Raw genomic sequence first — 101,917 nt, 5'->3', positions numbered from 1 at the left:
GGGGAGGGGATAAACGGGAGACCAAGTCTCGCAATTTAACATTCAGGAACCTCAGTAGAGGGTGAGACTCCTGGGCTTTCATTCCTGCTGTCATGAATATTTCAAGGTTTATATAATGATTCTCAAACGTTAAATGCAAAACAGTCCTTAGAGTAAGGGCATGGTGTCCTGGACTTCTCCCTCCTAGATGAGTCCCAAACCATTTGGTTATGACATAAAGGTGACCAACACCCACAGCAAAATGCAAGCAGAATTGCTGCTATCTTCCAGTATCAGCTGCTGCCTTGTTGTCAGGCCAATATTGAGAGAGGTATGAATTGGCTTCAGTCACAGAAATGAAGGTGTGGACTCTGAAACCTAATGATAACATATTTCTTCCAGAGTAACAATGGAAGTGCTTATCATAGCTAACTGGATGAAAGAAATGTTTTAAGATAAATGACAGCAGCTGAAAGACTGCTTTTTTTTTTTCCCCTTCTTTTTTTTTCTTTTTTTTTTTCTTTTTTTTTTTTTTTGGTACAGTTGCCCAGGACTGTTTAGAAAGAATTCAGACACACCCAAAGAGTCTCACGTTGTTAGATTGGGCCAAGAAATAGATTTTTCTTTCCTCAAAATGATTCCGTGGAAAAATGAGAAGTGCAACCAGGAGCTGAAACTCTTGTGGGATGAGAGGCTGAGTGTGTATTTGGCAAGGGTGATTTTTTTGCTCTTTTTACTGCTGAAACACCAATTTTTTGCTGTTTACCATTGAAAAAATTGATTATGGAAATGTCCATTTCCCCCTTTTTCTATGTCACTTTTCTTCCCAGGGTGGAAAGACAACAAAGATAAACCTCTGCTCCATCAGTAATTGTGAGGCTTGGAGTCAACATTTTACTCACATGCCTTATTCTGGCACACACTGTAAAGCATGGAGAGGCCTGAATTAACCAGCAAAACATCACAAAACTGAGACTGGAGCTTGATTTTGGTAGGTAGGATTAGGAAGCAGAAAAACAGTGTGTTCATTCCTGCAGAGCCCACAGAAGCTTGGAAGGTCCCAGCAGCAGCTGCAGGTCTGGCTGCCCACTGAGCAGAGCCTCCAGCAGCTTGCCAAGGAGTACCTGGGACCTCGCCTCTGTCATCTGTGCTTAATGAGCCCAGCCTTCTTGGCACCAAGGGGCTCTCTGCCCCTGTAATTTGTGCGTGCCTGTGTTGGGACCAAGACATTTTACCACTGCAGTACAGAAGAATATTCTCCTGGACTGCTTTCTGCCTGTCCTTGGAGATGAACGATGCAATAGCTGAACGCCGCAAAACACAGCGTTTGAGAATTAAATCAGGAGCAAAGGAAGCTTTTTGCCTTGTTGTAGCTCTTTGCTCTCTCAGACCCTGAAGTGGGCACCAAGCTGCCCTGCTGCTAGGGCTGTGTCTGGAGGGGGCACGCAGGAGAAGTTCTGCAGCTCTCTAGTCCTGCAGCTCTGACCATCAGCCCAGCTGGGCAGCACCAGCTCTCTCCCCTACACTGGCTTTGCTCCGCCAGGGAGAGAGCCAGCAGCCAGCCAGGGTGTTGAGAAGGTGGGAGCACTCCGGGTATCTAGTCAGGCAGCCACCTTGCCTCTCGCCTTCTTCACCATCAGGAAACACCCTTCACTTGGCACATATTCCAAAACCCAAAGCTGCTGTGTGTTTCTCACTGAGATGTTTCCCCAGTGTCATTTCCCAAGCTGGTAGCGTAATGTTTTTCCTGACAGATAGATCTTAACCTCAGGCAGAGTGCAACTTCAGATATGGGTACATTTATGAAAAAATTGGCATACTCTTCTGTCAAGCAACAGTTAAAAGAAAATCTGCAAAGGGATTAGCTGCCATACACTCTGGGGCTTGCTGACAGATGTCCTGAAAATCTGGAAATGTGTCGATCTATCTTTACACGGGGTTGTTTTCTTTTTTTTTTTTTTTTTATGTTCTCTCTCTCTCTACTTCTCCCTCTCCTCATCTGTCTTTCCAGGGCACACTAATGGGAATACCTTCAAATCCACAGGGCTGCCTGGGAAGTGCCTTGGTGCAATCCATGGATTGGCATACTGGTCCTGGGGTGCAATCTAGGCTGAGCTAGACCCAAAACCTCAGTCTAGTTAGATGCCAGCTTCCCTGCAATGGCAGCAGTGCTGCTTTGTGCCAGGGCAGTAGGGGTTTTCTTTCTGTTCCAACTGCAACCTCTCAGCTCGTTTTAAAGGAGCTTAAATGTTGGCCATTAAATATAAATATCTTCTTTTTCCTCTGGGTGAAACTGATGTTCAAAACTTCACAGTGTAAATAAGGTCTGGAGAAAATGTTTTAGGCAACGATTCTGTCAAAATAAATGGCTCTGGCCATTCCTCCCCACTTGAGACCAGAGCTTTAGGTATGTTTCCTCTCAGAGGAGCTTTGACCTGATTGTGACGTTCTCCCAAGCACATCTTCAGGCTTAAGACCCTGAGTTCTGTGGATTGTGTTGCGTGATCTTGGGCAAATCACATAGGACGATTTTTTTTTAAGTGCTTTCTGTTTCTAAATGGTTTGATTCTGATTGCTCAATCCCCAAAATGCTGAGGTGGCCTCTGAGAGGAGGGGGATGTGGATACACCTCCTGCTGTGCAAACCATACAGACTTTTCTGTTCTCCAGCTCAGGCCGGAGACATTGCCCTCAGGGAGGCAGTCACTCCTGCAGCTGTGGTTAAATCTCCCCCTCCTCCCCTCCACCATCTCTTTCCCTCCCCTACAGGAAGGAAATCATTCCCTCTGACTTGCCAAGGAGTCAGGAGTTGCCTGCCTTGCTCAGTTCAGCCCAGTCCTCTTTTTGATTTAGTTTGTTACCATTAGTCACCAGGTTACTGCCTGCTCCAAAATCTAAAGGATGCAAATCTGTCTTGTGATTGTTGCCTCCCCTGCCTGCTAATCAGAGGAGTGGGGCTAATACCCACTGGGCCCAGAAGTTGAGGGAGTGCAGTCTTTTGTCCAGAAGAAGGACCAGCATTCTTATTTAATAACGTACATACGTTGCACTTCTGCCAAACCTCTTTTCTCTGAGGGCCAGACAACAGTTTTACTTCACTCATCATCTGTGGGTCACGGGAAGCCTGTGCACATTGGGCAAGCAGCATATTCAGAGTCTGGATGTTGATGTCACTTTGCTTCCCTCGGGCAAAGGACGCAGCTCTCAGTCACAGCTGCTGTACTACAGCAGCCTCTGGCAGCCCAGAGGTTTGGGATGTATCAGCCCTGATGGCCCTCAGCCACACAGCAGCCGCCCAGCCTGGCCTCTCACCTGGGCTGTGGGCACCCTTTGGCTGTGCTTCTCCTGCAGAAGAGAAGGGGAAGCAGCTATGACTTGGTATGAGCACGGAACAGCTCGGCAGCACGTGGGATCATTTCCCCTTCTCCCTAAGAGCGAGCTCCCGCTGTCCAGTCTCAACCCCTGCCTGTCAAGGGGAAGCAAACTGCTGGCAGTGACTGAGCAGCAAGAAGGACAGCAGTGTGGGTTGCGACCTAGTGAGTGTATCACCAGCATCACTTGAGTCACACCCGTCTGCCTGCAGCTATTACAGCCACCCCGCTGCCAAAGAGCAACCGCGTGGCCCGACCAAAATGATCCGGCTGCTGCTGAGCACGGCGCTCCTGAATGAGTCAGTTGTGCTGGGAGTACAAGGCAGCCCAGATCTGTCTTCCTGGAAAGCTACTTCACAGTAACCTTGTGCTTGAAACGGTTTTGTCTTTGAGGTGACTGTGGCGTTCGTTTCCATTCAGCCGCGTGAATAAACCACGGGGACAGACAGACATACAGAAGGAGTCAGAGTCCCACTGCGGGAGCTTGAAACACCAGAGCCGAGCCTGAGGGAGGGCTGGCTGCCTCCCTAGGCTTGGGAGAGCTGTCCTGCCTGAGCCTCAGTTTCTCCACTGATGCAGAAGTGAGGCCAGTGTTTTCCCCAGAAGACGAGAAGGTGTTTGTGGAGTCCTCTGAGGAAAGGTGCTCTCGTGAACACCAAGCTATTTTTATTATTGGGGTCAGGGAGGAGAACACGCACAAAGGTGATGGCGCTTTTGAAACACAGGTTCCCATTAATAGTCTTTAGCACACACAGTTCTTATTATAATCTAATTTGACTGGAATTGGATTAATCTTATAATGCTATAATGTCATTTCCATGGTCTTTTTATATTTTTATTGTTACTATGCATTAATGCAATACTCTGCAAAAGCTCTGAGAAGAGGATGTGAGTTTAGTGAATCTCTGATAACATTTTTGCAGGGCATTTTTATGCTCCTCTTAGGCTCGTACGCTGTAAAGTCACGCAGTGCCTGGAAATAGCAAGAATTTACACAAAAATTCATCTTGAATTATCTTCCAGGAGGCTCCACTGGCAAAGGCAATGTATTCAGAGCCAAGAAACCAGGCTTGTCCCTGACCTGTCCCGGGAGCTCACCTGAATCATGCATTTTTTTCATCTCTGTCTCTTCATCTGAAGGCGGAAATAATATAGGAACGTTGTGAGTCTGTGGTCTATATCCCTTGCCATCTAGAAAACCTATCTTGTATCACCAAGCTTTAATGATTCCTTTTTATTGAGTTTATCCTGTATTTCTTAATTTGCCTTTTTTCCCTTTTGCTATTATTTATTTCTCTAGTTATAAATCTTTTGAAGCATTAGACTAAATTATCTTTATCCTGCATCCATTTAAAAGATGTTGGACGTTTACTTCAAAGTAGCCCCACAGTGCTTGCTCTGAATACTCATAGGCTTGTCTGTGAGGACTTAAAATAGGAGGCTGCATGCGAAAAATATTGGCCAAGCTGAGCAATATTACACTGGATGACATTTCAACCCTCAAATCACCTAAGAGAAAAGCCAAATAGACTGGTATTTTCTATCAACTCTTATCATTACCCCTGTTCCTTTTCCAAGCCTCACTTGAAGGCAGTCTTGATGCAATTAAAGCTTAAGGGCCAAAGCGTGAGTTTCATTTTCAGTGCAAATACAGCACTAACCCTTTCTGTCCCACATCTCTGCTTACTCTGTTCTTTGGTTCCTCTGTTCAGAGAGCACGGCAAAGCTGCAAATTAAACCTCCCACTCTGAAAACGGCACGCTTAACATTATTAGCCTGCAGAAACAGAATTTGCTGGGTCAGTAGGAGCTGGCTATCAACGCATCTGCCACGACAGCCACGTTGGGAAGCAAGACCATATGGTAATACAGACAGCTTCTGACTTCTGCTGGGTACAGCTTCTAAGGACTTGGCATGTTTTATTAGACAGTTTGTGATTGTGCTGGTTCCTGCCCGTCTGTGGCACAGAAGGGCTGGGTTCCTGCATTTGCATCACCAACACTTCACTGGGGTCTCTGTGTAGGCAGAAGGGTCTCCTGCAAAGGGTCTTTGCAGAACGGGAGGACTAGGAAGATACCTCATTCTGCTATTGTTGTTGCTCCTGGCCTCTTTTCTTATTTTTGTAAGCAAACAAGCTACTCGGGGTGGGGGGGCTGTTTGCAAAGACATTTGAACATCTGCACCCTTGGGAAGCGCTATCTCATTTGTCCTTTATTTATAAACAACCTAAACCCCAGTCCCTAGTGTTGCCATATTTATGCATATTTCAGTGTTACCTGGATGTACTTCTAACGCATTTCTGCCATTGACACATTGCAGTGTTGATTGCCTCGGCAGCATCCCAAGTGCAGCAGTGCCTGCACACTGCTGGGGGGGGGGGGGGGGGGGAGGCTCACATCCGGCAACCTGGCATTAATACCGGGATTCGGGTCTCCACAACAAACGCATCGCAGCGGGACACCCACGAGTTGGTCGAAACTTAGCAAGCCCCGCTGTTATTTTTGGTTCGCACGGGGACAAAAGGGCTCGTTTACGCCGCGTCCCAAAAGAAGCCGGGTTTCCGAAGCGCGCCACCGAGGACTCTCTCTCTCTCTTTTTTTTTTCCCCTTTTAAACAAAAGACAACGTTTTACCCCTGCAAGCTCTTTCCCCGACCCCGACCCGCGCTCCAAAGCCGCGCTCGGCGGCCCCGTCCCGGCCCCGCGGGGGCGCGGCGGGCGCTGCCCGCCCCGCTCGGGGGGTTGCGGGCGGTGCGGGGCGGTGCGGGGCGGGCCGGGGGAGGGGTTTGGCGGCGGGAGGCAGTGCCGGGCACCCCGCGGCGGCGGCGGCGCTGAGCGGGCGGCCGGGGCGGGCGGGCAGGTGAGGGCGGCGGGCCGGGGCGAGCCGAAGTGGGGGGGCGCGGCGCCCCGCTTTATTTTTGCGTAACTTTGCGGGGTGGGGTCTTTTTGTTGTTGCTTCGTGAGCTCTCCCCCACCCCGCTCCCCCTTTTTTTTTCCGCGCCTTGCAGGAGACGTTGTTTTTTTTTTCCCTTCTCCGTTTTCCTCCTGCCTCTCCCGCGGGAGCCGTCGGCGCGGGGCGGGGGGGGGAGGCGCGGCGGCCGCCCCGGTGCGGGGGCGATGCCCCCGCCCGCCTTGGCGCCTCCCCGTGCCGGCCCCGCCGCCTTCCCTTTGTGCCGCCGGGCCCGGCGCGTCGCCTGCCCCGGGAGCCCCGCGGAGCCCCGCGGCGGGAGGTAAGGGCGGGCGGCCGCCGCCCCGCGCCCCGGCAGCCATGCGGACCCTGCGGCCGCAGCTCGCCTCCCTGCTCCTCCTCGGTAAGTGCCGCCGGGGAAAGGGTGGGACGGGACGGGATGGGATGGGATGGGACAGGGGTCGGCCGGGAAGGGTGGGACGAGACGGGACCCCCGCGCCTCCCGGTGGGTGCTGTCGCTGGCGGGTCGTGCGGGAGGGTCACCCCTTGCGAACGCCGAGCGCGTGTCCCCAGGAGTTGTCACTGCCCGCGCTGCTCCAGCGGTTGGAGGGAGGAATGGGGTGGGGAAAAAAATTAAACATATATATAAAAATATGTGTGTATATATATATATATGTATATAACAAATCGGTCATGGTTTCATGTCCACCTGCAGTACCCCGGTGACCATCCTCGCCAGGGCGCGGCGCGGGGTCCAGCCAGGGCGTGGGAGCGGAGGGGACGGGCACCTCCTCCGCGCCTGGGCTCCGGCATCAACTTGGGGAAGGGGAGCGACCGGCCGCGGTCTGCTCCTGCTGGGGTCAGGGGGCGTCTCGGAGGGGAGCCGTCAGGGTAGGGAGTTTATACGGGTCTGTGCTGAGCTTGCACAATGAAGGCAGAGAAAACGCCTGGGGTAAGGTAGGCTGTAGAAACAAAGTGCTCTGCTTGGCTGTCGGAAGAGCGCGTTGAAATGTGGAGGGAAGGCAGTCGCTGCTGCCGTGAAATGCAGTTTGATTGCTTTGTGCTGTCTCTCAGACTCCTCCCGTAGTCCCTTCGCTCTGCCTGCGTTTCGTACCCTGCGAACCGTTAAACGCGTGGTTTTGTCCCATCGCACAAGTGCCCGGGGGTGACTCTCTGCAGTTCTGTAAAGTCCTCTGGGACCCCACTGCTGGGTGAGAGAGGCTGTAGCAATGCAAGATCCCTTCCTACAAATTTGGGAAAAGCAGAATACAAGACAATTAAAATGCCTCTTACGTTTTTAGTGGCAGACCATGTGCCAGGCTTAAGTACTGATGAGTTGATAAGAACATTTGTGGGAAATACTGTACGGCAACCTCATGCTGCTTTCTGCCTGTTTATGTACAGAGCAAACGGGGAGCTGTTTTGATTTGCCTTTTCATTGGTATGATTTTCTGCTGGCGTTAATGCCATGGAAGGAGGAAGCAGCAAGGCTGGCAATTTCACTGTCTTGAGAATTGTCACATACTTACCTGCTCTGCCAATTTGGGGAACAAGATCTTTGCTTGAATTGCAGTCGTGCTTCTATGTCTGTAATTTGTGTGTGTGTGTGTTTGCATGCACTCTGTCTGTCTTTAGCAAAGAAAAAGAGAGAGAACTCTTTGAGATGGTTTTGGAGGAGGTTCAAACTTCCCCTAACCGCTAGCTTTCCCCCTTGGGTTCCCTAAATTAAAAAAACCTGTCTTCAAGCTAAGTTTACCCGTGGGTGGCTTTGCTCCGCGAGTCTGTCGCAGCCCGCAAGATGGGTGGAGGCGGAGGGCACTCGCTCGCTGCCTTGTCTTCGCACGCTCAATCCCTCCCGTTGAAGAACAATAACACCGTTCTGGATTAGGGATTCCTAATATGGAGCGGTCGGTCGGTCGGTCTGTTGCCTGCGCTCCGAGGCACTCCCAGCCGCTGCGGCGGCGGAGCAGCAGAGGGCATCCATCGTCTTGCCGAAGGCTCCCCGCGGCGGTACAGAAGTGGGAACCCACCAGCCCGTGTTGATGCTCACACGGCGCCGGGCCCGCTGCCAAGGCTGCCCCGACCCCCCCTCACCCCTCCCTGCTTGCAGGAACAGGCTTTCTGGGTTTGACCTGAAACTGGCTCTAACCTGCCTTTGCCCTCCCCCCGGGGGGGATGAGCTGCTGAGGTGTCATCTGTTGCTGGGGAGGATCGGCTGCTTTCCACTGGTCCCAAATCCCAGGGATGTAGCTAGTTCGTAAAAACACTCTGCTGGCCTCCCTGTGCTAAGCGTGAGGCTGTTTTTAGCGGTAGGAAGCGTGCCACGTGTGCGCTTGGAGTTAGTTTTCTTTTGGTGTTTTTCACCTGGACTTCTTTTAGCCGGCTGATCCACGTTTGCCCAGCTGCTGATTTTGATAAAACTGGGGATGTGCGGCCGTGCCTCAAAGCCTCGAGTCCCACAGAAGTGCTTTAGGTTGCTCTTTGTAAAACTAAGACATCATTTGGCTTCGGGGAGAAGTGGCTGGAGTAAAAAATCCCTGTTTGGTAACAAAAATATGTGACTGGCTAGAAAAGGACTGTTGCTTTCCAAACAAGTAACGTTAATGCTAGAATATAGGGATAACATACTGTGGGTTGAATATGCAGAAAAAGAAATGCAACTCATTTTTTTTCTTTCTCCTTTTGCAAACTCATTAAAATCACTGAAGGAGGAATTGTGGTTATGGAAAGAGGTGGTGGATGGTTTAAAATAATATTTCAAGCATTAACTACCTACCAGAATCCAAGTAACTGTGAAGCCAGGGTTTGAAAACCCACATCTGGCATGTGGGTGTAACATTTGTAGATCTCTGCTGGTTTTTTTCCCCTTCTTGCTGCAGTGTTTGTTACAGGGTTCTTTAAACAAGTGGCACTTCATCACAGCAAGTACAAAATGGGAAAATAGAGCAAGTGCTGTAAATAATCCTCATGCAGCGATGAGGCCATTAATACTTGTGCCAGCCAGTGCTAATCCTGTGTGTAGTTGCAAGATTTACCTCCTTTTTTTACAGGAATGCAAAGTCTGATACTCCTCATATTTATAGTGTAATATATAGGAAACACAATAGGCTTCTGGGGAATGCTGAATTCATTCATGTCGGTGACTGGTTTATGAATAGTTCTGCTTTTGAGTCTCTTGCAGTCTCCAGAATACCACCTGTGAATGCAATTTACGGCTCTTTGTGTTCAAACACTGCATATGTATATATGTACATAGACTCATTACCCTCTTCCTCTCTCTATTCATGCATAGTAATTGGTGATTTATTTGCGATTCCTAGAGGGGAGCAGAGCATGCCTAAGGTCTTGAAGCTGCAGCTCACTTGTAAATGGCACGTTGGAGTGAAATAACGATGCAGAGGTGACTCTTGGAGAGAGAAGGGATGGTCTTAGAGGTCTGACTCCTGGGGGGGGGATGAGGTTCTGGCTGGGGAGCAGCAGTGAGCAGTTGGCTGCTGCTCAAGTGTTCCGCTCCCGCGCCCTCCTGCTCCTCTGCTGCCTGCCCATGCATGGGGGCCGAGGGGGCCGTGGCTGACACACAGGTCTCGATGCAATAGAGCTGGAGGGTGCTTGGCTGGAGGGGAACAGGCGGAGAAAACAGCATCGTGGGTGTTTGCACACACGGGGTTTGGGGTTGTTTTTGTTTACACAGCTAGCGGGCCCAGGAATGTTGCTGGCGCCTCATCTGCTCCTCGATGCATTGTTAGCAACAGTGGCCAAGATCGTGCTTTCTCCATCTGCGTCTGCCCAAAGTCCTCCGCCGCAAGCTTCGTTTTGCAAGCCAGCTCTGCTGCCCTCATGCCCGTGTTTGCTGCCTCTAGATCGCTGTGGTGTGCGGTGCCGAACCCAGACCGATCCCGAGCGTGCTGCCTGTGTGGCTCTGCTTCTTTTGGGGAATGAGGGCTCTGCGAGTGGCCCTGGCTGTTGCCTCATTTCTGCATGTGATTCATCTGGCTCTCTGGGTTTCCCAAGTGTGGTGGGAGGCTGCTGTGGCCATCGGTGCTGGGCTGGCAGGCTCTGCTCCTGCGCATCCCCAAATGTAATTCTTCACAGGGAGACTCCCTCCCTGCAGTCTTTGGCCAGACTGTCTGACATCCGGAGGCTCCTGCAAATCCTGTTTATTTACACAGGAGGTTTTGGTTTATGCGAATTGTTGTCTTTTAGTTGACCTTCCGTCAAGTTAGATGTCTTTATTAAAGCAGTTTTTATTGTAAATCGAATGTGTACTTAGAACACTTTTACCAGACCCATTATATAAAGTGAAAGGCAGAATGAACAGCCCTGCAGACCACAGGAAAGAGGGTGGGAGAGAGAGGGTCACAGGGAGAACATCTCTTCGGTGTTGGAAGGCCTGTGGAGTTTTTCTGACCAGCAAATTGCCTTTTTTGGAAAAAAAAATTCTTTTGAAGCTTTTCTTTTAGTCTCTCTTGTCTTCTTTCTTACCCCTACAAAATCAGTGATGGGTTCAACCATTGGCTTAAAGGTTATACAGTCTAGTATGAAGTCAGAAGTTTTTTCATTGGTTTATCTTAGATGAATCAGAGTGCTATGATTTGAAAAAGTGCTTCTTGCTGTCTGATAGTTAGCAATCTGCAGACCCTGCCCAGAAACTTTAAGCACCAGGAAAATTGCCTGAAAGGAGGGGAAAGATTTTCAAGCACAATAGGGTTTTCTTCTTGTTGCTAGTGTTCCTAAACTCGTGATTTGACTTGTCTACTGGTATCAAGGACGTTTAGGCCCTCCAGCCGGTGTCTGAAAAACTGCAGTGTTGTGATTTGCCTCTGGCTTTGAAGTTCCTAAATACTCTTTAATGATAACCTGCTAGATGGGTTTTGACTCCATTTTTATGTTGGCATCTCTTTCCCAGTCATACAAAATCTTCTTAAAGAATAGTCCTCTGTGTTAGAATGTTAGGAGACGTTTAGCATCTGTTCTTTATCGGCTGTGGAAGAGCTAAAATGGAGTCTATCCTCACAAAGTGGGGTTTGACACATTGCAAGGCAAAGAAATTGGGTCTGCAGCTGGCTTTGGTGGGTCTAGGATGTTTGTGTGCATATGTGTTATTTCCAGCTCTAACCTGTTGCTCACCCTGTCTCCATCAGTGTACTAAGAACATTTCAAATGATACAAGTTAATGAGCTTTTTCTTGTTAGGTTTAATTAGGAAATGACAATGAGACGAGAGGAAATCTTGTCTTTCTAGCTGCTTCTACAGTCACATTTCAGTAAGTAATTGAACACTAGCACAAAGCCAGACCATCTCAGCTAAGTAATGGGAAGCTTTTCTTGAAAAGGGGAAGTGCTTGGACACTCAGGACTCGAATCACTGCTGCACAGTACTTGCACAAATGCCAAAAAGCAGGGCTGCTCCTGAAAGGAGGTGTGCCAGCCTGGTTCCTGCCCAGCGTGGCAGGGAGGGGAGGGTACAGGCCAGGTTCTCACATGAGGACCAGTTGGAGGAATTTGCTTGATCTCAAAGCTAACTTGAGTTAATGCATAAATGCATAAAGGGACTGGAGGGGTGTGCCTGCTATGAAAGTAGGTCCATTTTTCGTGTGGTCTTGCAGATGGCTGTGGGGGCCTAAGGGTGCTAGGGAGGCAGGTGGCTGGAGGACATGGTGAATTCCTCTAGCTGGGTTACCCCAGTTTGCTGGGGTGTGTGTGCTCCATGCCCCAGGGCCTCAGTACTGAGTCCAGGATGTGCCACCAGTTGCTCAGCCCTGCTGAAGGGGTGAGGTGAGTCCAATGTTTGACCCCAGCCACTTTCTTAACTATTACCAATTCCTGACAGAGGCTGCTGCTGTGTCCTGCTTAGTGTTTAATCTGTAGTTTCAGGCTGAAGCCACTGCTTGTACCCTCCTATGGCAGCTTCTTTCTGATTTTACTCCACTGTTGGTGGTTCCCTGGTGTTTCCAGGTCCGTTTCCAGCTCTTTTTGGGTGATGGTCCACAGGGAAGGAAGGAAGAGCTGGTGCACTGGTAAGTGGAGGAGTGGAGAAAAGATTACGGACACATAGAATGGTTTGGGTTGGAAGGGACCTTAAAGATCATCTAGTTCCAACACCCCCCGCCGTGGGCTGGGATGCCACCCACTAGACGAGGTTGCTCAGACCCCTATCCAACCTGACCTTGAGCACTTCCAAGGACAAGACATCCATAACTTCTCTGGGCAACCTGTTCCAGTGCCTCACCACCCTGTGAGTAGAGAATTTCCTCCTAACATCTAGTCTAAAACTCCCCTTTTTTGGTTTAAAACTGTTCCCTCTTGTCCTATCACTTGTCTGGCTGTGTATAAAGTTGTTTTCCATTTTTTTTTCATAAGCCCCCTTGGAGTACTGAAAGGCTGCAGTGAGGTCTCCGTGGAGCCTTCTCTGCTCCAAAAGATGAGCCAAGGGAAAGCAGTGGGAGAAGGAGGAAGGTGGGGGAAACCAAATGACTGGAAAGCGGAGAACAGGCTTTAGAGGATGAGTCTTGCTGAATGCTGGGCCTTGCACCATGTCCATAGCTTTTACAGCATCAAAGACTCCCAAGTACGATGGAAAGAGATAGTGGGGATCTGTCCCTGTTTGTTGTCTTGTTCCTGAGCAGTGTACTTACTGCTCCTCTCGGCTGATTTCTTTCTTACCAAGATACTGATTCCATCTGGGACTTGCAAAATCAGCTAGTGCTTCTCCTGTCTCTTCTGATCTTGGCAGACTTAAGACTTTGCCAGTCAGGAAGGGATGAGGCTCCTGCTGAAGTGCAGGGATAAGGAGATTCCTGTGCAGTTCCCAGTGACAATGTTGATTGACTCCATTGGGATCCAGAGCATATTCTGCAGGCCAGCACATGGGGCAGCTGCACAGCCATTAGCACCAGCAACATGACACTCGTGCCATTTGTCTGGTTTGGTGTTCTGGATATTGTTTCTCTGTCCCTTGCAAAACAGCTCATCAGGGTCTGACACGATTGGAGGTAATTTTTGATAGATGTGGCACTGCTAAGTTTTGGGGTTATTTTAACTAGTGGTGTGAGTTTGGAATTGGTGTAATTTGCCTAGTGTTCCCTACTCTGCTCACAAAAGCTGGTAGTTTTGTTTCCAGGCAAATATCTTCCCCTCTGGAGTCATTGCAATTACAGGGGGAATAGCAGAGAATGGTGATGCATCTGAGGTTTTGGATTTTTTTTTTCTTTTTATTTGCTTCCTTGGTGATTGTTCCCCACCCCCATTGCATCCCCCTCAGTCTGGCTGAGGCCCACTGTCACCTTTAATGGCTTTTGGGCTTTGTATGGAAGTTGATAAGCTTGTCAAAGGGAGATGGGAGCATGGGGTTGAGGTAGATAAGTTTTTTGACAGACTCTGTAGAGCTGAATATCTCTTCTGTGTTTGAGAGGAGCTCAGCACTGACCCAGGCTGCTGTGTGAAATGGATGGTTTCTGAAGCCTTTAGAGAAACAGGGGGTTGAAGATGAGATATGAAACCCCAAAATAGCAAAAAAGTTTTCGTTTGCTTCTTTGGGAAGAAAGGGCTCTGATCTCTCATGACAGCAAGGTTATCGAGATTCGACTGCTTAGATAAACTGAGATTTTGTCTCCTTGCATTAGTCTTTCTGTCTTCATTCAGCATCATCGTCATCAACACAGGAGTCTGCCCAGGTTCCTCCAAATCTCTCTGAAAGGGAAGCTGGATCTTAAGTATAAGGCAAGAGGGGAAGGCAGTTGTTTGTTGCCAGAAGTCATCCAGAAGCTCGATACTCTGCAAAATCATACTGCTGGAATCTGGCACTTATTAACTCAAGTTACCCAGTACCTAGGATCTAGCCAAAGGGCTCTGGCTGGCTGCCAAGCTGAAATTACCAACCTGGGTGTCAGGCCTTGTTGGTTCCTTTTTGATAGCTTGAAATAGGAGCTTCCCAAGAAGTGTGTGCGCCAGCCTTTCTTAAAGATGTGTTTCTTCTTACAGCTTTGTGAAGCTTTCGAGGTAATTATAGTACTTACTAATATTTATTCCCTTCTAAGCAGTTATCTGAATGCGTTTATCTCTTTTGAGGTACTCTGCCCCCTCTCACTGAGTTGTTTCATCCCATCTCCCTGACTCAGGGCTTTCTGCTCCCTCCCCTCTCATACAGTCCTTGGTCCTCAGCTTCCTCCACCTCCTGAACATGCTGTTGAGCACTGCTTTCCTCTCCTGGAGGTTCCCATACCCCTCTGTCTAATCCCATTACAGAGGAGGGATGTTTGCTCTGTCTTGCAGGGCGTGACTGTTTAACTGCCCTGCCAGGTGCTAAGGCGCTTTTGCCATGAAGGACATGGATACCAAGAGGAACTGGGCTGGCATTGTGCCATCCCTCGGCTTTCTGCTGACTGCTTGTGGCCTGCAGACAATATCTTAAGAGCTCCTGCTGAAGGGTTTGACCTTTGTGCCTGCAGTGTTATCCGGCGCCTACAGCAGGAGTCACAGCATGCAAATTCCAGTGCTTTCTTCTGGCTTGTGATATAATTGTGGGCAAGTCACTCCGGCTCTGTTCTCAGCTTCTTGAAGTAGAGAGAGTGGCTTAAAAGGTGTCATGGGATTTTCTTGTGAGGAAATATGCAGTGCTAGGGCTGAGGTCTTGCTTGCTGTTTTAAGCAAACAGGCTGCTTTTTTCTTACACGTGGAAGAAAATGTAGGATGGAAGAGATTGTTGTGCCTTGATTGATTTCACTCCTGGTGTTAGGAAAAGAAGGAAAATTGATTTATTTTTTTTTTTACTTCGAGCTCTACCATGTTACTTACCCGCACAAGCTCTCTCGCTTATCCTGTGTGAATGGGACCAGGCTCTCCTTGCCACCTCGTGGGGCACGGCCCACGTGAGTGTAATTTGGAGCTGCTGTGATTCATTCCAGCCCTCAGTGTTACAGCAGCACAGTTAATCTATGGGTCACTGGCATGTAAGGAGCTGTTATGTCTAATCAGTCCCATGCCATGAGCTAGTTGGCAGTTAAATCTAATCTAGAGTGTGTAGCTGCCAAATGCTTGGAGTCACCAAGCACTTACTCCTTTCTGCTGTAAATAAGGCTGACTTGAACAGGATCAGCTTCAGGTGCTTGTGAGTAGGGATCAGAGTTCGGCCTCAGATACCTGTACTGCACAGGGGCAGAGGTTGTCTGGAGTCTGAAGGGCTACAGAAAAGGTGTAAATCTACCTCCTCATCTTCATAAGTAGATACCAAAACACCTTCTTCTCATTTCACATCGCTTTTACTCCCACCTCCTTCCCCTTGCCTAGATGTGAGGAGAGGTGTGTTTGGAGGTGATCTCTCAGGTACTGCTGTCGTCATTAGAGCGTAGAGGGACCCTGTCTTGATTCTTGCATGTGTTTAAGTCCTGCCTGAGATGCCTGGTTTTTATTTTTCCTTTCCTAGTTTCTGCTGCCTTTATGCCTCATCCACTCCTCTTGAATTTTCCAGTTGTGCCTGCAGGATCCCATTTACCTTTTAAATGGAATAATTTTTCAAAATTAAAGGGTGAATGCTTCCAGTTGCTATGCACATGGGGGTGCCCTAGGTTTGCTTTAGCTTGGGTGCTCTCAGGGAGCTTGGCAGGGGACCTTCACTGCCCGGTGACCACCAAATGAAGGAAGGACAGCACTTCCTGCAGTGGTTATTTGGATTTGTTCCTGGCCCTGGTGCTTGGGCTGATTTGATTTTTTTTTCTTTTTTTTTATTTGATTTTTTTTAGCCTTTGCAGGGCAGCAAATATGTGATGGGAAGGAGATTTGTTTCCTTCTGGCACAGTGGGAAGAGCTGTCTGAGGCTGCCCTGAGCTGTGTGTTGGTGTAGGGCAGGCAAGAGGCTGAGCTCGGAGAGGTTTGTTACCTCTTCTTGGAAGCATGCCCATGTTAAGCTTGTACCACCCTTCTTCTGGCTCTCCATTGGATCACAAAGCTCTGTCTGTCCCCCTGGGGTTTTTTTGGCTGGCTTGTTTTGAGGGAGGATGTAGGAATGGGAGGGGAGAGCGTGAGGAAAGATTTGCTGTGTGTCAGATGCCTAATAGCTGCTCCAGCAGATCCAGTGGGATACGTTACTAAAAGCATCCTGATGATCTCAGTGTAATGGGCTTGAGCCTTGGAAGCCCACTTGCTGGGAAGGGGAGCCCAGGGCTTTGTGCTGGGCTCCTGGAGGAGGAGGACTGGGTTCCTGGCAGGGGATGGGTCAGGCAGCAGGATCTGCCTCAGATTCAGTTATGTTGGAAAAGACCTCTGAGATCATTGAGTCCAACTTTGACCGAACACCGCCTTGCCAACGAGACCGTGGCACTCAGTGCCACTTCCACTGGCACTTGAACGCCTTCAGGGGCGATAACTCCACCACCGCCCTGGGCAGCCCATTCCAATGTTTAATCACCCTGTTTAGGGTGCCAGCAGGTACCCATCCCTCTGTGAGGAGAAGCTGGAGGGCAGCCATACGTGGGGCTTTGGCATGGCAGAGGAATGACTTGGGAGGCTTGGCCAAGCACCAACTACTGCTGTTACCTCAGAGATGTAGATTACCAGCGAATGCAGTTTGTCTGCATGCCAGCTGAGATTTTTCCTGAAGAGATGTAATCTGAGGAAAGGGTAATTCTCCTTATAGAGGAACGTGGGTGTTGGTCAAAGAGGAAGCATGGAGCATGGCCAGCAGCTTGGCTCCTGGCAGCACATGTGGGAGGGAGGGGTGCTGGGGGATGTGGCTCCCACCGTGGCTGCAGGAGCAGTATCTGGCTCTGCTGCTCTCCTTCTTCTAACCACTGCAGTTCATGAGGTGCCAATATGTAGCCTCCTCTTCTGGCACAGGTGGAGGCCTAGAAAAGAGGTGGGTCATTTCTTATCTGCAAAAATGATGGAAGGGTCAGGTGAGAAGGGAGGGTTCATCAGTCCTGGAAGATACCACCGGAGCCATGAAGACCCCTGAGATAGGTGGGGGTGGTGGGAGACAGCAGGAATTCAGTTTTCTAGTGGATGGACAGATGTAAAAGAAATGCATGTACATGATCCTAAAAGTGCTGCAGTAGAGATTCTTCGTAGTTACTGGGGTGATCAGCATCGTTTTCCAAATCATCCTCCGTATGTGGATGCGAATCTTGAGTGTGGGTAGGGTGAAGTGAGGCTTCTGGGGAAGTATGCTAGCGGGAGGCCAAAAATAAATTATCAAAAGAAAGAATTGAGAAATTAACAAAGCTAAACGGATGTGTGCAGCTCTAAGAAAAGGGTGTCATATTTGAAAGCATATTTTTGAAAATCCATTTGCTTAGTCATCTTACTGATAAGTTAGCTATTTTTGCCTTCTTTGCTCTGATGACACTTTGCTGTCTATATAATGGGTTTAGCATCTGCATTCTTTTCTAGTGTACAGGGAAAATATATCTGCTAATTTTGAGTTGGCTTTGTAGAATTGCTTTACCTCTTGGCTGTGAAATAAGTAAGATACTGCTCTTAAAACTATTTTAAAGGAGAATAGCTGGAATTATTTCCCTTCTAAGCCATCTTTTTAACCCATCTCACATGTCTGCAATCAAATTTGAATAGAGAATATATTTGCCGTTTCAAGTGTAATAAGGACTGTGCCCTCAACTCCCCCAGACATAAAAGTCGTGATGTTTGGGTTCAGCACAGTAATCTACTGGGGAATGAATGCAAGATCAAGGGCATTTGCAGCTTTTTATTTCTTTGTGTTTGCAGGGACTGTGGCATTGCTAGCAGGTTGCTCACAAATGGTGTCTTAGATTACCTCTCTTGCAGGCAGCAAGATTTGCATCTTGCCATTCCTATTTGATCTGCAGTGGTGATGAGAGCTGTATACTTGAATTCAGATTTTCTGAGTAGCAGTCTGCAGTCATTAGGGCAGCACTTAGACCCCAGAGGCTTTTTCCATGTTTTCATCCTGTTGCAGTAACTGTGTCTCTTGTTATCTTGTTCCTGAATATTTTCTCTGGTAAGAGGAGACTGTTTGTTGCAGCTGTTAAACCTCAAATGTCTTGAATCTCCCTTAGGGAAGAAAGGGAAGAGTTCCTGAGGTTTCTGCGTAAGTAGACTGTGGAAACACCTACATGTCTTTCCTAAGTATACAGCCAGGAGGGATTATTGGTGCTGTCCTAGTCAGCTGATGGATTCTGGGTGGTTCAGCTTGTGATTCCTCCCTTTTGCTGGCTTGCTGTGTTGAAGGGGTTTAGTAAGGAAACTGGGTCTTTTTGTTTGGGTTTTTTTTTGGCACGCAATGGTACTGGATGGCTCTGGTTGTTTTTGTCAGAACAGCATAGCTAGGAGGTGTCAGAGGAAATTATGGATGTTTGTTCGGTTTCCTGGCTGGATATACCATGGGGGTTTTAGAGAAATGTGCATTGAATAAACATTGGGTGAATCTCTTAGGACTAGCACCGCCTGGGAGCGGGTGTTGGGAGCTGTGCTTATCTTCATGGCAGGATTTAAAAAAAAAAAAGATTGTATGAGAAGAGTTTTGTGCCCTGTGTTTGGTTCCCATCGGTTCAGTGATTTGTAATGTTCCTCCGTCTGTTCCCTTTAGAGCCAGCTGGCCAACCTTAGGAGAAGATTATCTGAGTAAAATTCTCCAAAGCTTATACTGCTGTCAGAATTCCTTCTTTCACCCTCTTCCACAGTGCCAGAGGCCAGGCTGGGCCCAGATGTGATCCATTGCCATGCTTAATGTGTTGGGGTCAACCCCTGGGCTCTCCAGAGCCCCTTGGGAGATGGGTTGTGCCCCATTCATGCCACTTCACTGGGTGGCAGTGGGTGAGAGGGCCTGGCCCTGGCAGAGCCAGCGAGGACAGAGCCTGCCAGAAAGGGAGGGAGCTCTGTCCCAGGTGGTGACAACTTGGCGCCTTACCTGGAGTGACCTGGCCTGAGATGGGAATCTGAGACTGTGTGTGCCATGGTCCCCTCACCCCCGCTGCCCCCGGGGGTCATCCTCCCTCCTCGTGGCAGACCCAAGGGATGCTGTGGTTGCAGGAGCAAGTGCCAGGTTCCCCAAGGACTGGCTGTGTGGGCACGGGGACACCTCCTCAGCCAGGGACAGACATGGCTTGGGCATGGGGGATGGCTTTTGTGTGCTGTGGAGCATTTCCCAGGAGCAGCCAAGTGCCTGTGGTGCCCATGCCTTGCCTTACAAGCTTTAATTCTGCCTCCATGTCAGGAGGTGGCATTTCACAGCTGCTGCAGGCAGGTGCTCACAGAACTGTGCTCGTGGGTGCTTAGAAACAACCAGCGTCAACCCTCACCACTTGCAGCCCACTGCAGTGAGCTGAGGAGGGGGAAAGGCCTCAGCAGCTCCTTTGGACGTGGTGTTCCAGCTTCCTGGTCCTGCATCCCTCTCCCTCCCTTCTCCCTGTCTTTGTGCTGGTCTCCTCCGGCTCTGTCAGTCCCCGACAGATCTGGAGCGTGTGTGGCATTTTGGTGTGGCTGCTGTATCTGTTAAACTTGGATCAGTCGGTCGCTGTTAAGGCTTATAATCAGTGTAAAAATCTCTGGGGTGCAGCTATTTACAGAAAAAAGAAAAAAACACACCACCCTTCCAGACTTGCATCAAACAAGAGTTTTATTCTCATTAATTGAATTCCTCTAGAGTCTGATAACTTGGGCATGTTGGAATCAGATAAATAAAACCCTCCCTCCCTGGTAGCTATGTAAGCCTTTCCTTAACTCCCTGATCAGAGGAGACTAGGCTCTGCTAAGTAAGTAGCTGAAGATGAAAACTTCTGTATACATCTGCTCATCAGGGAGTGTAGGCAGGAGGATGCTCAGTGTGGTGTATCAGCAGAGGAAGGATTTACCTCATCCCCACCTCTCCTTTTCTCAGCTGAGGAGGAAAGATTTTTTGTTTAGTGACAAATGCTGTTTAGTCACCCTCAGACACATAGTCTTGTCTACAAACTGAGGCTCTGCTTTCTTCCAGACCTTCAGATAAACTCACAGACCTACAAAGAGGCAAGTCTGGTCTTGCTGAAGTCAGGGCATATCACCTTTGGAGCATCTCTTGGGCTGTGCTGCCCCATCTCATCACATGGATGCCGAGATGTGCTGCTCTGGGAGGCAGGAGAGCGTTTGGACTTGTGCCTGAGGTGTGGTGTTGCTGAGCTGCTTCTGTAATCCTGAAAAAATCCAACTTGCAGCTTTTTCCAGACTCCATACATCAAGTGAGACTTGTAGTCGTGTCCCTTTCTCCATCACATCTCTTGTGTGTAGCTCTTGTCTCGGTGCCGAAGACTGGGGCCCCTTTTGTTCAGCAGATGCTCTGGGTTAGTCCAGGGTCATTCCTCCCTGTGCCTAGATGTCTCATACTATAACAAGGAACCTGGCTTGCCAGCCAGCCTTTTGTGTGTCTTGGTTTTCAGCCAGCACCACTCTTCCCCTTCAGGATCTTTCTGCTTTCCTCCTTCCCTGGTGCGACCTTTCTTGTGCACCCTGGACTTGGATTTCGCCCCGCCCCTCTTCTTTTGTCAGCATTTCTGCCCCATAGCTGTTCACACTGCTGACGCAGTGGCATCTGCCCCCACCCCTGGGGCACTTTTTACACCCTCTCTCCCATCTCCTGGCTCCACCATCTGCTGCTTCTGCTCCTGCTGTCCTGCAATGGCATGGGGCCAGCATGAGTCCTCTGACGATGCTGACCTCCCTGTCTCAGACAGAGCGCGGCTCCTTCCCTCTGCCTTGTCCCTCATAAACACTATAACTTCTCCTGCTTTACTGAATACTTCCCCCCAAGCCTGGGTAGCCCCTTGTCCACCTTCGAGTTTGCTCCTCAAACCATAGCAACTTTACAAAGAGAACTGGCATACAAATTAAGGGCCTGCCTTTACCAGTGTGTTTGCTCAGTCCGGCTTCTTTCTCCACGCTTTTTACAAAGGTAGAATTTCTAACCTTTTTGCTTGTCTTAAGGGTCCCAGGTCATTTTCCCTTGTCTCTGTCATTTGTTTTGCTGCTCATATCCTCTCTCCCTCAATGCAAAGCTGCTTTATCCCCTCCTCCTCAGCAGCTGCTCTGTCCTCCACAAGCCCCATGGGATTCTCTGTCTGGAGCTTTTGCCTCCCAGCTCTCTGCCAATTTAGTCTGTCTCTGTGATTTACTTTGCAAGGGTGTTCTTAATAGCCCCCACTGCTCTACATCTCAGTCGTTATCCAGCATTACCTTCCTCGACTTGGCAATTGCCCGTGTGATAACCAGTTTTGGTCTCTTCCTGGAATGATTTCCTCCAAGTCGTGTTGTCTTTGCCACCTTCTACCTCTCTGACAGAGGTTTTCATATGTTTTTCATGAGTATACCCTGCCCAGCTTCAGGGTTTGGGGTTTTTGAGGCTATAAGGGGCCTATTCTGTGATGTTCTCCACCTCTTCCTACAGTCCCTCCCTCTTGGTAATTTTATCCACTCATAAAAGTTGGACTGGCCTCTCTCTGCTGATACTACAAGGTGGTATTTCTGTTCAAATCAAAATCTTAACCTCTGTCTCTGGTGCTTACCTATATGCATGTACATGCCCCTGTGTCTTTCTGCTTAAGAAGTGTAAGCTGCAGCATTTCCTATCCATCTCTGCCTCTGAAATTCATTCAGGTTTTTTTATTGTCTGCCGGTTCCCCTGAACTCTCAAATTAGTTCCTCCTCCTCTGCTGTGCCAAATGCAATATGCTTGTCTTCCCTTTTAAAGCCCTTCTTACCCTTGTTCTACCTTGTCTTTTTTAGTGCTTCTTCCCTCTGTGTGGTTTTTGATTCCCAGCCTCTGCCTCTCCTTGTGTTTCCTCAGGCTGGGTTCTCAGAGGAAGACGACTTATCTGATGGTGCTGCCTCTGCTGTCCCTTTCTGGATAACCTGGAAGCCCTTTGGCCAATTTTAGTCAAATTTGACAGGCGTAGAGAGCTTGAAAATAAACGAGTTCCTGCAAGTCTTGTGAACAATAAGTAGCTGAGTCAGGGGGTCAGCAGGGGACTGAGGGGGACCCTTTTCTTCAAGGGCTTTAGCAGTGCCTCCAAATGACTGTGCCAGCTGTAGGAGAAGCTCCAGCTGAAGCTTGCAGTCAAATCATTAGTCTCGGAGACAGCCTCCCTCCTGAAGGCGTAGGAAGCCAGGCTTCATTAAGTCTCCTGCTCTTATGGTTGTTTGCTAAAAGTGGTGGCTTGGAGCCCTTTTATTTTTCCTCTGTGTGATTGGGAGTAACCTGCAGCACTGCTTCACCTGCTGCCTTGCCACAAGGCTTGTTAGAGACCTGCCATCAGGGTCTCCCAGCAGAGAGAGACCTTGGCACTTCCTCACAAGCTGCCTTGCTCTCATCTCTTCCCTGGCCTCTCCTGACCCATTTTTTGCCTGTCTGAAGGTGCCGTTTCATAGTACAGCTGAGCTAGTGAAATACTCCAGCTGCTGATGAAAAGGGTTGTTTACCCCCATCTCCCAAAGGAAAAAAAAAGTGTTCCTGCTGTCTTAGTGAAAACAAATAACTCTTTCCTTGGGTCATTCTTTTTTCAGCTCGTATGGGGGTCAGGCATGGGGAGGGAGGTGGGTGTGTTGCTAGCAATAAAGTGAGTGGGAAAGCAAGACAGCTTTTTTTCCCAAGGCAGCTGGTACCTAGATTAGCTTAACTGCACTGTGAAACCACATTTTTAAACGGAATCTCCTGGGACTGAGGGTGTTTTTGCCACTGTTTTCTCTGTAGGGGATCTGGCACAGCGAGGCTGCTCTGAGTAGGTGTTTTGTGGCGAGCTAAATAACTCATGGCCTATAGCAGCAGTGAATGCAGTCCTGTTGGAGTGACCTTTACAGGAGGGTTGGGATTGGGAGGGACCTCTGGAGGCCATCTGGTCCAAGTGCCCTGCTCAAGAAGGACTACCTGGAGCAGGTTGCTCAGGATCATGTACAGATGGCTTTTGAATACCTCCAGGGATGGAGATTCCACAACCTCTTTGGGGAACCCTCACAACTGTGGGTTGTTTTTTGTTTGTTTAATGTAAAAAGTGTTCTCCTGTGCTTTTCAGCTGGTCAGTTCCTCCTGGTGCATGGACTTGTTCCTCCTCAGGGAGGAGAATCACATCTGATTGTCCTTCTTATTCATTGGTAGTAGTATTGTGTTATGAATGTGCTTAGAGGGAATGATTGTACCTTTCTCCCATCCAGACTGGAAGCAACAGTAACATAAATGCCTCTGCATCCTTTTTTTTCCAAATACTAGAAAGCACCTGTCCTCCCATTTGAAATGAGAGCCTTGGTAATTTGGTGACAACTGCTGGTAGTCTCTGTAGCATGTCAAACTAATAAATTACAGTGTAAGGAGACGAGGAGTTCTAACATCTTAATTAGTAGTAAGAGGCAGCTGAAGAATCTTCCTGGATCTGTGTCTGTCTTTCAGGGGATGCTGTCTGACTGAATCACAAAGGTTTTGAGAGGCATCGTCTTACTGCTGCTTAGTGAGCAGGGAAGAAAACAGGAAAAATTTGTGGGAAGGAAATGGAAACTGTCTGCTGTTGTACGGCTGTGCTTCATATTCTCGTGATCCTTTGTGGTGGGGTGGGAAAATTATTTTGGAGAAATGAAAGCTTTTAGCCAATATGCTTGACCTTGGGGATAAGTCAATTCGCTGTTTACCTGAAAGCTCATTCTGCTGAAGGAGAAGTACAAGATGGCAGCTTTGCCTTGCAAATTGAATGTTCTCTCATGCTAATGGCCATGGCTGAGGGGCGAAAATGTTTCTTCAGCAAGCCAGAAGGAAGCGTGAGAGATTGCTCTTGGCTGCATTCGTTTCTGGATATTACACTTCATAACTTCTTGCACTGCCATTCCTACAGAACTGTGTGCTCCAAAGGAGGACAGGAGCAAGTGCAGACCCATCCCTAAAGACAGAGCTGGAGTGCTGGAGGAATGCTGTGCTTTGGGAGGCGGGGGGGGTGGGTTGGGATGTGCAGCAGGCTGTTTGTCATCAGCTCTTCCAACCTGTCAATATTTAATAGATCATTGTTAAGTTTCTCTCTGTAGAAGGCAATCGATTTGGGGTTAAGCAATTAATAAATGGCTGCCTGTGGCTGCTGATTTGGAGGTTGAAAAGGAGATGCTCTGGCCCTGCCCGGAAGAACAAGTATGCAAGTAAAGGTCTGAGAGACAATAAGGGTACTGAACTCCTAAATGTCATCCATACCAAAGTAAGGGAAAATCTTTGGAGTCACTCAGAGCAAGGGAGTGGGACAGAAGCCAAATTAAGCATCTTCTGGGAGTATGGAAAATGGGCCAAAAGACTGGAGGCAGTTTCACTTTGGAGATGAAGGAAGGCACTTGTGTATCTGCCCTTCCTCCCTCTGTTTCAAATGATGAGAGCAAGAAGCTTTGTTTTTCTTTAGGAAAAATAAATTTGAGAGAAGGAACCAGGCTCTCCATGGATCAGAAGTAGATCTCTTCATGAAAGAGAGGGAATTCCTTTAATGAGAGGCTGGGTAGTAAATGCTGTTTCCTTTTGGCAAGGATAATGTGAAGGTGAGATTTATGACTCTGCACTCTTTTCTCCTGGGAGAGTATTTTAAGCATCTGGGATGTTATGAGCTGAATTACAGCAATAATAGGGACATTCTGTTGTTTAATATTGGGAGGGATTGCAGAGCATGCAGGAAAACGAAAAAAGAAGTGACATTAAAACGTTATTGACTGTGAAACAAAATGAAGTTTCTTATTGTCCGAGAGTGAGTGATCGCACAGGGAATAATGTTTGACAGTTCTTAGAGTGACCCTGGATGTTGAACATGTAGGACTTGAAGACTAAAGAAGGATAATAAAAAGAAATACAGGGGCTGCAGGGCATAATGAACTATGTCAGAAATTTCCTGCCTAGCTTTGTTGCTTGAACAATTCCATTTCACCTCTTTCTCTTGATAGGCTGGGAACGCATACCAGCTAAAAGTTCAGCCCTCTGAAATGTGTGTTGATGCTCCATAGCTTTGGTACTAGCATGGCAATGCTGAATCTTTCAGAGATCTGGGAGCAGTGTTAGGGCCACCAAGGTAAATGGTGTGTCCTTACATGTGTTGTAAGAGCTAAAAGAACAGAAGAAAAAAAACCCGACATGTAGGAATCTTAGGAGACTTCACTTTTCGTGCAGGTCTACACTAAATCTTACAGTGAGTATTGTGGTTACAGCTTCAAAGCTCAGGCTGGGGAGGCAGTAATGAAACCATCACTGCTTTTCATTGGAAAATATAAAAGTAGGCATTGCCTTGGGCATTCCAGCAGACCGCTGTAAATGCTGCTGTGTATTGTAGCGCTTAACCAGACCTGGAACCAGCCATAGTGATATAAGTCACTGGGACATGTATTCAGTGGGCTGTAAGCAAGAATAAACTCCTGAGGATAAGACACGAGGAGCAGTGCAAGTTAAAAGTACTGCGTGGGCAATCCAACACTTCCTGCCTGCATATTCCCAATATAAGTATAATCTGCCAGGGAGCTTCTGCTTGTGTATTTTTCCCATAATGATCAGGGTAACGGTGGTATAGTATGCGAAGAACATGCTGATCTGAGTTGGAAAAGGGCTGCAAAACTTCTGTTCTGACCTTGGGGGAAGAGAAATAGTTGATTAAATAGGTTCGTGGGATGGGCTCTACTTTAAGTACAGAAAAGAGCCTGTAGTGGTGCTGGAGCTCTCTGCCCTTGTATGAGGTTGGTCAAAAACTGGTCTTGCCTTTGGTGAATACAAGAATTGCAGATTATTAGGGACTTTTTTTTTGTTTCCTCTCAGGATCTTTGCAGGAAAACAGTAAAACTAATAAACAGTGAGTGTGTTGCACAAAGATATTTGAGCCTCCAACAATCATTTCCCATTATGGATCTGAACCAGCAGGGCAGCCAGCTCAGTCTGTCCCTTTTACATCAGCATGTGTTGTTATTCACCTTCTGTGTCGCGTACACCTTGTTCCACCAGCTGCTTCAAAGTCCATGTGAAGTAAGAAGGGTGAGCACCATGAGCTCCAGAGCTTGAGGACCTGTGTGCCCAGCCATCCTCCTTCCTTTTGTTAATACAAAATTAGAGGGTATCGCTCTTTCTTCTGACCACAGGAGTGGCTGGCTGGCTTCTGGAGGCTTAGCTCTGTGACTTTTCAAAGTAAAGCTGTACTAGATTAAAGAGTAGTTTCAGACTTCAGTGCAGCAAAGTAACTTTAAATCTACTTTCTGATGGGATGATGGAGAAGGATAGAACTGTGAGAGCAGGGAGATCTCCTGTCGTGCATCCCCTGGGGCAGGTTCTGCCTTTGTTGTCCTTGAAAAAAGTAAATGTCTATCAGAGGAGGAAAGTAAATGTCTGTCAGAGGAAGCTGTAGTGAGAGAGACCTCAGTCTCACAAAGTAGTCTCTCTGGTGCCTCACTTTCCTTGCTCCTGGGAATTTGAACATGTAGCTAGCTCCCATGACCAACCTGAATCTTGTCTTCTCAGTGTCCAGCGTAGATAATGAATTATTCCTTCATCCTTTCAGCATTTTTAGAAGTTTAAAGGTTGTAGTAATACAGATGATCTGTGTGACTTAAGAATGTGCCGTTCTACGGTGGTGTTAAAACTAGCATATTTTAACATACCTAATTGTAGACACAGAGAAGGAGCAGTTAGGGGAATGTGACATCCATATAGTATGTGCTTTGCTTAAAAAAAGTGGGGGAAAAAATCACAAGGGTAGATCACATTTCACACTGTAGAATACCAGTGCCACACTGGGGAAAGTAAGGAAGTCTTCTGTCAATAAAAGGACCAGATCTGAGAAGAACCAAAGGATATAAAATGGCTCTGATCTTGGCGAAGGGGTTGGATGTCTGACTGGATGCATAATTATAGCAGAGGTACAAGACCTCTTTTACAGTCAGAACTTGGGAAGCTCGGCAGAGGCCACAACAATCTGTGGTGATTAAAAGAAATGTCACCTCTTTCACATTTATTGAAAACATTTTTCTTAAAAGGCAGTAAACATCTGCTGTGGAAGCGAGCTGCTGTGAGACAGAGCAGCGAGCAGAGGTGAGTGAAAGCGGTTGTGTTGGAAGAACAAAGAGCTTCATTGGCGGCTCCTGTCTCGTTTGCCCGTGCTTTGATATCTCCCCACTGATTGTGGTATTTCCATACCAATTATTGTATAAATTGACCCTGGCTGACCTCTCCACTTAGCCACCCTTAGTTGGCTTAGCAGTGGGAGGAATTAGAATGAGGAGTGAATTGCTTTTAGAGTTGGTTCAGGAAGGATGGTCCATGTGCTGGGAGTGGTGGGATGGTGGCAGGAGTGGAGGAGGACAGGGGATCAGGCACCCTTGGCTGCATGATTTAAACATCAAAGCAAAAGGCTGGAGGATGGGGACAGAGTTGTTCTGCAGGTGGCTCCAGCCAGGCTTTCAGTACACTGAACTCAGCTGGCATGACAAAAAAATACACCAAGCAAAATACTAGATTTTCCCAGAATGAGGCTTTACAGAAATAGGGGGAGGGCTCCTACATGTTTTCTTCTGATAGCATTGTTTTTTTCCATCTGGCAGCAGGTTGCAGTGTACAGAGATTGTCCCTGCTGTGACTCATTTATGCAAAAATTAAGCTTGAACCTAATTTTTATTTGTGCACCTTAAGAGGAGACTTCACAGAATAGCAGGTGTGTGTTGCTAGAAGATTGTCTCTGTTCTGGTGTTGCCTGTTGGGACGGAGTCTGCCTCAGAGATTATATTGGTCTTCAACCCATGAAAAAAAGGTGATGGCTGCTTGGGGAAAATGTTCTCAGTGGCTGGACAATTGTGAGCTTGGAAGAGCCTTCTTGAAACGAGTTAGTGTTTTGTGGGTATCAGCCCCACTGTGAAGTCCAGAGAAAAAGCCGGGACTAAGTAATGGTATCAGGGACTAAGTATAATGGGATGGCTTTGGCAAGAGCCAGCTGCTTCCTCTGTGGGTGACAGAAAGGAGAGAAGAAGGGCGGTCCCCTGGGAGGCCTCGTGTGTGAGGGAGACTGAAAAATTAATCTGAATTAAGATGGAATATGAGCTTGGAGCGCGTTAATTATCCCCGAGCGATTCACTGGAAGTGAAGGCCTGCGCAGGGCTGGATGCTCCTGTTTTGGGGTGGGGGAGTGGAAGCACTGAGGAGGAGCGAGTCGAGGGGAGACCTGCGTGGTGGGCTGGGGGTAACCGAGTGTGCCCCGTCCCTTTGTGAGGGCAGCCAGCACAGGGGCTACCGCAGCTCGGAGGCAGGAGGGCAGCAGTTGCCGCAGCCCGTGGTGCACTTGGCCGTGGCACCTGCTCTGGGGCTCTGCGTGCCCAGAGCATCTCTCAAGCTCAAGGAGATAAGACTGCTCTTTAGCACTTGAGTCTGAATTGTCTTCATTACTGGGGGACTTTCTGCCAGGTCCTGTGGTCTGCTGCAGATGCTGATTTGTCGTAGCCAAATAGGATTTATGCACGCTCCCCTTCCCTTCCCTGCGTAGGGGCACAAGCTCCCGCGTCAGGGCTCAGAGTGTGTGGAGGGAGCCACTTCAGTTGGCCGTGCTCAGAGCAGAGATAGCCACGCTTCTAGAGGAAAAGCTGGAATGGTGCCATTTTTTAGCTTCTGTTGTAGTACAGCCAGTGCACAGTCTGCAGACCAGATGTGACCCATGTGGTTGAAGAGCATAGCCTGCGATGGCATGGGTTGTGAAGGGGCATGAGGACAGCTGTGCCAGTTCAGACTAAGTCCTCCACCTAGCTCAGTATCACACCTCAAAAAGCTGTAGGCAGGCAGCTGTGCAACGCTGGCTTGTTTTGGAAGCCTCGCAAACCCAGTGTGACTTGACTATTTAGTAGCCCTCTTTAAAGTATTTTTCTCACCCGTATTTCAACCTGTGTCAGCTTTCCACATCCACGGCATCCTTTGGCAAGGACGTCCACAGATATGCTATGTGCAGCTGCAAGAGCTGCCACATTTGTTATAAAGCTGGATCTGACCGGTTTCGATTGACGCCCTCGATTTTTAAACTAGAAGAGATGGTAAATGGTTGATTTTTTGACCGTCCTTTCCATGGAATACATATTTGTGTAAACCTTTACCAGATCCCCTTCAAGTCATCTTGTTTTCCAGGCTCCATTATTTCTGACATAGAAGCCATTCCCTGGTGTTTGTCAGCATTGTTGCTCTTCTCTTGACACATTCTCGAGAGCACCTGTGAATGGAACAAACAATATTGACAACAAAACCCAGATGTGTGCTGTGCATTTGTGCGGGGGAAAGGGATCTCTTTGGAAGTATCTTCTGTCTAATAACTGTGTTCAAAGGCACAAATTAATTTTTAAAGGAAATTTAGGATTAGTATTGTCAGTTGTTGACAAATACTGCTTTAGAGCTTCTAAGTGAAGGAAAACTGCTGTAGAACTGCAGCTACATAATCCATTTGTTGTTCAGCACTGTCAGCCCTACACTTATGGAAGATATGGAAAAATATAAAGATTTTTTTAGTTGCTCCTAGTGATTAGACCCAGGATAATACTCCTAAGAGCTCAAGTTTTTCCTTTAGATTAAATGACTAGTGGCAATAATTATTGATATGTAAGATACTTTGATGCAACTGCTGTAGTGCCTTTGGATGTGGTGAAGACATAACCTACACTGTTCTGAGATGGGGAAACTGTTTGCATAAGAGGTTCCTCATAATCCTGTCATGAGTTTTTATTTATTCTTTTGATGTGTTGATGCTGTTGCAGAGTTTCTGTGTGCTCAGCCATCCTTTCTTTCATTACACTTATCTTGCAATAAGCCTTGAATCAATGTTCTCAGGTACAGTTTCACATGCTTCTCCTTCTGAAAGGGACCTGAAAGTCCACCTCCTTCCCAAAGGGTAAATGTTTGGCACTTTCTGAAATGCGGCTTCTTCAAACTGCTTCAGATCAGGCACCTGAAATGACCAATTGCATGTGGAAAACCTGAGCTCTGCATATGGAAAGGTCAGATCTCGCCATAGTTATCTGAGGTTGCTGTGAGGGTACAGATTTTGCAGAGACACTGTGTGCTCAGAAGCTGAGCTGCAGCACTCCTGGGTGAGATGCCTGGCTGTCAGGGATGCCTGATGCTTCTTTCTTGCCCAGAGGTTGAATGGAGAGGCATTTGAGTCCTGGCTGTGATATGACAAGGGAGACTCGAATGACTGTGTGACTCTGACTTGCCTTTCCCCTGCTTTTCAGAGCTGCTTCCCGTGACATTTGCTGTGGCCCTGGAGCCTGCTGGGCGGGTTGGCACAGGGGAGGTGCAGGGACCAGGCATCTGCAGCTTCCTGGGTCCTGCACTGTCCCTTGTTTCCTGACCTTGAGTCTAATCACCCACATCTTGCCACTGCTGTCTCCTCTTATCCCCCATGCACCTCCTGACTCCAGACGGGGCTTGGGAGATGGGTAAGCCAGCGGAAGTGTTAAGAGCTGCCTGACTGTTGTTTGGCTTACTCTTAGCTCAAAAGGCTGGCAACAATAGCCCTCATCTGTAGGGGATAAGGATCAGGGAACACTTCCTCCTTATCTCATGAGATTTGCTGTCTTTTGGAAAAAAACAGGCGCACAAATCTATAATTTCTTATTAATTTTAAAGTAGTGCTTGGCTCGCTACCTCCTCCATATCAGCCCTTGCGTTGTCAGTAAATCATGTTGGATTTGCAATTAAAAGCCAGCTGTGCCAGCATGGTACCAGCCAAATGCCACCATAACTGCCTCCTGGGCGTCCTACGGAAAGTGTGGAGTGCACAGCTCCTCCTCCAGTGAGCTCTTCTCTCACTTCAAGAGGGAAAGATAAGAGTTTAAAGTGGGATCTCAGGCACGTTATTTTTTGTTAACCAGAATGCTTGCTTGCTAAGAAATGCAGTTCTTCTCTGGATTACAGTGTGTTCGTGGATATAGCAATTCCCAGGGCTTGAAAAATGCCAAACATCATACAAAAGGCAACTGTTTGAGGAGAAAACTTGTAGTGCTGGATGTCTGCCTCAGGCTGATTGTTTTTGTCTTTCCCTTTCTTGATTAAAATAGTTTGTTGGAGAAGTATCTTTGCCTCTGCGCTGTGGAGTTCTTTTAAGTGCTGAAAAGCATTTGTGCCCAGCTGTGTTGGAGCAGGAGTTTGCAGCCAGGCACAGGGAGCAGAACTGTGGATGTGCTGCTCCTTGCCCCTCTGGAGATCCAGCCTGTTCCTCCAACTGCTCAGCCTTTGCATCTGTCTCACTTCTGGGACAGCAACTTGCTGCAAGTTGTGACAAAACTCTGGCTGTTTTGTCTTCTATCAGCACTGGAGCTAGGCAGGAGTTTTTCCTGCGCTGTCTTCTTCTGTCCCCTCAGCTGCCTGGGTTCCTGGAGCCAGAATGGGAATAAAGGAACTCTTTGGCTCTTAACTTTCTCACTTTTGGTTGGATTAGGAAGGTGCAGCAAGAGGGAATAGGAGAGGAGGAATGTCTCTTCTAAACCTGGAGGAGGACTCCAGGTTTTAGGGTTAACAGTCAAGGTCCCAGAAACAACTGGCAAGGGAAGAAAGGAAGCGCATGTTAGTGCTGGCCATGGGAGTGGTGGGATTTGACATCTACCAACAGGTTGCCTCCATTAGGGCACAGAGATCTGTGCTGTGGGTCTCTGAGGTTGTGATATTGCCAATGAGCTCTGGAAGTGCCAGTCTGATAAAATGATGTTTTTCAACTGGATAGCTGGAAAGCTCCTCAAAGAATTCCCATTGAAAAAATCCAGCGCTGTGTTAAAAGATTGCACAACAAGGTCATGCACTTAGCTGGCAAATACCTGGATGAGTGTCGTGTGTGCAACTTTTAATTCCTACCGCTGCATGTTAGATTTGTGGTGCAATTTTTATTGTGTCGTTGCATGTGGGGTTATCTGCATGCTGTAGCAAGGCTACATGTGAATACAAAAATTGGATTATGAGCTGTCTTTAAGTGTGTAATAAAGATCTTACCCTTCCTGCTGCTTTAAAAACAGTTTACTTCAAAGGCTGCAGTATTTGCTTTGTCCTTTGGCCTTTATGGAGTGAGAGAAGAGGCTGTCTGCACTTAGATGTGTTAGTTGTCTCTGGTGGTATCTTTCCTCAGGATGAAGGCATTGGTACAGCAAACAGTGGGGGAGTGTTTGCCTCTGTTGTTCCTCTCCCTGTTTGTTTCAAACGTGCTAGCTTTCCCTGGTCCTCCCTTTAAATCATATTATTTCATAAAGAGTAAAAAGAAACATAATTTGGAGCAGCAGCAAGCTGAGCCCAAGTTAATAGTTTGAATTGCACTCCATCTGTTCAGCTGCATGCCCTGATGGATGTGCTGAACCCATTTTTCACAATTTGTTTTAAGCTGCTAAGAACCATCTCTCCTGGCTCCAGTCCAGGCTGGCTGTGGAGGAAAACTTCATATCTGGACATCCCTGTCCAGAGGGTGGGATTCAATCAATAATCCCCAGATGCAAGGCTGCCTCTTCACCTGCAAGATGCCAGTTTTTGAAAGGTTAAATTCTTCTCTGTGCTTGAACATTGTTGTTGAAAATTGGACGGGGGGGGGGGGGGGGGGGGCGGGGAACCCCCAACATACACACAGAGAGGATGAAATTTGCAAACGTGATTATGCAGGACCTGCTTTAAATCGGCTTATTGCTGTTTTATGATGGCAAGCAAGCAGTCACAGAAGCCAGGATGATTGGCCTTGCCATGTGTGCATGCTGCTGGTAACTCAATAACCGATGAACACCCACCGTGGTCTCCAGACCTCGAGCCTTTGATGTAGCAACAAACAAGATAGATTGCTGTAATTTATCCGGCCCCTGGAGGGCTGTGCTGGTAATGTGCCATGAGCCCAGGGGCCAGCCATCCATAATCTGTGTAAAAATACAGTGGATGGCAGTCACCGTGCCGCGGGGTTGTCTTTGTTTGGTGCTGCACACGTCGGGGTGTGTACAACGCACTGCGCCGGGTCTCGGCTTCAGCAGCCAGGGGCGGTAAAGCCTGAGTGTAACAGTGCCCACTCCCTCCATCTACTTTAATTGGTTTTGTTGTGTACTAAATACGCACCTTTCAAATGGACTCGGAAAGGCAGTGCTGGAGACCTGGTATTTCTCTGTGTGCCTTTACAAGCGTAGCAGAGACTGGAGGAGGTGTGCTGGGTCTGCGGGAAAAAGAATGGGATTTTGTACCAGCTGAAGCCTCTGGCAGGTTTGCTGATGGAGGGAGGGCAGGTGCTTGGGGCATTGCAGTTGGGTGGCCCAGGCGCCGAAGGAGAGGGAGTGTGGCCTCCTGGCTTGCAGGTGGGCCTCTCTGCTGGTAGAAGGTAATCCTGGTTGGGCTGTGCCAGGAGATGAGGGAGTCACTGCTGAACAGAGTAGCCTCAAGCAGCAGCTCCGTGGCTGCCCTTAACACCTCTTCATGCCCTCTGGCAGCAACCTGTGCCTGGAATCACAGCGTGCTTGAGTTAAAAAGTAAAAGCAGTCCTGAAAACAAAGACCTGTCGCCTGGAGCTTCTGGTTTGTTGCTGCACAGTGCAGTGCACTTTCATGCGTGGATTCTTAACGCTACCCAACAAGGGGTTTATGTTACCTCAACACTGCTGCTTTCATGGGGCGTTTTAAAAAACATTTCCGTTGGGTCAGCAGGAAAGCTGGGGGTGCTGTGCCTGAGCCTGACGTGCCAGCTGTAAATGGGGTGTGAGGGCTTGCCGTGGAAGGGGTAGGACGGGTATATCCGGGTGAGGTGCAGGGATTGCTTGTCGGGAAGTAACGCTGGGCTCCTCTCCTCCCACAGGCATGGCACTGGCCCAGCGGCAAGTGACCGTGCAGCAGGGACCCCTGTACCGCACGGAGGGGTCCCACGTCACGCTGTGGTGCAAGGTGAGCGGCTACCAGGGCCCGGCGGAGCAGAACTTCCAGTGGTCCATCTACCTGCCCTCGGCCCCCGAGCGGGAGGTGCAGATCGTCAGCACCGTCGACCCCTCGTTCCCCTACGCCATCTACACCCAGCGCGTGCGCGGCCGCGGGATCTACGTGGAGCGGGTGCAGGGGGACGCCGTCCTGCTGCACATCACGGAGCTGCAGGACCGCGACGCCGGGGAGTACGAGTGCCACACGCCCAACACCGACGAGAGGTACTTCGGGAGCTACAGCGCCAAGATGAACCTCGTGGGTAAGCTGTCTGGGGCAACGGGGTGTCTCCCAGCTGGAGCGCGGCACAAACCATTGGACCCCCCATGTGCAGTGGGAGTCTGCATGGCTGTCGGGGGAAAAAAAAAACTGTGGAGGAGAATAGGAGCAGAGAGCAGGTGGCACAGTGGTATGAATTGCAGGGAATCATGGTATAGAGATCCAGGACGTACCGAGCTTTCTCTGGTAGTAAGGCCCTTACAAAAACGAGACACCCGGCAGCATAGCCAGGCAGAGGGACGTTTGAAGCCATGGCTGAAAGAAAGGCAGATGTGAAACTGGTTTACGCAGAGGAAGAGGAGTAGGGAGTCTGCATCAAATGGCACAAGCCACAGAGGAGAGAGCTCTGTGTGCTAAAGGTGGTGAAATAGTGGAGCGGGGAAGAGAGGAGCGATAAGGAGTGGCGCGTAAAGGGAACAGGAGAGATGGTCGTCTTCAGGTTCTTAACAGAGGGCAATGCTGAATGCAGCCTGAAACCAGCACACTGATCAGATTGAGCTATTCGTAGATGACTGTGGGGAAGTTGTTTTGGTGGTTGGGTTGGTTTTTTTTTTTGGTCTGTGTTAGAAAAATCAGAAAGAGGTTCTTTAAAATCTGGAGTAATTCCACAGCACCTCTGACTAGCTGATTTGACCTTTCCAAGCTTCAGCTTTGCTTTTCATACCTCACAACAGGGTTGTATTTGTATTTGAAGCGTCTAACTCGGCTAACAGCAGTCAAATAGCTTCCATCAAACTCTTTGGCTGAAGGACCCCTAAAAGAGCTCCTTTGCAGCAGAGACACCCCTCTAGCAAATTTAAGCCCACAGACAGCAAGCAGGCTTGCTTTTCTTGGAGGGGAGATGTCTGTGAGCCTGCAGCTTGGAAACCACTTGGAAGTTACCCAGCCGTGCAAGCCGGTGAGGGCGTTGCCGGTTCAGGTGTTGTTGACACAGGGAACCCAGTGTGAAAGGAGCCAAGGTGTGATTTAAATCACAGTAGCTCCCTTCTGGGTTGTGCTTTCTGCTTCCAGCTTGTGTGGCCTTGGCTTCTGCTCTTCAAAAGAGCAGCCACTCTCCCGGGTGAAGTCCCACAGTATGGGTGCAGGTGCTTATTTAGCTGCCTGCTTTCCCACCTGATGTCCATGAGCAGCACGGAAGTAGATGCCTAAATACTCTTCTATTCTTTTGTAGTTCCATGATTTGCTTCAGGTGTCCGGATTTGCAGTTCCCACTTCAGTTTAAACAAGACTGAGTCAGCACTGCTGCTGTAAGGTCACCTGAGGGAGTGAAGCCCATTGAAACCAACACCCGCTGAAAAAAGCGCCTGTGGGCAGGGTGAGGTTGCAGCAGTCAGAGTTGGATTCTGGGTTGCTCTGCCAGGGAGCTGTTTTCCCTGTGGAAACCTGTGAGCTGGGTCCTTACAGGAGAGGCACTGGATCAAGTGAGAGTACCTGTGTTAGCCATGGAGTGGGGTCAAGTTCTTCAGGAGGGGGATGCAGGCAAAAGCATATCCTATGGCTGGACAGCGGGGAGCTCCTCCACTGCTCTCCCGGGGTTTGGGATGCCAGGACGCTCCTGGTTGTAACCACAGCTCAGCAGCTGCTTTGGTGACCAGCCAAGGCTGGACTGGTTCGCTTTTGCTCTGACCTGCCCTTGCCACAGGTATATGCTTGTAAAATCTGGGACTCTGTAGACACCTACTAGTAATGCTTTGAGGACATTGGCTTCGGGGCTTACATGTGTCAGAGATACTCAAGAAAATGAATCTAAAGTAACTTTTAGTGGATTAGTTAAATCACATTATGCCCCTTCATGGATGCTTGCGCTCAGGATTTTGGGCCCTAATTTGGTTCGGCTTAATTCATTTCTGAAAATTCACTTGAGAGATGACTTAGGGTCACTTGGCTTTTGAATGTGTGCATCTGTGTAAGGTGTTTTCTGTGGTTTAGACAAACTCTGACAGAAACTGAATTTTCCAGAGTGCTTCCTGTAGACAACAGGCCCTTACAAAGAGCCTTCCCTCTGGCTCCCACTCTTGTGAACCAGTGCTGACTTCAGCCCTGTTGGACCCTGAAGTCCTACCAGGGAAATGGGCTTCTCTGTGCAGGGCAGGACAGAGCACATGTCTTTTCTTTTTTCCTGCTATTTTAGCTCTCAGCTGCAGGTCCTGGATTTTCAAGTTGGCTTTGTTTCTCCAGACAATGTGTGCAAGAAAAGGTACACAAGAGCTAAATGAGAGTTATTGTTCTCATTTTCTCAGAACCAGAACCAAACTTCTTTTTTTCTTTCATTCAGTTATGAATTTTTAATTGACTCATTAGATTGAGTGGCTCCTTTTTGGCAGTGGTTTGTTAGCATCTCTGTTCTCTCCATTTATGTGTGAAATGGATGGGTTTGAAGCAGTGTTGATATTAGACTTGCTGCTCTGGCACCTTGGACCTGTTGTGTCCTGTGGTTTGAGTAGAGAGGTGAAGGAATGTTCCTCCCCTTTTCCACCTGTGTGACACAGCCCTGTGATGGGGGAGCTGGATGGGACACTGGTGCAGCAGCACGTGGGGCTGCTGTCTCTGCACTGGGACATCTCAGCTCGCAGCAGAGCAGCTGGGATGTGTCTCTGCTCCTGCCATCGTGAGCATTATTGACAGCCATGTATCCAGAGCTCTGCAGCTGCTAAAAAATAATCTTGTCAGCTTCAGCAATGTGCCAGGTGGGCTTGAAAGTACACTTCTGTCCACCTCATGGTTGGTTCTCCCTCTCTCATTTTTGGTGTTTCCACTCAAGATTCCTTTTCCTTTGTTGGGATCTTGGCCAGGATCTAATACTGCTTTGGGGACCTGATGGCCTGGAGTAAGAAGTACTCCCCAGGCACTCTGTGGGCCTCTTATCTGAATTTAGGCATGCAGCACAAGTGCTAATCTCACTGAAGCTAGGAAATGAGGCCAGTCATGTGGTTCAAGGGCCTTCTGCCATGCAAACATGTGTATCAAGGCTTAATCTTTTTCATCAGTCTCTGATTTCCTTTCCTTGCTTCAAAAACAAGCCTTTCTGTATCTTGCTGCTCCTTTTCTAATCACCACCTGAGATGTGTCATTGGGAAGATGATGTACCTGTGCTGTGAGGTGTGTTAGGAGGAAGAGTTTAGGACATGTCAGTCTGAATTTTAGGTGCTGAGGGAGCTGGCAAAAATAAAAAGGGGGGCTGCAGCTCTTCAGGATGTGGTGGAACCATGGCCTTGTGATTGATTTATGAGAAAGGATTAGCCCATGTGCAAGGTCTGCAACTTTGTTTGCCCTCAGAGTTCAGTTCCTTGAGGCTGATGCAAAATTGTTGAGGCTAGTTCATGCTCTTTTACTCAGGGTGGGGGGAAAAGATTTTGGAAGATCTCACAAGTGGCCTCCCACTCATTTAGCACCAGACTCATTGCCTAAGATAGATGTTCAGGCAATATCTGCCATCAGAGGACAGAGAGAGACAAATCTGGAGAGCAATTCATGTTTGTTTAAATTAAGTGCATCCTTCTCCATGTTGACTAAAGGGAGAACCTAGATGTTAGACTCATGCTAGGCAGTAGTGGCTGAAGGCTTGGCTACTTTTAGAAACTTCTCCCATGAGTCTTCTGAGCAACTGATGGGAATTTTGGCTTTGTGGTTGAATTGGGAAGGCACTTGAGCATACTGAAGAGGGGAGTTACAAAACTTATATTTGATTGATTGAATAGGGGAACTGGGGACCGTACACACCTGACTGGCAATTGTACTGGGACCCTGGCCTGCTTGTTGCAGGCTGTGAGAAGTCTGTGGGCTGTTTATTCACTTTTGGAAGAAGTTAAGGACAGCAGAGGATTTGCAGGTGAAGGGAAGCAGCATCCCAGAAACACAGCGTGACCGCTGACAGGACAACAGTATTTTCCAGAAGAGGAGTTTTCTTGTGCAGTTATTTAGGTGGTGAAGCTGCAGGGATGGCTGTGCAAACTGAAATAAATGCTGGTTTGTGCTTCTCACATTGATGGGTAAACTTGTGTTTTGCTATAGGGCAGAACTGAGCACGTGGCAGTTCCTTCAGTGTGCGTGAGTCACTGCAGATTTGTACTCCGCTGTGTCTCTGCAATGAGTTGTTTGTGTGCCTGTACCCTTACTTAGATAACAGCAAAGGGGCCCAGGTCTAACCTCTTCAGAAGCTTCAGACTTTTATCTCCGTGTTTTTTCATCTGTGCTCCCAAAAACGTTGAGCTCTTTTTCAGAGTAAGTGATTTGAGGGAAGAAATCAAGCTTTGAGGTTTTTCTTAAACAGGCAGTGATGGAGCCGGGAGGAAAGGTTTCAAAGCACTTGAGGGGCTGGCAGCCCTTTTACTCTTTATTTTGGGGGAAGCAGCTGTACAGCATCAAACCCAAACAAGATAAAGCAAAAAAAATGAAAGGGGTTTGGATGGGAGGAGAGACCATGGTACCACAGACTGGGAAGAAGCCATTTCACTGCAGACTTGAAAAACAAGGAGCACTCAGACACAGCTGCCTCTGCAGTGGGCAGGAGCTGCTGTGTAGTTGGTAGTGCGTGCAGGGATGGTCACCAGCATCTCCTTCCTGCCAGGCTTAGGTGAAAAGTGAAGCAGAGAGGCTTTGTGCTAGCTGGGTGCTATTCAGGGGTTCCCTTGTCTGCCCTCTCAGCCTGGCCACACTTCTGCTCTCTGCTACTTCACTCCGGTCTCACCCTGCCTGGGTAGGCTGGTGCCTTCACCTCTGCCCTGTCACCCTGGTCCTGCATGGCTGTGATGGCTCCCAGGGGCTGGATGTGGGGGTTTTTTTGGCTGGCAGCCCCACTGTAGTGGAGTTGCAGTGTCGTGCCAGGCTTAGGAGTGGTGGTGGGCAAGGGCCTTGATGGGATGAAGAGCCAGCTGCCTCTTTGCCTGAGGTCATGCTGGCTGTGGCTCTGCTTGGTGGGGTCTCGTCTCCTGATGATGAGCTGCCTAAGTTGCTTGTAGCTCTCTGCACACCAATAATCAGTCTTCTTGAAGGGGTCGTCCTCTGTGCCCTTCAGCTGTGGCATGTAACTATGTGGCCCATGGCTGGGACAGGGAGGATGTCTGTAGGGTGTGTAGAAGAGACTTTGGTGGCACAGGAGCTGCAAGAAGGATTTGTGCTGTCCAGATGCTGAGCACTGGAAGGAAACGAACTGCGTGTCTCTCAGACAAGCACTCAAGAAAAGAAAGCAAGTCTTTCGTTGAACTCCCCACCAAAAGCCTCTGGAATCTCTCTGCTGAGAGATACAGAGCATGTAGGAGGCAAAAAAAAACCCCCAGGACTTCTGTTAGTCCATACCAGCTGCTGCTGCATGTCGCCAGCAGCTCCCCCTCTTCTTTGTCAAGTGCTGCCATACGTGATCTGTCTGTGCACAGAGCAGAGGGAGAATGTCACGGCACAGTTTTGCCAGGTTTGGGAGAGCACAGTCTGCTCCTGGGAACCTGGGGGGACTCAGGGTGAGAGCAGTCACTTCTCATCATGTGGACCTCATGGCTGCTGGTTTATTCCAGCTGTCAACTGGGCTGAAGGTGGGTTTGCTTGAGGGAGGTGTCGAAGAGAGAGATGGCAGCTTCACAGACAAGCATCTACCAGTTTTGATAGAAGTCTTTGGGGGCTCTTCTTTCTGTGCTGCGTTTTTGTTTTTCTTCCTCTTCACCTGAGAGACAGGGAAAAAAGTGTTTGTCACTGTGGTTGAGTGAGCAGCTTGTGTCCTGGGGAGACTGGGCTTTTTGCAGATGAGGAACAACAGGCAAAAATCGAAACAAGCAGTTCAGCCTGTCCTGAAAGGTTGCACAGGCTTCATCTCTGGAGGGTTTCAAGACCTGACAGGATCAAACTCTGAGCAGCCTTATAGCTGACCCTGCTTGACCCCGTAGTTGCACTACAGACCCCCAAGGTCCCTTCCACGCCAAATTGTCCCATGATCCTGTGATGAGCTGCTTGGCTGTGATGCAGTAGGAACCACTCTTAGGCAGCAGTTTGGAGGGAGGATGCTGAAGAATGGAGTTAGGAGGGTCAGTGCTAAATAACAGCATAACATTGGTGATCTCAACCTGATGAGAACAGCAAGGACCTATTGTACATCCCCAAATGCTTTTTTTCTGGCGTAGTTTCTGTATTTCATATTGTTCTTATTTCTTCAGTGGGGTTGCAGGAGTTTGTCTCTATTGCTCTGCTCTGGTGTACGAAGGTAGAACTTGGGAATCCTAAGCACAGATGTCCTAATCTCTGAGGCCATCTCAGCGGCTTGGCTACCTCTGTGAGGCTTGTGTGTGCCTTATCTGGCCAAGCCCTCTGAGTTAACCACAGCGAGCTGTAGGATTGGTGTTGTGCTTTGTGAGTTACATTCATCTTTGCCTGTTTGGGCTTTGCTTGTTGCAGTAATTAGCTCCCCAGAGGAGTAAAATGTCCTTCACTTTCAAATTACCCTTTAGCTGACATTAAAAAGAGGTTTAAAAAAAAAAAATCAAATGCCTTCTTATAGGTGGTCCTTTGCAACTAGACATAGGGTATTTTATTCTTACTGTCCCCCTTTATATGCCCAAATCTCTGTAATAACCTTCAAAGTAAAATTTGACCTTTGCTTCTCTGCTTTTTCTTTCTGTTCCTGCTATGAATGGGAAGGAGGAGTTTGTCTGTTAATGGGGGAGGAATGAGGAGGGGTAAACATATCTACCTCTGGCAGTTCCTATGGATGCGCCGTGGGGAATTGCACCAGCAAACCAGAGCACCTGGTTTGTGATGCTGGAGACATCAGGCCCTAACATGCTTCCAACTTGCTGCATGTCCCTGGATATGGCACTCTCCATCTACCCCACCATTTTCCAGCTGGTAAAATTAGGGATAATAGCATACAAGCCTTTCACAAAGTCTAAGCCAAATAATTGTGATGTGCTTTGAGCTCCTCAGATAGCGGGAGATAGAAACAAAGGCTTATATTCCAGCTTTGCCTGGTAATGATGCTGAATAGGATTCATCTCCAGTCCTGCTTAGTCATTTCTGATATCCTGAAAGTATAGCTGCCTAAGCTTACCCAATTTTCCCCTTGCAGAAGCTGTGAGGCTGATGGGCGCTGCCCGACTGGGGGGTTGGTGGTCAGCAGTGCCGTGGGCAGGAATGTGGGAGCCTGGCACAGGCAACCCTGCAGCTGGTGACTCCGGAACTGGCAGGAGGGGCTGCTTCCTTACAGCCTGCTGTGGCATGGACATGCAGGAAGCCAGTCCAGAGGCTCCATGCCCCTTCCAGATTTGAAACTCCCACTGGAAAAAGGAACGCACCGAGACCTGTTTAAATTTCCTAGGGGTTTTGTTTGGTTGGAGATTTTTTTTTTTTGTGGTGTTTTTTGTTTTTTGTTGTTTTTTTTTTTAGTCTTGACTTTAGTCATGTACAGTCTGGCAATGAATTGCAATGGCTGGTTATTCCTTGTGCTTTCTAAAACACTTTTTTGTAGATACAATTCAGGTTATAACTGAGAGCTTATAACAGAAATCTCTATACGTGTCCCTGCATAGTGAGACATGGTTCACTCATTTTGTGTGTCTTTATCTCATCCCCTGTTACTGTATTTTCCTGCTAAACCTTTCCAATTGCTCCTGTTTTGTTGCAAGTATGCCATCTCCTATTGTTTCCTGTTGGAATTGCTTGCCTGATTTTGACTTTCGTATTGTTGTATTACATTATGTCACTTCTGTACCTCTGTGCAGGAGAAATGGAAAAAATCGTGGGCAAACTATGCCTAAAAAATGGATAATCCATTGTATCCACTCTCTTGTTTCTCTGTTGTGTGGTTTGGTTTTTTCCTCCCTCGCCTTTCTGCCCCATCCCTCAAAACCATGGGCAACTTGGTGGCTTGACATGCTTTGTGGGGAGGGCTCTCAGCTGGGGAATGGATTCTTTCTTTTTTTTATGCCGTCCACCTACCCATTTCTCAAAAGCCTGGCATTAGACACAATTGGGGCACATCACTGTATTCCATATGTTTTTCCTGTATTGTCCCTTTTGAGGTAGAGGTACTTTTTTAAATTTAGCTAGCGTGTGGAGAAGAATTACAATAAGAATACGTGTCCTTTTTCGTACATGTCTGTGCGCTTGTACCAGTGCATTGTAAGAAAAAATGTATTCTAAAGTGCATTTCTAAAAATGTAAATTAACATAGCCTCAGGCAATTGCACAGCCCTCTGCTCACAGATCTAGTCTGGTCTTTAAAACGAGCCCTCTCGCTTCCAGGCTTGCTGTGTCCCTTACTTTTCAGGAAGGGAGGCATGGAATATGGAACGCTGATTTGCCTTCAGACTGTAAAGAGCTGCCGTGTTTTGCTTGGGTAGGTTTCCATGCAGTAGCATCAGACCAGTCAGTTAAAATGATCTTTGGAAACTAAAGCAGTCTTTCCTGAAAAAGCCTCTTTTCTGAAGGCTCCAAGTCGTGCCCTCTAGTCTGCTCTGGCCGTGCTTGGCTCCACTTGGACGTCTCAGATTGATGGGACTGTGGCACTTACCCTTTGCTGAGCCTGTTGTCTGCTCGGTGTCAGTGAGGCTGGAGGCTGCAAGGCTTGGGGTCCTCTGCTGCCCTGAAAGGATTGGCTGAAAACAGCACTCTGCTCAGCCCACATGCCCTTTTCTCTTCTTCTGCTGGCTCTTCCCACGTGCTTTGCCAGTCCCTGGTAAAATGAGGTATCAGTAATCCTAATTGTCATACTGCTTTATAGGATACCTCTCAGTCTGTCCCTCTGAGAAGAGGGGTTGGCTTTTTCTGTATATTGCCATAATGTCTGGGTGCTTTGCTGATAGGAGTTAGAGTGCAAATGTTTTTAACTAGGATAGAAAAATCTTTAGTCAGAGACCCTGGTGCATTTGAAGGCCAACTCTACCACAGATGAGTTACTCAGCACCCTAGGTTCAAGTCATGGACAAAACATTGTCTGGTGTTGAAAACAGTTTAATGCTACCTTCCATCCTGAATTTAACATTTCCTCCTAATGTTCTCTGGGCAGCTCCCAACTTGTCTTTCTCCCCCCACCCCAAATGGTGACTTTTTCGCTAGAAGCACAACTGAGAGAAGCTCTGGAAGACGAAAAAAAATACAGAGAGCCAGAAGGAGCTGGGCTGGGTCAGGCGAGCAGGTGGTGGAGGCAGCAGGCTGTAATGTGGGATGGGCAGAGCCTGGTACCTTGCCTCCTACCTCCTGCGCACTCGGCAGCTTTCCAGGGGCTGCCTCCACCTCGTTGGAGGGGGGCTGAGGGGCATCCATCCCCTTCCACCTGCACCTCCCTGCTTTTGGATGGGTTCTGAGCAGCCAGCACAAGCCTGGTGGCTCCCTGGCATGGGGACCTGCTCTAAGTGTCATTGGCAGGAGCCTGTTGGCATTTCTGGCAGCCTCTCCAGCACGCCGGGTGGCGGGGGAGCGGCACAAAGTGTGCAGGTTTTCCCTGCCCGCGCCTCCAAACAGTCTCTCGGCGTTAAATGGGGAAAGCGGTGGCTGCGAGCGCAGCTGGTAACATATGGCACCCGTCCCCTGCCTTAGCAATTGCTCAGTGAACTCTGAAAGTGGAATACGGTCCCCGTGGCTCCAGCCAGCTGCAGCACTGAGAAACCCTGCAATGGTTATTCGATTACTGCTGAAAACTTCACGTTCTAAGTTGCCTGCTTCTCTTGCTGCCTCCCTGGGGAGGTTTTTTACCGTGCTTACTCTTCCTCCCGCTCCTCTTTCTCTTTTTTTTTTTTAAATTTGTTTTCCCTGGAGCATTGCTTTATTTGTTCTTTAGTTTCAGCCCCTTAGACTGGGTTGCTCTGCATTTCTGTCAGTCTCCTGCCCTAAGAGGCAAGGGCATCTGTTTCTGCTGTTGATGCCGAGGCTTTTCTTGCGTTGTCTTGGAGAACAAGTAGGTCTGGTGGTGAACAATCAAGTCCCCATGTAGCGGAGGGGAAGTGCAGTGCCCATTGCTGAGCCAGGCTGCTTCTGTGCCACAAAGCTGCATGTTCACTGTGGTGCGGGTGCACATCATTTTGTTGAAAAACTACAAAACAAACTGGTGGACAATGCTCAGGCAAACTGCAGGGCAGCACGGGCCCAAAATATCCTAGCAGCACTACCAATCTACATCAGATCCTTTTTGTCCTCTCAGATAAGATAACAGTAAACTTGAAAGCCTACTGCTTCTGTCCCCCCCCCAGCTCCGATGATTTGGAATCCTTATCAGCTAATTTAGAGATGTTGCTATTGAGCATCCTGGGGCCAGGGGGAGACTTCTTTAGGTTTAAAGCTCCAGAGGGTCTCTGCCCTGCTTCTGCTTTCTCCTGGAGAGGCAGGAAAGGGAAAGCAACTCTGTGGTGCTTCAGAGGTAGGCTTGGAGTTCCACAGCAACCTATTCCTCCTCCTCCAGCCCAAAGCCCTGGCAGGACTGGCCTTTTCCCTCTTCTCCCTTCAGCTCCTGCTATCGTGCAGAATTTTGCTTCATGTGCTGACCTGCACTGGGGCAGAGCTGCCCCTTGGTAGGGAGAAGCTGGGGAGAGAAACCATCTTGATTCTGTGGATGCCCTGTCAGTTTAGCCCTCTAACAGTTTTACAATCTTTATCTGATATAGGTTTAAGAGGATTTCCCTGGGTGCAGTGGGATTATTATAAGTCAGAGAGCAGTCTCCAGCTGATACTCCTTCAGCAAGTATTTATTTTAAGTGGGTTTAACAGTATTTAATTTTTTAAAAAAACTCCTCTTTTTTTTTTTTTTTGGTGCATGAGTTGTAAGTAAATTGTTTACATTATCAGAGAAGTAGAGCCCGAATAAAATGAAGAAATGTATTATTTCTTTCCAGGTTGGGGGTGGTGGAAGGAAAGCAGCAGCTGGAGGTGGGGAGGAAAGAAGATAAAATAGTAATGTGGTGGGAAACGTAACATTATTCCATGCAGCACTGATTAGTAATACTGCCAAACAGCTGTTTATAAATGGAAAATGTAATGGGAAGGAGGGCTGCAAGAAATGTGAGAGTGCTGCAGGCAGTGCTGGGTCATCATTTGAGGAGGGAATGGCTTCTGTAGATCTGCCCCCTGGGGTACCAGGGGCTGTGCTGCTGTAGCCCCAAGGAGCATGGGGGGCTGGGGGTGTCCCACCCACCCTCCCTGGCCCCTGTGGGATAGCACACTCAGTTGTTTTTACACTAACACATTCCCCCCAGTTTAAGGTTTTCCTGCCACCTTGGGAAAAGAGGAGCAGTGGCGACCTTTGGCATTGGGAAAGCCGTGCCTGTAGGAGAAAAGTCTGCTTTGGAGCCACGTGTGGGCTGTTTCTTTATCCTCTCCCTCCCTCCAGCAGGCTTTATTGACAGCAGACGGCTCCAGGGCTGAATGTGTGTGCACACAACCAGAAGTCGTGCTGGCTTAGCGAGAGCCGCCTTCTGGCCACCTGCACCCGGGCAGCATCCGTAGTCCTTGGAGTATTTCAGAGGATGCTAATGGAATGGGATTAGCCGCCCCACTTGCCCTTGTCATCAACAAGGGATGTTTCTGGAGAGCCTACAAAGAGCAAAGGCAGAGCTAACAGGGCGAACCCCGAACAAAGGCGCTTTAGAATGCAGAGAGAAGCGTGATTTAGCCCTGCGGAGGCAAGAGGTGGGGCTGCTCTGCTCCCCATTTGAAATCTGAATGAGCCTCTGTCTTAAGGGATCATCACTGACTGAGTTGGGACTAATGGGCTGGATGCCCTTCGGTGTCCTGCTCTGGTTCCTTGACACTGTCTTTCAACGTACTACACCCTTCGGGGCTTTATTCCTTACTGTGCACAAGTTAAAATGATAGCTTAGGGCTCTACAAAGAAATGTAGAGCTAGGGATGCCTGTCTTGGGGAAGTGTGTCATGGCAGGCAGGGTTTTCTGGACAGGAATGCCCCTCTCCTAGGCACGATGTGCTCTGAGCATTTAACAATCTCAGACCCTGTCACTCTTCATTTTTAGCTGCCTATTCGAGAGACCAAGATTTTAATAAAGTAAGAAATGCTTTCTTACCAAAAGCATTTCCTGGCTGTAACTTGTAATGCCAAACATACTGAGGATGAGAAGGTTTAAAGAGGTCAGTTTTCTTTATGGCATTGTGCTACTGTTTGGAAATGAAGAGATCCCAAAGCGGCGGGTTACTTATCGGAGGGTTAATATTGGGCTCTCTTGTCTGCTGAAGAATTTCATCAGCGTGCCACTGATGACCACAGGCACTCTAGCAGTCTGTTGTCACCTTTTGAGCTCTCTCAGGTGTACTGATGCCACCTGTTCACAGACAGGACATCCTTGCAAAACTGCAGGTGGTGGCTGTGTGGCCCACCTGGCACTGGCGGCTGGAAGGTGGGAGCACTGGCACAGTAATGTTTGCATCCCAGGAAGGGAAAGCAGGGGGAGAGGTGGGGGTGCCAGAGGAATTAGCTGAGCATTTGGAGAGGCTCTGTGCTTTGAGGGAGCTCCTTTGTTGTGGGGGCTGGCCAGAAGGACCACCCTGAGAGGGGCAGCTGCTCTGGGACACTGCAGAAGACTTGCTGTGGCCACAGGGATCCTTCCAGTCTCTTCCCATCTGCCGTCACATCCTGTGCCAAAGTGTCACTAATCCAGGGTTGCTACTCAGGCCTCACCTGTGTGGTGGCTCTGCAGAGTTTATCTAATGAGTAGCTGGGAGCAATGCTGGTCATCCAGAAAGCCCCACTGAAGCTGTGACACAGCTGAAGCCAGCTGAATATAAGGGCATGTCTGGAGGACATGGTGACTGCTGCAGGGTGGCCCTGGGGAAAAGCACCCCTTAGCATGAGGGGCTCCTGCCTCCAGGAAGAGTCCTGGGTGCAGGGTAAGCTAGGCCAAAGATGGAACCCCTTGGCTGCTGTGGGTTAGGGGGGAATTTCTGGGAAAGGGAAGGTTGTGGTCATCCCAGTGCTGGGCAACGTGAAGGGGAGCAAGTGGAGGCATGCAAGGCACAGGGTGAGTGGGCTGAGGGAGATGGAGTTGGGGGAGTTAAAAACAAGCAAGAGGTGAGAGGAGGGAAAAAGAGCTGAAAAGGGAGCAGGAGTGAAAGCAGGAACAGCAGCACTGGGAAAGCAGGAGAAGGAGGTAGTGTGGAAGTGGCAGGTGGAGGACCTTGGAGAGGAGATTTTGTGCTGTGAAGAGCATCACAGGGTGTGTAGGAGGGTAGCTGGAGGTATTGGAGCAGGGAGAGCTGCATGTGGGGATGACTGATGAGGGACTGTGGCTGGGCTGGAAAGAGTGTCCCTGCTCCCTCCTGCAATGGGAGGAGGGCCCAAAGCTACCAGAGACATGGGTCTCCCTCTCCATCTAGCCTCCTTCTGCAGGGCTTTGTGGGGGCTCTTCCCCTACCCTTTCCATGTGTCCTTCGAGTGCCCTAGATGCTGTTTCAGGCTTTTGACTCCAGAGCAGACAATGGGGGTTTCAGTGTTGTCTTCCATCAGGGCTGTCAGGATGCAGTAATTACCTTTGCACTGCCGCCTCCTACCCTTTATTCCTCTCCCTTTGTGGCTGGGATGTCAGAGGCAGTGATGGTGCTTTGAGGAGCTCCTTTTGAAGTGACTTTGTGAGTCACAGGGACTGGTAAGCAGTGGGGAGCGAGATGCTGGTGCCCAGCACTCTCAGATCATTTCAACTCCCTTGTGTCTGTGGCCAGAGCAGCATGTGCTGTGTGCCCATCCTTGGAGACACCGGGCTCCTCAGATCTCCTCTGCTTAGAGAGGCTCATGGTGAGGGTCTGATGTGGGTGGAGGGAAAGGAAGAGGAGGAAGTGGGACACCAGAGGTATGCTGGGCTGGGCAGCAGTGCAGTGGCTTTTGATCACACTCACCCAGTCAGGCTTAGCCAGAGCCTGTTGCTGAAGATAAGCACTGCACGGGCTCGAGGTGCTGCAGGGGTGCTGAGATGAGTTTCTGGAGGAAGCCCTGTCGCAGACCATCAGTACAGGAAGATGGACTTGTCTCCTGTGGTATGTTCAAGGCCACAGGATGCGCTGGCAGGGCTAAGTCAAGCTGGATAACTGTGGACAGTTTGCACTAATAAGATGTTTTAGATGACATGTGTGCCCCCAGGAGTCACCACAGAGCCCTCTGCTCCTTGGATCTCTCCCTGAAAGGCTAGAAGGTGCTTTCCATCACTGCTGAAGTGTCATGGGTTTGAGCCAGCCACCACGGTCCCAGTCCTATTACTGGTCCACCAAGCTGATGCCCAGGGGCCACCCATCCTGTCACTTATTATCTGCTGGTTGAAGTTGTCAGGACCGAAATGCGGATCCTCCTGCTGACTGCCAGGACACAGCACTGCTGTTGAGTGTTCAGGGACGCTTTCTGGAGCAGTAGGACAGCCAGCCTGCCCGTGAAACCCCTGTACGCCAGCCAGAGCAGAGCCTGATTAAGCTTATGAAACCTGACAAGATCACAGCCCAAGGTGGTATTGCTGGAGGCTGCTCGGCTCTGAACCATGTTCCTGCTGCAGCAGCACGAGCATTAGGGATATATCTGTTGAAGCCTGTCATGACACACAGCTAGCCATTGAGTAAGGAGCCCAGGAATGTCTCTCACAGTTGTTAGACTGATAGCAGAGTGCAGGAGGAGCCTCTTCCCTAAAGAACCCCTGGCTGTGTCTGCCTGCAGATGGGGGTCATTTCTGTGCTGGATGATGCCCCATCTCAGCTGTGAGCAGGTGGTCCCCTGAACAGGCAAATGCTGACCAGGGCACAGCTTCTCCAGCTCTGCAAGTACAGCGACCCCTCCTGCTTGGCTGGTGTGTCCCCAAAATAATCTGCCCCTGTGACCTGTGAAGGACATCCCTACAGCCCCACTGCTCTGTCAGTAGCCTGTGTCACTTCGACCCCAGACGAGGAGCTGTTGCCCATCTGTCAGGGCACGGCAGTGGGTGCCCAAGGGGACTGTGCACTGCCTGCTGTCTGTCTGGAAGTCAGCAGGGTAGGGACTGCTGCAAGGGGCCCTGTGGCCTGCTCACCATCAGCTAAAATAAGCTCCAAAGCAATTCATCCCGTGGTACAACCTGGGTAGGAGAACACCTGACTCTCCGCCTCTGCCATAGCAGCTATTGCGGGGATCTTCGTGCCGCTGGTTGTGGATCTGCATGAAATCAGAGGCTTATATTTCCTAGCAATCAGTATTTCTCACGCAGGCACTGCCCTCGGATTCCTCCTGGTCGGATTTGTGTTCGTCTGGGAGAAGCAGCAGCTTCTTAAACAGACCAGCTCTTACGCCTTTGTTTCCTTCAGCCCCACAGGGTTAATCTCCTTCTTGGCACCTGATTATTTGCCGCTGCGGGGTTTGCCGGATGTGCGTTTGAAATTCTCATTTTGCTGGCTTTAATCCCCATCTGGGAGCTGTGTCCAGGTCCCAGGGGCTGGGGGCGGGTTAATACCTGAGCCCCCACAGGAGAAGCTCCTGAGAAGCTCTGTCTCCTCTGCCTCTTCCCGCAGCCGGTGGCTCTCATGTATCCATGAAGGAGGTACTGAGGTGAATGGACCATTTACCAAATGGTTATTAGGCATTTTGTGTTCCCTGTGAGGCTGGTGAGCATTGGTATTGCTGGCTTAGCAGCAGAGAGTCAAGGATGGGGGCTCACAGGGCTGTGTGGTCCAGCAAGAGGTGCAGCTTCCTTTCTCCTGCTTCTGCCAGGAGCTCCTCTCCTTCACCTCTGAAACATACCTGGCATGGACACAGCTTGCACAAACATCACTATACCCCACAAGCTGCCAGCTTCTCTCACCCTCCTGCAGCTGCAGCTTTTTGCCTGACACTTCTGCGGGTAGTGATCCCCAAAACTTTTCAGGCCACTGCTCCATGTTGCTGCCATCTCCTTCTGCCAGGACCCCTAGAGATAGCTGCAACTGCCTTTTCAGCATTCCTCTGCAACCCCGTTGCATTGCTGCCTGGTCAGGGCTCTCATGTTGTTCCCTTCCCTCTTCCTGTGGGGCAAGACCATTCCCAGTGGAGTTCTGTCCCCTCCTGTGCACTACCCTTTCTCTCCAAGCCCCACGGGAAGCAGGTCTGGTCTCCTTGGCTCCTGCCCCCTGACGTGTTACCCATTGGCTTTTTTTTTTAGAGTGCTCGGTTTCCTCCTCCCTATCGTTTTCCCCCCCTCCAGGTGCTTTTGTCGGTGTGTAATTAGCTGGCACGGCACCGAGGAGTGGCTCCCCGGGGTGCTCTCTCACTGACATGAGCAGCAGACGGTGACTGGAACAGAGACAACTCCGCGAGCGCCGCGCTCACTTTGTGCGTCTCGTGCCCCTCGCTGCTGTTGGGAGCTCAGAAGGGATCGCAGATGTGGAATAAACGGGAGTGCTTTGAACAAGTGGCACTGTAATCCCTCCCTGCCCCCCGCCCCTCTTACCCCCCTTTTTGCAGACATTAGTTTGATTAAAATTGCATGAGCCCACACATGGGTGTATTTTATTTTATTTATTTATCTCCTCCCAGCAAAGAGGCTGGTTTGAGGTCTGCCGTGTGGGAAAGCAGACGGAGGGATGCTGGGGAATTCAGGGTGTTTTTAAAAGCTTTCCCTCTGTGGAGCTCACAGCCGGCTGGTTGTACTGGCAGGACCTGCTTTTCCTGTGGGATGTACCTTCTTCCCAGCAGAGCCTGAGGTCCTTGCTGGTGGTGCAGGGGTGTGTGCTGGGCAGGCAAGAGCCCCCTCCGGCGCTGCTGTGGGGCAGCAGCATCTGGAAGGGTGAGGTAGGCTTGCTCTAGCAAATCTTCACCCAAGGCTTTCCACGTTACTGAGCGTATCTCCATGGCTGAGGGCATGGGTGTAAACAGCCAGTGTCAAACCTAGTGACCGTATGGGAATTAATTCACAATCTTGGTAAAACAAAAATAGATGTATTCTGTTTTCTTTTTCAGCTGGGTTTGTCCACCCAGATTGGACACAAGTGAAATCTTCACTACAGTTTGCAACAGCCTTCTGTCTCCTCTAGAAACGGGGAGAAGGCGTTGAGAGTTAGGAGATTACTTTGTTCTGTTCTGCTCTGCAAATGCAGTATTTTTGCCTGTGCTGTGGCAGTGCTATGTCAAAACTCCTTGGTGGGCATTTATAGAATAGGCTCTGTCTTACTGCCTCACCCACGGGCATGTACGATTCAGCTTTTGCATGTTTTCCCTGTTTTGGAACAGAAAGATGCTATTTCCTTCCCTTCGGGAGGGTTTACTTTTAATGAAATGTTTGCAAAGTGCAGCATGACTCTCCAGCAAGGGCTCCGTTACACATCAAATGTGGTTTCCTTGTCTGTGTCTTTGACATGCCCTCCTTGTGCCCTCTGTGTTTTTCCCCAGGCAGAGCAGTGGGTGAAAGGGGCTGGAGGCTCCTGAATGTGATTATCCCAGGGCATTGCGAGCTGCCTGTGGGCTTAATCTTTCTTCTCAGATGTCACTGTGCGGCACAGGGCTCTGGGGAGATGGGCTGGGGTGGCTGGCATCCCGGGCACCAGCTGGCTGCCCAGCCCTGAACTCCTCCTGCTCTGCCAAGTGCACGAGCCCTTGCACTTCTCAGGAGGTGGAAACGTGATGGGAGCTGTACCTTACCAGCAGGAGACAGCTTCCTCTCCTCCTCCTTGTCCTCAGGGATGAAGGGTTGTTCCTGCTGTTTGGGGGGATAGCAAGGCTTTGTGCAGTAGAAGTGCAAGACCCGGATGGGTGCTCTGTGCGAGGGGTTGGGAACACCCCTGGATCCCCTGCTCAGGCAGTAGGAGCTCCCCGTGCCCTTCTCGTCGGGTGGTATAAGATGTGGCCGTCGTCTGGTGTCTCCTGGCACCGAGTGCCTTTAGTGACACCCCCATGTCTGCCTCCCTTTAGGAGGAGAGGGTCTGGTGATGGGACAGAGATGTGCCCTGCAAGAGGCAGTGTCACCCACGGGTCTTGCTGCAGGGTGCAGTTCCGCAGGTGTGGTGGGAGTGTGACCTGCAGGACACAATTCCCTGGGTTTGACGGGAGTGCTGCTGCTGCTTGCCTTTCACCAGGGACTGGAAATCTTCGGCTGGCTGGAAGGGGTTAGCATAACAAAGCGGCAGGTGAGAGGGAAGCATGGAATTTCAATAAACCAGCAACTGGGGAATGAAATCTCCTTGCTTCTAATTCGAGCCCAGGCGTCCTGTCTCTCGCTTACCTTGGAGCAAATCTGCTGTAATGCATAGGAAACAGCTCAGCAACTGCAGCCCTGGCTGTCATCGAGGTGGAGGCTGAGGCTTATTAAAGACCTGCAGAGCTCTGTAAAAAAAAAATTTATGATCTTCTTGGACTTAGTCATTGCAACTTAAATATTTGAATAGGTAGGGGCAAGCGTTTTGCTGAAATTGGATGATCCCTTTCATATTTATGTTTGGTTACGCTTGCTCCGCGAGTATTTGGATGCTTGGCCGGGGGGCGAGAGGGAGGTGAGGGATGAAAGGGGCTTAGTACAGAGAGGGGAAAACAGGAGCAGGGAGAGATTAGAATGCAGAAGAAAGCACAGGAAACTACTGAAGGTTAAAAATAATAACAACAATTAAGCTGGGGGGAACCAAGAAGAGGCAGAAAAATAAATCAGGGCCTTTGAAGAAGAAAGGGGATAGACAGTGAAGCCTTTTATTAAAAGTTAAATGGCTGACTCTGAAGATAAATGAGGCTGCAAAGAAACAATGAAAATAATAAGAATTGGAAGACAGGAAGGAGGGAAATATTTTAAAGGAAAATGAGAGGTTTTCACAGATGTGTACGATTGAGCATGTCAGCAGAGATGCTCTGTAATGTGCTCTAATAATGTGACAGGTACTGGGGGCTTTGTGAAAACAAACATAGCCCAAACCTTGCAATTATTTTTTCAATGAGGTGAAGTTTCCTCAGCACGTAAAGCTGACATTGTCCTCCTTTTGCGTGTCTCTGGGGCTGCAGGTTACAATCCAGCCTGGGGGACTATATGTCAGGAGCTGCTGCTGCCAACAGTAAGCAGAGCCTCTCCCAGGGCACTGCTGGCTTTTGTTCCAGGGGCAGGGAGGCTGGAGAGACAGCAGTCCAGTGCTTGCCTGGGACTGCACAGCCAGCCAGGTGCTCCCCCCCAGACAGCAAAGGAAAGGGACTTGGATCATACCTTGGTGAAATCCTGCCATTCTCCACCCAAAAGTATTGGGCTGCGGGGGGCTGTCTGTCCTGTTTTGGTCTGTTTTGATGTGTTTCAGTGGAGGTAGTTGGTGGTTTTGGGAGGGAGGGATCACAGCACCCTGCTTGCTAAGGAGTGAACGAGGCATGTTTTTTGGGGATGTAGCTGCTTCTTACCTACTCTCAGCCTGTGTTTCCGGGGTGTAAGCACCTTGTGGGCCATAGGAAAGAGCTCCCGAGTCAGACAGAAGCGAAGCCCGTGGGAGGCTGTGTTCCCAATGTTCTCATTGTGGTGGTGTGCACCTCACCAGCTCGGTGCATAAAGGAGGAGCATTTGTCAGACTCCTAGGAATTTAATCTTCACATTTTTCTCATATTGTTCTTGGGCACTCTTGGGGGTCGAATTTGCATTGGTGGCATGAAAGGAATTGGCTTTTCACTTGCAACTTGTGAGGTAGTGAATTTTTGCATTTGGCCTGTGTGTCTCTTCCACAATCCTATTACCCCAACATACCCTTAAAGTCCTTAAATTAACAAGGTGAACTGTGTGGATTAAAGTCTGCTGCAAAACTGTTTTAACAGGCAAGTATAAGAGGCTGCATTAGTTTAACTGAAATCACTTTGTGTGGATTTTCCTGACATAAACCAGACCTTAATAGATCCAGAATGTCGGAGGATGATCGAGTACTCAAATAAACTTGCAATGAATTTTAAGGGGAAATAGCTTTCTGTCTCTTTTATGTTGTGTTGTTTTTTTTTCTTTTCAGTGATGGCTAGAAGAATGGACATTTTTCTTAAGCAAGGCTGTTTGATTTTTCTCTTTTTTTAGATCATTCCCCTGCTTATTTATTTTGGGGGAGTACCGTACAGTGTTGCTGTATAATCTGTTCTGCTATAAAATGGTGGCATTTCAAAGAACCAGCCTCAAAGAGGTGTTTGGAGCCTCAGGTGTGGCCATCTCTGCTAACAGGCCACAGGTAGTGAGTCTTTCCCAAGGAATTTCTTTCCCAAGTGTACCTATTAATAGGAGCAAGCCAGGACTTGGGAGCTGTAATAGTCTGACTGAAGGTCCCTTCCCTTATTGATTTTTCCCACTCTCCCATCTGTGCTGTCATGATTCCACTACTTCTTCAGTGTCCCTTGAGTCTGCCAGGGCACAAGAGACCTGAATACCTAATGTGCTCAAGCAAGGGTTTTAGAAAACAACAAAAAAAAAAGGCAGAATAATTAACAGGGGGAAAAAATCCTTCATGCCATTTTAATGTAACAGAAAAAAAAGAAACAGTCTAAAGCTCTTTTCTTCTTCCTTTTTGAAGGTTGTGTTTATAGGAATTTAGCTGTGATCTGAAATACATTAGCCTTTAAAACTGTCCTGCTTTGTTACAGGGAACAAAACACTGATAAGCAAGGAGGGAGGACATGTCCTAGCTATGCTACAAAGCAAGGCTTCTGAATCTGCCTTCAGTGATTTTTTGTTTGACTGGATGAGTGGGTCCCCTGTTTTAAGACAGGATAGAATGCTCATACCAGTGCTAACCTTGATGAAGATTATTTTTATAAAAGAAAGGAGAGTAAATGTGAGCTGAGAACTGGTGAAGCTTGGGTTCTCGTGGGTTTTGCTTCATGGTCAAATTGTTAAGTGTCTAATCAAGTGCAGTCACTGCTTTTCCTTGATTGTGGTACCCCCCATGGTTGTCTTCCACGTGACTTCTTTGGTGTCTGAGCGTTGACCAAACATTGCATTGTTCCCCACAGTTAAATATTACTGGGGTGGGTATCTCCTCTACTTCTCTAGCTATTTAATGAAACCTGTGAAACTTACTCTTAAACTCCTGTCCATCTCTCACTTTGAGAGCTTTAGCCACTCTCAAAGCAGTAGCCACTTGCTGCAGTTCGGTGGGATACAAGTGAACACATTGTCAGGTGGTGTTGTCTCCTCTGGAAGCCCAAATATCCATAGGAGCAGGTCAGCCTGGGAACTCTTACCAGCCAGAGGCTGGTACAAAAGGCAGATCTGCAAGAAGATACTGTCCAGGAATCCTGAGGTGCTGAGAAGCCTCCTGAAGACTCCTGTCTTTCAGCAGTCTTAAAAGCATTATCTTCTGTCTTCTTCCCTCATTTTTCTTTCAGAGGAGTCTGGGACATTTAGAGATCCCTCTTCTCATAACTGCAGAGAAGAAGTTCCCTCTCCCTCCTCCTGCTTTGGGAGTCTTTTCGGGCCGATGTGAGCTGGTGATGTTTCTACTGTGTTGTGCTTCGCTCAGCGTGCTGAGCAGACACCAGCCAGCAGACTATGTGCTGCTGTTCCTGGGCATTCTTTCCTGGATGTCTCAGCCAGTCACAGCTCCAGAGCCTACCTCTGCCGAGGGCATTCCCGAGAAGCAGCTGCGTAAGCGAAATGCTTCGTGCTGCTCATTTTGCCACTGACCTACAGGACAGGGAGCAGCAGCTGGGAAGTTGACAGCTTGCAGAGCCTTTTGCACTCGGGTGCAGTGGTGAAACAAGCTTGGACTGGGCAGACAGGAGCTGTCTGTAGACCTGGGGACAGCAGCGTGTCAACTGCGCTTGGCTCTCACTCAGAGGCTGCACCAGTAGAAGGCTGGAAGCTCTAAAAATAAAGTCCTGGGTTCTGCAGGAGTCACTGCTATTGATCCTGCACTGGAGACACCATGGAAACTTCCTATTTACTAGTTTATTTTGTGACTTTACTGTTTTGAGCGGGTTTCTTAATGCACTGCTTTGATCCAGTGTGTGTGCCTTGGAGCTGCACCAAAGTTGCACCAAAAGCACCTTCTCCTTATTTTAATGTGAGATTTATTTCCTGAATGCTTATTTTTAAACGCCTGCAGGCTCCTGCAAAGGATTTGGGGTATCTTGGAAAACTTGGAGCACTGTGCCCTAGGAGACCTACCTGGGGGAACAAGAGTCTTTCTTCTCAATACCTTACCAAGGCAGTGCAGAATGTCATGACAGAAAGCTGTCATTATTTCCATCAGCTGGTCCTGTTCACAGCTCTTCTCAGTGACTTCACACACATTGTCTTCTTCCTCATCTCCTTCAAACAGAGCACAGTTTGTAGGGAAAAGTGGTGTCCCCTTCTAAAGCTGTGTGTGGGAATGCTGTTTGAGCCTTGCAGACAGTGACAGTGCCTTTTTGCAGGGAGAGCAACTTGGTGTTGGCCAACTGTCATTGGGGCGATAACGAGAGAGGTTCACAGAAATCTGAGAGGAAATGGAATGGGAGAATGGGGAGAAAGGAAGGGTATAGTGTGCTTTGAAATGCTCGGATCAATGCATATAAAAATAAATACATTTATTAAAAGATTTCAGTAAGAGGTGATGCCAGGCATTCTTATGTCAAAAGTCAGCTATTTGTGAGTGCCAGACTGGCTTTTCCAGACTTAGCTGATTGCTACATGGGAGTAAGAGAACACCTTTTTGCACAGTCTCAAAAGCCCTTTAAATCACAACACTTCACCTCCCTTCTACTTATCCTTTCTCCCCCAAATTACCAGCACCTGAACCAGAAGAAGCAGGGAGCTTGGATAGGAGAGATGACCATAGCCATGTGTGTGAGAGGCAAAATTGCAGAAGTACAGTAGAAGAACTCTCATCGGGAAAACAGATTTGCAGAAGTGGATGTTACCTGGTTTTATCTATATTACCTTGACCAGATGGAAGAAGTCTGCCAACTGTTTGACTGAATTTGCTTTACTCATCTTAATTCTGCTTCCCTCAGTCTCTAGTGCAGGAGGAGAGCAGGTGGTCCTCGTGGCTGGGGAACTTGGACTCCATCCTACAAGAGCCAGACTGTGCCTTTCATTCATCGTGAGAGTGCCAGCTTCAGAATAATTGTTCTGAGCTGCCAAAACCTTGTTGGAGGAAGGTAGCTTGGAAATGTGCAAAAGAGCCACCACCCTTCATTCCGGCTTCCAGAAAGCCCTCCAGCTCATGCTGACTTTGTGGCTCACTAGATGGTTATTGTCTGGTGAGGATGTATAATGTGTTATGAGGAGTTTCCATACTTTAAACAGGACTGATAGACAAAGAAAAGATTTTCACTGTCTTAGTTTGCTTGGGGGATTCTTTCGTTCTTAGGTTTCAAAACTTTTTCTCATCTACTCGTTAACTACCCTGTGTGTCTTGGTAATCTGCACGTGAAGGATGCGATTCTCTCCTTCCTTGTCTGTGCATCAGGATTGCCAGTGTTTTCACTCTGTCTTTCCATGGAAACTTAAGACCCATGGAAACTTAAACTCTGGGCTGAACAGAAAGTTGGGCTGTAATAGAGAATGAAGCCTAGTTCTGTGCTTCCTTTGGTACTTTCCTTGTGAGGATTGAAGCGCTCTGTTCTTGCACATTCAGCAGGAAACTGGGTTTTGGAGGGGATGGACTGAGGATTGGTTTGGGAGCCTTTAGAGTCATTAGTTTAAGAACTGCTGCTAGCAAAAATCATCTCCCAAGTGTGTCTTGGTCTGTTTTGTCTTGCCCCAGAGGCAAAAATAAATCATTGCTGCTGAGCCTAAGGAGCCGTTGGGACATTTTGAGTGAGTGAGAATGGGACATTGGAAGTTCTGGTCCTGGGCTTTGCAGCTCTAAGAACAGCTTAGACCCTCAAAAGCAGATGGGAGACAGTCACTCGAGGGTCTCAAAACCTTCATTATTGCATAAATGAAGGAAAAACAGCTCTCACGTGCACACTTTGACCTCCTGTGTGATCTCCGCTGAGCTGTTGAAGTGGGGGCACTAATCTCTGAAAGCAGCTCTTGCACTCTTATCTCCTGGTGTTACTTGTATAGCTGAAGTAAAGGAGAATGAATCCTCCTTGAAGATTGATTTTTGAGAAGGGCGACTTACCTGACTATGGAGCACCACAAATGTTATTATAGTCGAGGAGGAATGTGGCCTGAGATGCATTTTGAAATAACACTACACGACTCTCCCTGTGCTGCTGTTAGTATTGCCTGCCTGAGTGCACTGGGTGGAATGAAATCAGGCCTTCAAAAAAAATTGGAGAAAAGAGGATTTTCTAAGCCTCCGACTTTCTGTCATTTCTTAACTTTGGCTTCAGAGGTGTAAAACTTTAAGACAGTGGTGCATGCACAGCTTCAGAGGAGCCTGGGCTGTGTCAGCTCCTCAGCTCCATGTTTCCTGGTTTTGGTTTTTTTTTACTTTCCCTGGCTGTCCTGTGGGCTCCAGGAGGCTGTGGCTTAGCAGGTTGCCCTGTGCCGGGTTTAAGCCGCAGCAGATTCCCACATCCCTGCTCTCAGCTCACTAGTGCTGTTAAGGAAAACACATCAGCTTAACCCTTGGTGGAAGAGGTGCGTGCTGATGCGCTCTGCCTCCGTGTTTGCAGCGGCTTAGGCTTGCCTTAAGCTGTGGTAGCTCACTGCTGGTGCTCAGGATCAGTGGGAGAGCTAAACCCTCACAGAGGTGAGACTGTAGGAGAGGGAGGGAGGCAGAGGAGGGATTTATGAGCTGACTCACCTTGGCTTGCTGCTGGAGGTTGTTGCCTCCACAGGTGAGTGGTCGGTGTGGTGCACGGTGGTCTGCACCCCGCTGCTGCCCTGCCTGGGTGTCTCCCCTGGGCTCTGTTTCAGAGGGGCCTGTGAGGTGCCTGGCAGTGCTGGGCTGGGCTGGCAGCCTGGCCAGGTGACACTGAGCAATGCAGCCGGGGCAGAGGGGGATCCCAGGGCCAGGGTCACACGAGGCAGAGGCCAGTGTAGGAACGTCACCTTCAGCAGAGCTCTGGGAGTGAGGCAGTGCCTGGATCTTGTCCAGGTCTGCCTGGAGTGCCAGCCTGCTGAATGGCTGTGCTGTGACCACAGAGCCCATCCAGGAACCATGTCCTCTCAGGTGGCAAAGTAGGGACATCCAGCCTGTCACCAAGAACAAGTTTCCTTGTTGCAGAGAAGGAAAAACGCCTGTCCTTTTGGACGTCATCTCTGCCACCACCTTGAGCCTATTTTTTGCTTGCAGGCTGGTTTGCACTGTTCCTACAGGGAATATCTGCCTTGCCAAGCAGGATTGCAAAAAAAAAAAAAAAAAAAGGTGTGCATGTGCAAGGAAGGAAAGGTTTTCCTCTCTGCCATGGCTGGGAGATGGAGGCAGATGTGAAGCCTGTGTTCTCTGCCTCTGCCACACACCTGGCTCACTGTGCTGTTTGGCCACCTCTCCTTCTCTAGTGTCTCTGCCCCTTGGGCTGCCTGTTGTCAGGGTTTGCTCCACCGATGCTCTGGATAATTTTTGCTTAATGAACAAATGATGACTCTCACTTGCTGGGTGCCACCTTGTCCTCTTACCACCCCTTTCTGGTTTCTCCTCTTTTTTTTTTTTTTCCAGTTTTAATGAGGCCACTTGAACTTCTCCACCTAAATTAGCTGTCCTAATAACCAGATGCTCCTTGGGATGCTTTGGGACATGGGTGGATAGAGGGAGGAGCTTGTTAGCAGGAGCCTGCCTTCTGCTGTTCCCCAGAGTGGTTTTAGTTGAGGGCAGGGGCAGCGGCTGTGAGTGTGCTCCCAGCATCTGCCACTCTGCACCCAAAGCAGTCAAGGGAAGGGGACCAGCTTTTTGGGAGGAGCACCCACCGCTCGCTAGGCAGGAGAAAGCTCAGGGAAATCATCTAAACCGTGCTGTGCTGGCAGGGCTGGAGCACCAGAGTAAAGCCCAGGGGAAAAGCGTGGGGGCAGGTGTCCTTTCTCCTGGAGCTGAAGCACTCACAGGCAGTTGGGAAATCCTCAACTCCCCGGGGTCCATCAAGGAGAAGGAGGAGCTGGGGCTGAGCCTGGGCACACAGGGAGGGGGTTGCTGCTGGGGTCATGGGGCACCTGCTGCCAGCCCCTGTGGGTTCATGGTGCGGGGGCACAGGAAGCTGCAGGAGAGCATCGCTGTCCCACGTGCCCTGGGTGGGCGCACTGGCTTCCAACTGCAACATCCGACTGGGGGGGTCTGAGACACCTCGTGTGTGCAGCTTTGGCTAGGAAGCTCCTGTTGCAAGGCACATGGTGGAGACAGAGCAGATTGAGCAGTGGGATCCTCTGCCCCTGCCTGGGAGGGAGCGTAGCCACATCCTCCAGTGGGTAGGCTGGGTGCGTGACTAACGGAGCCGGCAGCAAGCGCGGGAACTTCAGGCCCTGAGTCGGAAAGCTGACCTAATTTCCAGTTCTTGCATCTTCTGTCTGATTCTCATTTCCCCTTTCTCCTACATTAGTTACTTCTGGGGTTTTTTTCCTGTGCCCTTTCTCACTGGCTGCTTGAACTCGCCCGGTTGCGTTGGGAGATGCATTTCTATTGGCATAATCATTCCAGCCGGTCGTTAGTGTACCAACAAGGATACTATTGTAATTGGAGGATTTATTACTACTGCTGTGAAACAACTGCCATGCTGTCTCACTTAACTCTTCAGCTCCCCTCTTGTCCTCTGCCAGTAGCTGAATCAGTAGCAAATTGCCCTTAATTTAGAAAGCTGCACGCAAACTGGGAATGTGTTATTTTATTTTATTCTGTTTTTTTCTTGCTCTTGCCACAGAATGCTGCAGTGATACAAATGCAAGCAAGTTCAGTGCTTCACTGTGCATTTCCTGAGTGTGCAGCAACTGACAGGGACTTCATAGTTAAATTTCTCATTTAAAATAAGGCTTAAGTATTTCTGTGAAGATCAAAAGTATATTTTGATTGCTTTTCTTTAGACCACAGCAGAAGTTCTGCTCACCCCTTCAGGAACTTGAAGGAAATTCACTATTTCAGAAAAGCATGTTCCTTCTTTTTTAGTTTTCTTAACTAATTAGTAGTCTTTTATGTGCCTTTCATTTAAACCTGCCTTTAACCATCCTTACTTTTCGGCGCAGATGGGGCTTTACTGAGGGAAAGTAATCCCCAGACAACCAGACTATTAACACTTGCTTTTCCCCGTGGTACCAGGAGCCTGTGGCTGTATATTGGTGGGCAAAGAAGAGAAGAGGTAAAGTTTTGCATAGAGACCCCACACCCTCAGTCACAGTGAAAGCACCTTTTGGGGTGGTAGGTTTGCCTCCTCAAATTCTGGTCTCCGGTAGGACCATGGGCAGTGGGGGAAATTTAAAAGTAAAAAAGCTTTGCTGTGCCTGCACAGCCACCTGTGAATCTCTACATGATACTTAAAAAATTAGACAAGCTAAAGATGGCACGATCAGCTCAGATTTTTTCCTCTTACAAAGGTGACATTGAGGGCGTTCATCAGTTTTGCAGCGTAACACAGTTTGTGTTTTCCCCTGTGCTGAAGGCACTTGACTGATGAGGGAGAGCAGTGCCTGATGTGCTGCAGCAGGTATGGATCAGCATGTACAGCTAATTGTCAGGCACGAGAGCTCCAGAGGATTACACTGCTAATCTACATACTGTTCCCACCCCCTTCCTGCTGCCACCCGTGTGCACTCACGTCTGGATCCCATGAGGAATGGCAATCAGGAGCGGTGTGGGGAGGGGTGTGAGGAGCGTGGCTCACTGAGAGCTTGCAGTGACTGGGAGACAGCAGATCCCTTCCAGCTGTTCCCGTGGCAGACCCTGCCTCCTTCTCTGGCATGGGTGGCCACAGAAGGGTTAGCAGATTGCAGAGGCTGATGGCATAAGGCTGTGTCCCTGTGCCTCGCACTCCCACCCGTGTTACCCATCAGGTGCATGCCAGTGCTCACCTCTGGGTTCGCCAGGGTGGCTCTGGCGTTGCTGTTCCTCTTGAGCAGCTTGTTTCTGTCTTGCACATACAACCAGAGGGGCTGGGAAGGAGGTTGGTGGTGGTGCTGGGCTGTGATCCCTGCTGGACAACAACACATTGTGGGGCAGATGGAAACATAACTCTAGCACTAATTCCCTGCAAAATCCAGAGAGGTATTTTTTAGCCAGAAGCAGCTGCTTAGGAGTGGAGAAAACATGTATTTGTTCTTCCTAAATAATTCATGCTTGATTTTGGTAAGCTTAGCTCTGTCCAGGCAGTATGAAGTTTGCAGCTGAGGACACAGGGTAGCACCATAGACTGTCTCAAAAGTGTATCAGTGAGTAAAAGCTATAACAAAATCCAAGGGAAGAAGAGATTGGTGGGTTTTGGATGTCCTGCAGTGGCCCTGAGGTGGTCCAGCTGTATTGGATAGCCTGTCTAAGTTGTTTTACTCCTGAGGAGCCTGCAGTGTAAACCTACCATGGTGCTAAGTGATTTTTCACAGCACTGTTTTACCAGCTTGAGCAGGAGAGCCTCTGGCTCCCAGCCTGATGCTCCCCCTGCATCACTTAGCAAGGAAACGGCACCTCAGGCAGGTTTGCTGCCTTGCCTGGGACTACATGAGATGCTGATAGTGCTCTTGTTTGTGTCTAGCTCATAGAAGCTTTGATAGCCTACCCCTCGGAGCTGGTTGTGATTCTGGATACCCAAGTCTGAGCCAGAGCCAGCCCAGGGAAAAAGGAGATGCCTGGATCATCTTTGTCTGCGTGGGCAGAGTTCAGCATGGCACCGGGAGCTGCTGGAAATGGAACTGGTCCTGGGGCTCGGAGGAAAGGTCTGCACCTGGGAACTCCAGTCTGTTCCCTGCCTGTGTTTTGGGAGACTGTAAGCCAGCTCCTTGTCCTAAAGTTAATAGCCATAATTAGCTCACCAAGTGCTCTTTGACTGTGAAGTGTGTGCATTTGAGCTGGGTTTGGCTGGAGCTGGGTGTGCAGCCTTCCTGAGGAGGGATGCCTTGGCGAGAGAGGAGCATCTCCAGGCTCCCCACTCCTTGTCCTGGCAGCTGGGCCCTGGGACTCTCCCTGGCTGGGTCCCTGACACCCTCTAGTGGAAATATTTATATTTAATATTTCAGGAGCTTTCAAAACTTGGCGGTGGTTTGTGAGCACCCTGTGCTTAGCAGCCCACTCAGCACCGAGTGTCTATCCCAGTGCCCTCTGCAGTGACCTGTGGCTTGGGGACTAATAGGACATGCTGTATTTCTTGTTCTTCAGTGTTGTAAGTACAAACTCAAACCTGTCAGCTGTGACTGGATCTGGGATGGCGGTAGTGCAGTAGGTTTGCTCCCAGAGATTACTTTTCAGTCACTCATGTCCTTGTCCAGCCACTTGCTGCCAAATCTAACACTGATGCTGGAGAGAACAGAGTTCTTCTGACTCCTCTGAAGGGTCCTGACAGCTACAGGGATGGACTTGTGTTGGAGGACAAGGAGGAAGCAAGACTGGATGCAGGGGAAGTGCAGAGCAGTCTGCCTGAGTGGCACCTTGACAAGAGGGGAGAGAAACAGGTAGGAGCTGGATGAAAAAGAGTGAGCAAGAGGATATGTCCTGCAGCTATGACTCAGATGTGGCTCTGCTCCCCTTCACACAGTGAAGTGACTCTCATCTAAGCTTACCAGCTTGCTTTCAAATGAAGCTCAGCTTGCAGAATGTCCCCAGAAAACCTGGTTCTTCTGTGGCAGGTGGCTGCAGGATAAATGTGTGGGCAGCTCAGCAGCGTGATGGCTGGCAGCAGAGCCAGGGCTCCCAGGTGAGCACCATGCAAAGTTACTTGTGTCCTGATATGCAAACTGGTGTCTCTGAAGCCTAAACAGGGCGACTGGCTTGGAAGGAACTCTCATAATGCTGTGTCCCACCCTAGTGAGCACCTTTGCAGTGTTCCCTGCTTGCTTCCCTCTCTGTGACTTCCAGCTGTGGTCTGTTCCAGCCTGATGGGCTATGCCGTGCCTGTGGCCCTGTTGTTGGTGCAGGCCAGCAGGGTCTGTGCTGTGGGGTGGTGTGTGGGTCTCAGCAGACCTGTGTCCCTGCTGTGGGAGTCCCAAGTGCTCTGCAGCACTCGGAATGAAATGCTCATTTGGCTTCTGAAATGGGCTGTGACCTGCTTGGAAAACAGCATTTTCCCCTTTCTCCTGCCAACTTCCCCTCTCCCCAAACCTGCTACCCGAGCCGCATCTTGCAGTGTAAATAAAACAGTCGTTAGTGCATCACTGGCCAAGAGTGAGGGTGGTGGTGTGAAGCATAGAGCCTTCCCTCCAGCCCGGCCACCTCAGGACTCTGGCTTGTCCCTCCCTGATCATCTGATCCTTTGGAAAATGGGCTTTCATTTAGCCAGCAGGTCTCTAGTCCTCCTGGTTAAGAAGGTGACACTGCCTGAACGTGTGTTCTTGCCAGGCTGATTTAAGACCACGGCCTCCAGGCTGCGTGCAACCCAAGAGCTCCTACAGACTCCTCTAACTGGGAGGATCTTGATTGACTCTTTTGACCAAAAGAGCAGGAAGAATGCAGCACAGTGTGTCAGGCATTCCCACAGTTAAATTACACCTTTAACTCATGCTGACACCTCCTGATTCTTCTCCATGAGTGCAATTTGCAATAACTTGCCCGTGTTGTACAAAAGGTGCTAACCCTCCAGCCAGGTTATGACCTGGAAATACAAAGTCATGGTTCCAGCTGGCAAAATGACACCCATGCCAACCTCCAACCTGCTCAGGGAACGGCCCAGCCTTCAGACAGGCTTCCCAGCATTACTCCCAGGGATGGGCAGCTCCATGTCTGGCAGGCCAAGTGCCTGGCCCCTACTCGAGCATGACCTGGCTTGTCCCACATAGCCAGGCAGGCTCCCGGGATCCTCTTGCTTTCTGCCTTGTGCTTCCCCAGAGAGCAGCTCTGCTGCTGAGCAAGGCTGGGGGGCATGTGGGGAACTGGTGGGGTGCACAGGGCTCTCAGACTGGGGGAAGGAGAGCAGGCACACTTTCTTCACAGATACCCGCTTTCACCTCACAAGCTGTTGCGCGGAGGCTGCTGTAGCGGGGAGCTCTGCCTTCAAAAGCACCTCAGCGGGAAAGTCACTTCAGCAAGATGATGATCAGGTTTAATTTATTTAAATAACATAAGGAAAGTTGTAGGAGCTCGTGGCTGGAGGGCAAAGAGAAAGGAGCTGTGCATCTCTGGAAATTATTCAGTGAGGTTTGAAATGAGAAGTTTAAAGCTTATTGTGCAGGCAGTGTGAACTGGCAAGGTTAGTTGCTGCTGTCACCACTGGCTTGGGAGTCAGGGGAAGGGGGAAAGGTGAAGCAAGCAGGATCCTGGCCATGGTCTGCCAGAAGCTGTTGCCAGGGAGCAGGGGATAGGAGCTCCAGCAGGAAAGATGAGAGGAAGGGAGGGAGTAGGGGATGTGGCCAGCGGGACAGAGGCAATAGCCTGTGATGTGAACAGCCTTACAAAGGTACTTTCCCCGACAGGAGCAGTAACCTGGGTAGTCAGTATGTGGTAAAAACAAATCCTCCCATCCAGGCTGGGTATGAGAAGATTTCCCTCTCGTTTACTCCCAACTCATGCCTTTTTTCTTTCCTCTCTTCCATTTTTGACTTTTCTGCCATAAATAATCCCAGTGGTTGTCTTCACTACAGCTCATTGCTTTCTGTAGCAGTGCCTGAATGAAACAGATGCAGCTTCTGGCAGCTCAGCTAATTTTGTCAAACCACCCAGTGCTGTCAATGAAACTGAACTGAGATATGTTAATTATATTCCACTGGTACGTGGCAAAACCGTGGGCATTAACAGGCTTGCTAACACTGCCTCGTCTGCAGAGCTGGGGAGAAGGTTTACATTCTTCTTTCTTTCCACATGATGTTTCTTGAGACAGCAAAGTCTAGAAAGGCTTCTTTATAAAAATTAAGTCTTATCATCTGGTGGCAGAAGAGCCTCTTGCTAAAATCAAGCAAGGTTGAGGGGCTGCGATTTTTTTTTTGTCATCCTGATTTTAGCAGCTGGACTTCCTTTCCTCTGGTTAATCAACTGGAAAAGTAGCCAGCAGTTTTATTACCAAGTGCTTTGACATAGCTGTGTCCTGGGAGCAGGCGTTGGTCAGGATGCAATTGCATTGCTGCCCTCAGAGGAGCCAGTTCCCTCTGAATGCAGAAACCCCTTCGTTTGGCCTGAGGGGGTCATTAAAAGATGAAATGATATAAACAAAGGAGAGGGGAGTTGGATCTCCTGACTTTTTTATGAGGGAAGATTAAAGGAACTGAGTATGTTCAGCTTGGCCCCACCAGTGATGAGGGGCAAAGACCATTCCAGGGCTAAGGAGAGGCTGAAGGATGTGGGCAAGAGGAGAGGTCACAGAGCATGCTGGGGGGACACATGATGAAGGGGAGGCTGCTCGTGACAAAATGCCTCAATGGGAAGTGGATATATTAAGCTGTGCTGCTCTGTAGTGTGATGGAAAACTCTGTTCCATTGCTGGGGCCCACTGAGCAGGAATTTGAGCACTGGAGTATGTGCAGCAGGACGTGGCCTTTCCCAGCTAACGGCTTTTGGGGTGATTCCCCTCTTTTTAGGGGCTAGATGTGAGTTAACAGGGCCTTGCTAATACATAATGATTAATTGCCACTGTAAAAAGAAACCCCAGCTCTCTTTTAGTGTGTCTGGGCTTTAGACTCAGCATTTTGGCATTGCTGACTCCGGGGCTGTGTTTCCCTGTCCTCCTTGGCTGCAGTGATCCCCGACTCGCTGCGAGTGACGGCGGTCCCGCAGACACTGAACAAAGTGGAGCACGACTCCCTGGAGCTGAAGTGCGAGGTGTCCAAGAGCACAGCCCAGCACAGCCACATCTCCATCGCCTGGTACCGGCAGCGGGGCAGCGAGGCGCCCGTGGAGGTCATCTCCCTCAGCCGCGACTTCGTCCTGCGGGCCGGCAGTGCCTACGCCCAGCGACAGGCCACGGGGGACGTTCGCCTGGACAAAGTTGGGGAGACCACCTCAAAGCTCACCATCTACAACCTCCACCCGTCAGATCAGGGAGAGTTTTACTGCGAGGCGGCGGAGTGGATCCAGGACCCGGACGATTCTTGGTACGCCATGACCCGCAAGCGCTCCCAGGGCGCCATCGTCAACGTGCAAGCCACTGGTCAGTGTCTCCTCGGCCTCTTCTCACTGGGCTGGGTGGTGGGAGGAGGTGGAAAAAGGGGCTGTGCCTTGTTAGGTGGCTGGGGTTTGGCTTCTTGCTTTGCCACGTGCCCCACTTGCGAGGCTGCTGGCTGGGTGTAGCAGGGCAAAGGAGGGCCCGAGCACTGCCTGTGGGCACGGCAAATGTTGGCAAAGAGCAACTTAAATTTGGGGGCTTGGGTGGCCTGGGTGTCTCCTGGTGTGGTCAGCCACCTGGGGCTGACACAGAAGCTAAAACATTTGCCTTAAGCACTTGGTGCTAGCACAGACAGTGAGAATTTTCGTAAGTGAAGAGGTAAGAGTGACACAGCAGAAAATAAAACTAAAACTTTTCAGCAGGCACTTCTGTATTGCGCAAGGTCCGTTTGCAAGTTAAAATCCTTGTAGCCCACAGCACAGTTCCTGCTAAGGATCTGAAGATCCAGCTGAGCTCTTTCTTCCTCTGTGATATCCCCAAAGGCTCTGCCTCTTGACTCCAGCTGAGCAGGGTGTGATTTAGGACTAGGCTCCAGGTCATATTCCACAGTGCTGCTGAATGCTGCTGTCACATCAGAGCTGCTCCCAGGAGGAGAGGCTGGAGGGAAGGGTTGTGACTGAGGAAGCCTCGCAGCTCTTTGCTTGCTGGGCAGGAAGCTGTCTCTCTGACAGCAATGGCCCATCTGGCCTCTCACAGCAAAAGCAAGTCCCTAAACCCTTTCACCTATGGATATGCACATCCAATGGATGTTGGCCATGGAGGGAGTAGCAAGTTGTAAACACGTCACGTGAGGAGTGCTGGCTCTCCTCATGGGCTTTGCTGTGCTGATGCATGAGAGATGTCTCTCCCCAGATAAGGAGTTCAGCGTCCGTCTGGAGACGGAGAAGCGGATGTACATCGTGGGGGAGCCGGTGGAATTCCGCTGCATCCTGGAGGCTCAGAACGTCCCCGACCGCTACTTCTCCATCTCCTGGGCCTTTAACAGCTCCCTCATCGCCAGCCTGGGGCCCAACGCCGTGCCGGTGCTCAACAACGAGTTTGCCCAGCGCGAGGCCCTGGGGCAGCTCAAGGTGGCCAAGGAGAGCGACAACGTTTTTGTGCTGAAGATCTACCGCCTCCGCCTCGAGGACAGCGGCAAGTACAACTGCCGGGTGACCGAGCGGGAGAAGACCGTGACGGGGGACTTCATCGACAAGGAGAGCAAGCGGCCAAAGAACATCCCCATCACTGTCATGCCGCTCAGTAAGTAGAGACGTGCCCATCCCCTCCTGGGGACTGTGCTGTCCTGGGCAGCCAGCTGGGGAAGCTGTGTTGTGCCCAGACAGTGGGGGAGAGGGAGGATCGGAGTTTGCGTGCTGTGGAGGCTTGGAATCCCAACTGGCAAGATTTATTTTTGTTGTTGAGGAGGGTATGGAAAGGAGGGATTGTGTGTCAGCTTCATAGGTGGGGAATCACGCCCCCACCAAGCTGGCAGTTTTGTCCTTGAGCTGAAGGTACGTGTGACAGCCTCTGACTTGCTCCTCACACCTCTCTCCTCGCCTTACTCAACTGGGAGTAAGGGTGCTCTAAAGTATTCAGCAGGCCTAGTGGGGAGACTGGCTTGGCCTTGGTTTATCCTAATAATCCTAATCCTAATCCTGGGTTCCTGCAGGCTGTTCAGTGGCGGCTGTTCAGCTGTCTGGCAACCCTGGGAGAAACCAGGGTTTGTGTGCTCCTTGAGCCCCAATACTCTTTGCATGAAGCTCTGTGCTGGTCACCGTGTGTCATCCAGCTCTGATGAAAACAAGCTGCTGGAGTCTTGCCTGAATGCTTTTTGTGTTTGTCAGACAAAGGTGATAAACACAGAAATAACAGGATCAAGAGGAGAGGGTCCACTGACTCATTCCTTGTTTTGCTCTCTGAAATTCAGGTAGCCATGGCATGATGAACCATGCATGTGTTGCCCAGGCTACCCTGACAGGGGGCTTTGGCCAAACAGAGGGTAGCTGAAAGAGGATTTTGTGCCATGTTTGTCTCCTATCTCTTAGGTTTGTAAGGAAATGCAGCCCTTTCCTCTAGCTTTTTTTTCCCCCTTCCTCATTTCTCCAAGAGAAATTCTGTTTCTTTCCTCTCCTACTGATATTTGGTCTCATTTGTTTGGCTTTGAAAATTACTCTAGCTAGAAATCTTGCACTTGACAAGTGTCTAAAATGTAGTGCTTCTATGCACAGCCATCTTTCAGACAGGCTTCATTCTTGCCATTTGATAAATCACCAGCTCTAGGAAAAAAATGTGATGATTTTTCAAGGGTGCTAAGTGTCCAAAATTCCAATGGAAGACAGCAGGAGTAACCAGCACTCACTATCGCTCAAAAACAGCCATAAAGCCTCTACATCTCTGGGAAGCTCAGAATACCAGATTTTTTTTTTTTAATGTTACCAAACAGTGATAGCTACCAGCAGTGTCACTAGCTGTGGGATTTTGGGAGACCTTCTCCCAGAAGGTGTTACAGGAACGGATGTAGCAAGATGGTGACCAGGGTGACATGAATTGAAAACCCCAGAGAGCTGAAAGCTTTTTTTTGGGAGGAGCCAGTTGCATGCAGTGCATATTGTAGCAACAGAAATTCCCTCAAGTTTTGCTGAGATCCCATCCTGGACCTGTGACCAGAAGACACGGCAATGTCTCGTGAGCCGCAGGCTCCCAGCTTTGGCCTACGTCTGCTTTGAGTGTGCAAGTCACCAGGAGCAGCTCGCTGCCCACAGGCTGGTTTTGGATGTGGTTAAAACGTGGCATGAGGTTAAAACGTGCCTGGACCCAAACGTGTGGGCAGTCTCCTGCACCTGGTGGAAAGCGTCTCTGGCCAGCAGCGTCCTTCTTGCAGCCCGAGAAGTGGCGAGTGTGTGTCATCTCCCCTGTGTGTGTATGCGTTTCTCTCCTTAGAGACCAGCATCTCCTTGGAGATTATCAACAACGCCAGCAATGTCTTGGAAGGAGAGAGCCTGCGCTTTGGCTGCAACGTGCGCTCGGGCTTCGGGCCCCAGAGCCGCCTCTCCGTCACCTGGCAGCTGGTGGACAAGCTGAACCGGCGCAGCGAAATCGTGCGTCTGGATCGGGAGGGCACCCTGCACCCCGGCCCCTCGTACGCTGAGCGCAGCAGCTACGGGGGCATCCAGGTGGAGCAGGTCCGGCCCGGCTCCTTCACCCTGGAGATCTTCAACAGCGTCAAGGCGGACGAGGGCCACTATGAGTGCCGGGTGGCCGAGTGGACGCGGACGCTGGATGGGGAGTGGCAGATGGTTGGGGAGCGGCACGCGGGCACCCCGGTGTCCATCACTGCTCTGGGTGAGTACTCGAGGCACGGGGGGCCGCGGGGCTGTGCTCCCCCCTGTGCCTGGCTGTCCCACAGAAGGTCACCTGCAAATAACTGGGGCTGCTCTCGGCACGCTTGCCCTTGCTTGGCAGCAGAATGGAGGCGCCCAGCTCCTGGTAGGTTGGTGCAGAACGTCTGCGTGCACCATTGCGTGTGGGGGCAGAGTCTGAGGGGTGGCTATGGCTGGCAGGAGCAAAGCAGAGGGTGGCTAAGGAGAGGGACAGTGCTTCCAGGGTCCTTCGGAGGGGAGAGGCTTCCAGTCCCATGTCATGTCCCCCCAGCATTGGAGCCGGGCTATGGTCAGTGCAGTGGTGGTGCTCCACTGGCAGTCTGTGGGCATTGAAGCCTCCTTGCCTGCCATGGGTAGACCTTACCTCTGCTCACCAGACCAGGAGAGGAAAATGCTGGGTGTCTGTTGGCCCAGCCACCAGAAATGGTGAGCATCTGTGACAGCACCAGAAGCCTTCAGAAAGCCTGATTCAGGAATGGTCCTCACTGCCTCTGCAAGGAAGCACTGAGCTGCTGGTCCAGAACTGCAACGTTGTCCGTGACCAAGGTGAACTAGTGCCTGGAATCATTGCAGCTGGGGCTCTGCTCTGCCAAGGGGCTCCTCCATTTCAAATGCAGTGAAACCACATCAGTTTAGGAGAGGGCAGGTAGGGCAGTAGGGATTTTGAGTGGATGGTGAATTACTTTGGTCCTGCTCTGGCCTTGGTGTATTAAGTCCTGGACTAGTTCCCAAAGTGATTTTCAGGAGGCTGAAGAAGGGATGACTGCTTCTATGAGGCCACTGATTTGCAGAATGCTGGGAGCTCTATTAAAAGGTCAAGATAGGATTTTTGGGGATTTTGTGTAGTTTTTTGGTGCTCTGCAGTATTAATCTTAAGCTTTGACAAGATGTATGAGACCAGACTTTAAAGTTGTATTGTATTCTGATTAAAATCTTGCTTTTTTCCTCCTTTCCTCCCTTTCACTTTTGACCTTCTTTCAGAGGCTGTTTTGTCTGGAGCTAGAAATCTTTTCTGTATAGATTCCAAAAGCAAGTAGGGATGTTCGTTTGTAAAGAACAACAGGCAAATTCTTATCTGGTTTCAATAGTATCTTCCTCATGAGGTCAGCAGCATTTGGCCCTCTACAAGTCCCAAGTATCAGCCCTTCTCTTTACTCTGCCACCTGCAGCAGTGTTGAGATTAAGTACTGAGATTTTAAAATGTGACGTTTTTACTCTTATTAAAATTTAAGATGTTCAGAATTGCACAGCAGTTCCAGAAGATGTGATGGAAAGGTCCCTCATCCTCCACTCCTCATCCCGAAGAAATCACCGGCTGTTGAGCATGTTCTGTCAAGTCCTAAGAAGTTCCTAGGTCCCTTTCTATAACTAGGAAAGCTAAAGTAGCTCCTAAAATATAATAGAGAAACTACCAAGTATTGTTTCATTGTTACTGAATCCGATATTTTTTGTTAAGCATACTGTTTTTGAGAGAGCATAATGTCCTGAGATACTCAAATGGAAGGTACTAAGAAAGAGCAGGAGAGGTTTATGGCTTCAGAAATTGCTAGTTGAAAAAAAATGCAGTAAATTCAGTGACACTCGCATTTCAAGTTAAGGTCTAATCGTTTGCCAGTCTGCCAGGGTAGGAAACTCTTTAGCTGAACCAGCACAGATGCTGTTCAGACCCATAAATCTGTCTACAGGGTGGCTCAGAAGCAATAGCCAGAAGAGAGATGTGCTGTCGGATGAGAGTAGATGTCCCTGAACTTTTGAGGATCTGGAGTGCATGGCAGGGCCTTCAGTCCCTGGCTAGCCACAGAAGGAGGGGACAGGAGACTGCTGTATTCTAGTAGTAGGGAGGTTTTACAGAAAATCTCCCCACTTTTATGCGTGGCTTCTCTCTCTCCTTTTGTACCAGCTCCCAAAAGAAGAAGGGCGTTTGCCTGTTAACCTAAGAGCCGTGATGGTGTTGGTGGAATTGAGGTCCTGAGAAACACACTTGGCTTTCACACAGCAGTTGTGTGAAAGTCTCTCCATGAAGCTTCCTCGCCCAGGCCAGCTGGTGGCTACACTTGTCGAAGTCAGCTGGTCTTGGTGAAATTAGGTGTGTTTTCTGGGGCCATCGATGGCTCAGTGGTGCTCTGAGCTGGGCCTGGTAACACGCGTGCTGGGGCAGGAGGGTCTGAAAGTAAGGGCTTACATGGGCATGACGCAGAGCAGTCCTGCAGGGGAGACAGCCTGGGTCTCACTCTCCTCTCCTGGGGGATCACTGAACATGTTGCAAGAGGTTTTAATCCCGAAGATTGACCTGTTTTCTCAGTAATAACACGTCCTGGAGCTCTGACACAGTGACGCCGTGGGGTTGCAGAGGCACTTGCTGAAAGTGTGCAGATACTGCACGTGCTGATCAGAAAATGTTTCTGTTCCTACTGGGCACTGTCTGGGGTCTCCCCAAGCAGCAGAGGCTGTGCTGGGGGCTGGCATGGTCAGCACTGCAGGGAGAGGGAGGAGAACTGTCAGCTGTGTGGGACACCTCACAGACCTTCCCAGGAAGGGAGCACTTCTTGGGGATGTTCGCAGAAGAAAACAAGGTTGCTACTAAGTCTGCTGGCTACACTGAAGTGATTGGAAGAGAAGAAAATATTTCTCTCTGCAGCTTGGCACAAATGAGCAATGGAAATATTCTGACCCAAAATGTAAGCCTGACTGGCTTGCAGTTGACTAACTGGGAAGATGTTATCTTCAAATTACTAAAGGACTGCTGATTTAAACTCCCCAAAACAAACAAAGTGCTGGGGGTAGACAAGTCAAAGTGTATTGACTGGCCTGCAGAGTGGCAGGCATGTGAGGATAACTGCATAAAGCCGTCCTGGAGCCATGATCTGGAAGAGAACAAAAGCCATGCTGTGGGAAGAACAGGAGCAACCAGCTTCTCTTTGTTTTCCCTCCATCCTGGGGTTTTGTAACCACTGCCACCTCTACCATGCATGAGTGAAGGCTGCTGCTTCTTGCTTTCCTCATTTTTCATTCATCTGCAGCAACCAGCTGCCTGCCTGGGGTGGGGGACGGGGTGGGACCCCCTGCCCAAGAGGTGGATGTGAATCATGGGATCTGAGAGCAGCCAGGCTGGTGCTGGGTAATTCCTCTGCCAGGTGCTGCTCCCTCGCCTCCGTGCTGCTGCGTTTCCGTACGGAGCTTCGGCAGCCTGCATAGGCTGGCTGGCTGCCCTTGGGTCTCGGGGGATCCCACTGCTCTGGGCAGAAATTAACCACAGTCCTCCTAACTCTGCAGTCAGTGCTCAGGCACGCAGTCACTGCTGGGCAGGCAGTCACTGCTGGGCAGGCAGTCACCACTGTGCAGGCACTTAAGTTTGTTTTCACCGCCGCTTTTCATGCCACTTTGCACTTGCACATGAGAAGCCAACACAGCACAAGCACGGGCAGCTGATTATTCCAGGCCTTCAGCTGGGTGGCCATGCTCTAGCTTTTGCATGCTAACAGCAGGGCCACACCAGGCAGGCGTCTCTCAAAGCCCCTTTCTCTCTCCCCGCAGAGGCCGGCTTTGCCGTCACAGCCATCTCCCGCACCCCCGGCGTCACCTACAACGAGTCCTTCGACCTCCAGTGCATCATCAAGCCCCACTACCCGTCCTGGGTGCCGGTGTCGGTGACGTGGCGTTTCCAGCCGGCGGGCAGCACCGAGTTCCACGACCTGGTGACCTTCACGCGCGACGGCGGGGTGCAGTGGGGCGACAGGTACGTGGGTTTCCGGACCCGCACCGCCATCGAGAAGGCCGAGTCCTCCAACAACGTGCGCCTGAGCATCAGCCGGGCCAGCGACACGGAGGCTGGCAAGTACCAGTGCGTGGCTGAGCTCTGGAGGAAGAACTACAACAGCAGCTGGACGAGGCTGGCGGACAGGACCTCCAATCTGCTGGAAATCAGGGTCCTGCGGCCAGGTGAGTGCCAGGAGTGCATGAGAAGGGCTGGGGAGGCTGTTGTGGGGATGGGGCACATGCCAGGGCTTGGTCTCTCCTGAGTTAGGACTGCTGTTGTGGCTGTGACTGACGTCTCGCACTTGTGGTTGGCTCAAGTGGAACTGCCCAGCTCTTCAGGCACAGATATGTTGGAGTTCCTTTATCCATCTCTGGATGGGGAACTGGGTCCTCTCCTTGCCTCTTGTATGCTCTTTATAGGGTTTTCTTCTGGGAATAGAGGTGGCTGAAGCTCAGTCCAGTCTCTGGACTGTTCTTGTGAGACAGAGGTGGTTTTCAGGTTGCCACCTCCATTGATCAGGGCAGACCAACCTGTGAAAGAGAGGAGAGGAACAGGACAAGGAGGATCAAAGAAGACATACGTTGTCACCAAAGCCTGCCCGTGCACATGCACCATAGGTAAGGTGCTGCAGCTTTCAGTCTGCTGGGGGCACCTTCAAAAGCAGATGGTGATCAAAGAGCCTGACTTTCGTCCCCACCAGAAATTGAGCCCTTTTGGCTATAAAGTCACCAGGGCCATGGGTACCCACACAGAGTGTGCAAGAACTAGGCAGCAAACACCTGGTGTGGCAGGGAGAGTCAGAAAACCTACAAGGTGCTTATGCTCCCTGTACAGCCAGTGGAGAGAGTGAGGTGCCTTGTGTAGGCCTCGTCACTGGTATTTTGGTGGTGCCTGTATTGTGCATGAAGAGTGCAAAGATATGTGGTCACAAGGTAGCTCTGGGCCGTCACTGAGCTGAACAGTTTATTTGCCTTATTGCTGGAGTTGATGTTTGGAGTGAGGCTTTTAACACCTTCAAGACTATTGGCTCAGGTCCTTGCTTGTCCATGTTAGTCCTCCTTTTGTGTTCCTATGCAGAAGGACTCCTTGGTAGGGTCTGTCTTCTAGCTTGAGCTTTGTGTTTTTCCCATCAGGATCCCTTTCCACACTCTCCTCCACCTTCCCCAACCCTTAGCATGTCTTTAGAAAAGTCAGGGATTGCTGTGAGCTCCAGGCACCTCATGAGCTCACCATCATCCTTCTTCCCTCTCTCTTCCTCGCCCTCATCTCCAGGTTAATCTTCTCCATTTATCTTGATTATCCTGCCTTGTAATATATGTTTTACTGCTTGCAAGGTCAAGTTGGTGATGTTCATCATTTTAGCTTATTTCCCTAGGAAACAGTGTTGAATGGATATGATCCCTGGAGTAATATGCTTCTTCAGAGCCCCTGTGTAAGACAGAAAGAGAAATCTTTGCTAACAGCTTCCAGAAGAGAGCCTGTGTGTCACAGCTCAGGGTGGCAAGCAGGACATTTAAACTGTGCTCTGGCAGCCAGTTTTTCTTTACTGGAGCAGTAACCATCAAGTGATACCTTAACAGAACAAGTCATCTAGGTCTCCATGGTTTTTACTTTCCCTGTCTCCCAGCTGCTCAACAAACTACTGCGACACAAATCTCAGCTGTCAGTTCAATGAGCCTTGCATAATGTTTGAGGCTTTATGGCTCACAAGTGGGGATGGAAGAGAAGAGGGACTCCTCAGAGCATTCCCAGCACTGTGGTTGCACTCTCTGTGTTTTGTTTCCGTGTCCCAGGCAGTCTCTGAGAGCGGATGGTTGATGTTCCACGTGAATGCAGTGTTGGCAGTCCTACCAGTGACTACTATGGTTCTCTCTGGTTTTGCAGGCTGCAGAAGGTTGTGTTGTGTCATTGCCAGGTGTTTGCCTGGGTAATCTCCAGTGAGGATCCAGGATGATGTGGGAGATGCCTTCCTCAGACACTTATGAATGAATGTCCTAGAGCCCCCACAGTCAAACCTGTGCTGATGAAGGGGATACTGGTTTTCAGATTGGTATCCAGGGCTTCTTCAGAAGGGGTCATTCAGGACACCTGAACGACTGAGCACCTGAGAGCACTGTCTGTGGCTGTACATCCACCTTAATCTGAGATAACCCCAGGCTGCTATTTGATGTCTTGGTCCTAGCTTTCTCCTTTCCCTTGCCGTTACCCCTGGGTTTCTGCCTTGACCTATATGCCAGTAAGCTTGGGGTGAGCTATCTCCACTACTGATCCACTGAGGGACACTGTAAAGAAGCCTTGTCTGGGGGTCTTTTGGCAGATGAAGCCAGAGTGTGTTTCCGGATTGTTGGGATTCTAGTTTCCTCTTGAACCCCTGCTCCCTATTTGTCAGAGTGACCTTTCTATTTGACGGGTTCCAGGTGCAGACATGGCAATCAATATATGCCAGCCTTTAAAGTGTGTTCAGGTGAGAAAGGTAAAATAGTGGCTGCCTGATTGCTTCATTAATCTCCTTGCTCTATGAAATCCCACATTCTTAAGGAATAGGTTGCTGGAGCTTCTCCTGGAACGTCGGTTTGCCATTTCAGTGCCCAGGCTGTCTCTCCCTGGCCCTCTTGCAGTGGGTAGTGTTTCTAGATGTCATCCGTGCTGAGAGGTAACTGCAGAGTTGGCAGTGCTGGTTTAAAATTGCATGTATTAATGTGGGTGCAGAGTAATTTCACCAGTGGGCCCACAGGTAATGCTGAGGGAATGTCAGCAGCTTGAAACAATACAGTCCTTTCCTGGTCCCAGGAAGAAATCAGCAGTGTGTGAGAAACGAAACACGTAGATCTTGAAGGAGGGAAGGAATAAGGGAGGTAATGGCAGCACTAACACAGCTCTGAATACAAGGTCTGTAGGCAGGATGGCACAAGTGTCTTGCATGACATCTGGCCACATTTAGCCTTTGAGTGTGACATTCCTGACCCTTTGGGCATGAAGCTGTTCTAAGGACTGGCATTGTGAGGAAATGCCCTATAAAGAGTGCTGGCTGTACGTGTGAGAGCTTATAGAGAATTTAGGTATCGTGAAAACTCACCAGCAGCAGCAATGGCATCTGAAACTCCCTTTCATGGCCTGCTCCTCAGTGTCACACAAGCCTGCATGCCTTGGTCTGCAAAGTAGAGGGAGGGTTGTGCACAGGTAGGGGCACAGGCCCAGGTAACTTGTGTGTGCTTTTCAGGGACAGACACCTGCACTGCTTTAGGGCGAGTGCTGGGTTTTAACTTCTGTGGGCTGGGGCAGAAATCCAGTCTGGTGTGAGGGTCTGTTGGACATGATTGTGGACCTGACTGGCTAGATTGCCTGTGGCTGTTGGATGTCCTTCCAATGCTGTGCTTTCCTTTTGACTTCCATGTCTCAAGCTGCCTGTTGTTTCTTTCTTGGTGAGCTCATGTTGCAGCGGGGGGAGGAGGAACAATAAAAGCACATCTCGGTTCACACCAGCTGCTTTCCCGAAACCAAAGCTGGCAGGAGACCATGCACAGGAGCACAGGTTGAACTTGGAGTGAGCCCTAAGGGCACGGGTGGAGATTTCTCCCCTCCTGCATCCTTGTGTTTGGGGCTCCCCTTCTGCTGCAGTATCTGGCCTGCCTCTGTAAACCTGGTTCTTTCATCAGGGATAGTGGAGGCCACCGTCCCTGTCCCCTGAGGTTTCACCACCATTTTCCCTTCTAGAGACACTGCCTTGACTCTTTCCAGGTGGGGAAGAGCATCCACCGTGCAAGCTTTACCAGGCTGATCTGCAAGAGATCCGTCAGGATAGCTGTGTCCTGTCTGTGGAGAGGACAGGAGTGGTGACTCCCTGGCACTTACAGGTCTCTTGGGGTTTAGGGGAAACAGAGGTACAGGCGGTTCCTGTTGAATGCAGGTGACCCCGGAATCAGTTGGGTTCAGGCTGAGCTCTCAGTGCTCACTCTGGGATGCCAGCTCTCCTTGCTGTTCTCTGCCACCTTCCTCAAGCAGCATGGGGGGGAAACAGTACTTGGGCTCTGTCTGGATCCTGCCTGAGGGAGGAAGGTGGTAGATAGATGAATGTGGGTCTAGAGGAGACCTCAGGGCTGTCAGGCAGGCTCTGTTCCCATCTCCTCCTTGGATCTTGCTTCTCCCTGCCAGGTTTTCCGGGATGGAGTGGCTGAGACAGCAGGTGCTGTCTGGGAGCAGTGCGTGTCCCTGTGGTCTGCAGGGCTCAGACAAGGGCAGCAGACAGTCTCTGGCAGCACAGTGCACGATGGGGGCTGTGCTGCAATCTGGCCAGGCCAGGGTGTCTGGGTAGGGCTTTCTTTTGGCAAGGAGGCTTCAGCAGATTTGTGCTGGTATATTAAACTGTCACTGTCCTCGTGTGCATTACTACACTTGCCATTCCCTGCAGCACAAGTGAGGGGGGGTGACTCGGCAGAACTTTGAGAGGGGCTGGAGTCTGAGCACTGGGGAGTCTCTGTGGCAACAGCAGAATGAAAAAGCAGGGCTTTCACACAAGCGGGGGGTTGTGGCAACACCTCCACCCCCAGAGCACCTTCTCCTCCCTTTCATCCTCGGCCCCAGACCTCAGCACACCCACCTCCCCATGCATCTTCCCATCCCTCCATCCCTGCGTTGTCCCTCGTCCAGTTCCTTTGTGACTAATCCTGGGTCGGGTGCACAGGGAGAAGCTGCAGTCGCCTCTATAAATCTGTCCTCTTGCTGCTGGGTTTTTGACAGTAATGAACATGGGAGGAGGGATGGGGAGGGATGGCAGGGGATGATAACTGAGCAGACGTCAGGGGTGCTGGGCTCCTCGCTGCTTTTTTGCAAGCCTGTCTACAGCAGATTGATTGACCTGGGACCCATCAAGCAAATAAGGCAGTCATGCTCTTCATTAGAGCATTAATTAGCTTCCAGGGGCTCTCCAGGGGCCGCTTCTTAAAGTTTGGTTTATTAGGAGCTGTCAAGTTGAAAACATCATGAAGGGGGAGGGCAGAGGCTCGTCAAGCTGGCCTTGGAGAAGGTGGAGGTGGCTTCTTACCCGAACCTTGCTTTGAGGGTGGAGTGAGCCAGAGCTGTGCTTCCTCTGAAACCCTGCACTCAGGTGAGTGCAGAGTGCTCTGCCACTCTCCTGCTGTCCACAAGAAACAGCAGGGGCTGGCTGTGCTGAGCTAGCAATGGCCAGAGAAACCAAACAAGCAGAGAGTGGAGGACCCTTACCTCTTCCTTCAAGCCCATACCTGGCAGCCAGAGAGACTGTTCAGTATTGCACTCTTCCTTCTCTCTGAAGACCAAGAAGACTCTTCTTGGTCTTAGCAGCAAGCAACCAAGCAGGGGATTGTTGTGACTGTGCAGAATGGGGATGCTGGGAGGAAGAGGAGGAGACAAGGTAGAGGAGAACTGGACAAGGAGACTGCTTTATGGCACACTTAATGCTGGGAGAGGAGTCTTGATTTTCAAACGATTACCAAGACACTTGGGGAGTATTAAGGAGAGGCTTTTTCCAATGGATGAAAATCAGGTATTACCATTATTGCCTCTCTTCTGTTTCATTTCTTAGTAATATCTGTGTGTGAGGAATCCTCTGATGGATAGATGTGAAAGATGCCTTTTCTATGATGGGTGGCCAGTGGGGTACTGACCAGACTCCAGAATGGAGGCTCAAACAAGTGTTTTCAAGGGCCACAAAGTGCCTTCTTAAAAACCTGACACTTCTTGCTTCTGGCAACATCCAGCAATAAAGTTAAACAAGGAAAGTTAATGAGCTGGAAACTTCCTTACAGAAATGAAGTCTGGAAACTTAAGTTTGCTGCTTGCTTGATCCCTGAGTGGTTTTGCTCTGCAGAATAGCACTGCTTCCCTGCTTTACAGCCGCCTGCTCCATCTGGCAAAGAGTTGTGCTCCTGCTTGAGTGATGAAGGAGTTTGAGAAGTGCTCAGGAGAGATGAGGCTGTTCATCAGCAGCTGGGACTGTGGTGCAGAGCAGTCTCCTCTTCCCAGTGTGCTCAGGGATTTGTTCCTTTCCCTTCATTGCCAGTGGGGTCAGACCTGCTGTTCTGCCTTTTCTGTCAGCTTCCAGCACACTGAACACATAAAATGTAGGGGTGCAGTGTTGTGTGACCCAGGGCTATCCCCTTGCATAGACCTGCATTAGTGACCCAGTTGGAGCCCATTTTCTTTTCCAGGTAGCAGAGGTGGGTTTGATTCTTCCACCTCATACCTCTGGTAGTCTCCTACTCCTGCCCATTTGCTCTGGGGAGCTCTGTCCTCACACTTGCCAGGCCCTCTGGGACAGATTTCCCACTTAGATTTGCTGTCATCTCCTTGGCACAGTTACTTATCCCAGGCCAGCACCCCGGGGTGCTGTTTCTCCACACTTGGCCATCACACCCTGCTCCAGACATCCCTGCTCCCTCACGTACCATCACTGTCACACACACCTGAGAACCTCCTCTTCTCACTGCCACTGTGGGGTTTGCCTGTGGGCAACTGATCCATGTGAGGATGGTGTCAGCACTGGTGTCAGCAGAGCTGAAGTACCCAGAGAAAATGCCATCTTGACCCCACAGAAAAGATGCCACATCAAAAGGAGTCCATCAGTGCAAGCTGTAGGGGAGGGAGCTGGTGCTGGATGTGCTGCTGCATCCCTGACCTGTACTGGGGATGGTGACACTGGCCTTGTGGGGTCAGAGCTATGACTGACCATCCTCTGCCTTTGGTTTTCCATCTGGGAGCAGTGATACGTGGCTCCTCTGCAGGTTTGCCTGTGAAATGTTTCTGTCAGAGCCAAGCTTGTTGAGCTGATTGCAGTTGGTTACATTCAGGGTTTCCCTTGGGGCTTCAGCCTGAAAAATACACCCAAAGCCGTGACCTGAGAAGTTAAACTTTTAATGTATGAAGCATCTTGGATGCATTTCACAAGAGTGTGGGAAGGCATCCTTGCACCTGGTGGGACCCTAACCCGACTCGGTGTACTCTGTGTGCCCACTGATCTTACTGCAGGTAGTCTTGCTTTTCAGCCCCCAACAAGACTGATAGGGCCAGGAGGCCTGGACCATGTTCAGAATATGCTACTCTGTTCGAATTAACTCTCTTCATGGTTACTTTTTTAGGACCAATATTTTCCCTTCCATTTCAAAGCACTCTCTGCTTCTGTCTTTGATACCTCCTGAGCGGTTTTCCTCTCCCGTTTGCAGCATGCATATACAAAACCACGGTGTCAGCCTGTTTGCAGTCTGAGCACATGCAGCTTCTTTGATGTTGTCTTGAGCAGCTTCTCTCCACACACTTTAGCCTCTCATCGATTCTCTATTTGCTTTCCTTGGACTAAAACACTCTGCAGTGAACAGTACTTAGGTGGTGTCCAGCTCTAAAGCTTTTGTACATCCCTCATGTCCTTGAAGACTTGAAAAGCAGAGTCAGCAGGGGCAGCCCTTGGGAGACAGGGAGCACTGGTGATCAGTGGGTTTCCAGCAAAGTGTTGGCCACCGTTCTCCTTCCCCAGTCCAGGCATGAAGCCTCAGCCCCTCATCTGCCCCACTGGTGTTCACAAGGTGAGTGGCCTTGGGGCCATTTCTTCCCATGGTGACTTTTACCTTGGGAGATTAATACCGATGTGTCAGCAGAATATATGAATGTATATGCTTTTTCAGAACTTTGAGTCATAAGGGGCTGATTATTTTGGTATTTCTGCTTGTTCTGGCATTGGTTGAAGACTGAATTCCTGGGTTTGCTGAACCTGAGATCTGCTTCCTTACAGCAAAATGGCAGGCCCCAAATATGCTGACCCTATGGCTCAGGGTGTTTTATTTTAACATGTGTACATAAAAGCTGTCTCTCAGGGCCATCTTACTTTCTTAAATAGGCATTTGGGATGCTGGTAAAGAAAATTCCTATAGTTGCATATAACAGAGAAACAGGGATCTGTAGCCCATCCTGCTGAAATATTTCCTTGGTTCTTAAGACATTCAAGACAATTTGTTAAGCAACAGATGGCTTGTCTCACTCGACTGTTCTTCTGCACAGCAGTCAAATTTGCCAGTTATGGAGGCAGCAGCACCATGAGCATTCAGGGTGCAGGTGGAGCTGATGCAGCCCTTGGTTGCACAGGAGGAGGTGATCCTCATCCCTGATGTGTGCTGCTGGCTGCAGGGTCCTGTCCCATTCCTTGTGCCAGCATCAGTCCCACTCTGTGCCAGCTCAGTTCAGTAAACCTGCAGAAAACTGGCCCAGTGGAAGGGAATAGTTGAAGGTGAGTGGAATGAGGTAGTGCTTGGGTGGATTCAGCTGGGTCCTTCTCAGAGGACTTTCTGTTTGCACAGAGGGCAGCGCTGACAACCCGGGGCTGGCAGGGCCGATGCGGGCAGCATCCGAAAGATCTCCCGATCCTGCCTGAGGTCCGTCTGGAGACCTTGCTCTCTGCATGGCAAGAAGGTGACATTTCACACCGCCCTCAGCAGCTCATCCCTCCCTGCCCAGCAGTCAGCTTTTCAGCAGTTGTGCAGTTGTACTCTTGGCGTGCGCCTACACAAAATTGTCGAGTGTTTTTGTGACACCCTGTTAGGAAATCCAAGCCGTTCACAGCCAGCCTCCAGAAGGCATGGGAGTTGGTGTGTGGTGCTGCTCTCTGTGTGTGTTACAACTTGCTCTTTGGGTGCATTTAATTACTTTTTTTCCCCCCTAATTGAGGGAGTGCTCCTTTGTTTGAAATCTTTCTGACAAGGAGTTGATTAAACATGTTGGTATGTTATTTTTTTCTTTCTTTATCCTCAGTGGCTGTAGCTTGGTACTGAATTTATCTTCCAGTGATCCTATCTCCATATTTTAATTTACAAGTGATCAGTGAGCCATATATTGTTTTCTGACAGCAGGCACAACTCACGCTGGGAATCTTTTATTCCTCCCTCCCCTCCTCTCTCTTTTGCAGAACTTTTATGTGCCTTTTAGGGTTTTGCAGGAGAGTTTCTGATTTTAGGTTTGTGGGGCATTTTGCTTTGGGGTATGTTTGTTTCTTGCTGTCCTTTACAGAGATGTGGTTTCAGTTTCTTGGGGAAGGTCTTGCTTTTTCCAGGCCAGTGGCACATCCCAGCTGGTGGTCTCTGGCTTATACATGGCTGGACCTGGGAGGCTGTGGGTTTCCCAGCTTTCTCCCTCTTTGCAGCTACACACACAGCCTTTTCTGTATATGCTGACAGATGTATGGCTTCTGGGCTTTAAAGAGACTTTCTGGGTCACATATGCATTCCTCCCCAAGGCCTCACTTGGTTACCTGCTAGTTTGCTGGCTGCTCCACAGGCTCAGGCATGGCATGGCTGGTAATCCCAGGCTGTTCCCTAGCTGAGCAGATGTCCTTGTCACTGCCTGCAGTCTTTGTGCCACGGCATGAGGCGTGCAGCGATGGATTTGACCCACTGCCTCTGTGTTTGGTGGGTCTGCAGGCTGACTGTGCTGATTTCGAGGAGGGGGAGGGCGTTAGGCTGCTTGTGGTGCTCACCTTCTGTGGGGCTGCAGCTGGCAGGGGTGTGGATGAGCAAGTGGGTCCCACCACAGGGTTTGAGGGGAGATGCCTGTTCTGCTTTGCCACAGCTCCCTGTGCAGTATTTTGAGTGCACCAAGCTGTGCTTCCCAAGCTGCAGTAGTGCAGTGTCCTTCAGAGCCCGTGCCTGTGCCTGGGGCTGGATGTTGGGCGGGTGATGGTCAGCATGGACATGCACAGCTGTTTGAGTACCCAGCTCATCTTGCTGCAGCAGCAGGCTGGGAGACTGGGGGATGTCTGGGCTGCCTGCTGGGCTGTGGACCTTGCAGCAGCTTCCTGAACATGTTGAAATGCAGGTCACTTGGTGATGTTCAAAGTCAAAGCCTCTTTTGTCTGCTTGCTTGGGAGGGGGCAGCAGCTGAGTCTTCCTCAGGAAAGGGTTAATGTTGTCTTTCCTTCCTGTGGAGCTGCTCTCCCAGTAATTCAATCATGTCAGCCTGTTTGCAGGCAATAATTCATTGTTATAGGAACACTACAGTAAAGTGACAAGTTAATAATGGCAGTAATAATGGCAGGCAAAGTCTAATGCTATTTCCCTTTCTCCTGCTCCTGTTGCACCAGCAGCCTCCCAGGTTGGCTAATGCAATTTGCAATCCCACTAATCCAGTTTCAGGAGGAATTGTGTTCTGTTAAAAGAGAATAGCGAGAGTCAGGAGCTGTGCTGCCATGTTCCTGGCATCTCTGGGGAGGTTGCCCTGTTGCTGGACGTCTTTGTCTTTGCTGTGATTCCTTCTGTGCTGCGGTTAAGCCTAATGAGCACAGTCCTCCGAGGAGTGCCTCATCTTCTTCCCTTTGCAAATGCCTTTCCTCTGATGCCTCTTCTCTGAAAGGGCTTGCACATCTTTCCCTTTTGAACACCGGTTTGCTTTCAAATAACCTAACAAACGTGAGTCACCCAGCTCTCACCGTGCTGAGTCAGAGGGCTGGTGTGTGCTTGCTTGACTCCCATTGCCCCAGTTCCCCACAGTCATTGATGCAGGAGCCCTTGCAGTGTCTGCAGAGGTGGAGGAGGCTCTTCAGCCGTGCTTTGTGGAAGGGAGAAGGGCTGGCAGAGGACTGAGCATTAGTACATGTCTAAGCCTGTGGCAGTGACCTGCACGCTGGTCTCTTGAATCCCAGGCAAACATCCCCCAGAGGGGAATTCTGACACCAAGTGCTTTCTGGGCCATAGTGAGGGAAACGATGAGGCACCTCTGGTTTGTGATCACAGGCTGGAGGGATGACTGAGTTTGAGCCAAAAGCCTGGCCAGCGCCCTTCAGGGTTGTACACTGAGGGTGCTGGGGAGAGATGGGTTCCTTGCAGGAGGTCACCTTGGGGCTGTGCTCCTGGAAAGGAGTCTCTCCTGATCAGCCTGCTAAACCCAGTGCATGGTGTTAAACCAGGGCTGGGTTCAGGTTGGGTTGGCCTCGTTTCTGCTCGCCCCTGCGCACACACCTCAGCACAGTGAAATCCCAGTGGAGGCTTTTAAAAGTAGGACGTTCCCCGGGAAAACTTTTTGCAACACTTCATCAGCTCTCTCCAGGCGAGAGTGTCTTCTGGAGGAGCTCTCCCCAGAGGGCAGCAGCCTCCAAAGTGGAACGCTGCCTCCCCACTGTGGTGACAGGGCTCCCTGGTGGCTCTGTGGGCTGGTGGTGGCCATCCTCCTGCCCACTCCCTCTGTGCCATGGCTGCTGGCTCATGTGGAGCTCACTCCTCCCCTGACTGCCCTTCTCCTCCTTCCCTGCAGGGCAGCATCCTGGGGGTTTGTATGGGGCTCTTTTGGAGGAACAGTATCTTCAGATGCAATTAAACGTTGCCATTCCCATGATTTGGTAATAGTGGCTCCCAGGTGGCAAGTAAACTGCTGTTTTATTTTCTTGCTGCCTACAAGGCAAGATGATGTAAGGAGTCTGAGATGGGGCATCTTTTCATCACAGCATTTTTAGGTACAGGTTGCAAACCACTTTGCTAAAGGTAAGTGTTGCAACCCCAGCTTGATGATTAGGAAACAGAGGAGAGGGAGACGAGTGGCTTCAGTATGGCGGCAAGTCAGCAGAAAAGCTGTGAATCACATCACTGTCTCTGTCCTCCTCCTCTGATGACTGCTTTTCCCTTCCCCCAAATATTTGTATAACTGTGCTTACCACATGCTCAGCTGGAGGAGAATGATTGCCTGCTTGATGGTGTGTGGAAAACCCCTACTAAGTATCAGCTTGTAGAGGACCTATCTGTGTCATAGCCTGCTGTGGTTGTAAGGTGTGACTGACCTGGCCCCCCAGCCACAGGTGCAAACTTTGAGGACCAGAAGATGCCACAGGCATCCTGAGACAAAGGGTATCTGTGAGTGAGGACATTTTTCTCAGCCTGGGAATTAGTGCAAGGGGACTGTGGTGCTGAAGGACTGTCTGTGAGGTGAAGTGTCTAAGTAAGTGTATGGGCTTGCTGTGGACACCAAACATCTTTGCCAGCCTCTCCACCCCAACAAGCGTGTAACAACCATCCCCCATGTCCTGATCAGGCTCTGGAGTCATCACCCATTGAACCTCCTGAAGCTGCTCCAGCAGTTGCTTTAGGATGCCCTCAGAGAGCTCCTGTCCTGGTGCTGCCTGCTAGGACCCTGCCTGAGCACCACTGCAGCGTTTGGCACCTACACACGTTCCTCACGCGTTTTCCGTGGCTTCACAGGGGCTGGGAAACCCTGGCTTAAAGAAACTAAGAGGGTTGTAACCATGACTTGTTGCCGGTGTAAATTGAAAGCCTTAATAGCATATGCAGGGCCAATTACAGTACATCAAGGTACGATATCCTCTTTACTGGCACTCTCCAGGGAGCCAGGAGACATTGTGGCAACAGGATTACGGTTTGCAGATGATATGCACGATAACTTCACCTAGACACACGCACCTGTTTCCCTCACTAAGCAGATGTTCGGGAGGCTGTTAAGAGAACATCAGCCTCTTGACAGCACAGCAGAAAACGCCGCGTAACCCTGCCTGTTCACACCGCTGTCCCCACCACCTCTGCTGCTTGACGGAGAGCTGGAGCAGCCCTGCCATGGGTCACCGAAACCCCAGCCCCTGGGGCAGCCTGGATCAACTCTGTATTTGAAGGCCAAGCCCTTTACTGGCTCTCTGCCCAGGCAAATCCTCAAGCCAGGAAAGGGAGTTTCCCCTGTGTCAGGTAGGTGAGGTTTAGCTGGCTCAGTGCCTGGGGTGTCAGACTTCTTGCAATCTCACTCGTTTACAATCATTTCCATGTCATGGCAGCATCTTTAAACATGACCTGGCAAGCTGCACAGGGCACAGAGAGACTGGAGTAGAGTTATCACCAGAATGGGGAGAGATGGACTCCTGGCATTGTACTGGACTGTTCTCATCACCCTGGACCACTAACTTCAGGATTATTTTTTCCCTTCTTTTAAATATTTTTTCCCAAATGCAAAATGAGCCTTTTGGATTAATTTGCATGTCTGTGAATGGTGGCTGATGGTCGTTCCTGTGGGATAGCAGAAGTGTGGGTTGCACCACAAAGCTTCCCATGTCTTAACCAGACTGCGGGCAGAGGATCTCTCCCCTGCACGAGCAAATGAACCAGCCAACAGCCCAAAGGCGAAGCTGCCCCAAGGTAAACCTGTGTGCCACAGTGCTTCCAGCATGGTAGTTTTCAGCCTGTGGTCTGTAAAAGCCGTGAATTATTCCTATAGGATCTGCAAAAGGTAATGAAGAAGAGGTGGGTGCGTGTACACTATGCAGGAGCCAGCACCTGGATCTGGAAGCATTTGGCGTTCACACGTCGGAAAAGACTGAGAATGTCCTCTCTTGTTCTGTGGGAGGGGAAACAAAACCTAAACCTGCATCTTCTGTGGTGTGCCTGAGTTAGGAAAATAAGTCATGTTTGGTGAAAAGTGCATTGGCAGGGGTGTCATTACATATCACTGATACCTCTAATCTAGAGGAGACTTTGCGCACGGTGTTGCGAACCTCTGCAAGTGTCTGCGGGCCAGCAAAGGGAAAGCCTGTCATTCCCTGCCAGGGCTGGCTGGACTGGTAGCAGCAGCAGAAGTGATCATCTCATCAGTATCTGGGGGACTCAGTGCAATTTGTGGGCAAATTCCTGACTGCGGGCTGCAGTGGCTGCCAGGGATGGCTTGGAGAGCTGAGGTGCGCACATGGAATTTAAGATCTCGTTTTTGCTGGAGTTAAGAAGATTACTTCCTCATCACTCTCACCCCCACAAAAGAAGACCTCTTCCCAAAGGTTGAATGGAAGTGGGGAGAGCTGCACAGGGGCAGTCTAAGGGTCTTTGGATGACCTGGGGGGTCGGTGCTGTTTCTGCACAGTGAGAATTGCTGTGATTATGGTCTGGGAACAAGCCCTTGCTGCTTCGGTGAAATACATCTGTCATGTGCAAGGTGCAGGTCTGTTGCCCCAAACACCAGGCTCAGAATTACTCCGTGCCCATCCTCCTTGTTCTCATCTCCTAGAGGTGCTACGATGTGAGAAGAGCACTGAGGGGTGCTGGCATCTCAGCAGTTCTGCTCTGTGCAGGCCCTGGCTTTGTCTGTGTGGGTGTGTTGATATTGAGCAACCCCATCACACACACGGCGTGTGTATATACTGCATTTTAATAGATATAGGGCTACTGACTTAACATACACAGTTGCTATAGTAACAGAGGTTTCCTTAGTAACGGTTGCAGAAAATAATCCAGTACCAATTAAAAATAAACTGTTTGGAAAGGGGGCTGGGGGAGAAAGGAAACTGCTGAGAATCACCTTCCCCCTTTATTGGTTCATCTCCCAGGGACTTGGAAAATTGATTAATGCTCAAAACAACCATTCTTAACCAATGGTGAGCCAAGAAGGTGGGATGAGTGTGGGTGTGGTGGCTAAAGCTGCCATCCTAAAGCGAAACAAAAGGGAAGAAGTGTGTCTGGGGTGTGGCAGAAATACAACAGGGTGATGCTGAATCTTTCCATTAGGTTGCAGTCCTTAGGGAGGTAAAACAAGGGACGATTTCCCTCCTTCCCTTCCTCCAGTGTCTGCATGCCATACCACAGCCATGGAGTCTTTATTAGCATACTGATTAAAGCCACGGGCAATCCAGGCTCCAGGGGAACGTCTGATGCGGTACCAGGATGCCTGTCTCAGATGCTGTGTTGGAGCAGAAAGTGTCGCTGTGGTGGGAGTTCCTCCCATTTGAAGTTGTTTGCCTGTGCCCGTTCTCTCCCTTGGCACCATCACTCATCACTTGTGCCGACAGGCATCCGAGCCCCTGGTGCCCAAGGGAAGCTGGAAGCAAAGCGTGATGGAAAGCAAGGAGCCCATGCCTCGGTAAGGGAGAGGAGACAACGTTGCTTTCTCGCAAAAGCAGGATGCGTGGGATGTGTTTCCAGGGTGTGGATGGGCACAGCTCCCCTGGCAGCCTTCCGTTGTTCGTGCCTGTGGGGCCGCACTCTTGTCGTGCCACTTGTGCCCTGTGCTCTCAGTTAGGTTTTGTTAAGAGATTTGCTGCTTGCCAGCAGAATCCCTTCGCCTGGCGGCAAGACAGCATTTCCCCTTCCACAGGGGAGCTGCCTTGTGAGGAGAGGCAAAGGAGGGGAGGACCGTGGTGGCAGAGCTGCTGGGAGGAGTGGTGTGTCTGCCTGGCTGGGTTGCCCCTCTCCCCTGTCTGTGTCCGGCAGGGCTCCAGGGCACAGCAAGCACAAGTGTCACAGGAGGGCGCTTCGTGCCCTCCTGTGCTGACGGGAGCGCCTTGGGCCAAGGCTTGGGTGACAAGCACAGCCTGAGCACACACTGCAGCGAAGGCTCTGGCTTCTGATCCTGCAGGGAGAGAGGAAGTGGAAACCCCTGTGTCTCTCTCCGTGCAGGGACAAGAGCTCATGACATTACTGTGTCATCCTCGGCGCTGTGTGACCGCTTCGCTACCTGCGTGGCAGCTGCAGTTGTGCTTGGGAAGCCAAGGGAGGTGACATACCTGTGACTTGTCCCAGGCTGTGCAGTCTGTGGTGGACCTGGAGCCAGATCTCCTGGACGTGGGAGCAGAACTTGCTCCCTGCTGATCTCTTACAGTCTGGTGTTCTTTCTTCTTTTCCAGTTGTGCCTGTGTTTGCTCCCGTAGGTATTACATGTGTGGGGGTTGTGTCTCACCGAGATGGCTGGCATGTGACAGTGGTAGAGTCTTGTTAATTCACTCGTCATGGAAATGGTTTTCTCTGGAACTGGTCTACAGTTCATTGCCCTGAGGTGCAAATGGTATGATTTCCCCATCAGAAAAACCACTGAGTTTGGGTGTAGTGTTCTTGCTATGTTTGGTGCCTGAGACCACTGTGAGTTAAGAAAGAGACTCTTTTAAAGGTCAAACTGTGAAAAAGCAGCCTCTTGCTGAGGGATACAGTGGGAGGATCCAGGAGTAGAGTAGGAGAGAGAGAGGAAAGAAGATTTGGTAGAAGAATATCTAAATAAATGCCTTTGTCTTAAAGGCAAGCGGGACCCTGGCAAGAGTAGCCATGCCTGCAGTTTTGGGGGTACCCTGGCCAGAACAGCCATGCCTGCAGTTTTGGAGGTACTCACTGGCCTATCCCAAATCAGGTGAGTTTCTTTTCTGTGTTAATGACCCATCCTCTGCCCTTTCTCCCTCACAGTGACCAAGCTGCAGGTGAGCAAGTCGAAGCGGAGCATCACCCTGGTGGAGAACCGGCCCATCCCCCTCAACTGCTCGGTGAAGTCCCAGACCAGCCCCGACTCGCACTTTGCTGTGCTGTGGTACGTCCACAAGCCCTCGGACGCCGATGGCAAGCTCATCCTGAAGACCACGCACAGCTCGGCCTTCGAGTACGGCACCTATGCGGAGGAGGAGGGGTTGCGGGGCCGGCTGCAGTTCGAGCGCTCCGCGTCCGGGGGGCTCTTCAGCCTGACGGTGCAGCGGGCGGAGGTCCGAGACAGCGGCAGCTACTACTGCCACGTGGAGGAGTGGCTGCTCAGCCCCAACCACGCCTGGTACAAGCTGGCAGAGGAGGTGTCGGGGCGGACAGAGGTCACCGTCAAGCAGCCAGGTACCACGTGCTTCTGCCAGTGGGGCCCTCTTGGCATCGACTCCCGTGCGCTTGGCAAGCTTTTCTGGGGCAACAAGGATCCTCTGCTCTTCTTTCCACTGCAGCCTTGTCACCCTCTCCTTGCATCCTCATTCCTGCACGTCCCTGCACAAAAGGAGCGTTTTCCCTCCTTTGATGTGACCCTCATTCCTTTAGGTTGGGCTGGTGTGCATTTCAGTGTCCCCACATGAAGGCTGTCCATCCCCCACAGTCTAGAGGGCCACTGTATCCAGCCAGGTTTCATTATCCTCAAGAGCATCATGTAGCAAGAGTGTCGACTAGCGACCTACTGAGAGAGAACCGGTGTGTGCCTGCCTAGGAAAGCATTTTTATGTCTTGCACACAGTTTAATTTTACTCAGTGCCTGTATCCTGGCAGGCACAGGGAGCCTTGTCTCTTTTCCCTCTGTGCTGTGCACATGAGATGGGAATGACAAGTTTAATGAGGTGGGGAGCTGGCTGCCAGGAAAGGAGAAATCTGCTCTGCTAGTGATTTCTGTGGCAGTGGACAGCACTGGTAAAGGTGGGCTGATGAAGGAGCTAAATATGGAATATGGCCCCCACAAGCTGGGACAGAGCCTTCCTTTGTGCAAAGGGAGAGGCAGGGAGGCAAGCACTGTCTCTTGAGAGCAGCTTGCGCCCAATGTGTGCTGCTGAGGCAGAGCATTGGTACTTCATGAGGAACCCTGCCTTGTCCTTGCTTGCTCCAGGTGCCTGTTTCTGGAAGCGCAGCAGGCCACAGTGTGCTGCTTGCCACCAGTCCCCACTCCTCATTTCTGTCTGCAAAGTTCCAAGACAGCTGAGAGGTGGTCAGGGAAGGGAAAGCTGTGATCTGCCCCCTCTGCATCACCCACCTCTCTCTGGGAAGTATGGTGTCTCTTGCTTGCTGAAGCAGCCGTCCCAGGGAAGTCCTGGCAGTGCCCCTGGAAAGATGTCATGAAGGAGTTAGGAGTGTACAACACGTCATTTCGCATAAATGAGCTGATTCCACTCATCCCCACTGTGTTATCAATGAAATTGTGGAGCAAAAACCAGGGACATTCCCAAGACAGCAGAACACTATGTGTCACTTTGCCCTTATGCCACTTCTCGTTTTGCAGTGGCGGTTCCCTGTAATCAGCTGTCTGTTCTCCACCTTGCTTTTTTCCTTTTTTTTCCATAACAGCAGGGCTTACTGGTTGGGGTGTGACCAGGCTACTGCCTTTCCCCAGGAGGAGAGTGAGAAAAGAATGAATTGTGATCTCCCTTCATAAGGTGTCTGTGCACGTAGGACCTCCCAGGTCCTACTGGGAGATTGCGAGTTTCCAGTTCCCCACACCGAATGGGGCATTGTTGGTGTCTAGCCTGAGATTTTCAGAAGACCCTAAAAAAACATGAGTCCTATTTTCTTTTCCTCTTTTTCTTTTTGTTCCTTTCCTTTCTCCATCAGTTTCTTCCTCTAGTTCCTCATTGCTTTCATCACACTCCAGGATTGTGGCCGTGCAGGAAAAGGCTTGTGGGGAGACAAAAGACCCTTGCAAGCCCTCGGTCACCTCTTGTTTCTAACGGCCTTTTCCACAGATAACCGCCTGCAGGTGAACCAGACCCACAAGAACATCACGGTGCTGGAGAACGACTGGGTGACCCTGGAGTGCCTGGTGAGCAACCGGACCAGCCCCTCATCCCAGCTCTCGGTGGAGTGGTACGTGTGGCGGCCGGGCCACCCGGAGAAGGAGGTGGTGGCCTGGCTGAGCCGGCAGAGCACCCTGCACTATGGGGACCTGGCTACACCAGGAGACCTGCGAGGCCGGCTGCACCTGGAGAGCCCATCCCTGGGTCTCTTCCTCCTCTCCATCCAAAACGCCACGGTGCGGGACAGCGGGGCCTACAACTGCCTCGTGGAGGAGTGGCTGCTCGACCCCAGCGACCGCTGGTACAAGCGGGCAGAGGACATCTCCGGGCTCATCACCCTCACTGTCAAGCAGCCAGGTGAGGAGGATTTCGTGCCATCGGCTTTGAGCAGCGCTGTGCCCTCTTGGAGCAAATGCACGAGGCACCATCTGTCAGCAGCAGTGGGTCTGGACTGAGGGCAGGACTGCTGCGCGACAGACCGTGCTCATCCTTTTTGACTTGTCTTCTTGGGTGCACCCTTGCTTTTCTGGGAAGGGTATAGAGCAAGTCCTGCAAACACGGCCAGATGGGCTTGGGATTTTGTCACCACTGCATCCGCAAGTTATTTTTTTTTCAACACTTTTGGTAGGTTTAATAGGATAGGCTTCTGATTTTACTCGTGTTTTGACTGAGAGTAAGACGGAAGAAGCTACCTGTGCTTCCCAGGTGTGTGCCCCAGGGGCAAAGTCCTTGCAGGAAAAGAGCAGAGGCACACTGCTGACTCATATTGAGCTCGCTGTCAACCAGCGCCCCCAGATCCCTTTTTGCAGGACCTTTCTCCAGCCACGTCTCTCCCAGTTTTATTTGTGCCTGGCATTACTCTGTCCTAGGTGCAAAATCCAGACATTTCAACTTGTTAAATTTTTCATTCCATTAATCAAAGTACAGTGCTCTAATCTATCTCGATCGCTCCATGAGGCCTCTTGTTCCTCAAGAGAGTCAACAGAACCTCCCAGTTTGGTATTGTCGGAAAGCTTGCTAATAGTGCATTCAACTCCTGCATCCAGATCTTTGATAAATACATTGAACCCTGAGGAACTCCCCTGGTGACAAGTCACCAGCCAGATGTAGCCACATTCACTACCACCTTTTGAGCCCTGCTCTTCAGCCAGTTCCTTACCCAGTGCACCATGAACCCGCTCATCCCACAGCTGGACAGGTGAAAGGATGCTGTGAGGGACAGTATGAAAAGCCTTACTAAAATGCAGAAAAACTGCATCCAGTGCCTTCCCTTCATCCACTGGGCGAGTGACCTTATCATAGAAAGATATTTAGTTAAACAGGACTTTCTCTTTGTGAACCCATGTTTCTGTGCCTGGTGATTGTGTTGCTCTTTAAATGCCTTTCAGTAATACCCAGTATAATCTTCTCCATAATTTTTCCAGAAACTGAGGTTAGACTAACAGGTCTGTAGCTTCCTGAGTCTTCCCTCATGTCCTTCTTGTAGATTGGAATAATGTTGGCCACCTTCCAGTCAGCAGGGACCTCCCCAGACTCCCAAGGCCTTTGGATTGTGTTCAAGAGGGGTCCTGCCATAACATCTGCTAGCTCTTTCAGTACTCTGAGATGAATCCCATCAGGCCCCTTGGCCTTGTGAACATTCAGATGATACAGCTGATCCCTCACAATTTCAGTGTCTGCAGATAGAAAGGTGCTGTTCCCACACTGGTGGTACTCTGACTCAGGGGGGTGGGCACCCCAAGGTCTGTCAGTATTGTTAAAGACTGAGGCAAAAAAGCATTGAATGCCTCTGCTTGTTCTTCATCCCTGTTAATCAGGTGACCATCATCAACAAGTATCAGTCCAGCATTTTCTTTAGACTATTAACATCCTTAAAAAAGCCCTTCTTGTTAGCTGACACAGCACTGGTGAGTTTCAACTCTAGATGAGCTTTGGCCTTTTGTGTCTTCTCCCCACATACATGAATCACAGCTGTGTAATCTTCTTAGGAAGCCTGACCTCCCTTCCAGAGATCATACAATTTCCTTCCCCCCTTGGGCTCCACAAGACGTTCCTGTTCAGCCAAGCTGCTCTTCTGGCCCACTTGCTTATCTTAGGACACAGTGGAATTGTCTGCTCCTGTACTTCTAAAAGGCAGTTCTTGAGACTGACCAGCACTGATGGACTCCTAAACCCTCAAAAGCAGTTTTCCAGAGCACTCTGCTAAATTGCTGCTAAGATAAGCTGCAAGGGCAGTTTACCTTTGCAAATACAGATTCCCTAGTTTTTGAGGCATATGACTCAAGATTAAATGTCTGCCTTAAAGGCTGTGGGTCAAATTACAGCACAGTCCTCATTCACTGGGTACTTTTCCAGCCTGTAAAGCATCCACTCTGCAAGTACTGCTGTGGTGCTTCATGCCTGCCCATTCCAGTGAGGTGTCAGCCTCTTAACTCTGCAGCAGAGCTGGCAAAAGGGTGAGGTTCTGGAAAGGCTTTTGTGGTCATTCCTGGCAGAGATTTGTGCTGTGGAGGAGGAGCATTCTCATGGGACAGCAGAGCTCCTACCTGCCAGGTCCTTGCTCGGGAAGTTTTGCTGGCCAAAGTGGCTCGGACAGAGACACCTCCCCAGGCAGTCCCTGTGCCCTGCATGCCCGCTCGGCTGTAAGTGCAGCTCTCCATCCAGTCTGAGAAAATTGCCAATTTCAGAGTGAACTCTGAAAATCCTTGAGGCTCATTTTGAGTTGCAGAAGGATGTGGAGTGGGAAGAAGAGAGGAGATAATTTTTTTCTAGAAGTGCTTTGTTGTTGTTTGTTTTTGTTTCATAGCAGTCAGTACTTAACAAAATGACTAATCTTGCTTGTGACTCATGTCTCATTAGCGAGGATCTCCATGCTCATCTATCAGGACTATAATCATGAGCAAAGAGGGGGGAAAAAAAACCTCTGAGCACCTTCAGACAGCAGTTCTCCTCTTTCTGCTGAGATGGGAGAGGCTTTATGTTGGTTTTGACAAGCCATTTCCTTCCCTTCCTCCCTTTCACCTCAGTAGTCCCTGAAATCTCAGGATTTACCTCATTTCTGCTTCTGCTCAGGAGTCTTCCTGGGGAAGATGTGAACTGAAAATACTCACGTTGCCTACGACCTGAAGAGCTCTGGCCTTAATGAAGGTTTTCCTTGTGGGACCGTTTAAAATAAGCATTGGGCAGGGGCCATAATGAGAAGCCCACTGGGCACAGCAGCCCTGGGGCTGATGAGAGCTGGGGGACAGCAGCCCCCTCCTGCAGGGACACCCAGGGTCTGCACAGGGGAGGTCTTGCCCAGCTATCCTTGCTGGAGGAGAAAGCACCTCTCTTCAGTGAGCTGTTGGCTGGTCCTTCCTGCTCAGCTGCTGCATCGGGAAGGGCTTTTTAATCTTTAAATGAAAGCTTAGATCCAGACTGATTGTGATCCCTGGAGTACGTGTTCCCTGGCAAGATGACTAAACCAAATGTTAATTGCTCTTGAAGTCAGCCTTTAATCAACTCGTCTTGCGTTCTGGCCACTGTATCTCAGTTAGGTAAAAACATCTCTTTAGCCTCGCAGAAAGCACTAGAGGGGAAAAAAAGCAAGAGAGGAAGACTTTTGGAGTGTCCTTGCTTTGTCAGTGTTGAGGCCATCTCCATGGAGGAGCCTCTTACCTAAATAACTTTCCAAACTGCTGGAAAAAATCCTCTCCTCTTCTGTCATACTGATTTTCAAGTCCTCTGAGTGCTCTCAGAGCAATAAAGAATAAGCAGGGAGTGCAATGCTTTTTGCAGGAGTAGCTGGGGAGGAGCAGTACATTGCTCCTCAGCACAGGCACCAAACTCTGGTATCTCCTGACACATTCTTGTAGTGTGTTGGGATGAGCTGCGGCAGCTTTGTCCTCTCCCACACACCCCCCTCAGCTGGTGTGAGGGTCTGTATGGGCAGGGGGGTACGATGCTGTGTCTGTGGGGTTGACCACAGAGGTCTTGGCAGGCTGCATCAAGCCTTTGGGTTCCGTCTGGATCATGCCCAGCACCAGGTTCGTGCCAGTCAAGTTTGCGGGATGGCTTTGACAACAGCATCTTGCTCAGCGCTCACCTCTCCCCTTTTGTCACCTCAGATCCCACCCTGCAGGTGGACACAGCCACCGCCAACCTCACGGTGCAGGAGAAGGAGTCCTTCCCGCTGGACTGCAGCATCCTGTCCCGCTCCAGCCCAGAGTCCCACTTTGCAGTGACGTGGTACAGCCTGCGGGCCAAAGAGGCGGGCGACCATGCAGAACAGCAGGAGGAGGAGGAGGAGGAGGAGAGGGAAGCGGTGCTGAGCGTGGGCCCCGACGCCGTGTTCAGCCCTGAGGCCGGTCGCTGGGAGGGCCGCCTGCGCTTCCAGAGGCTCTCGGCCGTGCTTTTCCGGCTGACGGTGCTGCAGGCTGGCGGGGCCGACACGGGCAACTACTCGTGCCGCGTGGAGGAGTGGCTGGCAGACCCCAACGGCGTGTGGTACCGGCTGGCAGAGGAGGAGTCGGGCACGGTCGCTGTTCACGTGCAGGGCGCAGGTGAGGAGAGGTGACGACTGCCTTGGGGTCGTGGCCCTGCCATCCCCTGCGTCTTCGGTTCAGCCAAGAGAAAAAGGCCAAGGAGTGAGTGGGACCTGGGTCTCACCTGCACTGGGGCAAGTCTGTGGTGCCAAGTGCTTTTCCAAATCAGCTCGATGGCTCATTGCCCAGCTCTTGCTTTGGCTGGAGTATCCACACTGCACTGAGCTCTGTGCTGGGGCTGCCCAACCCACGGCACTTACCACCTGGTGCGTCTCACTCAGTAGGGGCAGACCTTGTCCCCCACTGAGGTTTAACCCTTCCCTTTGGGAATCACCCTGCAAGTTGGATTAGCTCTGCACAGGGGTGCAGGCTGTGGCACAAGAGTCTCAGGTGGTGTACAGGCCCCAGAGATAATTGAGGTCATGAGGGTTTTGTGGGCCCTTCTGGGCACCTTGTGGGGTGCTGCTGCTTTTGTGTAGCAGCACTGAGGAAATCAAGGCTTTGCAAGGCTCCCTGCTTTATAAGATATTATAAAATCTCCACCAGGTAGGACTGTATCACTCATTAGACTCTTGGGGGTAAAGCTGAAACATGCCCTGTGATAACTTTCTTCTGTTGCTCTGTTTTCTAACATTGGTATTTTTCTCAGAGCCCCACCTCCTGCATTGACACAGATTAATGAGCGTCTGATTTTTAACATTTCTGAAGAGGTTTTTGTGCCCTGCATTACAAACAAACAGTGAAATGTGACTGTCCTGTGTCTCTTTCCAGGCTCCACCCTGCAGTCAGTCATCTGCTCCAACGACGCCCTCTTCTACTTCGTGTTCTTCTACCCCTTCCCCATCTTCGGCATCTTGATCATCACCATCCTCCTGGTGCGATTCAAGAGCCGAAACTCCAGCAAGAACTCAGAGGGCAAGAACGGGGTCCCCTTGCTGTGGATCAAAGAGCCCCACCTCAACTACTCTCCCACTTGCCTGGAGCCACCAGTGCTCAGCATCCACCCGGGAACCATGGACTAAAGAGGCAGAGGCACCTGGGGGGACGCACAGAGGGAGGAAAGCAGAGACACACTGGGAACCCCAAGGAAAGAGTGGGTTTTGTTGTTCTTGTTTCATTTGTTTCCCTGTCTGTGCTCTGATGCAGAGGCTGAGCTGTGTGGGGTGCCCAGCCAGCAGGAGCGGGAAGGTCCAAGACTTCTTCCAGCACCCGGGAAATGCACCCCCTCATCCCACTGAACAGAGGCACTTGCTGTACATAGAGGATGTTCCTCTTGGACTCACTTTACTCCCATCAGTTGCTGTCTTTTGGGCTGTTATTTTTTTATTGTTTCTTTTTCAGTCACACAGAGAACTGTAGGCTTCCCCTGCCCTCCACACAGTGTGGAGTTCCCAGGGGTCGTTTGGTCCTCGGACAATCTCTTTGGAAGTAAATGTGTATGTTTTCCAAAACAGACTGTTTTTCCTTCTCAGACTCAGTGCCATGATGAAGAAGGTCTTTTCTCAAGGTGTGCTCTTCCAAAACAGACAAAGCCAGGTCTATCCCCAGAGGGGTTAACTGGGATGTCTTCTGGGAGGTCCATTGCAAAGACTGGCTGTAGCCTCAGCCTCTTCTTGTGTCCACCTTACTGTTCTCTCAGGAGGGAGCAGTTCACCTTTTGGGAGTGTTCCCAGGTCTTGGAGAGACTGAACATTCAGCGCGCTTGTGATCAGGACAAAAGCAGTTTAGTGTGTCTCAGAGAACTGAAGGGGGGAAAGGAAGGAGGACACCTGAAAGCCCTGACTTGGTTGGTAGCAAAGAGGGTCCTCATGTGGTCCAGCTTACCAGAGCCATGTTCCTCCCTGGTGTCCATGCTGCCACCTCTGATGAGGCGGATCCCCTCTGTGCCCCAGTCGTTTGGGGATGAGAGGCTCGATCCAGTCTCTGAAGGCTTCAACATGACCAAAGTAATGACTCTAGGAAGGAGGAAAGGGGAAGCTCCACGGGTTGGGTTCATGGTCCCCAGATGGTTCAGCCAAGGAGCCCAGTAGCAAACGTGCCATGCAGCGGGGACATGCAGTTCACCACCACGGGTCACGAGTTTTCCTGTGGCTTGCACTACTTCCTGGTGCAAGCCTGGACAAGGCAAGGAGCCTGCAGCACATCAGCACCCTGGGGGCTTCCCTGCCCTTTGGCCAAGAGAAATCTTCCCCTGTGTGTGTGTGCATCTGCTCATTTTCGTTTCTGGGACTTCAGGAGGAAAAACCATTTCTCCGTAAGCTCCCCCTCCTGGCAAAGTCACCTGCTCTTGTAAGAGCTGCTGTGGCAGGAAATGCTGTTCTTTCTGTGAAAGATATGGCTCTCATGAACCAAACCAGGGCTCTCGCCACGTGGGGCACCTGAACTCCTGTACCCCTGATGCCAAGAACCCCTGCCCTGTCCTGTGGAGGAAACCGCCTCCTCCCCCCTACGGCCTAAGCGTTACGTCTGGCGGAAGGAAATGTTTGCCAAAAACGGCCTTTTGTTGTCTTCCTCGATGTCTTCCTGGCAAATCCGGCCATTTGTATTTTTGCAGCGTGGCTGAAGCCGACCAGGGGTGGATGGGCATAACCACAAGACCCCCCTGCCTCACGTGTGAGAGGTGCCATATACCCACAGCCGTTGTCCTCTCTGGGAGGGTCGGACTGCTCTTTGTGAACAGAGGGGACCTCAGCAGATGCTCTGTAGCACTAGTCAGACCCTGATGCCTTGGTGTTTCAGAGGTGGTGAAGCTTCAGGTAGGAGATCTACACCACGCAGCCTCTCTCCTGTGTGGGAGAGGACCCACGTGGCTGCAGATCACCCCGTGCTAAGGCATTTGAAGTTGGTCACCTCTGCGCCTCTACCAGAACAGCATAGATTTCTTCTTCTGCTGGGAAGCCCAAATTTCACTCGTCCCTCTGTGAAGTCTGCCTCCTCGAGACGTAACTGCTTGCTGGCTCCAGCATATGCATAAAGTCACACTCCTATATATGTATGTATGTATCGCACACCCGCACACTTGTCTTCCCTTTCTGGCTGAGGTGTCTGCAAAGAGAGGAGTGGGGTGAGAAGTGAATGGAAATGAAGAACCGAGGTGCAAACAGCAGCAGCTGCAGCCAGTGGGTATTGTTTCATATGTACTATCTCCTGTACATACTGCTCCCGGGCAGGGACCGCGACTCATTCCAACTCCAAGGAAGAAGAGAAAATGAAGTCAGCAGGAGCCATTCTTCCCTGGGAGAGCCCTGCTCTGCGTCTGAGCCACGCTCCTCCTCGCCAGCCTGTCTGCCCCGCAGCAGGGCTCTCCTGCAGGGCTGTCCCATGGCCCCATCCCCCTGGATGGAACGGGTCCCTTCCCAGCCTGGCGGTTCCTGCACAGAGCCCAGGCTGTCCTGGGAAGCAGCTCCCATGCTGGTCCCTGAATGTACCTTGCCAGTGACATTTCTCCATTGCTCTGGCAGTGTGTTGCCCAGTCTCAAACTTCTCTCTGTTTTTATAAGGCAGACTCTCTTCCTGTAACGAGTTTTAACGTGGAGCTTTTCAAACCACTCTCTCTGCTGTAACTTTCTGTAATGAACCTGAGAAGAAAGAGAGATACCCTATCCATGCATGATGTGGAAAAATGTTTGGGATTTTTTTTTTTTTAAGAAAACAACAAAAACTTTGTACTATGTTGCACTAAAACATGTTTTATACAACACACCCGAGAGCTGTAGTAAACTGTGTTGAAATTGTGAATCCTATTGCTGCTGCTTTTTGTCAGATTTGGGCTTTTGTTATGCCTTTATGTGCACTCCCTGCATAAAGGTGTGGAGGCCCCCCCCTTGGGCAGCCTTTCCCTCTTCCACTGCCACCATTCCTTGGTGCATTAACTCTCCTCCCACCCTAGTAGAGCTTCTCCTCTCTTGCAGGTTGGAGCTTGCAGACTCCATGCACCCTCTGGCTCTTCATACTTCTCCCTTCTATCTCCCTTAATTCATACCATAACAGAATATAACATTTAAAAGAGGCCTGTCAGGTCTTTTTGTTGAATGGGATACACTGTTTTTTGAATTGTTCCGAAACCAGTAAGTACTTTGCTGTGTCATAGCCTGGATTTGAAGAAAACCCTTCTTTTATATAGAATTATGCACAGCAAATGTGAAGCAAGTAATCTTTAGTAACACTGATGAAAGCAGAAGAATATAGTTCACTACAGAAGTTGATGCAAAATGCAACCTGTTCATTCTCATTACCCACTTTTACTGTGAGTAAGGATTTGATCAGGAGTCTTGAATTCCCACACTGATTGAAATGGGGAAGTAGCATGATGCATCCCTACCTGCAGTGCAGAAGTGCTGTGGAATTGTGCAAAACGCACTGCTCACACAGGTCGGGTTTGAGCAGGTTTTTTTCCACATTCATTTAAAACAAAAAAATACTCTCTGCTAAAATAATTGTATGACAAAACTCTTGTCATCCCCCCTTCTCCCCGCAGTAGGTTGCCTTGGGGTGCATCTGCTCTGGTCTCTGTGCTAAGCAGCAGAGGTTTTAGCTCCACAGGTGCCCAGTGCTGTGGCAGTGTGTCCCTGTATCAGGTGACAAGCTTGGGCCAGAGCTGTTGCAGCTTTGCCAGGAGGCATCTCTGCCAGCCCACTGTACACTCCCTGTGGTTAGGTGTGCATCCCTGATGTCCTGGCAC

At 50.0% G+C, this 101,917-nt stretch overlaps 1 protein-coding gene across 2 annotated transcripts; it reads left to right on the top strand.

Moving 5' to 3' along the window:
• The first annotated feature begins 6,230 nt into the window (after positions 1 to 6,230).
• IGSF3 (immunoglobulin superfamily member 3) lies at positions 6,231 to 100,974 on the top strand. 2 transcript variants are annotated; one of them, XM_064643399.1, is made up of 10 exons: positions 6,231 to 6,658; positions 34,003 to 34,380; positions 66,952 to 67,362; positions 68,230 to 68,619; positions 70,300 to 70,701; positions 74,274 to 74,678; positions 90,654 to 91,064; positions 92,663 to 93,070; positions 96,820 to 97,254; positions 98,008 to 100,974. In XM_064643399.1, exons 1-10 carry the CDS (start codon positions 6,616 to 6,618, stop codon positions 98,256 to 98,258), a joined length of 3,534 nt encoding a protein of 1,177 aa, XP_064499469.1. In that variant the 5' UTR covers positions 6,231 to 6,615; the 3' UTR covers positions 98,259 to 100,974. The 2 variants fall into 2 exon arrangements, with proteins under 2 accessions (XP_064499469.1, XP_064499474.1); XM_064643404.1 differs by lacking the exon at positions 70,300 to 70,701.
• Positions 100,975 to 101,917: the final 943 nt, after the last annotated feature.

This window comes from Pseudopipra pipra, chromosome 2 (genome assembly GCF_036250125.1).
Source record: "Pseudopipra pipra isolate bDixPip1 chromosome 2, bDixPip1.hap1, whole genome shotgun sequence".
Lineage (NCBI taxonomy): Eukaryota > Metazoa > Chordata > Aves > Passeriformes > Pipridae > Pseudopipra > Pseudopipra pipra.
Note: the sequence above shows the minus strand (reverse complement) of the source record. Positions and strands in the feature narration are given on the sequence as shown.

Coding starts and splice junctions, on each gene's coding strand:
- IGSF3 (XM_064643399.1), top strand. CDS start 6,616: ATGCGGACCCTGCGGCCGCAGCTCGCCTCCCTGCTCCTCCTCG. Junction 70,702..74,273: donor GGTGTCCATCACTGCTCTGG/GTGAGTACTCGA, acceptor CTCTCCCCGCAG/AGGCCGGCTTTGCCGTCACA. Junction 91,065..92,662: donor GGTCACCGTCAAGCAGCCAG/GTACCACGTGCT, acceptor CCTTTTCCACAG/ATAACCGCCTGCAGGTGAAC.